General features: G+C 33.7%; 2 protein-coding genes across 32 annotated transcripts in view; one reads left to right on the top strand and one right to left on the bottom strand.

The window, feature by feature from the left end:
• The window catches only part of LOC145260301 (phosphofurin acidic cluster sorting protein 2-like), a 459,714-nt gene extending 423,985 nt beyond the window's left edge, over positions 1–35,729 (bottom strand). For all 31 annotated transcript variants that reach the window (XM_080118156.1, XM_080118160.1, XM_080118163.1 and 28 more), the window contains exon 1: positions 35,127–35,729. In XM_080118156.1, coding sequence (XP_079974282.1) covers positions 35,127–35,242 — 116 coding nt within the window. In that variant the 5' untranslated portion in view covers positions 35,243–35,729. The remainder of the gene's footprint in view (positions 1–35,126) is intronic.
• Positions 35,730–82,480: 46,751 nt separating this feature from the next.
• LOC145260289 (translation initiation factor IF-2, mitochondrial-like) lies at positions 82,481–140,613 on the top strand. The gene is made up of 17 exons (XM_080118142.1): positions 82,481–82,598; positions 89,749–90,006; positions 91,560–91,671; positions 94,412–94,474; positions 95,795–95,906; positions 96,577–96,737; positions 102,433–102,609; positions 105,322–105,371; positions 107,573–107,662; positions 112,179–112,303; positions 115,752–115,830; positions 123,612–123,737; positions 125,060–125,285; positions 129,897–130,034; positions 132,766–132,930; positions 138,793–138,933; positions 139,977–140,613. The coding sequence occupies exons 2-17, from the start codon at positions 89,806–89,808 to the stop codon at positions 140,147–140,149; spliced, it is 2,139 nt and encodes a 712-aa protein (XP_079974268.1). The 5' UTR covers positions 82,481–82,598; positions 89,749–89,805; the 3' UTR covers positions 140,150–140,613.
• Positions 140,614–144,179: the final 3,566 nt, after the last annotated feature.

Here is a 144,179-nt window from a genome sequence, read left to right as displayed (position 1 = left end):
TTCCTATAGTTTAGGTCAACTGGCACCAAATTCCACTCTGTAAGGTCATATCTACTTTTTTCTAAATTTTCTTGGATGGTCAGCTTTCCTGCAATTAAAGACAACTATGCTTCTGCAATTTGAGGGTGAATGATCTACATGACTGTATTAACGTAAACGATTCATCCTAACAACCACCTCTATGCTGGGCAAATGTAATGCTTTCAGGAAATCCTCTAACCTAATATGTTGTATTTGGTCAGATTTCACATTGCAGATCCAGTCGATCATAGATCTGTCGCATTACCATTGAGTGAGAAAGGGCGGAGTGAGAGCCTAGCATCTACTGGCATATAATGACACTTTTGACAGAGCTGCTAGATATGTTACCCTGGATGTAGCTGAAGACAATTGAGAGAAGTTGTATAGCACATCATGTTGAGTTATCCCCATCTTTTTATGGGAATGACCATCAAAATGGTCAACATGTTTATCTCAGGTATCTTTTATACAGTACTCACACCTGAGAGTATCCTTTCCATCTACAAGGCCATCGTTCGCCAATGCATGGAGTATCATTAACACATCTGTGTTGGTGCATCTACCACTAACCTCTCCTTCTTGGATAGGGTCAAAAAAAGGGGTCAGGTTCCACTTTGTCAACTAAGCTCCAACCCCTGTCCCATCGCCACAAGGGTGCATTTCTGTGCCTGTTTTACAAATATTTTAATGGAATGTGCTCTGATCAATTTGTTACACTTGTGCCCCTTGATGTACAGATCCTCAACAAGGCCGTTGAAACAAAAATGTAGTAGGCAAAAAAAAAAAAATAAATAAATGTTCTGTCAGCAACAGTACAACTTCAAAATAGTCAATATCGCCCACCTCCAGAAGAGAGGGAATTCCTGTCCGTGATAACCGTGGTAAAAGAAGACACACTCCAATCGCCAGAAACACCCACACACACAGTTTGCAGGACACTGCCGACTCCTCTCTAGCCTCCTGCTTTTATAGTGGCCGGGAATTATCCATTTGCATAATCACATGAGACAGAAACGTGATTTTCCGAGAGTTGCATGGGGTAAATGCTAATAAAAACCCCCGGACGCCATCTTGGAATTCTCTTTTTCCCCCAACTGGTGACACAACAGACATACCCGAGGTAAGCTCTTTTTCCCCTCATTTTAGTTATTGCTGCTTCTGCTACACTCCCCCCTGATCTCATGATCACAAATGGGGCAGGGGGGCAGTCGTCTCTGTCTGGTACTTCTCCGAAGAACCGGAGGCAGCACTTCCTCCCTGCCATCCTCCTCATCGCCATTATTGCCACCAGTCTGCTCCATAGGCGGTGTTTCACAATCAGGGCAGGAGGGCAGTATTCGTTTCTGTCGGGTACTCCTTCGTAGAGGCAAGACGGGTGGTCCTTCCTCCGCTTCTTCAGTATGTACATTATATGGCTCAAAATCCTCTTCGTCGTCCTGCATCATACTCTCTGTCTTTTCAGAAGACATCATACTGCCTGAGTCTCCCTCTTCCTCCGATGTAACAACATAATGGCGAGGTTGCAAATCCTTCACGTGACGAGGCACACCGTCCACCAAAATTGACTGAGGGCTGATCACCTTGGTCACCTCACCCTTGCCGAACCTCGTGGTACATCGATTTTGCGGTCTTCTGACCCATACGCGATCTCCAACCTGGTAAAAGCTGTTCTTGGGACCTGGGGACGCAGTTGCGAGATTGGTCTCCTTTACTCGAACTTCGTATTGATAAATCCTATTGGCAGGCGCAGTGGAGGGAGATGTGTCGTCTCTTGGTGTGATGTTATACCAGTAGACAGCCTCCTGTATGGGACAACACATTCTAGCCGCTATTCGTTTCACTGTACGATGACATCGCTCCGCTATGCCATTCCCGGCTGGAGCGTATGCACAGCGGAATCGCAAGTGAACTCCCCATTTACATGCAAATGCTTGGAACATATTGCTGCAGAAAGCTGTGTCATTGTCTAAAAGGAGTTCATGCGGCGCGCCACGCTCGAGGAACACTGCCTCCAACTGATGAATCACGCTTGCCGAGTCCTGCCTTGCCAATTTCCTCCAAATGGAGAAACGCGATGGACCACAGTCTGTTAAAGTTAAAAAATGGAAGGTGCCATAATGCGTGATATCCATTCCAATTCTCTGCCAATTCTCGTTAACTTCCAGCTTTCCCTTTTCCCACCTGACTGGCGCTGGGTCAATGGACTGACATTCCTCGCATTTCTGTATGACCGTTCTGACAGTTGCTTTTGTCGTGGTTGGACATCTTCTCCTGACAAAGTAGGTAGTGCGTCGCACCCCCGGATGTCCACTATCTTTGTGAATAGCCATGATTTGACTCTCATCCAGCTCGTCTGTGTGGACCGCGCCTATCACTGGGTCAAGACCGTTTTTCTTTTTCATTGCCTCAAACCACCGCTGTGGCACTCGTGTCAGTCGGTCAGCAATGTTTCGTGCTGATGGAACCAGCGTCACATCCACTGTCAGCCCGTACTCTTTCACGAGCTCCTTAAGAGTGCTTAATCGCCTCCTAATAAGCATCTCGCTTGCTGCTTTGGTGCATACTCGCGCCTTTCCAGTTAGCGTGTCCGAGACCCAATGGTATACGCAAACAGAATCTGTCTTTATGTGTAGCACCTTGCTCTGCCACTGGAGAGCCAAATTGATGCCTTTCAATACGGCATCCAGTTCAGCCAAGTTGATATGTTGAGAGTCATCTTCAGGTCGCAGCCAACATGCATCTTCCAGCACAGTTTCACACATCTCCAAGGCTGCCCCAATTGCTAGGGAGCTAGCATCGACCCATACATTCAGCTCTTTGCCGTCCACACACCAATTTCCCTGTGCCGGATCGTTCTGCTGTGCAGATTTTAAGGTTTCGAACATCATACGATGTAGTACGGCGTCCCTTGCTTCATCATCCCAGCCCTTCGTTACTGAACTTACTCTCCTTCTGAGTATTCCGCAAGCCACACGAAGCCAACCGCACACCGGAAAGTGCCCGACAAGTCGACCACACAGGGAAAAGATTGTTCGTCGCGTAACAATACTGGGAGCCTCCGGAATTGCATTTCCTCGCTTCCACCGCAGTTCATTGCGTTCCATCCTGACTGCCAATCCCAGCACCCGTGCACCGTCCTTCAACTGCTCCGGGTTCTTGCACTCCAACCCGAACTGCGCGAGGTGTTCTCTCACACGGGTCGCGGGCACCACGTCTTCATTGACAAAAATGTCATCAATGTAAGCAGATGCTACGCGGCTTATAACTTCTTCCTGAGATAGTACTTCGCTGACAATTGCTCTCATTATCAAGGGAGCCACATTCAAACCAAACCCCAGACGGGTCAGACAGTATTTTTTCCCATCGATTTCCACAGTCTGGTATGGCCACAGTGTCTCATGGACCCGGACTTGTAGGTATGCTCTTCTGAGGTCCAGTAGAGACACGTTAGCACCTTTTTGTCTCCACTCACGCAGCTTAGCCGCACAAACATCTGCGTTGGCCGTAAATGCATCTACGTAATGATTTAGCTCCCGGTAGTCCATTACCGGGCGCACTTTGGCTTTGTTCTGCTGTATCACAGCCATCAGGGGAATTAGACCTTTGGGGGGTCCCAATTTATCCTCTGGGTATGGCACGAGCCAACCATTATCTATCCAGGTGTGGAGCTCCTGCGTGTATTCTTCACGAATTTCTGCTGGCACTGGGTACTCTGACACTCGATTATGCAGCCTTTCAGGGGGGTGGTCCACAGACCATTTCCACGATGCGGTCCACGTTCGGTTTTGATGGTCAACGGTAGCAGTGAAATCTGGTTCATCGATAGAAATGGCTGCGCATTTAATACTTTTCCTGGCGCCCAGCCGCACTGATCCTGTAGGCTTGACAACGACACCTCCTAGCTTTTATGGCGTCGATCCCTAGAAGCAAGTCAAATCCCAGTGGCTTGCCATGCACCACCAACACATTGACTCTGGCAGACACACCTTCATCAGTGGATACAGAGACCGTTCCAACACCGCAGCACGCATGGGACATTCCACCAATTGTGTTGACATTTACGTTTGTTTTTCTCCAAGACCGGCACCGGTCTGCATGTAAAATTGTCCTGGAGCATCCTGTATCAATAAGCGCCAAACATCGCGTCCCGTCAACATGGATGCTTATCACCGGGAGCGTCGTGTTCACATCTTGGTTGGGAAGGAGACTGGCGCTTATGCGTCCTCCCCTTGCTCGTTTCCCGAGCAGTTCCGAGCCCAGTGTCCACTCTCACCGCAACGGTAACACCGTGTTCCACGTTTTCGACAGTCCCTTGCAAGGTGGCCTTTAACATTGCATTTGAAACAGGTCACGTTAACAGGATTATTCTGGGCCCTGTTGTTGGGTGAGCGTGTGGCCGCAACCACATCCTGATTTTGTTCGCCAGTCGTCGTCAAAATTCTCGCTCTCGACATTAGCTCCCCCATGGTCAAGGCTTTGATGTTCGGCACCTGTTGAAGAGCAATTGAGATGGTGTCAGGGAATCCAGTGACAAAAATTAATTTTGTGAGTCTCTCTGAGCTTTCTCCTGTGAATCCGGCCAATCCAACCAACTGCCTGATTTTGTTGGCGTACACATCCACACGTTCACCAGCCCATCTAACCATAGTTATTTTTCTATATTCTGCAAACGCGTCATCAGTAAATGCCTCCTTTAATCGAGCCTCAATCTGGTCTATTTTCTTTTGATCGTCCTCCTCCATTTCCATGTAGAGGGCCAGTGCATCGCCTTCCAGGTATAAAGGTAGCAGACTCGCTACGTCATCCACCTGCTGAAGTTGTGCGACAAGTCTCACTTTTTTCAGCCACGCTACAACGTCTCCCTCGCCAAAGAACGGCTTGATAATATCACTGCTTATCCGCACCTTCGCCATATTCGGGCCGAAATAGCTTGAAACAAAAATGTAGTAGGCAAAAAAAAATAAATAAATAAATGTTCTGTCAGCAACAGTACAACTTCAAAATAGTCAATATCGCCCACCTCCAGAAGAGAGGGAATTCCTGTCCGTGATAACCGTGGTAAAAGAAGACACACTCCAATCGCCAGAAACACCCACACACACAGTTTGCAAGACACTGCCGACTCCTCTCTAGCCTCCTGCTTTTATAGTGGCCGGGAATTATCCATTTGCATAATCACATGAGACAGAATCGTGATTTTCCGAGAGTTGCATGGGGTAAATGCTAATAAAAACCCCCGGACGCCATCTTGGAATTCTCTTTTTCCCCCCAACTGGTGACACAACAGACATACCCGAGGTAAGCTCTTTTTCCCCTCATTTTAGTTATTGCTGCTTCTGCTACAGCCGTTTAGCAGCAAAATCTCACCCCTTCACTGTTGAGGTTCCTAAATGCCAGAAAGCTTTCTACTCAGTGTTGTGTAGCAGTGGGATGTGCATATCGGGGATGACATTTATAACGGGGTACACAGAACAGGGGCAGATAACGGCATTTATAATAGAGGATGATACACTGCGACAACTACGACGATGACAATTCTTGGGGACTTCATTTTATTAATGGTAGAAAGGATATAGATGTGATAGAGCTACAGTAATAGACAGTTCTTTTCAACACTGTGAGGAGATTCCTTATTTATGATGGGATACCGTTAACACTTTGGAAGGGGTTCATACAAATATCCATTTTACAAGATGATAGACAAAAGTGCATTACCTTTTCGATTGAAAGATGACAAACGAAGGCTTGCAAATTACATGATATTTATTCTTCCAATTGGATGAGATGATGATGATGATGAGGAATTCGATTGCTTTGCAGAATTACATTGTCTTCACTCTTTCTTTTGCTTCGGAAAAGGGCTTAGCCAACTCTCCTCGTCTCTCCAGAGTCACCTAGCTGTAACTCCCAGCTGTGTCTCTCCCAAACTCGATTCTGCTCGAACTGACTAATATCGAACCCTCTTAATTGAATATATTGAAAATCTTTTTTGTGACGTCAGAAACATGCTACAACGTGCTCTCCTCACGTGGATTTACATACACATATGTCCAACATGTCTCTGGCAAAACAAAGACATTCCTTAATTCACATTGTCCGGTATCTGACCTAGTTGTATCGTTATTTCTAATCGAATGGACAATGCTCTACATTTCTAAAATCGTATCTAAATAGCAATATTTATTCACTTTTCAACTCTTCAACACTGGGTTCGATTCTAGCCTTTTCCTTTAATAAACATTATTTTCAAACTTATTTATGTCATTCCTTTAATTACTGGGATCTGTCCCCTCCCATTTATAACAATAGTTTCTTTCCTCGAACAGCTAGACTTTGGAATTCCCTTCCTGCTACCCTTACTGTACTGATATGCAGAAGTTTAAATGTAACATAAACCAAAATCTTGTTAATCTTTCCAAGGTATGGTTCTAAATAGTAGCCTCTTACGTCCAAGTGGCGATATGCCTTGTTAGGCGTGAACGCTTGTTTAAAAAAAAAAAAAAAAGCACAAGTTACATTGAACTGCATTGCATTCAATACAAAGCACATAAAATAAAAATACTGAACAGAGTCTTCATCATCACTTTGGTTTTAGTTAAGTTTATTCTCAAATACTTGCCCTCCAGACAGTTTTTCCATATTTCAGTTTATTTTGTTACCATTTTAAGAACTTGGCAATAATTAAATCATCAGTTGCAGACAACCAAACTGAAATTCGTGACAATGTATCTAAGATTATGATAAAAACCAAGGGGCTAAGGACAGAGTTGATGACAATTAAGTTGTCACTGTAATCATTGTCTATCATGTATATATATGATTGTATTTATACGGCTATATTGCATTGAAATATGTTTTTGTCACATCACTGGTTAAGCAATGTTGAGCTTATTCAATACTTAAACCAGTGATCCTTTGAGAATATTAGCTGGAAACATCACTTTTTCTAATAACTTTGGGAAACTATCTTTCCCAAACTTCAGGTGAAATAGTAGGCTAAACAAGATTTTCAAGCCTTGTAAGAGGAACTCGTCATAGACGACTCCTTGCCATTTGACTTAAACAATTCTAGATAAGCAAAGTGTCATTAAAGATTGTAATTTATTCTTCTCTATAAATTCCTCATTGCACAGCCACCCTTTTGGGAAGTCTAAAGATAGAATTAGGCCATATACATACACACATACAGACGTATATTAGATGAATACTTGTCTCAGGATAGATAACAGTAATTCCCTAAACAAGTTTTGGACCACTTATGTCCACTTACAAAAATTTAAATAAAAATACAATGTTACTAAACGTGAGAAAGATGTAGTTTGCTTGAAGCATTGTGCAAAGTGTGAAAGGAGTTGTGTTTGAAGGCTATATCAATGTGGTTCGTAGGAAACACTGTGGACATGAGTTAGCATATAAAAGAATAATGACTATATTAGGAAATTTTCAATAATTTTCAATTATATTACGTTTATTTACCAACATGATGTGTCGTACAAGATAGGTGTTAATATTCCTAATTTTCAAGAGTAGTAGCTCTTCTTGAGGGGGGAGGGTAAAAAGAAATGTGTACAACTGTTTGGCGAGGCTTTCTTTCTTTTATTTTTTTTATCTATTTCTAGAAGTCGATGTCGCAGACTGGCTGTGAAATCAATTTCAGGAGACAAGTATTCATCTAATATACGTCTGTATGTGTGTGGCCTTATTCTATCTTTAGACTTCCAAAAATGCTGCTAAATCTTCTAGCTAAAACCCTTATTCCAATTTAGATCAAACTCGATTACATTGTATGGATTCTAGAAAATCTAAGGCTTAAGCTTAAGGGTTTTTAAGAAATTGAAATTCATGGAATCTTGATTAGTTGGTATCTAATAATTGTAGATTAAATATTTGAATTTTCACTTGGTTGTGCTATATTATGCTCGCTATAAAAAAAAATTTTTTAACTTTAAAATATTTCAAAGAAACCAAAACTTGGAGCATATTAATGTTTAACACCTGTTAAAATTTAAAAAATATAAGGTATCTGAATTCTGAATTTTCACAATCAGCTTTCATCCACTTTTTACTGCTTTTGCATGAAACTAAATATAGCCACATAAACTCTTCTGCATAGCAGCAGTGTGGCAAAATTCACGATCGGTTAATTAGTTTAGTTAATCATATCTATAGAAATAGATACACATATTTAGCTAAACAGAAAAAACGCAGAATTTTGTTTTTGCTTCGTGAAACAACCTTCAAGAGGAAGTTGTGACGACGATTACCATATCAACCTTTAAAGCATGTGGATGTAAATAATTTGGGCGCTTCTGTATAACTTGTTGCACTATTCCACACTAACATAATGTACTTGCAATAACCCTTATCCCTGAGTGGCTTCCGGGCCTTGATAAGTGGTGACCACTGTAAAAAAAAAAAAAAAAAAAAAAAAACTTTGCCTTAATACTACACACACACACACACACACACACACAATTTTCAAAACATTTCATTGCAAAGAAACTATAGATTAACTTGTTTTGCAAGAAACAAGATTTTTGCTTTTGTTGATAAATCTTACAATTATGTTTTGTAAGTATTCTCAAACATTTCAGCATTTTTGATGAGTGCGGAAGAGACGCCATTAGTGGTAGCGTGGAAGAGACGCCATTCGAGTTTTGAATATTGAAAATGAAACAATCGCACAAGAAGCAAATTGGTTTTCAGGTTTCAATGATGGCGTAAGGTTTTAAATACAAAAGAAATTTTATATTGAAAAATAAAGTGATGCTATTTCTTTTTGTTGCACGATAATGATTATATTTTTTGTAATGAGTTAGCAGATAAGAGGATAAAGAACGCCAATAAAAGAGAACATTTGTTTAAAATGGAATAAGATGAATTCATGAAAATGGTTAAAACAAAGAATTAAAGATGGATTTTCTTTTCAACTAAAATTTCTAAATTTTATTAAAAAATTTGTTTAATTTATAGCTGACATTTATTGATCAGAAAAAAAAAAAAAAAAATGCAAAATTTTAAATTGATAGTTTGGTGCTTGTGTAAATGAGTGATATTTTAAATCAACACATTTCAGGTGAAAACATTACATACTTATGTGTCATGTCAAAATCAGTATAAATTTTAAAAATGATTCAGTAAATAATGTGCTAGAAGTATAAAAAAAAAAAAAATCAGTACAATCACATTCTGAGATCCCGTGTTTTAAAATGGCGGCACATATTTTAGTCAAAATGATCGATTGTAGTTATCTTCCCTATAAATAAATCGCTAAACTTGATAATTTTGATTTTTACTTGTAATTATTTTTCTACTGAATAATTTTTGGAATTTATACTAATTTCAATATGACACATAAGTACGTAATGTTTTCACCTGAAATGCGTTGGTTTAGAAGATCACCGATAAAGCACCGATAATTTCAAATTCAGTTATCTCCTGTCTCAAGAGACAATTTATACTCCTGCATGAATGCTGCTTGCATAATAAGGAGTGCAAGGATTGTGTAATATGAAACTGCACTCCTTGTACTTGTGACAGCATTCATTCGGATTAAACTCCACAAGTGAATTTGACACAAATCAAAGCAATCGATCTAAGTCTATTTGCTTTTTACTCCTCAGAAAACGTCAGCCATTCACGATTCCATCATCACACACCAAAGACACAAGGGCTGGTCATAGCTTCCAAATCAGCTTTGACCATTTGAAGCCATGTCTTCAGATGACCACTCTTCTTGCACCATCCCAGTAGTAGTGTTGGTGTTATTGCCTTGTGAATCAAGTTGGTGGACGAAAAAGTGCGTGGCCAAACCATTAGCACCTCCTGATAAGAAGTACTTCTCCTTAGCCGGCATAAACTTCATGTAAGAGATCAACATTAAAAGATTTTTAAAATCAAGTTATGATGAATAGATAATTCAACAAACAGAACCGCAGTCATGTTTCTTAGCTGGACCATGAAGTTGGATGTAGTATACAACGCCATGATTTAATATGAAAAATATATCAAAGTATTTCAGCAGATTCTTATCAATTTCATTTTACTAAGTTTTTTTATTTTTTGTCCACAAAATGCACTAACGGATTTTAATGCTGTATAATTTACACACGCTCAGTCTTTATGAATTACACTGAATTCTAAAAAAAAAAAAAAAAAAAACATTTTATGAGCTTTTGTTCGCAAGTTTTATGTAACACGATATTGTGTTTAATATATTCAGAGTGGAAGCGGAAAAAAAAGATGAAAATATAAAATTGCATACAAGCATCTCATCAGATAAACGATGAAAAAAAAAATCTGTGATAAGATATGGAACAAGTAACGCCATTTATTGTTAAAAATAACGAAAGATGATAATGAAACGTGCTTAAACAACATCTTAAAAATCAAATCTACATTTAAGGTTTCTTTTTTTCTTTATATTAACATAGTACTGCGAGACTGAATAGAAAAATATGCAAAAAATGTTTTTGCTTTTTAAAGAAAAACTCATACACACACGCAGGTTCTGGCCAGATCATCGAAGTTAAGTAATGTTGAGCCTGGCCAGTACCAGATGGGTGACCATTTGGGAAGGCCAGACATTATATGTACTGTGCGAGTCTTAGAAATTTCCAGGTTCGTATCTGAGGGTGCATTAATTAACTGGGAGAGATGCACTCCTGGTCTTCATTAAGGCATGCATCTAGAAGGAAACTGATGTAAAAACCTGTGGTCTACTGTATACTCTGTTGTCTAGCAAAAAAAAAATAAAATAAAAAAAATAATGCCTATTTGGTTCTACACAAAGCCTTTACCACTATAAACAAATCATCTGTGTAAATTTCCGAACAACTTCATTATTGTGGCGAAAGCTTATACGTCAAAATCATCGGGTGAGTCCATCATATATATATACTAGTAGGTCACCCGTTGCCTGATTGTAAAACACAAATATTATATTTTAATTAATGCAGAATTCTTTATTATAAATAGAAATACAATGTTAAATTCCTTTAAAAAAAAAAGGAAAAAAAAAAAAAAACGAAACTGAGACAGGTGCATGCAAGTATCATGTTTTTTCTAAACAGTTCACTTCTGGTAAGTAAAAAAGATACTCGAGCTGAGAGCAAAACCAAAACCTCGGCAATGAGTCAAGTACAATAACCATTAGGCCAGTATGACATAATCCTGAAGTATTTTTAAACCAATTTCTTCTTGACATAAGGAATCTGTCACATGAATGCTTCGTAATCTGTCACATGAATGATTCGGAAAACAGTTGACAAGCAGATAAAAATCCAATGACTCCCCCCAGATACTAATTTTTCAATTTTGATCCCTTAGTAGCTCTTTGTTATGGATGAAAAATGATTCCACATGTCTGAATACCCTATATACCAAATTTCAAGTCTCTAGATAAAAAATTCATTGAGTATATAGGTTGAGAAGTGTCCTCCCATACATTCTCACTTTTATAGATATAGATAAAAAAAAAAATTTTAAGTTGATTTTTCTATAACACATCCAGGTAACTTCTAGTAAATAGATATTATTTTAAAAATACCCAAAATATAATATTGTCATCCAAACAATCCATTCTTTTAGGTTCTAATAACAAAATTGTCCTATATTACCAGGTCATTTTATAAGTTCTGAAATTTAATAGTAAGTGAGAATGTCTATTTAATTTAGCAGTTCAGCCTGGCTTTGCTTCGGCCCTAACGTACTATCCATAACTTTATGTGCATATGTATATACATTAAAAAGTTTGACTCGTGTCCAGGTAATATACATCTAAAATTTCAAGTGTTTTGACTCAAAATTGGTGGAGGAGTTTGGTAAAGTTTGCAAAGGTCAACTCTTTCAACTTTGACCTCTTGGCGGATAAATTCTCGCCCCAAAACTACAAGAGCTAATATGAAAAAACAATCAGAGAATGGAACAAGAAACCCACAAAACTTACATATACATGAATTTGACTGAAAAACTAAATGAAAACGTTATTCAATAACATCTGCCTGAATCAAAACATGCTGCCTACATATATGTTACAATAGAAAAATGCGAGCATGAAAAGTAATATGGTTAAGCTTAAACATGGAAAAGTAAAGGACTAGTTGAACTGGAAAAGTAAAGGACTAGATATTCTAGTAAAAAATGTAAATTTATAACTTAAAATAGTGCAGCATTAAGAATTGATTCATAACATTATATAATCAATTCTTAATGCTGCAATATTTTAAGTTATAAATTTATTATATTTTTTACTGGAATATCTTGTCCTTTTCTTTTCCAGTTTTAACAACTAGTCCTTTCTTTTCCATGCTTTAGCTTAACCATATTACTTTTCATGCTCGCATTTTCTATTGCAATCCATGATTTTTCCAGGCTTCCAGTAAATTCATTTGTTCTTTGTTTATTTTCAGTCTTATTTTTTGCCCCCATAAACACATATGTAATAATGCATGGCATTTGTCTGCTTTCAATAAAATCCCCCCCAATTATCTCCCTTTCATTCTGTTTCACTTGTTACATCTCTTTTCGCGAGAGTGGTGAATTGGTAGCAACAGTAGTTGCTGAAGCGATGTGGTTGCTATAGAAACCAGTAATAAAAAAACATCGTTCACCTTACATTTTTTATGATTTTGAGCACCAGTAAATTCATCATAACTTTTGTTGTACTGAACGAAAATTGAAAAAAAAATTTTTTTCACAATATAGCTGAGAAGGTGATCTATAAAGTGTAATGATTGTTTCAAATTTGGTCAAAAAAATGAGTGAGCGGTAAAGCTTTAAAGCAGTTCTGAATGACTAAAACTGCACTTAACCAGATATTCAAACATGGTAGTGTTGGAATTATAGAGAGAGAGACAGAGAGACATTTAACTTTATAAAATTATCCAGGAAAAATAATTTCACTATTGGCAGCCTTAAAAACATGGTAGTATTTAAGGTACATTTAAGGTAGATAACGTTTTGAGTTTCCAAACGATAACTCAGCAAGAGAAATCACTCCAAATATTTACTCGATTGTCTCAACGAAAGAACGGGCAGAAAAATGTTTACAAAATTCAGAAATTTCGTCCTTGAAAATGAAAACTGATCAAGACATCCACTCGAGTTTGATAAAGAGTTCTCTGCAACATCACTTAAAACCTTGCCGTTGAAGAACTGGCAATGATGCTGTAAAATGTTTTTGACTTGTGATGGGGGGTATGAGACGAATGGATTCGCCAATCATTTTTATAACCAACGGCTGTGCTAAACAACCAATCGAAACATCGCAAAATTATTATAAAAATCGAATTTTGGATTCAATCAGTTCGCCATTTGCTACGTCACGAACCGCATTTAATTCTTCGCCGCCATCTTGGTTACTGATCTGAACTATGCCGCCATCTGTGTTCAACACAATGTCTCAAAACTTAACAGATGCTTTCCTCAAACTGTTCATCAATAACACCTTGAAAAGGTTCATAAGCTTAAAATAAATAAATTAACAGATTTTAAAAAGGGTATCAACATTTTAATTTTTCCTATAAAATAAAATTTTTATGTGTTATATGTGCCCATACACACACAACCTATGAAGTTGAGGGTTTTTTTTTTCTCGCACTGGCATTGATATTAAAAGCCTACGTTTTCTATTTAAAAATTATTAAAATGAACTTAATATAGTTATGGATATGCAAGCGACTACATGAAAGCTAACTAATTTGCATATTCCTTTGAAATATGAGCATTTATTAATTACTTATTTTTATGGTTTCTTATTGGATGATTGGTTTCATTTCACTGACTTCTACTTATGCATAGTTTCTACATTCTGCATAATTGCATAGAATTTAAAATGACAACCTTCTAGGACACGGATATATTTTTATATGTATCTATAAGTGATCTTGTCTGTGTGTGTGTAAAAAGTCTCTACTAAACTCCCCTCTGAAATTTGGTTTACAGAGTTGAAATTTGATATATAGGGTATTTGTACCTGTAGCACACTTTCCAATTGGGTTTTTAGCCAGCAAAAATTACTGCTAAGTAGTCAAAATTGAACACAATAGTTGACCTTGGTAGGGTAAATTGAATCAGACCTTACTCTGGCTGTTACTTTTGTGCATGTGCAAAATTAAACATGAACGGTTCAAAACCACTTAATTTTTAACATTTCGTATCTCTCAATAGCTCAGATAGTAACGTTGCTCAAGCGATAACTAATGACTAAGGTTGGAGCACTAAATGTTATGGTTTCGATTCTAGTGGATAGCATCCAAGTAATTTTTTTCTTTTACAACTTTTGAAATCATTATTATATATTGAATGATAATCAATAGAGAATTGGTTCTATAATAATAAATCAGTATGAAAATATAAAATATTTATGCGTAGTTTATGACCAGCCAACATCAGGGTGGCATATGTTATATTTTTAGGAAAAAAGAATTCCAGCAGAGTGCTCTATTATAAGGAAAAAATTTTCAAAATAAAAGTAATATTTATATATTTTTTATTTTCAGAAGTATAGAAAAGATAAACGATTGGTACCGGTTTCAAACCTGATATTAGGGAACCGTTTTAGGTCCTAATATTAAGCTCTCTTCAGCCAATCTACCTCGTCTGTCTATAACCGGGTTTTTTTGTGAATTTACAGTCGGCTTCTACTGATTATAATTTGACTTTGTACTTTGTTCTCTACTTCCTATATTTCTTCTGCAAAGTCTGAAGAAACGTATTGTTTATTCAATTCTGGTAGTGGAAACATGTAACTAAACAGACCAAAAAACGATAATAAAAACATATACACATATTAGTCCTCGCACGAAAGAGCATGACACAAAATGTTTTAAATAATAATAGAATAACAAAGACTTTCGCTGGCGAGGACTACTAGTGACCGTAACCAGTTATACATTCCTTTTGAAATTTTCATCTCTATTTTTCTCGTTATGTACTGAATATTTGTTAATGAAAACTTTTAAATAACTTTTCTTTTTTTTTTTTAATTTCTTTCAGAATAGAAAATCTTTAAAATTTAATAAGGAACATATGAAATTTAAAAAAAAAAAAAAAAAAAAAAGTTATTTTAAAATTGTTAAAAAAAAAATTCAGATTTTCTCATTATTCAGACCTGTATTACAAAGAGGGGGTTGCAGAAAATGAGTTGTGGTGTGAGGAGAAATAAAAATTGAGATAGAGATAAGGCTTTAAAAATAAAGGTACAAGATTCAATTTGAAATTTATTTATCTTCAAAGTGCACTTTTATAAATTTTACAAAGTAAGGTATAAAAATTTAATTTAAATTGAATCAAAAAATTACCTTGGATTTATTTTATGTAATGTTGCAATTTAAAAACATTATCTTTCATTTAGCAATTAATGATATAGATATAAAATTTTCAATGATTTTTTTTAAAGTGCAACAGAATGTACATTACATAAAATCCAAGGTAATTTTTTGATCCAATTTAAATTAAATTTTTATACCTTACTTTGTCAAATTTATAAAAGTGCACTTTGAAGATAAATAAATTTCAAATTCAATCTTGTACCTTTATTTTTAAAGCCTATATTAAAAATGTTTTGTTTAACAATTTTCAGGCCTTGGATGAAATGCTATTCTAACTTTATATATATATATTTAAAAAAAAAAAAAAAATATATATATATATATATATATATATAAAATATAAAAAAATAGAATAAAAAAATAAAAATAAAATAGATAAACCGAATCTTAGCCCCCCCCCGCCTCCCAGCCTAAGCGAACACCCAACAGGACAAGACATACTTACCAAGAAATCATCTCACTAACGAGACGCCAACAACCTAAACCTTAGAACCCGAAATTTAAAGTAACCCCCTCTCCTTACCCCTACATATCTCCCTCCCCTGACATCATTCATTCCACCATAAACAAACTTTTCTGTAAAGTCTGAGGAGGCTACATAACGGCCAAAAAACAGTCGTGTAGCTGAAACAAAAATGTAACTGAACAGAAAAAAAACGGTAATAAAAAATAAAACGTGTATATATATATATACATATATATATATATATATATATATATATATATATATATATAATACAAAAATATTTAGCTCCATGAGACATTCAAACTTAAAACAAAATTGCAAAGAATTAAAATCCAGACAGAACTTATAGGACAACAATATGTGTGATAAGATAAAAAAAAATGATATCTTATCAAGTGTCATCCGAGTTTAATGACTGATAAGTTTTTGTTGGTAAATAAATATTTTAATCAGAAATATTTAATAATAAGTCATTTATTTATTTTTTAAACAAAAAATGTCTTCTTGGCTCATTTTCAAATAAATGACGTAATTACTCGAATAAATAAAGAATTTTGTCCATTAAATAATTTTTAGAAATCTAAGAAGACAAACTGTCACTTAAAACTGACCGACAAGAAATCTTGCAGGATGCAAATGGCCAGGTCTTATTATTTTATCGAGGTTGTCAGATCAAATATGAAAGATGATTTACATGAAAAGAATCTTTCTAGTTCTTTTGGACAAAATTAACTTCTGGGATTTTTGATTTTATTTTTCTGTAATTTTACCGAACAATACAATACACACTCAAAATAAAAATAAATAAAAATGGAATAAACAAAATAAAAATGGAATAAATAAAATAAAAATGGAATAAACAAAATAAAAATGGAATAAACAAAATAAAAATGGAATAAATAAAAAAAAATGGAATAAACAAAATAAAAATGGAATAAATAAAATAAAAATGGAATAAATAAAATAAAAATGGATGCTTCATGAATTTTTCAAAATATCACAACTCGCAATTTATCGTTGCTTTCAATTGATGTAAAGTTATTTTTCTTTGAAATTCATAAAACATTATCAGATCCCTTGTTGGACTACTAACAGGTTTTAAGGGTAAAATAAAATTAAAGTTCAATATGTCCAAATAAGTGTAACTAATAGATATTACTCAGGAAGGATTATAACAAAATTATATAACAAGATCTTTACCCTTATCACTTTTAAGGATTTCTATTCCCTTTCACTAATTTCTATCCTTTTTAAACCAAGGAAAAGGTCTCCAACTGCCCCCCACCACCACCACCACCACAAGGAACATAAATCTGTTTGAGGAGTTGTTTGGTGAATTTCTACCATTCAACGAAACACGAGTAAGACGAAATTTACTACTAGTAAAATCACCTAAGTGTGAAATGAGTGTTTGGTTTGGCATGTTTACTTCAGACATGAGAGAGAGACAGACAGACAGAGATATTTAGTTCCACAACACATACTTATTTACAAATTTCAGAGAATTAAAATCCAGACAGAACTTTTGGTATGACCTAATAATAAACAAAAGAAAAATAAATTAATAAAAAAAAGAAAACTTTATACTCGTTACATTCTTGACATGCTTCGACAAATTGTTCCACTAAATAAATCCTCAAGTTTATTGGGGTGAATGCTCAACTTGTTCTCCATAAATTTTCTTTTTTAAGTGGCTATTCAAAATTTTATGAGATTCAATTAGATCACCATGAACCTGCATCCTAAAAGTGTGACACTCAATGTTTTAAAATTCTCTTTAAAACTATAAAATTGGTCGTACCTTGCCTATAACTCTTCTTCATCCAGAACTTAGCTTTTATCAGATTTCCATGCATATGGTTACCAGCAATTTTCTTATAAGCAATTATCAATGTTGCATACACGATAGGATTGGGGAGGAGAGTCTTTTGGTAGCATTTCAAGGTCAAGGCTAATGTTGTGATTTGTTTTGGGGGCCTAATAGATTGAACAATGTCAAATTATGTCCATGGAGAAGACAAAGATAATTTAATCTAAAGTTACTTAACTAGTTGGATTTATTTTCCTAATTAAAAGTTGCTTCTAATTAGAATTGCTCAGTGCCAACATCTACTTTGACGCTATTGTCTACAGAACTTCTAATTGCATTAAAAACAGATAGCAAAGAATTTCAAAACGACCAGGAGCACTGCTGGGATAAGCAGAGAATAGTTAAAGTAACTGGTTTACTAATTTACAATGTTTTATACGGACAAAACCTGACTAAATTATACTGTATTAAAGATATCTACGCTTTATACAGGCATACAGTAAAGCCCCCATCCTTAACCATAAAAAATGGTGTGCACCATTCCTAGGTGGGAGATCATCATCATCATGCCAGGTTTGGTCATGATCAGTTTAATGGCGTAGGTTGTAGAAGAGTGTGTATATATATATATATATATATATATATATATAAAAATAAAAGAGTGTATGACCTTGACCGTTGACCTTGAAAAATAGTGTGCACCATCACCATCATCGTGCTATGTTTGGTCATGATCGGTCCAGTGGTGTGAGCTGTAGGAGAGTTGTACACACAGACACACACTACTACTTTATATATAGAGAGATATGCACAAAAAACTTAGTTCACTATTTATTAAAAAGTTTGTTTTTTTTGTCCAATCAAATTGATAATCGAAATTGGCAGAATTTGTACTTTGATAAATTTTTGTTACGGTTGTGCTATTGTCCTCTAAATGCCTCTCTTCCTGTCTATCTATGAGATTTGGTTTCAAGACACATTTGTGCCATTCTCGAAATGTCATAACTATGTCATAACTATCCAGTAGTAATAACATCTAACAACCTTAGGTTTGATGACCACTTGTCTTATGTATCCAATAGGGTTAATAAGGAGCTTTATGTGTTGCGTATCTTGAGTCACCAATTTCTTCATGAATGGCATTTGCTAACTAAGCTTTACAAGGCAACGATTCGTTTCCACTTGGAATATGTGTCCCTAGTGTTTGCTGAAGTTGGCAAGGGGTTTGATTCTCTTGAGTGTCTACAGCATTGTGTCATCAGATATATACTACATATTCTCTGCTGCGACCTAGTTCATTCTGGAGTATAGATCTGCTTGGATTAGATCTGTTGTCTACTCACCGGAATGTAACAGTGGCATCTGTTGCATAGAGATTATTTCATGGTTCTTGCCCCATCATATGCATCTGTGCTGCGACTGAAGAGACCAAACCTGCGACGATAAACTTTCATATTAGACCCACTGCATAATCACATTGGTGTTTGCTCAAAGATGTACTGGCAATCTCCTTTTGCATTGTGTTCTGCAGTCCTGAACCTGCTTCCTCAGAACTGTGTGAATGAACATGTATCTCCATCACATTTTCAGAGTTCTGTATTGGCTAACTATCGTGATGTTCTTGAGTTTTATGCATTCCCTAATTAGTTTTGCAGCCTGTTTACTATTGCTGACGGTTTTATGACCATGGCTCAATATGAAGGGGGGGGGGATTAATTTATTTTAACATTTAAAAATAGAACTGTTCCTGTTATTCTCTCATCCATGAAAAAACTTTCGGATAGAAATCATAAAAAAAAAAAAATTTTAAATATAAAACTTTTAAGTCTTTAATTGGGTATCACAAACAAGTTGCAAAAAAAAAAAAAAAAAAAAAAAAAAAACCCCAGGTAAATATAGTGAAATTCTTTGCAATTTCAAGTTATTGTTTTCACGGATTCGTGATTTTTTTAATTTGGGTGTTTTTCAACTTAATGTGTATGATATTGCATCTCTACGCATATAAAAAGTCCCATCTTAAAGAAAAAGGTGGCTACTCATCAATATGGTGGTCTTAATGTTTTTTTTTTAATTGTCTTTCACAAAGAATGTTTGTCCTATTATCAAATTGTGTTTCCACCTGTTTTTAGATAATGAAAGCCCACGTATTGCTATTAATTTACGAGAAGAAAATTGAAGAAAAATCATATGATATGAATTATATCAAGATTCAATCCATGGAAATAAATCTTGTAAGAAAAAAAAAAAAAAAAAATGATATGAATTATATCAAGATTCAATCCATGGAAATAAATCTTGTAAGAAAAAAAAAAAAAAAAATGATATGAATTATATCAAGATTCAATCCATGGAAATAAATCTTGTAAGAAAAAAAAAAAAAAAAAATGATATGAATTATATCAAGATTCAATCCATGGAAATAAATCTTGTAAGAAAAAAAAAAAAAAAAAAAATGATATGAATTATATCAAGATTCAATCCATGGAAATAAATCTTGTAAGAAAAAAAAAAAAAAAAAAAATGATATGAATTATATCAAGATTCAATCCATGGAAATAAATCTTGTAAAAAAAAAAAAAAAAAAAAAAAAAAAAAAAAATCAACATTGCAATGATTTTTTTTCTTTTCAAGATTAGGATTTTACCAAATGTAAATAATTTCAACATGCAGTTCTTTGAAGAAAAAAGGTCAGCAAAACGTTACATAAAAAAGGAAACGTCCAAAAGAAACAAAAAAAAACATTGGCAAGAGGTGTTGTACTGAAAGAGTAACTTTGAATACTTGAAAAAAACTATTATAAAAAGATGAAGGAAATTTTTCAATTTTAGATGTGCAAACAAAGTAGCAGGGCTTGTACAAGAATTTATTCCAATTCTGAACAACTTTCAGGTCTTTCTCTTCTCATGTTTTTACAAACTGCTGGAAGGAATGAAAACCGAGTTGTTTGTTGATGCTCTTAAGCTTTATGTCATTCGTGTGATTTGATAAATTATGTCCTGTTAGTGGTGAATAGTTATTGTTCACGATCGCAATATTTTTGGGTTGTTGAATCTTGTGCGGAACAAGAGTGCCATCTCACCAAAGTAACCGCCCTCTCTGCAATATATGCGGTACATGCGCTAGACGACGTTAACCCTGAAGCACATGTGGCCTGGGTGTTTGCAAACTCATATGTCCATTAATCACGTTGACACACCGGTTCCTGTTAGATTACCAAAGCCTGGTCAGAAATAAAGTGGATGACCATTTGAGAATTCCAGGTGCTGTATGTGCTCTCTGCTTATCTCTGCATTGTTTCCAAGTCGTGCTGGACTTCTCCTTGCCACTGGACTCAAGCAGTACCGATTCAGGAGAGGTGTGGTTGGAGTTTACACAACTCTTGCCTCACAATTACACGTGCAGCTACTCTTACAGGATAATCCATTGTCTCTTGAGACTAAATAGAGGCATCGATCGATATGCCCATGAGAGGAGGAATGAGGCTCAGGGCAAATACAAGACAGGAGAACGCCTCCCGCCTCATCTGTATCAGTTCAAAGATTCATTTAACTGATTTTAAGGATTCGATATTTTTTTTTAAACTTTTTTTTTTTTCTTTTTTTAAATCGTTAGTATTTGAACAAGCCACGCGTGTGTGGTCCCCCTTTTGTGCTGCATGTGAGATGACGCCACAAATAAATAGTGAAGAAATGATGAATGTAAGAAGTGTGAAGGGCTAATATTGCCTTCACATTTTTGCCAAGAGTCATCCATACTGAATTTATGTTAAGAACAATGGCTTACACATTTTGGCCAAGTTTCAGGATGGATCAAACGCTATGGGGCAAAAAGTGCCATTTTGGGCATTTTTTACCTCTTTTGAGCCCCTGGGGATGCCGAATCCCAGTGTAAATGGATAACAGTGCAGTTTCAGGCCTTAACACATGTATATTTGAGTTGACCACAATGAAAAACCACTATATAGTAAGAAATATCAAGTTTTTGTTGAGAAATATGAAAAAAGAGCCACAAAAAGAGACGTTTTTAGCACTGAAAGTCTCAGAGGACGCAAACCAGAATTTTGCCAGGGTCACCCATACTGGATTTATATTAAGAACAATGGGCTCCACATTTTGACCAAATTTAAAAAAATCTAATGGATGGATCAAAAGTTATGGGGCAAAATGTGTCATCTTGGGCCATTTTGGGGCATTTTTGACCTCTTGAGCCCCTGGGGGCATAACGAGAACTTTTGTAAAAAAAATTTTTTCACTGTGCACATCTATTTAATGAAATAGAATTTGTGGCAAAATTTCAGGAAAAACTAATGGACGCACAGAAGCCACTGAAAACATAGGTCCCTCTCCGATAAATCGGGGGACCAATAATCACTTTTTAAACAAATACTAAATTTCTGAAATATCAAGTTTAAAAAAGCAAAGGGTAAATACTTAAATCATCTAAATGGGCAAACCCATAATTCCAAATGAGTAATATGCAATAATGGTTGTACCAACATATTAACAAGTTGTACAGATTATATTTATTATTGTTTAGATTATATGATTAATAAGATAATCATGTTAGTTCTCCCCCCCCCCCAACTATCTGCAGCATTTTTTTCAATGGATGATCAAGAAACTTGTTCCTGATAATAAATTCAAAACAGATTCAATTTTATTGTTTTTATAACTGTTTTCTAATGTTTGTTGTTTATTAAAATTACATATTTGTTTTAGTCAATTGTTGCATTGTATTTTTTTAACTTGCAAAAACGAACAATATGTAACAATAAAATACAATGTAAATAAATCATTTTTCTTTGTTTCAGGAACCTGGGTTCCATTTTGTGTAGTCATCTTTCAATTGTTTTAACTCTTCTCATTGCTAGATTTTATTGTGACATTATGATAGACAGCCATGGGGGCTGATTTGTATAAGCACCCATAAAAAAAAATCAATTAAATAACCTGAACAATTTCTCCAGATTTTATTCGGTATTTGTTTATTTTTAAGACAACGAGAAAATGTTACACAATAGTAACATTTTGTTTAATTGTTGACTACAATTAAGAACCCAAGTTCTAGTAGTAGACTTGTTTTCCTGTTCTTTAACTCCATTACATCCTAAAACGTACAACAATGTCACCAAACTAGGAAGTAAATTATCTCCGTTATTGTCCACCATAGATGCCGATTTCTCCCGTGAAAATCGGTTCCCACATGATAACATTATTCCTCCTTTCCCGAGTATGAATGGCCCCCACATCCGCCTCTTCAGCTCCATTCATTATTCAATGACATCTGGAGTGTCAACAAATAGACATTTTTTCTCATCTTTTCTGTTTCGTCTCTTAATAAAAAAATATAAATAATAAAAAAGAATCTTTAAATAATTGAACCCCCCACACACACCTCTTATGTAAATCAGAAATTTTTATTTATTTCATATTCGTTAAATAAATACCATCATTTTGAGAGAGAGGGGGGGGGATAAATATTTAGAATTTACATAAAATTTGCTCTAAAAACAGTTTTGTTTTTCAATAATTGTATTTATTGCAAACTAGTTTTGCCTAACGTCGCACAGTCGCACACTGACCGATATTTTTTTACCATCATTTTTCTTTTAAATTTCTTCTAAGAAAATATTTACGCTTTTTCGAAATAATTTAATGCAGGAATGAATATGTTATTGTGAAAAAAAAAAATGTTTTTTAAGCGATCAAATGTTGATATTTGAATTCTGACATTTTATTTTATTACCATATTTTAAAATTTTTTAAGTTTTAACTTTCAAAATTTTATTAAAATATGGTAAAATAAAAATGTTAACTTCTACATTATAAATTGATTATTTTATTAATTCTTATAAGACTATGAATAATTTCGTTAATTCATAATTACTGTTTTAATTTTTATTATACGATATAAACAAATTCGAAAACGTTTGATGTTTCTTAAATGTGGATTTGCTAAGAATTTTATTTGATAGTTTAAATATTTCGATTTTTTTTTTTTTTTCAAAGTTCGAAGGTTCACAAAATGATTTTTTTTTTCAAATATTAAGATTAAAATTGCTGTTTTGTTTACGAAGAAACAGAAATGAATTCTGGTGGATTTCAAACGTTTTTAATGCGATTTCGCTTTAGTATTTTCTATTATTCAATTTTTGATTTCAATGAATAATCGATGTATAATAAATAATATTTTAATGCTTAAGTTGCGTAAAGACAAGAAACACACAATGTTTTTAATTATAGATTGGGACCAAAAGTCGAATAAAAATACTCGAGATATTCCAATAGGTTCTGAAATTTATTTTTCAAAAAACAAAAAAAAAAAATGCAGAAATTTGAAAACAAACAAACATATATATATATATATATATATATATATATATATATATATATATATATATATATATATATATAACGACAGAATTAAAGAAAGATGAGTGGGGAAAAAAAAAAAAAAAAACAATTATGAAATGGCTACTACTAGAAGTGGCTGGCTGACAATGTTTGAAAAGGAATTTGACAACCATTAATGATAATGACATCGAAATTATGTAAAATATCTGAATTTGTTTACCAGTTGTATTTACCCGGCGTTGCCCGGGTGAACAAGACAGAGAAAAATAATTCAAAATATAATCATGTCATATATTTGTCGGGTTGGTTTTATCATTTTTTATATTAAGCTTTCAATAAATAAGCCATTAAATAAAAAATAATTCAAAGTTACGGAAAGACGAGAAACACAGACGATTTTATTTTAATTTTTTTTAAATACAGAGATTGACACTGACAGGTTGTTGTTGCTATAAACTCAAGTTTGTTTTGTTTTTAGTTCTTTGTTAGGATAGTGGCGCGATTGAAAAAATACAGCTTTTTATTTTGTACATCGATGTTGGATGTGTCACTGTCCATTATAATATACTTTAATTAACAGTTCGAATTATTATTTGATAGCCGACATGCTCTGTATCTTTACGACGTTGCCTGGGAGTCGTGTTACTTTTATTTACTATGCTATTTGTGTTGGTAAATTAGGTATTTTCTTATTATAAACAACAAACCGAAAAGTTAAACAACAAAATGGCAGACATGAAGTTGTCATCTTTTCAGTCTCGATAATGACTATACACACACACTCACACATATACGAATAGAACGCCAACCATTAAATGTCATAGGATTTTGAAAGTTAAATTCTGTCGTTTTGTCGAACCAAATTGCTCGAAAACTAATGCTAATTTCTATTTACAAAATTATTGGATGGAAAAAAAAAAAAAAACTTTCAATCATTTAATTAAATGAGGATTTGTTAAAAATTAAAAAATAACTTTTCATTCGACAGTTTAAATGCTTCCAAATTTCTCTCAAAGCATTAAAAATGATCGACTTGGTTTCAATGAAACAGAGACGCATTCTGGTGGATTTCATTTCGTCATTACAATTTCTTCAACACTATTTTACGCTACTCTATTATTATTATAATTGATTAACAACAAATCAAAAATATGTAAGTTATGCATGCACAAACGAAAAAGACAGACACGCGAGAAGTGGTTAGTATGGAGATAAAAAAAAAATTTTTTTTAAATAATTGATACATCGCCCGAATAAAAAACAATAGTAATTTCTGGTTCGAAAGTTTTTAAGGGAAAAGTCAAGTATTCTAGTTCAATTGTGCTACCAACAACAAACAGCAGTTTTCTTCAACTGAACCAACCAGTCAACCACTATTATTACTGCTACTGTGAAGTGAAGCTGAGTGAAGCTCTTTTGTCATTTCTACCAAAACAAATACAAAATGTGTGGTTGGAAATCGTAGGAAACATAAAAATTCAAAATGAATACGGAAATATTTCTTTCATTCTTATTTCAACAATGCATGCCAAAAAAACATTTCATCTTCCTTAAGAATCGGTAATAAATGACAAACCATTAAAATGTTTTTAGCATTTCGGTGCTAGTGCAACTGCAGTAGTGCACTTACTGATCCGCGCTATTTTTTTTAAATCGTATTTCCAAGTTTAATTAAAGTTTGATGTTTTCTTATTCAATTGTAAGGTTAAAGTATAGAATAGTTACAAAACACCCTCCTCTCCCCATGTTAAGAACGGCTTTTTAAATAATAACGTTATTATTTCAGCACGGATCAATAAGTGCTCTAAGTACCAGCATTTCTTTACAGGTTTCAATTTTTGTTCTAAATGAATACAAGTAAAGAATTTACGTCGATTTTTCAGAAAAAAAGAGCAGAGAATGTTTCTCCTAAAACTATTGAATATTTTTTACTTGTGCAGAATACAGATCGTGTTGAAATAATATTATTTTGTAAACAATTCTTAACATGGAAAGAATTTTAAAAACTATTCTGTACGTTCACCTAACAATTTAATAGACAAAAGATTCCGTAAAACTTAAATTTAATTTGAAAATCTTATCTAAAAAGATAATAAATAAAACTAAAAATAGCCTGGTCTGCCCGTCTGCGCATAACAACGATGCCCTGACAGTTCAGTTAAAAAAAAATGAGTACAGAAAAACAGATTCAACATGCGACTAGAATGGCTTAAATGTCAAAAACCAAAAATGTATATTAAACAGAAAAAAAAAATAATAATAATAATGAAGCTGTAATTAAAAAAAAAATTCTCTAGGAGTGACAGAAGACAAACTGTCTCCTTTTCTTGTGTTTCTTGTAACGTAATGACAAAAAGGGAGACATTTACTTAGTCATTTTAACTTCATTTTGGAAACATATTTAGCAGAAAATAAAGTTATTTATTTTCAAACAGTAAAATTTTGTGACACCATTTGCATTTCGTAATTTTGATAATGACTTTTTATTAGCGAAATATTTATTGAAGTAAAAAAAAAAAAAAATATAGCGTAAAATAAAACTTAGATACAGTATAGCCCTGGCATACGTTTTTTGTTCATGTTACGATGTGGAATATGTTTTTTTCCGACCTCTGGTTACGGTATTTGCCCCGCCTTATGGTGTTATTAAGAATATTATTTGATTATATACATGTGTATTATATACTGTACAGCATTTTGTTACTAATTTTGGTAAATCTTTACATTAGGGCCATCATCTCTACAATTTTCTTTAAAACACGACATTTATAGGTTTTCAACTATGCTGAATACGAAAATCGCATTTAAATTTTGCAAAGATATCGAGATATAAAAACCTGTATTATACACTAATTCTCTGCCGACCATGTTTTTATAAATAAAAACAATGATAAACAAGTCTCTGCGAAGAAAAACATGGCCTCCAGAGAATTACAGTGTATGATACTATTTGTCTGTTCAATTTAAATGTGATTTTCGTATTCAGCATAGTCGAAAACCTTTAAGAGTAGTATTTTAAAGAAAATTGTAGAGGTGGATCTAATGTTAAAAAAAATAAATAAATAAAAATAATTTTTAATGCCGTATCCCGAGGTTCTACTGTACTTAAAAAATATTGGTGATTGTTAAGATAGAGTTGACAGATCGACTTCTTTTTAAGAAACGACACAATTACGTACTTAATTATCATGCTGAAAATAGTAATATATCCAAAAATTATGAAAATTCATCGAGTAGAAAGTTATTTATATCTAAAAGTAATTTTTACAGAAAATTGAGTAAAATTATATTAAGACACAGACATACAGGGGACATAACTTGGAACGAATATTTTAGATTACTTGTTCATGACTGCAGTATTTGTTGCCTTGTTTTGTTTTTTGTTTTTTTTACTAAAAGCACAATAGCAGTTCTTCTACTCGAATTTCGTAACTTTTGGATATATTACTATTTTCGACATGACAAATAAGTACTTAATACTGTTTTTGCTTAAAACGGTATATTTAAAAAATCGATTTGTTGACTATCTTAACAAGCACCAAAATATTTTCATTTACGAATTAAATTCAAATCTACCATAATGCATTTAGTAAACAAACGAGTCAGCCATTTTAAACGTTTGTTAATATTTGAAAAACAAGAACTGAATTCGGGAAGCATAAAACATTTCATTTAAATCGGCAGCAAAATTGAGGAAATTAAGTCAGACAAAAATTCAAGTAAACTTTCGAGCAACACCGACTAATAACAGCTAGTAAATAATAAATGTACATTATTTTACTGCAGTTTCATTAGAATTTAGTGTCCCCACTGATGCTGGGTTAAAACAGAGTTGAGAGGGGAAAAAATACCAAAGTCTTATGTACGAAAAGAAATTGGAATCTTAGGAAAATCGGCATCATTTCATTAATCATAACAGCAACAGAACTCATGAAAAAGACTTTCAAAAACTCCCTGGCAAATGTAACCGGTGAACCAAGTGCAAGAGCGCTACAAACAATTGTGCTTAAAAGGACGGTTAACATTTTAGAAAGATCTCTCGGTTGGAATGTATGAGATAACGGGTGAATGTCTGCATCTCCAACTAGAACAGAAAAAAAAATTAAAGAAAAAAAAAAGACCAGTGCGTTAATAAATTCCAGAATTTTTTTTTTTTTTTTTTTTTCATTTTCATCAAAATTCAAACTGACCAGGAAATGAGAAAACTAAAATAATTTTTAACCATGTTAACTAAAACAAATAGATCTTATTTTTTCAGACATTTTAAAGAAGGGGGGAAAAGAGTAACCCACATGAATATATATCTATAAAAGTGAAATTGTCTGTGTGTATACATTTCCCAACCAAACTACTGTTAATTTTCAGTCTACAGACTCGAGATTTGGCATAAGAGGTATTGAGATTTGAGAAAATCTTTAATCGGTTTTCGGCCAGAAATTTGTCCGTCAAGGGGTCAAAGTTCAACGATTTGACCTTTGAAAACACTACCAATCTCCTCCACCAATTTTAGGTCTAAAATTTTGATATTTTAGATATCATTTTTTATATTTTAGATGTAGGTTAATTTGATTTGAGCCCAAACAATAAATGTTAAGGGGTCAAAATTTAAAAAAAAAATGACCTTCGCGGTCTCTACCAAATTACTCAGCCAATTTTTGGTCTAAACATTTGAAATTTTACATAAAGTCTATTCAGACATAGAGCGAGCTTTTTAATCGGTTTTTGGCCGAAATTTTGGCTGCCAAGAGGTCAAAGTTCCACGGATTTGACCTTTGCAGTTTCTAGCAAACTATTTAGCCAATTTTGGGTTTAAACATTTGAAATTTTATATACATACATGCAACAAGCTTTTTAATCAGTTTTTTGGCGAAAATTTGGTTGCCAAGAGGTCAAAGTTGAAAGAGTTGACCTTTGCAGACCCTACCAAACTCCTCCGCCAATTTTGAGTCTAAACACTTGAAATTTTAGATGTAGGTTACCTGGACAGGAGTCAAACTTCTTAATATATATATATATATGCATGCACATAAAGTTATGAACGGTACATAGGACCCGAGCAAAGCCGGGTTGAACTGCTAGTAAAAAATAAATTCGTATGAATAAGAATAAAAATCAGTTCCTTTTTTGGGGGTAATAAATTGATCACCCACAAAACAAAATAACCGGTATAAAATTAAAAAAAAAAAAAAGAAAAAAAAGACAGCCTTGGAAGAAATAGTCAAACTAAGATCAAATTGTAGTATCTGTTCTAATCTCAATCAAATGGAGAAATTTTAGATAACTACCTTTTTATTTTCTCAGTCGAGAACCCTTTTCCAGGGAACTTGATTTTGCCCATATTACAGATTTTGTGCTTGATTATTTTCAAAAAGAAAATTTTCTGTTTGATTATTCCATTATTTTCGTTTTGCTATAGTCACAACACTTCGATATACGCATAACCTTCGACCTTCTTCAAGTGCAACTTTTCAAACCTGGGAATCTTTATGAACGGATTTTCGAACTAAACTTAATTCACAGGATTAGATTGTTCCACATGGCGTAACGGTCAACAATGCTGATTAGCAATTAGTTCTAAGTGATATATTTACTTGACTCCACAACTGGATTAAAATCCACAAGGTCATTTTTTTTTTTTTTTTTGTGGGAAAAATCCAGTTTCCAAAAAGGGCAATTTTGGATGTCTGTCCGATTACAGCACAGATATACTTTTTTTTTTTTTATCTATTTATTAATTTTTTTTTTTTTTATTTTATTTTACAAATGAAGCACAAAACCATGCAAATGTGAGGCATGGAAGGAAGTATGATCTTCCCTGCCTGTCCTACTCTTAATAATTCTGCACAGTTTGGCTCCTTTTAACACAGCAGTCACCATAATACCACATTTGCACTTTAGATTTATTTAAATCACAAAGGGTTTAAAATGAAAGAAAACTAATGGTTTAAATTAAGGTTTGGCAATGGAGGAAAGGTAAGTCTTCTGGAGTTTGAAGGGTCAATCCTTACAATAGGTAATGATAAAGCCTAATTAACACTTCTACCAGGTCATGATTGATATCCTCCAGCTGTGGATGAGGTCTCAGGTTGAAGTTTCTTTGGACAGGTTGCCGAGTTCTTAAAAATATATGTACAATGAAGGTCGGAAATAACATCGGCCGAAACGTTTTGATTACAACCAAAATTTAAAAAGTACAAGGTATTGTTTATTTTTCACTTGATTTCTCAACATTAAATAAAAAAAAATGTGAAAATGTATTGCAATAGAACTGATCATGACATGTCGAAAATTAAAAACAAAACAGTTTTAACATCACAATAAAAGAATGTTTAATGCCCAATATTCAATAAGATTTTACGAATTAAGTTCGGAATTTTAAATAAAATGAAAAAGAAAAGTAAATTAATTGGTTCTTATTTAGAATTCAACCTTATTAACAAAACTACAGAAAACATGGTGTACGTACCCTTCATGGAACAAAAAAAATCATTCTAAAAATCACGTAAATTGATCAAGTAGTTTTAGTTTTGCATATGTATGTGTATGTATAGTTGGGCAGTTCCGTCGGCATTCCCCGGCAAGGGCGCCTTTTGAATATGTAGTCAGGGTTTACCTGTTTGTAGGAGTATCCTTATGACAGGTTCTGATAAAAACCTTGGACACTTGATGATAGTGTCTCTAGTAGATATTCAAATTGTTTTGCCTTTTGTTTTGTTTTTTATTATTTTTCTTTCAATTTTCTTACCAGTCTGTTCAAGCTGGGGATGGGACATCCTACCTGACGCCAAACATTTTACCCACTATCTTATATATTCCAAACGAGAGATCTTTTTAAGATTCTGGCTGTCCCTTTAAGTTCAATTGTTTGAATTTATCTTGCTTACACTTGTTTCACAGGGTATTTTGCCAGGTAGTTTTGAATTCTTTTTTTTTTCCTGAGTCATGTTACTCCTATAATTACCGGAATGATGGTGATCTTAAGATGCCAGTTTATTTTTATGTCATACATAAGACCTTGGTATTTCGTTATGTGTGTGTATTTTGTTTATTTAATTGTTAGGTGAAAGTACAGAATTGTTACCCCCCCCCTTGTTAAGAATAGGTTTCTAAATAATAACGTTTTAATAATTGAAAAAAAAGTTTGAAAATGTGAGGTAGTATTACTGTACACAGATTCGAAAAAGTTGTCAAAAAACAAATATATAACAAATAAATGTTATCAAAGGCAAGATAAGTTACTTTTCTACCTAACTGGATATGTTTTCAGTGTTTTTATTTAATGTAACATGTTTATTCAGCTCGAAAAACATACTGTGTTTACCGATGTATTGGAAAATTCAAAATGGCGCCCGACTCTCTCTTTAACACGGTAAGTTTGGGAAAAGGTGCTATAAATATAAAACTAGACAAAATACTGTTAGAAACTCGCTCAATATATATTACCGTGACATAGGTTGACATATATTCGGTGTTTTTTTTTTTTAATAGTATTTTATCTAGTTTATTATTTATAACACCTTTTCCCGAACTTACCGTGTTAAAGAGGAGTCGGGCGCCATTTTGAATTTTCCAATACATCGGTAAACAATGTATGTTTTTCGAGCTGAATAAACATGTTACATTGAATAAAAACACGAAAAATATATCCAGTTTGGTAAAAAAGTAACTTATCTTGCTTTTGATAACATTTATTTGTTATATATTTGTTTTTTGACAACTTTTTCGAATCTATGTGTACAGTAATACAAACCCGAAAATGTAAAGGAATGTATTTAAAGTGTCGAATAGAAAGTCATTGAGGCGGACCTGAACGAGCTTTCCCCCTGTCGTAAAAATAATTTTCTATGTTATTTTTTTTTTTTAATTTTTTTTTTTTTTTTTATTACATTTTCACCCCAAACAAGGCAAATTGCCACTTTGGTGTAGGGGGCTACTATCAGGGGCAACAACTACTGGGGTACTATGTAGGGATTTGGGCAGCAAGGTGTCGGTTCACGTTACACTTGAACTTCTGCACGTCAGTACTGTTGGGGAAGCAGGGACCTGGAATGGAATTCCAGAGTCTTGCGGTTCTGGGGAAGAAACTATTGGAGTAAAAAGATCTTTTACATCTAGAGACCTCTACAGTGTGGAGGTGGGATCTAGTAGCCTGTCGGGTTTGTCGAGGGTGCTCGCGTCGTGGGGGCACAAGTGATTGCAGTTCATCAGAGCATTCACCACTAAAATACTTGTAGAACAGGCAGAGGGATGCAACATTTCGTCGATGGGACAGAGGCTGAAGCTTAGATGCCAGTTCAGGGCCTATCAGATTTGCGACTCTCTTTTGAACCTTGTCAAGGAGCGAGAGACTAGTAGCAGATGCACCAGCCCAGATTTTATTTTTTTTCTTTCTACATATTATCGTCGATAACAACTTAAGTTTCATATTAGTACGAAATTTTTTTTTTTTTTAAGTGTATTTAATGACTTAACATGGGGGATCACTTTTCAATAATAACGTTCTATTAAATTGATACCCCACTTTGCGGTCGTTTCGTTCTTCCTTATAAATTTTTCTTTAATGAATTATTTCAGTTTGAATTATTACAATTTCTTTTCGTTCTTTATTATAAATTTTTACAACACAGCGGACACCTTAATAAGGAGAGTTGTGTTGTTTGTGCTGACTGACCGCAAAATGGGGTCTCAATTTAATAGAATGTTATGATTGAAAAGTGATTCCCCCCCCCCACGTTAAAAATTCCTGCTAATATGAAAGTTAAGTCTGTTGCCGATGATAATCTGCAGGAAAAAATAAAACGTGAAAAGGAATTAATTTTATGGCTTGGGGGGGGGGCAAGCTTGATCAGGTCCGCCGTCATTTAAATTGGTTTTAAAACCAGCAAATCTTCATGATTTGACAATTTTAGGAATATTCAATAATTTTATAAGCACCAACGATTGAAACTTTGACAAGCAATAGCATTAGTTAAATTTTATAACAATTTGGATCAATTTAACGACTAAAACGAGTGAATTAAATTTAATTAAATCTTAATTTTAAGGCGAAAAAAAATGGCAAAACAAAAATGAAAGTAAAAAGACTCCTGGAAAACGCCGAGTAAAATAAAATCTGAGAATTTAGGAAATTTAGAGTTAAAATGAGAATGACGATTCTTTTAGGATTCAATCTAATTAAAATAAAAACTCCTGGAAAATCTTTTATAACGAACGGAAGAAGATTTAAAAAGAAAAAAAAAACAACTTGTTTTTCTTCAGAAATTTGGAATTTTTTGTTTTTAATTCGATTTTTAAAAATGTTTTGGAATTAAAGATTTTTTGTACAAAAAAAAGAAAAAAAAAAGTGTTTTAGTCATAATTAGATGAAAATTAAATATTTGTTGATTTTAGAAAATACAACAATAAACTCCACAAGAGCAGATGAAAGTGTAGTATCTGTTCTTCAGATGCTACACTTCAATTCCTTGTTCTGTCAGTGGGGGAGAAATCCTTCACGACTGAGACAATTAATTTTTGTTTCTTTCCCAACGTTTAAAAACAATGCTGGTGTCTAACTTTTCCCCGTGGGGGAGGCAAAATAAATAGGAACTCTTGGTCATTCTTATTCAAATTAACACACGCAAAAAATCATCATGTTTCAAAATAAAATAACGTTATTTGGTCATTTTTTCTTTTTTTTTTTATTACTCCAATGGGTGTGTTTACCCAATGATGCCCGGGAGTATTTTCATTCTTGTTTCTTTTAAGCTAGGTCTATTGGTTTTGTTTTGTTTCTGTTTTTTTGTTCTCTTGCTTATTGTTTTTTGCCTCACTCCCACCCTTAAAAAGAAAAAAAATAAATTAAAAAAATAAAAATACGAACTGTGCTATTTTTATTTTTGATGGGATTTACAAGTTAAATTCAATTTTTTACCGTATCTTTTTTTTTTATCAAATCGTTGGGTTACTAGTTTAAGAAAGCCCTCCTCCCCATATTAAGAATAGGTTTCCAAATAATAAGGCTATCATTTCAGCATGGCCCGTATTTTGTATAAGTAACCATTTTTTTTTTTTTTAAATAGTATTTTAAAATTATTACAACATCGATTTATCATTAATTAATTGAACCAGAAACACGTCGTTATAAAACTAAGTTTTGTTGGTCTATAAATTAGTTTAATCTTCATTCGCAAAATTATTGAATAGTTTCAATGTTTTGATAACATGGGGATGGATTTTCGTAATTTCTGGATATATTACTATTTTCGACATGACAATTTAATACTGTTGTTTTTACTTAAAGCAGCATATTTTTTTTAAAAATCGATCTGTCGACTGTATCTAACAAGCACAAATTATTATTTCGAAAGTTTGAATGCTTTCAAATCACGTTCAAATTTTGAAAGGTCACGAAGTATTTTTTTTTTCAAATACTGACAAAAGATTTAAAATGGCTGACTTGTTTATGAAAAAATCGAAATGCATTATGGTAGATTCATAATTCCTTTTTTTTAGTATTTTTTTTTAATTCGTTTTATTTTACACTGCTTTATCTTTCACTTTATTATAAAAAAATATTGAAGAAACACGAAAAACGTGTTTATAATTTTATAAGATTAAAAGGTTTATTATTTTATTATTTCAAACAAAATTTCTTGTGGAAAAAAAAAATTTTGTTTGCAATTTTGTTTTTTAATTTTTGAAAGATCTTAAATGGCTTGTTTCGAATATTAAGGAAATAACAGAAAAATGTAATATTTGTTAACAAAAGTAAGAAGAAAAGCTGAAGAAAACAAAAACAGATAAAAAAAAACGTGATTTAATTGTTTATTAAAAGTGAGTGGGTTTGTTGCAAACGTTTTGTTTGTGAAATAAGAAAATTAAACTCAATACATGAGTCTCGAAATACCATATAAACAGATATAAAGCCGAAAATTAACAAAACAAAGACTTGCCCACATTAAAAACAAAAAAAAAGGGAGGAAAAACCCAATACCTATATAAAAACAACGGGTAAAATGCAATCTTTTCCCGTTGTTATTTTTTTTTAAGAAGGAAGGCGGTCGACATCCGAGATTCTAATGAATGGAATAATTATGGCAGAAGAACGAGTGTCGGGTTAATAAAAATTGTTGCGTTTATACGTAAACAAACGATACACTTACCTCGGAACACAACTCGGGGAAGATTTCTCCACATCCCGTGTAGCAAACAATTTCATGGGTACAGGCCTGGTTCCAGACATAGCCGCCAAGCCCCTAGAATACTTATCCGCCATCATCCTGGCTCGACGCTAAACTGGCGCATGCGTTTTCATTATCGACTCTGCAACGCTACATGACCACGAACGATCCGCAACCTTCTACTATGGAAGCCCATAATCGTTATAATGTGTGAAAATGAAACAAATTTCTGTTCTGATTTGGATGCGATTTTGGTTTTAAATTGTGTGGTTTGTCCAATTTGTGATTATGCATATCGTGTTATTTTTTTTTACAAAATTAACACTACAATAAGTAAATGTTTTGTTTTTTTTCATAATTTATGTTTTTGCAATTTATGTTTTTGCAATTTTTTTATCTATATTTTTTCTTCTGCAAATTTTTTTTTCATTCCATATATAAAAAAAACTTTCCAACGGTTTTTTAAGAACATATATTTGTCTCTGATGAGTTGTTTAGCGGTCTTCCGCTGATCAAAGAAAAATGTGTAATACGTACTTAGGACTGAGTGTGAATAAAAAAACACCTGTTTTTTTTTAATTATATATATATATATATATATATATATATATATATATATATATATATATATATATATATATATATACAGAAGAGCAGAGAAACATCAGTACCGTCGGTTTTAAATCAGGGGGAAGTAAACATAAAGAGAGGCTCAAAAAAGTCTGGTAAATAGGACCAATTATAGGTTCCCCCTTTGTTTGGGTTTGAAACCGACGTTATCGATGTTATTCTGATTTTCTGTAATATATGTATATATATATTAAAGAAATATTACCTGCGTTTGAAGCATTGCATATATCTGAAATTAAGAATTACGTATATAAATGAATACATTTAGAAGGCTAAAAACTGTGCATTTTATTATAGAAAAATGCGTTGTTTTCCAACAATATGAAAAACTAACTTTTACATTGGTTACACTACTACTACATTTTTCCAAAGGCTTACATTGCATCTTTCTAGCTCTGATTCAATCTGCTAGCAATTGAAGGAACATAACTACCCCCATTCAGTTTAGACAACTCTTATAATAATAATAATAATAATAATAATAATAATAATAAGAAGAAGAAGAAGAAGAAGAAGAAGAAGAAGAAGAAGAAGTCTTCCGTTTTCCTGCTTTCCGGCTGACTACAATATGGTTGTCTTCAAGTCTAACGTAAATAAGTTCTTGATGAGCCGTTCCATATAAGTTATCAACTTTACCAAATTTTCATTACTAATGATTACTATAATGTCCAATTTCTACTGTACACTCTTTAACCCTTATCCTTGAGTGGCCTCTTGGCCTTGATAATGTGGTGATGCCTATGTAAAAAAAAAAAAAAAAAAGAAGAAGAAGAAAAAAATTATACATTGCAACTGATGCAACTCCAATGTAAAAAGATTGAGGCATATAAACACCAGACACTTTACAAATAAACAAAATTAATTACGAATTTAGTCACAATATTTTAAAGTGCCTACTTTAGTAATCAACTCAAAAATATCCTTAGCCCCCCCCCCCAAAAAAAAACGATGTGTTTAATCTTTTTAAATATTGTATTTTATTTATTTATTTTTTTTTTTTTTTCATTTTCACCTCAAGCAAGGCACGGTGCCACTTTGATGTAAGGAGCTACTATCTGAGACATAATTACAAGGATACTATGTAGGGATTTGAGCAGCAAGAAGTCTGTTTACATTACACTTGAACTTCTGCATGTCAGTACAGTCAGGAAAGTAGGAACCTGGAAGGGAATTCCAAAGGCTAGCAGTTTTGAGAAAGAAACTTAGAGTAGAAGGCTTTCTGGCATCTGGGGATCTCTACTGTCTAGGGTGGGATTTTGCTGCTTGTTGGGTTTGTCGGGGGGGTATTTATGGGGGGGTCGGATGCTTGTAGTTTGTCAGAGCATATATATATATATATATATATATATATATATATATATATATATATATATATATACAGAGAGAGAGAGAGAGAGAGAGAGAGAGAAAGAAATCATGAGATAAATTATGTATAATTACAACAAAATTTACTGTTTGACAAAGGAGTACAGATAATTATTAAAGTCTTTTCCTTAACCCATGGGTTTTCAATGAATGGCTCTCTGGAATATACCAGTATTCATTGGATTTCATAACTATTCCTGTATATTCATTAATTCTGCATTGGGTATCCTTTTTCACACTGTCACCTCAATATTTTCAATCCATGTGCTAATAAGCAAAATTCATAATTATTCATATCTATTTTGCTAACAACATTTCCTCTGAAGAGGTAAGCCATTCTTTGAAAATCCATGGATTAAGGAAAGGACTTGAGTAATTATATGCGCTCTTTCGTCAAACAATAAATTTTGTTGTAATTCTACATAATTTAACTCATTATTTCCATTTTTATCGTTGCTCTATCTTGCATATTGAGCTTTCTTTATCTGATTGGGATCATCTTATAAATATTGATACTAACATTTATTTGGACTTTATGTCTTACAGCATTATACAACCCGTATTCTTACTGTACTTCAGTATTTAATTTAAATTGAAGTGGGACGTCGAGTTGTTAAATAAAATACTACATTTTAAATTGCAATGTAATTTTAGATTGAATAATCGTATAGAATGAGAATCTTTTGAAGAGAATTAAGAACGCTGAAATTGTACTCTACATAAAAGATCTTTTAATGAATTTTAATTTCAAAATAAATCGAAAAATTAAAAAAATTGAAATTGGAAATTAGATATTTTTTCATTTCAATGATCATTTTGATCACAAAAATACTAGTGTGTGCAGTCTTTTGCTGGTCTAATGTCAATAAAGATGATTGAAAATTAATAAAAATAATATTATCCTCTTTAATCACTTTAATTAATTACTTTATTAATACGAACAAAACTATTGCATATATATGGAAATAATAGGATAATAAAATTACAAATGAGTAACAACAAAACAGTAATTTATTATGAACTGTTTAAAATGAATTATGCAACTCAGGCGAAGAAATGCCTGTTTTTACATGTCTACTCTCTAGTATATATATATATATATATATATATATATATATATATATATATTACTGTGGAAATATATTTTCTTATAATATATGCCAATCCTTATTTAAGAAGCTCAATGTAATTACAGAGCAATATAGTGAATAAATGAGAAAAGACTATATTCCAAAGTTCATGATGTTGACCATCTTATAATTTATTCCTTTAATTCAGGTGACATTTACAATTCTTGACAGTATCTGTTTCGTAGCGCAAAATCAATCATATATAATTATTAAATGATTGATTTTGTGCTACGAAACAGATACTGTCAAGAATTATAAATGTCACCTGAATTAAAGGAATAAATTATAAGATGGTCAATATCATGAATTTTGGAATATAGTCTTTTCTCATTTATTCATTATATATATATATATATATATATATATATATATATATATATATATATATATATATATATATATATATATCCCTAGGTGCAAGAAAGCCTTTTACTCCAATAGTTTCTTCCCCAGAACTGCAGGTCTTTGGAACTCCCTTCCGGGATTCTGCTTTCCCAACTGTACTGATATGCAGAAGTTCAAATGTAATGTGAACAAACATCTTTCTACTCGTCTCCCTTCATAATGCCTTGCAAATTAAGTCCCTGACAGTAGCCCCTGCTTCAAAGTGGCACTGTGCCTTGTTTGGGGTAAAAATTGAATAATAAAAATATATATATACTAGCTGGAAGCCCAGTCATACAATACACTTAAACATGATATTTTAATTTATGCAGATTGCATATGTATTGTTATAGAATCAATCCTCTATTGATTATATATTACAAGGAATAATTTGCCCGGTGAACTAATTTGCAAAAAAAATAAAAATAATAATAATGATAATGCCGTTTACCAAATTCCGTCTGTGTTGGTTTACAATATCATGTCAGCTGATATTTGGACTTGACGATCTTAAAAATAGTCTTTCTTCTCTTATAGATAAAAAAGAAGAATTTTTACAGGAAAATATTTTACGTTACATCGGACAAAATTACACCAGTGTAATGTAAAATATTCCCCTGTAAAAATTCTTTTTTATCTATAAGAGAAGAAAGACTATTTTTAAGATTGGATTTTTTTGGATTTTCAATACTTTGCGGATGAATTTCTGTACAAAACATATCTAAGAACACTGCCAGACATATAAATTACTTTTGTATGAAATTTGCAAAAGATAGGCTCACCCATTTCGGAAGGAACTCACACACACACATACACACTAGGAATGGGACGATTTCAATATTTTTTTCGATTCCGATAAAATTACTGATTTTGTATTAAATTCTCAATTCCAATATAATTAGCGATTCTGATTTTGATTCTTTATAAATATCTAAATATAATATAAACGACATTATCATTATTATTTTTTATGTACCGAATCGTGGGAGGTGGTAGGAAAGAACAGATCTAAGTGCCGTGGTTCAATTAATAGAGGCTCCATGGAAGCTGAGACAAGCCATTTGGATGAGAAGAAGAAATGCACACTCCACGGGTCAAGGACAGCAAGCACCTCAATGACAGCTACTGACCAGGCGTGCTTCATTTGTGGCCGCTACTTTCAAGCCAGAATTGGCTTGATAAACCATCTGTGTACCCACTGAACCCAATCAATTACAAACCAGTGATGTTCGTGGTCTTCATTGACAACGATGGATGAGTATCATCATCATCATCATCATCATCATCAGATGCAATTAACAAAAGAAAAATATTTGCATTTAGTCACTGGCATATATATATATATATATATATATATATATATATATATATATATATATATATATATAGCTTAATGTGTAAGAGGAAAAGAGAAAGTTCAATTCCACAAAAGGAGACTTATCCGGATAATGCTAAGCTCAACAATAATTATTGGAGCTTATACAATAGGACAACAAGAGTATGAAATGAAGACACAAAACTATATATTGGTGGATATAGAATGGATCATTTATGGAATACAGGCAAAATTTGGGGGATAGAAGGGACTTTTTATGCCAGGGCATTTCGAAGCCTAATGCTTCTCATCAGAAGAAGGTGCTAGATAGCATGGGGAAGATGTGGCGTCTAGGATAAGGTTCATTAGGGACGAAAAAGATTAAGAAGAATTATAGAATGTTGGGGGAGGCTTTATTGAATAAATATTGAATATATATATATATATATATATATATATATATATATATATATATATATAAATATATATGTGTGTGTGTGTGTGTGTGTGTGTGTGTGTGTGTGTGTGTGTGTGTGTGTGTGTGTGTGTGTTTTATTTTTTATTACCGTTTTATCTGTTTGGTTACATATGTTTCAGATGTTGGAAAAACGGTAATAAAAAATAAAACACATATTTGCTCTGCAATAGTATTGAGCACTCTATTCAGGTTTTTTCCTAATTACCAGTTTTACTATATATATATATATATATATATATAGAGAGAGAGAGAGAGAGAAAGAGACAGAGACAGAGACAGATATATATATATATATATATATATATATATATAGAGAGAGAGAGAGAGAGAGAGAGAGAGAGAGATGTTGTTTGTTTTTGTTAGCGATACTCATTGAATGAATTCAAATTATTTATATGGAAGCGCATTTTTACCTAAATGCGAGTCAGGAATAATTTTCCCTTTGACCAGTTTGGTATCCCCAAATGGGGAGCGGCATATGTATCATTTTTAAAATATAATTATCCACAGACACATGTTTTGTCGTCTACGACTCATCAGAGTGGCTGAATCTCACTAGATCTGATGACGAAACACATGTCAGTGGATAATTATATTTTAAAAATACATATATATATATATATATATATATATATATATATAGAGAGAGAGAGAGAGAGAGAGTGAGAGAGAGAGAGAGAGAAAGCGAGAGAGAGAGATAGAGAAAAAGAGAGAGACGAGAAAGAATGAAAGAGAGAAGATAAAGTAGATAGCGATTACTAGAAAATGGTTTGAATCACAGAATTTATGAACTTGTGATTTCTGGAAAATCTATAATAGTGTGGTGAATAATGGACAATGAACAATTCCCTTGCTATCCAATCACCATGAAGTCGTCTGCACAGTAACTGATAAGGTTGACCTACTCTTATAAAATATAAACAAATAAAATTCTGTGCACGTATGAAAGCAGTATCCCCATTTGTATTTTTTTATTTTCGTCTTTTTTTTAAATATTTTTCAGCGAATTATTATCGAATGGACACTAGTCTACCAGATTATCAAAAATATGTTTTAAAAAGTCAATATCTAAATATTTGCGGGGGGGGGTGCTCAGTTTCTAATTAAACGTTCGAGTAAATCGATCACCCATTTTGGAACGACCCGATTTTTTTTTTTTTTTTTTTTACTCACCTTGATCCCCAAACAAGGCATATTACCTCTTGGACATAAGGGGCTACTAATTGAGATCATGCCTAAGAAAGATTAAGATGTTGGTTTACATTACATTGTAATTTCTGCATATCAGTACAGTTAGGGAAGCAAGTAGCAGGAAGGAAATTCCAAAGTCTAGTAATTTTAGGGAATAAGCTATTAGAGTAGAAAGCTTTCTGGCATTTAGGGACCTCAGCAGTGAAGGGGAGTGATTTTGCTACTAAACAGGTTTGTCAGGGATATGTACATCGAGGGGCACAAGTGCAATGAGTTCATCAGAGCACATTGCATTAAAATACATGTAAAACAGGCACAGGGATGCAACATTGCAGTGATGGGACAGGGGTTGGAGCCTAGTTGACAAGTAGGACATATTAGATTAGAGACCCTATTTTGGACCCTATCCAAGAGGGAGAGACTAGTGGTTGATGCACCAGCCCAGATGTGGCAACAATACTACATGCATGGGCGAATGGTGGCTTTGTAGAGGTACAGGATACTCTTAGGTGTGAGTAGTCTTCTAGCACGATAGAGGGAGCCCACCTTCCTTGCGGCAGCCTTCACAGTCTCTTCAATGTATTTGTTCCAGTTCATATTTCTTGTGAATGTGAAGCTGAGGAGTTTGAAAGAAGAATTCTAAGGTAGGAAATTATTTGTCATGGATATCGGCAGTTGGAGAGGCATCCATTTGTGGACCCATTCCACTATGGTCTGGAGGTCATTTTCTAAGGATTTAGCCATTATCTTTGATTTGCGTACATCCGTTCTGCTCTTATGCATGTGGTACAGCGTTGTATCATCAGCAAATATAACCATCTCGGACACAATATTATTAGGGAGGTCATTGATGAATATCAGGAATAATAGTGTTCCAAGGATTGCCACCTGAGGCACTCCCACACTAATGTTATGCTGCTTGGATAAACGTCCATCAATGACAACCTGAATGGTCCTATTTTTTAGGAAGGATCTAGTTATATTTAGTGTTCGTTCAGTTATACCGTATGATTTAATTTTAATTTTAATTAGCAGTCCTTCATGTCAGACTTTGTCAAAGGTCTTGGATATATCCGAGGGCTACAACCCTGGTTTCGCCTGTCTTATTTTGTGCATTGTATATGCGTTTAGAGATGACTTAAAATATCTACAGTAGAACAACATTGCCTAAATTCGTACTGTTTGTCAGAAAGATTAGCTTTTGCAAGATGTTAAAGAAGAGGAGAAGGAGATTGATAGGACGATAATTCTTGTACACTGGTACAACAAAGGCCATCTTTCAGCTATTAGGAAAGCAAGATTCAGCAAAGCATTTGTTGTAGAGTTTAGAAAGTATGGCGGCTAGCTCAGCTGAGCATTTCTTGATTAGTATAGCAGAGATGAGATCAGGCCCACACGTCTTGGAAGTGTCTAAGTTTTTTTTTATATTGCGGACATGAGAAGGAATGATTTTCAGATCATCAATTGTGGCTTCCGTCCACGTAGGGAAATTTGGGAGGGAGTTGTTTGTTGGCGAGTGGAGATGGAGACAAATCGCCGGACAAGCAGTTCTGTCTTCTTGGTTGCCATGCATGCAACCTTCTGGTTGTTGGATAGTGGAGAAATTACTGATTTACCCGTTATTCATTACACTATTATAAATTTTCCATGGATCACGAGTTCTTATTTTCTGCGATTCTATGTGTAATCTGGTTATTTCAGCATGACTTCTTTTAGTTGTGGCTATTTCTCTCTTACGATAATTTCTAGCATCTATAAATTTTTGTCTCTTTCTATTTGACTTAAGACGTACAAACCAGCGAAGTGTATGCTGTGTTTTGGCAACTGCACAATCTGTAATGAACCAGGGGGCGGGGCATGCTATGATACTTCCGTGTGGGGAGACGTGCTTCAATGCTTGCTTTGCACCATTCAGTTGTCTCATCGGCACACTGTTCGGCAGAAAGAGAGAAGATATTGAGCCATGGGGGCATCTCTGATATGTTCTCTGATGGCTTCTCAGTCAGCTTTTTTGTATTGCTTTGTCGTTTTGAGCAATGGCTCCTCATCTTGGGGTTGGGATTTAAGTGTGATGTCTACTGATACCACCAGGTGGTCTGTGTTTCCAAGCGGACTGTGAGCATTAGTCACACAATCGTCGGGTACGATAGAATAGGTTTAGAAGTGAAGTTTGCTGGTGATCACGATCTGGGAGGAAGGTTGGAAACATGACTGTCTGTATGAGAGAATGGGCTATAGAGAAGCTATAAGGAGACCGTCCAGCTGCGTCTGTGCAACCTGAGAAACCAAGCCAATTTTTATAGTGGACTTTAAAGTCACCAAACACGTGTATTGGATTAAAAGTCTGCCCCCACCCCTCCAGACTAAGCCTTTTCTGATTTGGAGTATTGTTTGACAGCAGTGTATTGGATTTTGGAACAGCGACCTTTGCCAGCAGTGTGTCAAATTTAATTCCAGAATTTAAGTGCAGAATAGTGAAAAATATGTTAAAGAAAATGCAGAATAATTAACAAATAATAATTTAACCACAAATTCATAACCTTTCTCGCAGGATGTGAATTAAGAAACCAACTTAGAATTTAGCGGTCAGTGCTCAACTAGCTTACCAGTTGTGTTACAAATATTTATTTCTAAAATATTTAGAAAAGCAAATAAAATAGAAAATGTGAGACAAGGCCAACAAGGTAGAAGAGAGAGAATTTGGTTAATATTAACTTGTAGCAGCCGACATCCACTATATCACAGGTAGAAGCTAATTCTCACGATTTGAGATTTGAAATCCATTTCCTCCTGGCTTGTCCAATCACAAGCCAGCTCTCAATCACGTGACCGAGTATATAAAAGGCAGACTCACAAACCTTTCTTCCTCTTTCCTCCTGCTTCAGCTGGCAGCACACATTAGCCTGGGGGTTTTGCCCCAGACTGAACATGAGTACAACAAACTAACAATGGCTCTTTTCAAACTCCCATTTGTTTCCACGTGCAGTACCCAAACAAACATTCTTTATCATGCTAAAGAACATACACCGAAACACACAGACACACACACATGACACACACACATACACCGAAACACACACACACACACACACACACACACGACACACAGACACACACACACACACACACACACACACATACACCGACACACACACACACACACATACACCGACACACACACACACACACACACACACACACACACACATGACAACACTGAAGACTTTTCCCTTTCTTTCTCCTTTAATCGGCTTCCTTCGTCCCAGCAACTACTAGCTATAAACACGTGTGGACTAAGCTGTTTTCTCCTCAACAAGCCGGCATGATATTAAATCTATCTTCACACAAGAACACTTCAACCTACTAACCCGTTTTTCTCTTGTACTAACGCTACTAACGAAGATAACAAATAAAGGTTGTTTATTGATATAGAATGAAGCTACATTGCGCTGTCTCTCATTTCTATAAACTATTGATGACTAATCTAACTTAGCTAATTTCATTTATGACCATCATTCACCAAAACACCTCATTTATGCAATCCTATATGCAAAGTTTTTAATTGAAAGGCTATGTTTAATTTCAGAAGTATTTCCGATGTGTTGCTAATTTGTACAAGTTCTGGGGATGGAAAAGAGTTTTCGGTGGGTAGCTGATCTATATAAGGCTTGAACTTTAAAATGTGGTAGACAACAGGAAGCAGGCTCTGGCCAAAATGGTTCAAATGGTTGTAATTAATCCCATTAGAATTAGCGGGGAAATAACTCATATGCAAATGAACGCCACCTATAAAACAAATCTAATTATAAACCCAAGTTCTTTTTTTCACTGAAAACTGAGTGCCCAACAGACCACATGCATCAAAGCTGGTAACCTTTCATTTTCTTCTTCATTATTATGGTAGGTAACATTTAATCCGTTTCTATATTTTAAACTACATATTAATATTCCATTCACCAAAAGAATTCACATCATGACTATCCTATTTCATCAGTGACCAACCCTTGTAATAAGTTTATTGATTCAACTTCCGGTTGGTTGTGTCATATTTTCATTCAACTTCCGGTTGGTTGTGGCATCTTTTCATTCAACTTCCGGTTGTCTGGTTGTGTTATCATTTAAGAATGGTGTCATCAAAAATAAAATTTATATTTTATCCATCTAGTTCAAGGATATACATAAATGTTTAATATGTGTGTGTACTATAACATAGAAGTCACAGAAGAGATGGTGTTAGTCTTTCTCTGCTCCATCGTTATTTTCACAGCAGATGAGCATCAATCAGTAATCCCCACCCTGTAACATATTAATAACAACGCATCTCACATTTTTATATAACAATCTGTAACTCCCCAGTGTTGGCCACGAGTATTATTACTATAATTTTTGTTTGATTTTTTTTTCATTTTACCAAAATATTTTTAATATAAAATTTTAAAAATTAAATATAATGATTGCAGTATTGTTTGGTCATCAAATTACTAGTTGAACCTAATTTTTATAAAACTACTAGCAGTATATACTCGGCGTTACCTGGTCGAAACATATTGCCTGGTGGAGGAATTAGTCACATACTATTTAGGATGCACTGAATATCCTAACTTGTTCTGAAAAGTGACCACATGTTGAATTTAGGGAAGCATAAAACACATCCATATTGGTCTATGAAAATCAAATGCGAAGTAACTCTCATAGCTTAGTTTGGTTGTTTGGTTGTTTTTGTTTTACGGCATATCAACCCTTTTCAGGTTACTTAATACCGAATCCAGTGATTTTGAAGAAAATTTTTAATAGAATATATTTTTTCCAAGTCGGTTTCTATTTCTGGGGCCTCACCATTGGATATAGTTTAAGGTCATATCCAGGACCCTCATAGCTTAAATGGGAAAATAATTCTCATAGCTTAGATAAATAAGCTTATGTTCAGTGACTCAAACAAATTAACGGTCTGCAAACCTAAATTGCTTAAGGAGTAGATAGGCTTCCATACTCCTTTGCCTATTAGTCAGGCGCAGAAACACTATCACAAGTGAATTGACAAAACACTTAGTGGTAGATCTTGTTTCTTGTCTAGGGCATTGAATGCCGTTCCCCCACTCCCGACACATCCCACCTCTCATAACTGGGCACTTGGGAGTGCTTGAGTTCCACACATGCCTGTGCAATTAGATTGGGGTGATCTTCTTCTGATGGGCTGAGGGTACCGGATTGACAGTTCCTGGCTGCTGTTTCCGACTGGTAGTACAGGTGCCCTAACTCTTTGGTAGCGCTTAGAGTGGCTGCTCCATCAACAGTTGTATAATATCGATGTTTGTAGTGCCATGTCGCGCATGGAAAGGGACCCTGCACTCATCCCCGATGGGCTTTCCTGAGGCCACAGTCCTAGTTGAAGTAAGGTCAGCTAATGGTCTGCTTGTGTTGCATGTCTGATATCCTGCATAACCTCTTGTTCAGCTCCCCCTCACCTAACTGAAACTCTTTAAAAACATGATGACACTACAATAAAAAAAATAAGCTTAAACCAAGCCTAGGGACAAACAAATGCAACTTGCCTCCTCCCTTGAGGCTTGCATTCACTAACATCCGTGGGCTTAGAACTAATTTAGCTGATGTTGAAGCATTTCTCCTAATAAATACCCCGGATATCTTAGCACTAAGCGAGACTAACCTACACTCCTCCACCCCCTCTAACTACTTTAACATGCCTGGCTATCTCCCACTCTGCCCTAAGGACTCAGACAGACATATGCACGGACTTGGGGTCTACATTCGTAACACGCTCCCCCTGACTAGAGAAACACACCTAGAAACGGACGATCAAGCCTTTATGTGCTTTAGACTAAACATACAACATAACATTAGCTACTTTTATTTTCTCTACCGCTCTCCCTCGACCCAGGAGTGCACCATAATAAACAAAGTCTCTGACAGTATAGACACAGCACTCTCCCTCGACACTAGCGCACAAGTACATGTATTTGGTGACTTTAATGTTCACCACAAATACTGGCTTGGATTCTCTACTCACACAGATGCAGCGGGCAGCACAACACATAGTTTTGCTATATCTCACTCCCTATCACAAATGGTTACATTTCCAACCCGTTTCCCTGACCAGCAAGAACAACAAGCATCACTTCTAGATCTGTTTCTGACTACAGTTCCCGAGGATTGTACAACAAATGCTGACAGCCCACTTGGGAACGCTGACCATGCAGTGATAATGGTAGAAATCGCCCTAAATTTTAGACCCAAAACTGAAGAGCCAGTGCTCAAAACAACGAGATATTATAAAAAGACTGACTGGGAAGCCATCAGAGATCTTATCAGAGATGCCCTATAGGGAAATATTTTTTCTCTTCCTGCTGAACAGTGCGCAAATGAGACCACTGAATGGTTTCAAAACAGCAATGGAAGCACATGTTCCCATACGGAAATCTTATAGCAAGCCCCACTCTCCCCAATGGTTTACTTCGACTTGCGCAACTGCCATTGCTCAAAGGCAGCATGCATACCGCAGATTTAACCGACATAAGTCCAGTTCAAATAAACAGAAGTATATAGAAGCTAGAAGTAATGTTAAGAAAGAAATAGCGACAGCCAAAAGAGAATTTACTGGAACCACTAAAAAACACATCGAAGCACAAAAATTAGGAAATCGTGATTTCTGGAAAATCTACAACAGTGTAGTAAGTAATGGGCAATCAACAATTCCCCCACTAACCAACAATCACGAGGTTGTTTGCTCAGCAACCGACAAGGCTTATATGCTTGCCAGCCGGTTTGCCTCGAACTCCACACTGGACCCTTCCAACCACCCCCTCCCTGACTTTCCTTTGCAGACAGACGCCACGCTAGATGATCTAAAAATCACCCCTGCTCAGGTGCATGCTATCATAAAAAATCTTGACACTTCTAAAGCATGTGGACCTGATCTCATCCCAGCTGTGCTATTAAAAAAGTGCTCAGACGAAGTAGCTCCAGTTCTCTCCAAACTCTACAACAAATGCCTTAATGAATCATGCTTTCCGGGCTGTTGGAAAACTGCTTCTGTGGTACCAATATTCAAGAATTCTGGTGAAAGAACTGACCCATCAAATTATCGCCCCATTAGCCTCCTCCCACTTTTCGCCAAAATATTTGAGACCTTAATTAACCATGCTCTAGTCCAGCATCTTACAGATGCTAAACTTTTGACTGACAAACAATATGGATTTAGACAAGCCTGTTCCACAGCTGACATCCTCACTGTAATCTCTGAACATATATACCATTCACTGGACAAAGCGGGGGAGGGCAGAGCGTAGCTCTAGATATATCTAAGGCTTTTGACAGGGTATGGCACAAGGGCCTCCTCAGGAAAATTAAATCATATGGTATCACTGGTAGAATACTTAGCATAATTGAATCCTTCTTAGACAAGAGAAAAATCCAGGTTGTCCTCGACGGTCGAACATCTAAACAGTGTGATATAAATGCGGGAGTGCCTCAGGGGTCTATTCTTGGACCTCTGTTGTTCCTGATATTTATTAATGACCTCCCCGACAAAACTGCCTCTGAGATGGGTATATATGCTGATGACACTACACTCTATAACAGGCATAACAGGAAAACAAATGAACACATATCTAAAGAAATGGCAAAAACACTAGAGGATGACCTCCAATCTGTAGTGGAATGGGGACATAAATGGATGATCACATTCAATGCTGCCAAGACTAAACTGGTTTCCTTCAATAATTACAAGAAACCTTCTCTGCCACCAATAACAATGGCCAGTGACTCCCTGTCTGAGAGTACATCTTTCAAACTGCTTGGCCTAACGTTCACAGGAAACATGAGCTGGAACAATTATATTGAAAACATTGTCAGGGCCACTGTGAAAAAGGTAGGCTCTCTCTACGGTGCTAGAAAACTACTGACACCTGAAAGTATCCTGTACCTCTATAAGGCCACCATTCGCCCATGTATGGAGTATTGTTGTCACATTTGGGCTAGTGCATCTGCTACTAGTCTCTCGCTCCTAGACAAGGTTCAAAAGAGAGTCGCCAATCTGATAGGCCCTAAACTGTCATCTAAGCTTCAGCCTCTGTCCCATCGACGAAATGTTGCATCCCTCTGCTTGTTCTACAAGTATTTTAATGGTGAATGCTCTGACGAACTGCAGACACTTGTGCCCCCACGACGTAGACACCCTCGACAAACCCGACAGGCAGCTAAATCCCACCCCCATACAGTAGAGATCCCTAGATGTAAAAGATCTTTCTACTCCAGTAGTTTCTTCCCCAGAACCGCTAGACTCTGGAATTCCATTCCAGGTTCCTGCTTCCCTAACTGTACTGACATGCAAAAGTTCAAGTGCAACGTGAACCGACATCTTGTTGCCCAAATCCCTACATAGTGGCCCAGTAGTTGCTGCCCCTGATAGTAGCCCCCTACACCAAAGTGGCAATGTGCCTTGTTTGGGGTGAAAATGTAATAAAAAAATTTTTTTTTAAAAAAGCATAGACAGGCCTGTTAAAAGAAAAAAATAAGAGTTAATGTGTGAGTGTTGGGTTAGTAGCCATGATGTATTATTTGTCTCCTTAGAATTAGTAGCAGTGGAAACGTGCATCACAAAAGATTAGAGACAGTACTGTAGGATGAGAAAGAGAGTTTGTGTGTGTGTGTACTGCATTGAAGTCTGTGTGCGGAGGTAGCCATGTTGGCTTGTTTGCATTCACGTCATAGTTGAACCCAGAGCCAGAAGGCCGGGTGAGTTCTGTTGAGTCCTAAGAGAGAAGTTGAGGGCGACAGGTCTATTCTGTGGGGAATTGTTGTCAGTCCAAGATCTAGAGAGAGAGAGAGAGAGAGAGAGAGAGAGAGAGAGAGAGAGAGAGAGTGTGTGTGTTTCCGGTTTAACCTTTTATAAACTCGGTCACGTGACTGAGAGCTGTTAATTTTTTAAATTGACGTAAACACTAGGATACTTCAATTAAAAGTCAAATATGAACTGGTGAAATTATAGAGGAATAAAAGGCGAATCAAATGAGGTTTAGGTTGTTTATACAGTTACATTAAATTTAGCTTCAATTTGCAGATTTTGAAAAAAAGACAAGTGTAAGTGCGGACTTTCTTTTTGGTGTCACTATATATATATATATATATATATATATATATATATCCAGAAATCATGCTGGAATACAAGTGTAAAAGAATAAAAGTTCTTGATGAACCGTACCCCTATATAATCCAACTTACAAAAATCCCAATACAGATGTTAAAAACGCTATAATCACATTGACTAACCTTTATCCTCAAGTGACCTCCGGGCCTTGATAAGTGGTGATTCCTTTGTAATAAATAAATAAATAAATAAAAGTGCATATAAGTCCGTTTTCAGTATGAAAATCAATTTGTGAAACAGTGTTCCTTTTGTACATATTAATTAAATTGTGAACAAACAGACACGAATACGACTTCATTGCGATAAATTTATAGATATGATTCAAGCAAGCAAGGACGCCCGCACAGTCCACAGTGTTTTATGATTATTAAGATTTTATTTAAGGTAAAGGTGTTTCAATCTATACCTTAAAAAATTTTTTTACTGTTTTTATTTTGAAGAAGTTTTTTGTTTTTGTTTGTTTGTTTTTATTTTTTTACTCTTTTTTGCTCCAAACAAGACATATTACCACTTGGAATGTAAGGGGGTTGTGTTTAACAAGGAACTGTGAGGAGTTGAACAACACGGTGTCTGTTCACATTACATTTAAACTTCGGCAGGTTAGTACAGTCAAGGAAACAAGGGAGGAATTCCAGTCTAGTAGTCCGAGTGAAGAAACTATTAAAGGCTTTCCGACGAAAGAGAAGAGGTAGAATTTTGCTGCTTGTGCGTTTTGTCGGGAGTATTGTATGTCGTGGGCGTGGGGTGCTATGAATTATTGTTGAATAAAATAAGAATTTTCAAGTCAAAAATGATTTTTTGTACAAGTTTTAATCTTCCAAATTCCTCTCAAATTTTTAAGGGTTTTGAAGTAGTTTCTTTTTTTTTTTTAATTACCTATGAAAGATGACAAAAAAGTGACCGACTTGTCTACGAAGAAACTAACATGTATTATGTTGGATTTGATTTCATAATTTTTCTTTTTAAATGTGATTTTTTTAAATTCGTGGTGCACGGCGGGAATCCAACTTAATTAAAACCAAAATAGAGAAAAATATTTATGATGCACTTACTCGTCACAGAACGAAAATGTCATATTCTAAAAATCACGTAAATTGATCAAGAAATTTTATTTTTAACAAAGAAAATCAAATTTTATGAGGAAGCAAAAAGGGACTGCCTTGTTTCGCCATCTTGATAAAAAAAAAAAACAAGAGCGGATAACTTCACAATAATCCAAACTTGTGAGATCTACTTTGTAATGCTAACGATTTCACAGTAATCGCTTCAAATAGTTTAAATACGATTTTCATTTTTATATAAAAAAAAATCTATTTGATCAATTTATGTGATTTTTGAAATGTGATATCTTTGTTATGTGACGGGAATCTACATCATAAAGATTTTTCTGCGATTTAGTTTTTTTTAAAATAGATTTAATTGTAAATAAGCACCACGAATCGTTAAAAATGCAAAAGATGCAAATAACAGAAATTTAGTCATCAGTCATTATTGTTGTTGTTGTCGTCTGCCATGATGGTTTTTCGTGATTAGAAAAGTACTTAAAAGTTCTGTCATTGTCTGAAAAGTTAGTCTAATTGGGCAGAAATGCTTCTAAATGATTGCAATCAACATCTCGTATAAATAGGTTTGTCTGTTTAAATGCTGACATAAGTCGCTTTATCAGTAATCTTCCTGCAGCTCACAGCTTTATATTTTCGGAATAGAGTTTCAGAAAATTCAGAAATACAATTTTAAACTTCAAAATTTTTTTTTTTTTTTTTTTTTAATAAAATTTCAGAAACAAAACGTTTTCTTTTTTTTTCTGAAATTTTGATATGAGGATTGATAATTTATATTATTTGGATTATTCAGACTACTGTTCCCATCTTGAGTGTTATTTTAGCACAATGTTTTGACCGATGTAACAACTGACTAAGTACAACACAATACACGTGAAGAAGGTCGGCGGTTGATTGAACGAGAGCATGTGGATGAAATAAAGGGTTCTGTTTGAAATTCTCTGCAGATTCACAAGTTCAATAGAAAGATTCCTAAATTCGTTGAAGAAGGTCGGAGGTTACATCAACCAAAACGTTGTGAGAATAACACTCAAGATGAGAACAGTAGTCCAAATAATAAAAAAAAATTTTCTTGTATTACTAATTGTCATAATAGAATTATTTAGAGAAATTCAGAAATACAGACAATTTTAAACCTTAAAATTTTTATTTTTTAAATACGTTTTGGATTATTTGAATTATCCAGACTCGTAACTAAAAGCTTCCAGTGACTTTCTATGAAGGCGATTATTAACTTTTATTTAAGCTAAGTGTGTGGCCACGTGATACATATAATATGTAAATTATCTATTTGACCTTCTGTTGTATTTGCCTGTGTTACTTGTGGATGCTTTATCTAAAACCGGCATGTCTGCTTTTGTATTTATATTGGCCTACTTTTCTGCATTCACTTATGATGTGGTTTACTGTTTTGTCTCTTTTTCCATGGCGTCTACATTTCCTGAGTCGTGTATATTTTGGCTTTTATGCAATTTAAAGCCTAAAAGAATGTGAAATTTAAATCAACATCTTGCTAGATAAGATCTTTTATATTCTCATCTTGAGTGTTATTTACACAGGATTTCAGCCAACCTAACCTCCGACCTTCTTCATGTGTATCTTGTCGAACTCGGGAATCTTTTGAATGAAAACTTTTATTTAATCCACTGTAGTAATAATGCTACAAACAACATCACCTCAAAGAAACAGAAGGTGCGCTCTCTCTGCAACCGGTACAGGGAAACCAGGAGAAGAAGATACAGGAGGTGCAGTGCGTTTTATAGAGGAAGATGAGATAAGCCGCGTAAAGTCGCAAGTGTAACTGAACATAAAGGAGGCCAAACTCTAAGACATAGATTCTCAATGGGGGTGAATTTCACTCCTATAAGTGAATTTTGGGTTCTCAGGGGGTGAATTTTCAACCTATTTATAATTTTAACTTTTTCCTGTTTTTATTTACAGAATTTGGAGTCCATCATGAGTATCAAAAAAAAAGAAAATGCGATCATTCATATATTGAATATGGATTCACATCCATCATCAAAAATCGATAAGAAATGCCCCAGTGTATTATTTGTAGTAAAGTTTTGACAAATGATTCTGTGAAACCAGCAAAGATGAAGACAACATGTGCAAAATGTCCATCCCCATCACAAAGACAAGAACAAAAAAATTGTTTTGGAACACGATGGGAATGCTCTCAAAAATAAAAAGATTTTTAGTAATATTTGCATATTATTTACAGTGAACTTTTTGAGACAGGCAATCTTGGAAATGGCAGGAAATTTTACAGAAATCACTGACTTGCGTCTTGCAACATATCCTCACAAATTAAATTCTTTTAATTTGTTCTTGACAGTAGAAAGAGAGCATTTTTTAACAAGATTGCGCTGTTGTTAGATTTGGGGAGCCTTTTCAAATCTGTTTCTTAGGCTGCGGATCTTGATAGCATTGTCTTCCCTGTTAAAAGTAACTCTAGTACGACCAGATTTAAGGGCATCACGAACACTGCCAGTGTTTTGGTGATTTTGCACACTCTTTTGTACCGTTTTCTCATCACATTTCAATCTGCGGCCGATTTCTCGATTGGATAAACCAGAATAGTGGAGATTAATGAGCTCCTAACGATCACTAAGAGAAAGTCGTGGCATATGGACTAAATATTACGTTGTATTACAATTAGAGATGCTTTGTTGCCTGTTGGTGGATATTTTAAACTGACTTAGGGGCTATAATTTAATCTGGTTTTAAGCAAATTTGTTGCTGCAGACTTTCTTTTTGCCTCCTCAATTTGAAGTTATTTTTTTAAATTGACGTGAATACTAGAATATTTCAATTAAAAGTCAAATATGAACAGGTAAAATTAGAGAGGAATAAAAGGCGAATCAGATGAGGTATAGGTTGTTTAAACAGTTACATAAAATTTAGCTTAAATTTGCAGTTTTTGAAAAAATTACAAGTGCAGACTTTCTTTTTGCCTCCTGTGTACTTGTCTACCCCAAACAAGGCATATCGCCACTTTTTTTTTTTTAACATATGAGTTACCATTTATCAAGGCCCCAAAGGCCACTCAAGGATAAGAGTTAATGAATGTACAGTGGTCTCTGGAACAACAGTACAGTAATCATTAGTGATGGAAATTAGGTATAATTTGATTATTTAAGGGGCCGGCTCAACAAGAACTTGTTTACATTGGATTTGAAGACACTTCAACATAAAGAACTACTACTTGACACTATGTTTGCAGCGAACTATAGAAGCAGATGAACAAGATGTCTGTTCATGTTAGATTTAAACTTCTGCATGTCAGTACAGTCGGAGAGCCGGAAGCAGGGAAGGAATTCCAAAGTCTAGCTGTTTGAGGCGAGAAGCTATTAGATTAGAAAGCTTTCTAGAATGTTGGGATTTCTAAAGTGAAGGGGTGGGATTTTGCAGTTAGGCAGTTAGATGGGTTTGTCAGTGGTATGTATGTTGAGGAGGTGCAAGAGTTTTAGCACATTCCATCAAAGTATTTGTCTTTATTTTATAACTGAAATGTTTTCCATTTTTTTTTTTTTTTTGTTTTCGCATTTACACGTCTTCAAATAATTAGATTTCAAATTGATTGAAATAACGCCTGATTTGTGATATAATTAGTTTACTTACAATTTTAAACAAAAACTAACGAAAATAATTGATCCTTTTTGGTGTTTGTGATGCATCAGGTTGAGTCAGCCACTTAGACTTGAGCTGTAGTTTTCGGTCAAAGTTTGGAAAATTAACTTTTTTTTTAATCTGTTTTTTGTAATAGCTTTTTTCTTTAAACTTTTGCAGCCTCTATTTGTGCCATGTCAATTCGTAGTGCGTCAAATGATCACTCCTCATTAGGAAATTCTTTTTAAGCGGATTGGCAACTACGATTGATTATAACAAAGTGACAGATACTACACCTCCAACCAGAACCAGCATCACCTCCCCTCAACTAGAGAAGGGATATACTATGTCTGCTAGGAGCTTATAAAAGATGATTTCAGCAACAACTTGTGGACTTTCTCAGTTTTATTGTAAATATTGCCAGAAAAATTTATTTACATTCATTTTTAAAAGTAGAAACATACATCAAACAGCATTTTGTTTAAATGGAAATAGCTCCAGACAAGGCATGAAACCAATTGATGTAAAGAGTTAAAAAAAAAAAAAAAAAAAAACTAATCAGTAAATGTTAGATTGATAAATTCTAACCCAGAAAACAGCAATTCTTTCCCTTTTGTCGGAAACATGGTTTATGGAATGAAAGGACTAAAGGCGAAAACTAAATGAAGCAAAAGTTATGAAAGTAAATGCAAGGTTCACTTTCTGCTTCTCTTTCATGACATAATCACTTATGCACCAGTTCCCGTTAGATCATCAAAGTTAAGTGATGATGACGCTGGCCAGTGATAAAATGGGTGACTATTTGGTAAGATCATGTGCTGTATGTGCTCTGAAGTTTGAAGAGGAGTGAGACCCACCAGGCTACCCTTGCCTTAGACATGAGCCCTCACAATCCCAAAGAGTTAAGAGACTCTCAGATCTTTATGTTAAGCAGGATACTAGAGCTGGTGACAATTACATCTGAGCTCCCGCTAGAGGGTGTGACGTTTATAAGTCTGCTAAAAATGGATAGTTTTAGTGCTGCTCTGAAAAACTACTTACTTAAAATTTTATAAAAAAATATATAGAGTTGCTTTTTAAATGTAACGACATATTAAACAAACGAGAAAATGTGAAAAATGCTAACATGCTCATGTGCATCAATTTGGCCTAAACATGAAAGCTATCATGATGTTTCTAAGTTTATGAATTCCCTAATTAGATAGGTAGCCTCTGTCTATTGCTAACGGTTCTTATGAGCATGGTTCAATATAGGGGAAAAAAAAGAATGTAGGTTGAAATGGACCTGGAATTAATTTTCATTTTGTTTTAAAATCTATTATTATTTTTTTAAAAACCTAATAATTTAGGGTCTGTTTAATTGTTCTTTTGTGTATGATGCTTCAAAATATTAAAGTTTTCTTCTTTGTATGCAGATTTAGCACTTGTGCATTTTGATTATTTTGGACAACTTCTTTGTTTTCATTTCTGAAGAACTCCTTTCAGGACAGGGGAAGACAAATCAAGAAAATACTATCCAAAAAATGTCAAAATTTGCCGTAACTTTTAGGTAAAAACAAAACAAATACACAAAAGTAATACAATAACACAAAATAAAACATTAATTATCTGAACATTTATTGAATTAAATAAAATAAATTCTGAAATTAATGAAAATTGTCTTTGTTATTTTTTTTTTTAATTTTATTATCAGTTTGTTCAAGCTGAAATTGGGGTATCATAATGGATGCCAGATATTTACCCGCTATCTCATATATTTCAACCAAGAGATCTTTTTAAGATTCTAACCACCCCTGTAAGTGCAATTGTTTCAATCTCTCCTGCACTTGGTTCACTTGGCATATTTGCCAACTATATTTCCATCTGGGATATATACCTGGTAAATATACTGTTGTGGGGTACTAATCACCCCTATTTCAGAACTAAGTGGAATCAACCAGTCCTATGAATACCACTGGTTTCAGAGACTAAATGGAGACATTCTTACCAGGTTTAACCGCATGCTCCGAACACGTTCCTCTCATACCACTTTAGTGGCTCCTGTATTCTTTATGATGAATACATATTATATTTTATACACTTTACACTACTTGTGGTTTCTTTCATTTGTAACCCCTAGCACGGGTCTACAACAGATACCTAATTAGGCAACTGTGTGTTCTTTTTCTCTTCAGGGAGGCTGGAGTCTTTTATTTTCTTAGTCAGGATTAGATTTGCTGTTTTGATTCACTTTTCAAACTTTAAGTAGTAGTAGCAAAACAGTGACACCTCCTTTTTAACAGTCAATGGCTGGGATTTTAAGGCTCTTATTTTCTTATTTTTTATTTGCTAAACATGATGGATATAGGGGGGGGGCAAGATCTCTAATATCAAGGCTTGATGGCTGACCCTGATTGGCCTCTGTTACAAAAACTAGAAGGCTTACACCATTGTTTGCCTCTTCCTGCTTAGTGATACTCTGTGATTTTGAATATTTAGTCAGGGTTTACTTTTAGGGAAAAGCATCCTCATGTCAAGTTGTTCTGACAAACTGCTGTACAGAGAGACATTAGACACTTAAGAGAAAGTGTCTAGTAGGCATTCAGGTTCTTTCCAGTAGGCATTCAAGTATTTTTAAATTGGGTTTAAAAGAAAATGCTGATGAAACAAATAATATCCAACTTCAATTCAGAGGAATTTACCGAGTCAGAAATAAAAAACATCAAAGTGTTTGACTCTATTAAAGTTGCCGTTTACCTACTACACTATTATAAATTTTCCAGAAATCACAAGTTCCTAGCTTCTGTGATTCTATACGTTCCCTGGTTATTGCAGGGTGCCTCCTTTTGGCTATGACTATTTTTCTCTAACAATGATTTCTAGCATTTTTTAATTTTTGCCTATTTGTATTTGGCATGACGTCTACGAACCGGCAGAATACGTGCTGCCTTTGTGCAATGGCAGCTGCACAATCTGTAATGAACTAAGGGAGTGAGTGGGGCTTGCTATAATACTTCCGTGTGGGAACATGTGCTTTAATGTCCGTTTTGCACCATTCAGTTGTCTCATTCGCACACTGTTCAGCAAGAAGAGAGAAGATATCGGTTCGTGGGGCATTTCTGATGTCTTCTCTGATGGCTTCCCAGTCAGTCCTTTTGTAGTACCTTGTCGTTTTGAGCAATGGCTCCTCACCTTGGGTTTGGGATTTAAGTGTAATTTCTACTGATACCACTTGGTGGTCTGCATTTCCAGGTGGACTATGGGCATTAGTCACATAATCCTCGGATAGTGTTGCATGGAATAAGTGTAAAAAGTGAAGCTTGCTGGTGTTCATGATCTGGGTGACGAGTTGAGGGTACTAGTGCACTTATTGATCCGTGTTGAAATAATAACGTTATTATTTAAAAAGCCATTCTTAACATGGGGAGGGGAGGGTGTTTTGTACCTATTCTATACTTTAACCTTACAATTGAATAAAAAAACATATCATAAAAGTTTAATTAAACTTGGAAATACGATTTAAAAAATAGCGCGGATCAGTAAGGGCATTAGCACCGAGTCGGGAACATGACTGTCATTATATGAAACTCATTTTATGAAACTATGACTTAAAAAATTTTAGTTTTTATTATAGTTTTTTTTATTATTAAAAACTAGACTTTTTTGGAAAACGGACATTTTTTAATATAAAATACGAGCACTTTCAGAATTTTCTTAACTTTTTAATTCAATAAATGTTTGGATAATTAATGTTTTATTTTGTGTTATTGCATTACTTTAGTGTATTTGTTTTGTTTTACCTAAAGGTTACGCCAAATTTTTGACATTTTTTGGATAGTGTTTTCTTGATTTGTCTCCTATTCTGAAAGGAGTTCTTCAAAAATGAAAACCATAAAATACTCCTCAAAATAGGCAAAATGCACAAGTGTCACTGATTTTAATACCCTTATTTTTATTTGTTTTCTAAATAAAATATTTTATTTAATAAAAGGGTCTGTGGTTTAACAAATTAAAACTCCATGAATAATCAAATGCAGTTCACACCATTGCTTAATGAGTAAACCCTCAGTTTAGCAGCCTGGACATAATTCAATGAAAAATTTGTGTAAAAGCGATAAAGTTTTTTTTTCTTAAATATTAGTAAATGAGGGGCCATTTTGAGTTAAAATCTATTTGATATTAAGCTTATAATCTTACCAGCAACATGCTTAAAATGTTTACAAATGCTGAAAAAAAAAAAAGAAAAAAGAAATGGAGTCATCATACAAATGGAAGTTAAAGAAGTAATGGCGATTATTTCAGCATTTGTACATATTTTAAACGTGTTTTTCTTAATAGTGCAGCGTAATACTGAATAGATTTTAACTCGAAAATGTTCCTCCTTTACAAATATTTAACAAAAAAAAAGAAATATATTTATCGTCTGTACACAAATTTTTAAGCGCATTATGTTCAGGTCGCTAAACTGCAATTTTACCAATCAACGTTAGTACTCTCATAGAGTTCCTCATCTTTATTATTCTGATCTGATAATCATTCCGTCTCATTAACCATTATCCTCGAATGACTCTTGGCCTTGATAACCGATGACCCAATAGTTAATACACATGTACATACAAACACACACACACACACACACACACACACACACACAAATAATAACACTGCCATAAAATCCAAGCAGCTATCTAACTTTTTTATTGCATTACCGCCACCACCACACCTCGTCTTCGTCGGCGAGAACTATTTCCAGATGCGAGTAATAGACAGCATCCAAGTGGAAGTTTTAATTAATTATATCAATGTTGGTGTTCCATACTTTCGATGGTTGCAACGTTTTTGTTAAGTTTTTTTTTCCAGCTGTTCGCCAAGAATGAACTCGACTGCTTCCGGAAGTAAACAATTCATTCGCTGTTGGCATAAAAATAAATAAAAAAAATACCCATCTTAAAAGTCTGTCATCAAATATGTGTGTGTGTGTGTGTGTGTTTTTATATCAACACAATAATTTTGATTTCGTTCGTTTGTAACTGGTGTCGTTATTGAAATCGCAATAACAACAGCAGAAAATATCACGAGTAAAAAAAAAAAAACGTCAAAAGTAAAAGTCGAAGTCATTTATTTGTCATGTGTCGCTGTGGAATATTTTGGTACTAATTAGTGTTTGTTTAGAATTAAACCGATTAAAAAAAAAACTAAATTGCAGAAAAATCGTTATGGTGCAGTACTGGTGCTGGTGCGGTGCACTGCAGTGTGCACGTCACGTACTCGTCAATGTCATATTCCAAAAATCATAAATTAATCAAGTATATATATATATATATATATATATATATATATATATATATATATATATATATATATATATATATATATATATATTACGATTTTTAGCGATTTTAATAAGAAATTGTAGCTATTGAAGGTTCGGTAGGTCGATTTGAGTTGTCTCCCCTTATTTATAAAACATGGCAGATCAAAACATATCTTGATTCTTCATAAAATTTTATTTTCTTGATTAAAAAAACACACACACTTGATCAAATTATATGATTTTGGGGAATATGGAATCTTCGTTCTGTTCATAAAGTTTTTAAAAGATTTTTCTGTCTTTTTGTTTTGAAAATAAGTTTAATTCTAAATGAGCACTTAATTTGTAGTAGTAGTAGTAGTAGTAGTAGTAGTACCGTTGGTAGAAACTTCAAAATTTTACTTTAAATCAGAAAACGATTAAGACATTTTTTTTCTTTTAAAATATATTTATTTTAGTTATAGTCAACATTATCTACGCTTTTTGACTTCCGGTTTCTACTGTCCATTTAGTTGGATAATTAGACATGGTCAAGCAGCAGAATAGTAGGCAAAAGGAAAGGAGCTTTCACGTTATATAAGAAAGATAATAATTAATCAAGAAGGACCATATCTTGTTTGTCACCGTCGTCTTATCTGCAAAGCAGAAACTGGGGTAAAAAAAAAAAGGGCAGACAATCTTGACTACAGCGATAAAAATTATTTTATACTAACGGGGGGGGGGGCACCCGGCCTTGCCCGTTCATAAAATATGCCTAAGTATATTTTAATGCATGCAGATTGCAGATTTCGTGTTTATTATTACAGAGCTAATTCTCTGCTGAGTATTATATTGTACCTAATATATAGTACTAATTTTAAAAGTTAAAAAAACAAACAAACAAGTATTTGGATGTCATTAGCTAGAATCGAAAGTAAAACATTTAGCGCTCCAACCACATTTTCTACCGTTTGGGCTATCGACACATAGATATAAAAGATTTAAAATTAAACCACTTCAAGTGATGAGTGAATTTGCGCATGCGTAAAACTTATAGAAATATGTTACCAAGTTGAAATGAACATTTTTGCATTTCAACTTGTCGATATATTTCTGTATGCATTATTCATTCATCCAAGCAAAGATTTTACTCCTTATAAATCATCCTTGGTGTATGATTACTATTTCCTATTAATTTTAGTGTTATGTGACCAGTAGTTTAAAAGTTTATCGGTTAAATATTCTCTCTCTCTCTCTCTCTCTCTCTCTCTCTCTCTCTCTCTCTCTCTCTCACACACACACACACACACACACACACACACACACACACATGCGCGCACACACACATACATGTACTGTTTTATTTATAAAGATAAGTCTACATTTTTGTAGTTCATGATTTTATTTTAAGACACATGTAAACGTATTGATTTATCGTTTCACACATGCCGGTATTAGTCAGAAGTACGTGCCACACTGTATCTACTGCTCTTCGCCCTCTCTCTCTCTCGTTTTTTTTTTTTTTTTTTTTTTCGCAAATCAGTTTGGTGCAAATCCAGAATTCAACCTACTTAATATATATATCTTATACTAGCATTTCGGCCCGGCGTTGCCCGAGTGTTTGGAGGTGTATGCTGAGCAAAAAAAAAAAAAAAAGAAAAAAAAAAGGTCAATTTTTTTTAATTTGACCCCTATTATGACCCCTTAACATTTAGTGTTTTGGACGCAAATCAAGTTATTAAGTTAGATCCATGTCCAAGGAACCTATATCTAAAATTTCAAGTGTCTAGACCAAAAATTGTTGGAGGAGTTTGGTAGAGTTTTCAAAAGTTAAATCGTTGAACTTTGACCCCTTAATTGCAAAATTTCTAGCTGAAATCCGGTCACATCGATTTTCCCAAATCTCAGTACCCTGTATATCAAATTTCGAGTCTGTAGACTAAAAATTGACAGAGTTATTGCATATGGAAATGTACACACACACACACACACACACACACACACACACACACACACACACACACACACACACACACTTTCCCTTTTATAGATATATAGATATCTCTATAATATAAAGCTGAACGTCTGTGTGTGTGTCTGGTCACGAATAGGCTCCTATATGGTTGACTATTATAGAAAACTGATCACATATAATGATAGAAGATGTATCGAGACACAGGAATGGGTATGTTTGATCTGGCATAATGATGATTCATTAAAATTGTGGGGTCTGCATACGCGCCTGGTCCACAAAGTATGGAAATAAAAAATTTTAAAAAATATGTTTACAAGTGTTTTTGATATAGATGCACATAATAATACTTTGATAAGTATGTTTTAACTTAAATAGGGATGGTATAATAAAATTGTGGGGTCTGCGTTCGCACCTGGCCTCCATAGAATGGAAATATGCACAAACTTTAATAAAGACTTTTCATATCTATCTGCGTAAGTATACTTTGATAATTATGCTTCAGTTTGAAGAAATATGGTATAATAAAATTATCGGGTGTTCGTTCATGCCTGGCCTCCATAGAACGGAAATATGTTACAAAGTTTAACAAGGTTTTTTAATATAGATCCACAGAATATTGTAATAAGTGTTTCAGTGTGAACAGGTATGGTATAATAAATTATGGGGTTTATCTATTTTATTTTTACTTTCATCATATTTTGCTTTGGTTTTGATACCCCCAAATTCGAAGAACCTATCATACGTTCATAAATCCGAGTCCATTTTCTGTGGGCTGTTTTTGAACCCAGTAAATGACAGGTACTTTTGCTAGTATATATATATATATATATATATATATATATATATATATATATATATATATATATATATCTATATATATATATATATATATATATATATATATATATAATGGTTGTACCGATTGGTTTCCTAGATGTAAATCCAATGAAACTCACATGATTATTAAAGAGTGCTCAATGCAGGACAGAGCTGGTATATAGTCTGTTTATTATACAAACATTATTGGTTACATATGTGCATACATGTTTCAGTAGAATCATGATTCAAGGATAACAACTCATGAGACCAAAAAAAGAATGAATATTGTAACAGGAGTCAAAATTATGTTAGTTTTATAAAATATTTGGATGTGGTTAACGTTCTGTAAGAAAGTGAGTTGTATACTTTGTAAATGTAAGCAGTAGGGGGTGTTTGGATGGAAGTGTTGTGAAGGAAGGGAGTAGGCGTAGGGAGGAGAGGGGAAAGTACGATTTCATGCTGTTAGGCTGTAGCAGTGGGGAGATGTTGGTCTTCTTTGAACTTGGTGGTTATTTATTGGCCTAAGCTTTTGCTTTCATCTGAAGTAATATTATACTCTTATCGTTGCTATGTATAATATTACTTCAGATCAAAGCAAAAGCTTAGGCCAATAAATAATCGCCAAGTTCAAAGAAGACCAACATCTCCTCACTGCAACAGCTTAACCACATGAAATCGTACTCCCCCTCTCCTCCCTACTCCTACTCCCTTCCTTCACCACTCCTCCCTCCAAAAACCCATACTGCTTACATTTACAAAGCATACAGCCAATTTTCTTCCAGAACGTTAACCACACCCAAATATCTTATAAAATTAACGTAATTTTGACTCTCATTTCAATATCGATTCTTGTTTTGGTCTAATGAGGTGTAATCTTTGAATTGGGATTCTACTGAAACATGTATGCACATATGTAACCAATAATGTTTGTATAATAAACAGACTATATATATATATATATATATATATATATATATATATATATATATATATATATATATATATATATATAAGTAAGGCTTTCTTCAGTCTTGACAGACTATGGATACCCACTGTAAGGGTGCCTGTGCGGGAAATTTGTGTGGCAAGAGTTGCGCAATCTCCAACCACGCCTCTCCTGAGTCAACATTGTTGCATACCAGTGGCAAGTGAAGTACAACACGACTGGAAACAAATGCCGAGATAAGCGGAGAGCACATACAGTGCCTAGAATTCCCAAATGGTCACCCATCTGATATTAGCCAGGCTCAACGTTGCTTAACTTCGGTGATCTGATGAGAACCGGTGTGTCCACGTGATTATGCCGTATAGATATGCCGTGTGTATATATATATATATATATATATATATATATATATATATATATATATATATATATATATATATATATATATATATATATATATATATATATATATATATATATATATATATATATATATATATATATATATATATATATATATATATATATATATATATATATATATACAAAAATATCTTTATGATGCATGTATCCATCACAGAACAAAAATGTCATATTCCAAAAATCATATAAATTGATCAAGTAGTTTTTATTATTATTATTTATTATTTTTTTTTTTACGATTTTTAGCGATTAATAGCATATTGTATCAATTAAAAGGTTGATTTTGATCTCTTTTTTCTGGAGAGGTTGTTAAGGGGAGGGTAACCTTTATTTATTAAATATGGAGGATCAAGAAAGCATTATCGCTTAGTATTAAAATTTGGTTTTCTGACTTAAAAAGAAGTTACCTGATCAATTTTTGTGATTTTTGGAATATGATATTTTCGTTTCATGACAGGTAGGTAGATCATAAAGATTTTTCTGTATTTTTATTTTTTTAATTAGGTTAAATTCTGGATTTGCCCCATCAATTTAATATTTCCGTCAATAATTTTTTAATTATTTCCAGTCTTGCTTTGCTTGGTGGAAATTTACTTATGAAATAGGTTTTGCTTGGGTTTGCAAAACAATGCTCGTTTTTGCACTCCAAATTCCAAGGTGGTGTAGCTGATATACAGTAAAAATGCTCATGTAAAAATGGCACAATTAAATAAATAAAAAATGGCACACAAATGAATATACCATTTTAGTTGACATTTTTACTTTTAAATGTTAATATAATTTTGTTTGGAATTTGATAAACATTTTGGTATTATTGTAGAGAGAAGATAGATTGACCAGTTTCTGAATTTATGATGAAGTCGAGAGCTTGGGTCGAAACACCTTTCTCTAACAAGCAAAAAAAAAAAAAAAAAAAGCGAAAAATACGTCCGTAAATAGGGACGACTCTCGAACTATTACAAACGTTTAAAATAACAATTTGGGTTTGTATTACTATACACATAGATTCGAAAAAGTTGTCAAAAAAGAAAATATATAACAAATAAATGTTATCAAAGGCAAGATAAGTTAATTTTCTACCTAATTGGATAATTTTTTAGTATTTTTATTTAATGTAACATGTTTATTCAGCTTGAAAAAGATACAGTGTTTACTGATGTATTGGAAAATTAAAAATGGCGCTGGATTCTCTGTTGAACACTGTAAGTTTGGGAAAATGAGTTAAAAATAAAAAAACTATACAAAATACTGTTAAAACCCCACCGAATACATGTCAGCCTATGTCACGGTAACATATTGAGCGAATCAATCGCATATATCTTTATTGATAGCAGTCTAAATGAAACATGACGTCACCAACTTTTGTGTCACGTGGATGCCTGGATGCGATAATTGGTGCAAAAACAGCCCACCTGTGTTTAAGAGATACATATGGACGTTTGTGTCCAGATGAAATACCACACCAAATTAATTTACTCAAAAAAGGTAAAGTAAATTGCTTGAACAATAAGTTGGCGGAGTATTGTAGGTGAATCAAATCCTCATCATCTCGCTGGTCTAATGCGATCTGATGTAAGTCGATGTTACCAATGGCTTGTATGGCATTAATATGCACGATAATGTGTGAGCAACCACATTTTCAGTGCCTTTGGTATATTGAATGTCAGATGTTTAACATATTGAAATGTAATTCAAATGACGAGCTTCTTTGGGCTCTACCAGGGTTAGCAAATAAGGCATGCGATAATGGTTTATAAGTGAAATCAGAGCCTTCCAACATATATTGGAAATGTTTAACTGCAATCCAATGTCGATGTCAGATGCATCTACTGATAAAGCTAGGGGTGGTTGGTTGGTTGTTTTTGTTTTACAGCATATCAACCCTTTTCAGGTTATTTAATGCCAAATCCAGTGATTTTGAAGAACAATTTTTTAATAGAGTATATTTGTTTTTTTTAAGCCGGTTTCTATTTAAACCATAGTTGGGACCGTAACAGGTACTACTACTCCGAGTTAGAGTGGACCTGGGAGCAATGGTAATTAAAGGGTAGCTCCACACTCCCCAAAACCCGCAAGCTAGGACCTCACCATCGCATATAGTTTAAGGTCATATCCAGGACCTAAAGCTAGGGGTGCATGTGTCTGGGGAAACATTGTTGCGTTTGTTAGATTTTTTATGTTTGAAAAGGAAATGTTCCTTCATGGTAATCATTTCATTCTTCTTTTCTTTTTATTTCAAAGTAGATCAGTTAAAGGCTGGGCGATTTCAGCACAGTAAGGTAGAAAACGTCTATAAAAATTGATCAGCCCGAGGGTCAATCTTTCGTTTTAGGTACGTAAAAAAAAAATTTTTCAAAATAAAAACTGACTTTATTTGACTCAGATAAAGCGGTTAAATGATAAATGACAACTAAATTGTAGTCGGCCGGAAAACAGACTAACGGAAGAGAGTTCCACCAATATGTTGCTTCCGCAATAGTACAACATTACGCCAAAGGACGGGACGTCCCCTTCAACCGCACCTGCGAATGCTATTTACACGTACCAAGTCGGAGTGAAGGGAATCAACACTACGCAGCCAACCGACAAGGGAACATATAACAGATATGAAGTGGGAGATCCAGTGTGGGTGCGGCCTCCAGGAAATCGGTGCACCGACAAGTTTAAGCGAGGACACATATCTGGAGTGATTAGCCAGCAGTCTGTTTTGGTCGATGGAACCCCACGACATGTGCGAGATCTTCGCCCAGCTACCGAGGTGCGTCATACAACTACAGAAGAAAGCAGTGAAGCGTCTAGCGATGAGCTGCCGATGCACGGATTCAGTGAGCCCCTTCCAGAGACTGATAGCGATACTTCATCTGATGAGGCGGAACCAGATCCAGAGCCCGAATCTGAAACAGTGAATGTACCTCTTCGCAGAAGCACACGCACTAAAAGGCCACCCCCCCAGTGCTCTCTATGTGATCATCAGATCAGGGGGGAGTGTAACGTGCATCCAGGAGATAAGCGCCCGCGTGTTTGCGTGTTGTGTGGGTACGTGGGAGAGACGGATGAGGGGAAAAAGACTTACCTCGAGACCAGCTCAGCGTTACCGACCAAAAATAGAAAAGAGGGACCAAGATGGCGACCGCCGTCTTTTGTAAAGTATGATGTCTCGCAAAGTCACACGAATTCTCGGAATATGCAAATTTAGCCGGCCTAGAACGACGATAAAAGCGGGTGAGGGGAAAGACGTGGGGGAGTGACGATTGAGTTGGCTGGGGAATCGTGTGGCTGTTGCTTCTTGTGCCGTGTTGAGGATATCTTACCGTGTTAAAGAGAGAGTCGGCGCCATCTTGAATCCACGCCTTTAGTTCCCTTTCGTATTCTGCTCGGGCCTCACTGGGTATAGGGTACTCTGCAACCCCATTCTTGAGTTTAGTCGGTGCCATTCCCTCGGTCCACTTCCAAGATGCAATCCAGGCCCTCTTGCGCGAGTCGTAGTCCACTGTAAAATCCGGCCGATCGATATGGAGCGCTGCACACACTGGGGCCTCTAAGAATCGCACCTTTCCATCCCGATGAATTGCGACTCCCCCCAGCGCCTTGATGGCATCGTATCCGAGCAACAGGTCAAACCCCAGGAGATTTCCTTGGGTCACGAGCACATTGATCTTAGTTGCTGCACCGGTGTCCGTGTAGATCTTGACAGTTCCAGCTCCACAGCATGTCTGGGTCTCGCCTCCTATCGTGGTGACTTTGATCTTCCTCTTAGTCCAACTTGGACACAGCCTGGTGCTCACTATAGTATGCGAACAGCCTGAGTCGAGAAGTGCTGAGCAGGGTATCCTGTTTACGTAGACGGTTATTACTGGTTGCGCCTTGTTCAAATTTTGCTCGGGGAGCAGGGCGGCGCTGACGTCCTCTCCCCTGATACGTTTCCCGCACAGTTTTGGGCTAGATGCCCCAAACCGCCACACTTAAAACAGCGCACACGCCCCCTGTTGGTGCAATTCCTTGCAAAATGTCCGCGTCGGCCGCAGCGAAAACATTTCCCATTGCTTGCAGGGTTCTGATTCGGAATCTCCCGAGCGCCAATCTGGCCTGTCTGTGTCGCCATCACAACTGGTTCCCCCAGGTCCTCCTCATCTTTGATGATGGCTCGAGCACGTTCCATCAAGTGTTCCATGGTCGTTGTTGAAACGCTGGTTGAGGCTCTCAGTAGCTGCTTCACCCGAGTGGGAAGGCCCGCCACAAACGCGTACGCAAGCGTCTGCTCCGACACCCCTCCACCGAACAGAACTGCGAGTTTCTTTAACTCAGCGAAGAAAACGTCCACGCTTTCCTCCGGTAGAAGTTTTCGGGAAGGAAATTTTTCATAGGCCGTACAAGGATCCATGGCAAATGCCTTGTACAGCGCAGCTTTAATTGCGGTGACATCTCCCTTTTCGGCAGCACTGAGTTGCTGATATACACTCAAGGCACCCCCAGCCAATCTCAGGGGAATTACAGTGTGTACCCTTTTCACCTCACAAAGGTCGCATGTCAGCTCGACCCTTTCAACCCAGTCGACGATGGACGTGGTCCCGTCAAACTCGGGTATGAGCTTTAAGTCAAATTTCAACTCGGTCATAGTCCTAGAGGCCAAATGGCCGGAATAGCTTGTAAGAAAAAAAATGTAAGGAAAAATTCAAGATGGCGCCGACTCTCTCTTTAACACGGTAAGATATCCTCAACATGGCACAAGAAGCAACAGCCACACGATTCCCCAGCCAACTCAATCGTCACTCCCCCACGTCTTTCCCCTCACCCGCTTTTATCGTCGTTCTAGGCCAGCTAAATTTGCATATTCCGAGAATTCGTGTGACTTTGCGAGACATCATACTTTACAAAAGACGGCGGTCGCCATCTTGGTCCCTCTTTTCTATTTTTGGTCGGTAACGCTGAGCTGGTCTCGAGGTAAGTCTTTTTCCCCTCATCCGTCTCTCCCACGTACCCACACAACACGCAAACACGCGGGCGCTTATCTCCTGGATGCACGTTACATTCATGGAATCTGCGTTTCGATTTAGGCACAGATAAAGAGTGGAGGAAATTATTGATAGTGGTTACAAATAGACAAGTGATTTTTGTGAAAGATTGATGAGGGGAGACCATAGATTGGAGCTCAGTCAAGCACTTGCCATGGAAATAATGATAAAGCAGAGACAGGCTCGCAACGTCTCTTCTGTGGGAAAGAAGTTGCAGGGAAGAGAATAGGCCATCCCCACTAAGTTACAAAGTCTATTTTGAACTCTGTCAAGGCAGGATAAGCTTCTTCTAGTAGCTCCTGCCTAGATATGGCAACAGTATTCCATCATTGGACGTACTTGGGTCTTATATAGATAGAGAATTGCATCAGTAGTCAGATATCTTCTGGAGAAGTAGAAGGATCCCACCATCTTTCCAGTGACCTTGGCAACAGATTTGATGTATGTGTTCCATTTCAGATCAGGAGTAAAGGTCAAACCCAGAGCTTGTCGAAACATGGAGCCTCCTCAAGACGAGAGCCGTTCATTTCAATTGATGCCAGATGGGGATCAGAGCGTTGATGATGTAAAGATAGAAGCTTGGTTTTAGATGCATTAAAAGTAACCAGCCACCTCTTTCCCCATTGAACTATGTGCTCAAGATCAGAGGAGAGAGAATCAGAGAGAACTTGGTCATTTATTTCCTTTGATGTGTTGCTATAGATGGTAGTGTTGTTAGCATAAATGTCTATGAATGATCTAAGTATGTGTTTTGGGAGATCATTGATGTATATCAAGAAGAGAGTTGGGCCAAGAATGGACCCTTGAGGAACTCCAGCATTAATACTGAGAGCTTCTGATTTCTGTCCATCAACCACTACTCTTATTCCCCCACTAACCAACAATCATGAGGTTGTTTGCTCAGCAACCGAGAAGGCTAACAGACTTGCCAGTCGGTTTGCCTCCACCTTCACACTGGACCCTACTAACACCCCCCTCCCTGACTTTCCTTTGTGGACAAACGCCACAATAAATGATCTGAAAATCACCTATTAAAAATCTTGACACTTCAAAGGCATGTAGACCTGATCTCATCCCGGCTATGCTATTAAAAAAAGTGTTCTGCCAAAGTAGCTCCAGTTATCTCCAAACTACAACAAATGCCTTAATGAATCTTGCTATCCTGACAGCTGGAAAACTGCTTCTGTGGTACCAGTTTTTTAGAATTCTGGTGAAAGAACTGACCCAGTAAATTATCGCCCCATTAGCCTTCTCCTGCTTTTTGCCAAAATATTTGAGTTCATAATTAACCAAGCTCTAGTCCATCACCTTACAGATGCTAAACTTCTTACCGACCAACAATATGGATTTAGGCAAGCCCGTTCCACAGACATCCTAACTGTAATCTCTGAACGTATATACCAAAGCAGGGGAGGGTAGAGGGTATGGCATGAAGGTCTTCTCAGGAAAATCAGATCATACGGTATCACTGGACGAATACATATAATTAAATCCTTCTTAGATAAGAGAAAAATCCAAGTTGTTCCCGATGGTCATACATCTAAACAATATGATATAAATGCGGGAGGGCCTCAAGGGTCTATCTTTGGACCTCTATTATTCCTAATATTCATAAATGACCTCCCTGACAAAATTGTCTGTGAGATGGGTATATATGCTGGTGACACCATACTCTATAACAGACACGACAGGAAAACAAATGAACACATATCTAAAGAAATGGCAGAAACACTAGAGGAAGACCTCCAATCTGTAGTAGAATGGGGACAAAAATGGATGGTCACATTCAATGCTGCCAAGACTAAACTTGTTTCCTTCAATAATTACAAGAAACCTTCTCTACTACCAATAGCAATGGCCAAAGACTTTATCTGAAAGTACTTCTTTTAAACTCCTTGGCCTAACGTTCACAGGAAACATGAGTTGGAACAATTACATTGAAAGCATTGCCAGGACCACTGCAAAGAAGGTAGGTTCTCTCTACCGTGCTAAAAGGCTACTAACACCAGAAAGTATCCTGTACCTCTATAAGGCCACCATTCGTCCATGTATGGAGTATTGCTGTCACATTTGGGCTGGTGCATCTGCTACTAGTCTTTCGCTCCTAGACAAGATTCAAAAGAGAGTCGCCAATCTGATAGGTCCTGAACTGTCATCTAAGCTTCAGCCTCTGTCCCATCGACGAAATGTTGCATCCCGCTGCCTATTCTACAAGTACTTTAACGGTGAATGTTCCAACGAACTGCAAGCACTTGTACCCCCTTGACGTAAATACTCTCGGCAAACCCAACAAGCAGCTAAATCCCACCCCTTCGCAGTAGAGATCCCTAGATGTAAGAGAGCCTTCTACTCCAGTAGTTTCTTTCCCAGAACCGCTAGACTTTGGAATTCCTTTCCGGATCCCTGCTTCCCCAACTGTACTGACATGCAGATATTCAAGTGTAACGTGAACCGACATCTTGCTGCCCAACTCCCTACATAGTACCCCTGTAGCTTATGTTCCTGATAGTTACCCCCTACATCAAAGTGACAATGTGCCTTGTTTGGGGTGAAAATGTTATAAAAAAAAATTTAATAAACTTTCAAAAAGAAATGATTTAATAATTGAGAAGAGATTTCCAGCTATACCGTAACTTGAAATCTTGTGAAGTAAGTCTTTATGCCATACCCTATCAAAGGCCTTTGATATGTCAAGAGCAATTGCTCTAGAAACGAAGCCTTTGTCAAGAGATTCACTAATCCTATGAGATATAATCATTAGCACATCTGCTGTAGATCTAGCAGAACGGAAACCATATTGTATGTCACTAAGAAGGTTATTTCTGCTGAGGTGGTTCACTCACGGATTCAAGCAACTTACTCATGACACACAGGAGACTTATTGATCTGTACTGAGAGGGAGATGAGAGATCACCTAAATTCTTAAGTACAGGGCATACTGATGAGGTTGTCCAGGGTGTTGGGAAGCAATTTTCCTTAAGACAACGCTTAAACAGCTTTGTAAGTATGGGAGCTAGGTCTGGTTGAAGCTTTTTCAACAGTATAATTGGCATACTGTCAGAGCCAGTTGCTTTACTGGAATCAAGGTTTTTGATTAGTTTGGCAACATCATGTACAGATATTTGTATGTCACATAGCACGTTTTCTGTTACAGGAGGAAATATGGGGGGGGGTGATGACCTTGATCGCATAGGGTAGAATTACCTGCAAAGTTCTTGGCAAAGAGTTTGGCTTTGTCTAATGCTGATGAGATTACCTCAGATCCCTTGATAATGGTTGGGATAGAGCACACACTGTTCAAGACCCTGTTGGTTATTTGTCAAAACTGGTGGGAACCTAGCCGCTGCTCAGCTACTTTGTATTTAACAGACTGAGCATACAACTTTCTTGCATTTTTTTATTACTCTTTTACAGTGGTTGCTGGCGGTCCTGAAGGCAGCTTTAGTCTCAGTATATCAATTACGTTGGAAACAATGGAAAAAGTGATTTCTGTGCGCAATGACAGCAGCACATTTTGGAGAGAAGCACAGCTGGCTGTTAGGTTTTTGCTGGAATTTTTTCGAGGGTATGAAGCTGTCTATACCTACAATTAACCATTCTGTCAGATCTGATACTCTAGAGGACACATCCTTTTTAAACATGGAGCGCAGAGGTAGATCAGATATAAATGTACAGAAGCTATGCCAGTCAGTCATAGAGTATCGACATACTGTACGATGGAGAGGTACGTCTGAGGACTTATTACATTTCGTTTTTATCTTTACTGATAGTGGTCGGAGGATCCCAGTGGAGATAGAACAGAAGATGAACATAGCTCAGGGCAAGTTGGTTTAGAAGACTTGCATGCAGGTAGTGTCATCGGCTTTGCAACATTAAAAAAAAATTCGTCGTAATTTTTTTTTTAATATTTAGATTTAATAAAAAAAATATCGCGAAATCGAGCGTCCTAAATTATGAGATGAAAAAAAAAAAAAAAATGAACGAATTTCTTAGTAAACAAGAGTTCTCTCCCTCTGCCCAATGAAAAATTGTAAAACAATTTATTTATTTGAATAAATGTTATTTATTTATTTATTAATGCTAAAGAAATGTTGATATTTATTTATTTGAATAAATGTTAATATTTATATGAATACATGTTTTTATTATGTGTTTACAGAAAATTTAATTTCAATTAAATTGAAATATTCATGATAAATATTTTTGCAAAGTTTTGCTATGCAATGGAAATAACTTTTATTCGTATTTTCAGGAATGAATTCTAGAAACGAATCTTTCTATTCTTCAGTGACAAATCTTATGATTATACAACAGAAAGCACTCTGACATTTTCAAGAGATAAGAAAATTTGGAGGTGACATTCGTTTGTTTATTGGAATAAATAAAAGAAAAGGAAATCTATTTGACTTCGATTAACGTTAATGTAAGGGAAGCAACTCTTATAGAAAATCTTTTTTGGAACTTAATGAATGAATGAATGAATTAATGAATGAATTAATGAATGAATGAATGAATTGATTAATTAATTAATAAGATGTAAATAACTATGTTCGATTAATAAATATTGAAACCATCTAAGGGGGGGGACTTTCATTTTCATCAACGCATTTCAGGTGAAAACATTACATACTTCCATGTCGTGCTGAAATTAGTATAAGTTCCAACAATTGTGAAAAATAATTAAGTAGAAAATTTGACACTTTTAACAATTCATAAGCAAAAAGAGCTGATATTTGAGCCTGACAATGAATGTCCTGGAAAAGTTACTTCTGATTATTTGTAAGAAAAAATATTTTGCACTGCGTTAATCTACAACTTTAAAAAAAAAAAAAATGAATCATGCTGCTAAAAATTGAACAAATAATCTTTTGAAAAGATTCTTTAATAATTTAAACATTGGGGGTAACTGAGTATAACCCGGTAGTTTAACTTTCAAACACGTCCTTAGAGGGCGCTCACATCGCTCAATTGTGGTATGGAAGCACAAAATAGAAACAATACCTCGCTTTTCTTTAAAATTGCTTATTTTTTATTAGTTATTTTTTATCACATATTTTTTTAAATAACTATGTTTATTTAAGTTTATATATTATATATTTCTGAAAACTATATAGATATTAAAAAAAAAAAACCCAATAAATTGCCGCATTATGTTCCAGCTTTAAAAAGTTTTTTTTTTTTAAGTTTTATTTTATTTATCTAGATATTTTGAAAATATATTTATTTATAAAATCGTGAGATATTGTTTTGACTTCTAATAAGATTATTAGTACAACTGTTAAACTATTTCTCTCATGTGCGTTCATCATTTTGTAACTGTTAAAACTGTGATACGTTCATTGATTTTTTTTTCATATTTTCGTAAATTACAAACTCAAAACAATATTTTGTGACACATTCATTGTTTTTTGCATGTTTTCGTAAATAAATATATTTTTGATATATCTAAATAGTTTGCGACAAATAAATGAATAAAAATTGGTCAAAAAGTTTATGAATTCAAAGCAAAATTTTCTGACACATTCATATTTTTAAAATATCTAAATAGTTTGCGACAAATAAATAAATAAAAATTGGTCAAAAAGTTTATGAATTCAAAACAAAATTTTCTGACACATTCATATTTTTGAAATATCTAAATAGTTTGCGACAAATAAATAAATAAAAATTGATCAAAAAGTTTATGAATTCAAAACAATATTTTCTGACACATTCATATTTTTGAAATATCTAAATAGTTTGCAACAAATAAATAAATAAAAATTGGTCAAAAAGTTTATGAATTCAAAACAATATTTTCTGACACATTCATATTTTTGAAATATCTAAATAGTTTGCAACAAATAAATAAATAAAAATTGATCAAAAAGTTTATGAATTCAAAACAATATTTTCTGACACATTCATATTTTGGAAATATCTAAATAGTTTGCGACAAATAAATAAATAAAAATTGATCAAAAAGTTTATGAATTCAAAACAATATTTTCTGACACATTCATATTTTGGAAATATCTAAATAGTTTGCGACAAATAAATAAATAAAAATTGATCAAAAAAGTTTATGAATTCAAAACAATATTTTCTGACACATTCATATTTTGGAAATATCTAAATAGTTTGCGGCAAATAAATAAATAAAAATTGATCAAAAAGTTTATGAATTCAAAACAATATTTTCTGACACATTCATATTTTGGAAATATCTAAATAGTTTGCGACAAATAAATAAATAAAAATTGATCAAAAAGTTTATGAATTCAAAACAATATTTTCTGACACATTCATATTTTGGAAATATCTAAATAGTTTGCGACAAATAAATAAATAAAAATTGATCAAAAAAGTTTATGAATTCAAAACAATATTTTCTGACACATTCATATTTTGGAAATATCTAAATAGTTTGCGACAAATAAATAAATAAAAATTGGTCAAAAAGTTTATGAATTCAAAACAATATTTTCTGACACATTCATATTTTGGAAATATCTAAATAGTTTGCAACAAATAAATAAATAAAAATTGGTCAAAAAGTTTATGAATTCAAAACAATATTTTCTGACACATTCATATTTTGGAAATATCTAAATAGTTTGCAACAAATAAATAAATAAAAATTGGTCAAAAAGTTTATGAATTCAAAACAATATTTTCTGACACATTCATATTTTGGAAATATCTAAATAGTTTGCAACAAATAAATAAATAAAAATTGGTCAAAAAGTTTATGAATTCAAAACAATATTTTCTGACACATTCATATTTTGGAAATATCTAAATAGTTTGCAACAAATAAATAAATAAAAATTGGTCAAAAAGTTTATGAATTCAAAACAATATTTTCTGACACATTCATATTTTGGAAATATCTAAATAGTTTGCAACAAATAAATAAATAAAAATTGGTCAAAAAGTTTATGAATTCAAAACAATATTTTCTGACACATTCATATTTTGGAAATATCTAAATAGTTTGCGACAAATAAATAAATAAAAATTGTTCAAAAAAGTTTATGAATTCAAAACAATATTTTCTGACACATTCATATTTTGGAAATATCTAAATAGTTTGCGACAAATAAATAAATAAAAATTGATCAAAAAAGTTTATGAATTCAAAACAATATTTTCTGACACATTCATATTTTTGAAATATCTAAATAGTTTGCGACAAATAAATAAATAAAAATTGATCAAAAAGTTTATGAATTCAAAACAATATTTTCTGACACATTCATATTTTGGAAATATCTAAATAGTTTGCGACAAATAAATAAATAAAAATTGATTAAAAAGTTTATGAATTCAAAACAAAATTTTCTGACACATTCATATTTTTGAAATATCTAAATAGTTTGCGACAAATAAATAAATAAAAATTGATCAAAAAGTTTATGAATTCAAAACAATATTTTCTGACACATTCATATTTTGGAAATATCTAAATAGTTTGCGACAAATAAATAAATAAAAATTGATCAAAAAAGTTTATGAATTCAAAACAATATTTTCTGACACATTCATATTTTGGAAATATCTAAATAGTTTGCGACAAATAAATAAATAAAAATTGGTCAAAAAGTTTATGAATTCAAAACAATATTTTCTGACACATTCATATTTTGGAAATATCTAAATAGTTTGCAACAAATAAATAAATAAAAATTGGTCAAAAAGTTTATGAATTCAAAACAATATTTTCTGACACATTCATATTTTGGAAATATCTAAATAGTTTGCAACAAATAAATAAATAAAAATTGGTCAAAAAGTTTATGAATTCAAAACAATATTTTCTGACACATTCATATTTTGGAAATATCTAAATAGTTTGCAACAAATAAATAAATAAAAATTGGTCAAAAAGTTTATGAATTCAAAACAATATTTTCTGACACATTCATATTTTGGAAATATCTAAATAGTTTGCGACAAATAAATAAATAAAAATTGATCAAAAAAGTTTATGAATTCAAAACAATATTTTCTGACACATTCATATTTTGGAAATATCTAAATAGTTTGCGACAAATAAATAAATAAAAATTGATCAAAAAAGTTTATGAATTCAAAACAATATTTTCTGACACATTCATATTTTTGAAATATCTAAATAGTTTGCGACAAATAAATAAATAAAAATTGGTCAAAAATTTTATGAATTCAAAACAATATTTTCTGACACATTCATATTTTGGAAATATCTAAATAGTTTGCGACAAATAAATAAATAAAAATTGATCAAAAAGTTTATGAATTCAAAACAAAATTTTCTGACACATTCATATTTTTGAAATATCTAAATAGTTTGCGACAGATAAATAAATAAAAATTGGTCAAAAAGTTTATGAATTCAAAACAATATTTTCGGACACATTCATATTTTTGATATATCTAAATAGTTTGCGACAAATAAATAAATAAAAATTGGTCAAAAAGTTTATGAATTCAAAACAATATTTTCTGACACATTCATATTTTGGAAATATCTAAATAGTTTGCGACAAATAAATAAATAAAAATTGATCAAAAAAGTTTACGAATTCAAAACAATATTTTCTGACACATTCATATTTTGGAAATATCTAAATAGTTTGCAACAAATAAATAAATAAAAATTGATCAAAAAGTTTATGAATTCAAAACAATATTTTCTGACACATTCATATTTTGGAAATATCTAAATAGTTTGCGACAAATAAATAAATAAAAATTGATCAAAAAGTTTATGAATTCAAAACAATATTTTCTGACACATTCATATTTTTGAAATATCTAAATAGTTTGCGACAAATAAATAAATAAAAATTGATTAAAAAGTTTATGAATTCAAAACAAAATTTTCTGACACATTCATATTTTTGAAATATCTAAATAGTTTGCGGCAAATAAATAAATAAAAATTGATCAAAAAGTTTATGAATTCAAAACAATATTTTCTGACACATTCATATTTTTGAAATATCTAAATAGTTTGCGACAGATAAATAAATAAAAATTGGTCAAAAAGTTTATGAATTCAAAACAATATTTTCGGACACATTCATATTTTTGATATATCTAAATAGTTTGCGACAAATAAATAAATAAAAATTGGTCAAAAAGTTTATGAATTCAAAACAATATTTTCTGACACATTCATATTTTGGAAATATCTAAATAGTTTGCGACAAATAAATAAATAAAAATTGATCAAAAAAGTTTACGAATTCAAAACAATATTTTCTGACACATTCATATTTTTTTCATATTTTTTTTTATTGATATATTTTAAAACATAAATAAATTAACACAAAATATCTTAATATTTTGCCCAAATATATAAGCAAGCAGTTTTGGAGAAAAACAGAGGTATTGTTTCCATTTTATGCTTCTATACCTCAATTGAGCAATGCGAACGCCCGCTAATGATATGTTTGAAAGTTAAGATACTATGTTATGCTCAATCACCAAATTGGGATTTAATCTACTATATAAAAAAATGATTGCAAAAATGACCCTCTGAACCAAAATTTGCAACAACATATGCTATATACAAATTTATTATGTTTAGACTATTAGCCACTATCTTATGTAATTTTAGCACGCAATTTTAAAAACCTTTTTTTTTTTTATTTTTTTTTTTTTTATTCAATTTTCACCCCTAACAAGGCACAGTGCCACTTTGAAGCAGGGGGCTACTATCAGGGACTTAATTAGCGGGGTCATTATGAAGGGAGATGAGTAGAAAGATGTTTGTTAGGGTGAGTGAGTGAGGGGGTGCTGGACAAGTAGTTGTGCAGAATACCAGACATGCAATACAAGTAGACCATCAGCTGTCCTCACCCACAGGATTGTGGCCTCAGGAAAGCCCACCGGGAATGAGTGCAAACATTTGAATATTATAATAAGATCCTACATTACATCCTAGGAGCAACATCATCACAATCACAACATCTTTTGATGAGGTAATTCCTATTTTCTCCCTCTAAATCTACAGTCCTCTTATCACCACCACTTATCACCAGGACTATATACACACCTTATAACTATTTTTCCTCAGCGCCCTTTGTAGCTGGTTCATACATTCATACATACCATTATCTTTCCAGTTACCGATTACTAAATAATAATTTCTCCCTTCAAAATTTCCAATTTTTCTCATTGGCTGAGAACTGACAGATCCATTATTCGGGAATAAACAACTTATTCAAAAAACGAACGTGTCAAACTTTCGCAAACATGGCACCTCTCTTTACATGAAGCAATTATTTTATAAATATATCAAATCAATTACAAAAATCTTAACTGCTTATAATCGTAATCTTACATATTAATTTCCTTACTGTTACCTACACATTGTCAACACTAAACTAACTCCCTTAAAAAACCATCCCTGATACAAACATAATGAACATTTTTTTTTCTTGAATTCTCCGTACCAAATGGTCAACGATGCTTTTTTTTGTGTGTGTTTTATTTTAGTTTATTTTGCAACAAAAACCATTGAATAAAAACTATTTTAGAAAGTGTCTGCAGGTCGCTTTTATTAAATCTAGGTCCCACATTGATTTAAATAAAATAAATAAACATATTATATTAGCTGAATTATTCAGACTAGTGTTATGTAATTTCTATTGGCATTTTTCTATGACCTAACCCAGCGCAGTTTTACCTTCTAAAAAGAAATCCAAATCTACTTTTTTTTTTTTAGCTAATACAATTCAACGACCTTTAAAGATAATATGAAAGAAGGAATTTTTAAAAAACTAATAAAAATTTAATGTTTTACAGTGGGGGATCACTTTCTTTTATAAATTTAACATAAAATGAGCGCCCATTTCTTGGGCATGCAATGGTCAACGAGACATGTAATCGTAAGCATTTTATCAAGTTTGGTAGCTGAGGAGGGCCAGGGGGGGGCCAGGGGGGTTATAAGTTTACAAACATTTTAAAAACACGTAGAAACATTGCAAACATTGGGGAAGAAGTCTTAAAATTTATAATTCCATAATTTCCACTTTTTTTTTTTATAAGATTTACCTTGGCAAAAGGTCTTGCAGTAAATATTATTATTTCCTGATATTTTTAAGGCTGTTAGCACACACAAAAACTAGGGTGGGCCTATTGAAATCTCCCCAACGTTTTTATTTTTTTGCATCTTTTTTTCATTAGATTATCGATTAGACACTAATCTACCAAATTATCAAAAAAAAAAAAAAAAAAATCGATATTTGTAAGGTGTGCTCAGTTTCCCCTATGTTGGAAACACTCGATGAAAACACGCACCCCCTCCCTTATACAAAGGAATTTTCATATATTAATATATTAATAAATGAAATAATATTAATATATTAATAAATGAAATAATAATATTTTAATAAATGAAAATTCCTTTGTATGAGGGGGTGCATGTTTTCGTCAAGTCGTTCCAACATAAGGGAAACTGAGCACCCCTTACAAAATTAAAATTTTTTTGTGCTAGTGCACTTACTGATCCGCGCTATTTTTTAAATCGTATTTCCAAGTTTAATTAAAATTTTATGATATGTTTTTTTTATTCAATTGTAAGGTTAAAATATAGAATAGGTACAAAACACCCTCCCCTCCCCATGTTAAGAATGGCTTTTTAAATAATAACGTTATTATTTCAGCACGGATCAATAAGTTCACTCGTACCTTTTTTTTTTATAACATGGCAGATCAGTGTCCAATCGATAATCTGTTAAAAAAAAAGACAAAAAGAAAAAATACATGTGGGGGGGGGGGGAGTTCAATGTATAGATCCAGCCTAGTTTTTTTTTTTTTTTTGTTTTTTTTGTGTTTTAACAGCCTTAAGAATATTAGGAAATAATAATGTTTAACGATGAAACCTTTTGGCAAGACAATTCTTATATAAAAGTAGTGGAAATTGTAGAGCTATGAATTTTAAGCCTACCTTCCCCCAATGCTTAACGTGTTTCTACATGATTTTTGTTTTTTTTTACATAAGAATCACCACTTATCAAGGCCAGGAGGCCACTCGAGGATAAAGGTTATGGAGTGTACAGTAGTCAATGGGATAATATTGTAATCGTTAGTAATGGGTATTTGGTAAATTGGATTACTTAAGGGGACGGTTCATTAAGAATTTGTTTATGTTGGACTTGAAAACAACCAAGTTGTAGTCAGCTGGAAAGCAATCAAATGGAAGAGAGTTTCACAGGCGTTTGAAAAATATTTGGAACATGATCCCCCTCCCTCGTTCCCTTCTTTCCCCCTGCCATCAAACTTGATAAAATGTTAATGATTAACATGTCTTGTTGACCACTTACGCGGCTAAGAAGTGAGTGCTCAAGTTGAGCACTGTTCAACGTATTAGCCCCCCCCCCCAAAAAAAAGTAGGTTTTGATTTCTCTTTAGGAGGTACAAGTACACTGAGGTAGGTCGTAAAAAAATGCTTTACCACCTGTAATGAGGATTGAACCTCCAACCTTCAATAGATTGATAGTCACTCAACGCATTTATCCCTTGCGCCATGTGTTGATTTTGAAACAAATGGATTTTTGTTAACGAGGAACAATTTGTAATTTTACACCGGAGTTGATATTTTAAGATGGCGGCGCCCACATGTAAACATGGCAATTGACGAAGTATGATTGTAACGTAATTCCAATTACAAAGCATTAAATTGTTTTTAATGTTTACAATCTTATTGTAAGTCTTTATTAATATACTTGCACATTATCAAAACTATTTCTAATGATTTACAACGCCCCCCCCCCCAAAAAAATGGTTTTGTTCGTTGTTCGGCTTTCTTATGAAATTTAACCTCTAACTTTTGTCCGCTGAGTCTTTTTTGCTTATTTCTATCGTTTGGGTTTTATTTTATTTTATTTTATTTTAACTATTATTTATTAAAAGGAATCACTTTTTTTTTTCCCGCATTATTTATTCCGCTTTATTTCTTCTTTTATTCATTTTTTTTTTTTTAAGGCTTAATTAATTACTTCTCTGTTAGTTTTAAATTACCGGCATGTCGATCGATCATTGATGAAATATGCGATATTTGTTGCGTTGCAACCACTTCCCCATTATTATTAGTAGTTGTAGTGAATAATCGGCACAAGTACACTTTGGTTCACCGGAAGTGTCTTTTTGGTACTTGCGCTCGTAAAACTTGCGGAGTATGCTTTGTTTTACGGTTTTTGTAAATATGAACCTGAAATTTAAATTTCGTTCCGTTTTAAATTCGGTACATTTTTACCTTATAACTCATCATTCACATTCGACATGTCAACTTTTATAGGTTTAGGGTGTTGACAAGGTTGAAGGTGTCTATTCCGGGGTTTGTATTACGCATAGATTCGAAAAAGTTGTCAAAAAACAAATATATAACAAATAAATGTTATCAAAGGCAAGATAAGTTACTTTTCTACCAAACTGGATATAATTTTCGTGTTTTTATTCAATGTAACATGTTTATTCGGCTCGAAAAACATGCAGTGTTTACCGATGTATTGGAAAATTCAAAATGGTGGCCGACTCTCTCTTAAACACGGTAAGTTCGGGAAAAGGTGTTATAAATAATAAACTAGACAAAATACTGTTAGAAATTCGCTCAATATATATTACCGTGACATAGGTTGACATATATTCGGTGTTTTTTTTTAAATAGTATTTTGTCTAGTTTATTATTTATAACACCTTTTCTCGAACTTACCGTGTTTAAGAGAGAGTCAGCCGCAGCCGCCATTTTGAATTGTCCAATACATCGGTAAACACTGCATGTTTTTCGAGCTGAATAAACATGTTACATTGAATAAAAACACGAAAATTATATCCAGTTTGGTAGAAAAGTAACTTATCTTGCCTTTGATAACATTTATTTGTTATATATTTGTTTTTTGACAACTTTTTCGAATCTATGTGTGCACTAATACAAACCCATTTACGTCCGGATCACTCTCTGCACTAGTACCAAAAATCATTTTGTTTTTGTCAATAAGTTTTAGGCGGACGTACACGCACGAGTGTTACTTCTCTAGCAAAATACGCATCTGCTCCGATGTTGTACGCAGTTCGAGCGCCTAGTTTTTCTTATTTATTATGGCTTTTTTATTTTGGCTTGTTCGGATTTTTTTTTTCGATGTTAAGAATGGCTTTCTAAATAATAACGCGGTACTGGTCGCGATTAGAGTTCCCTGTCGAACACCCTAAAAAAACACTGACTTCTCCCTACGCATGAGCAAAGGACATGTTTTAGTTGCCATAGTAACTAAACGATTATAAATTTTTATCGACTTTGTGTTACTGTTTATGAATATTTAAATAAAAGACATTTATTAATATCTCACTTTTAATCACTTATCTTTTTTACTGTTTATGTGTCACTTTTATCGACTTTTTCTTTTCTTTTTTAAATAGCATTTTCTTTTTAAATGACGACGTTTTTACTGTTTATGAATATTAAAAGAAAAATAATTACTAAACATTTATTAATAAAAAAAAATGGGTGCTAGTGCAGTGCACTAGCACCCATTTTTTTTTATATTAAAATATAGCGCGGATCATCCGCGCTATATTTTAAATCGTTATTTTAAACCATTTTTTTTTATATTAAAATATAGCGCGGATCATCCGCGCTATATTTTAAATCGTATTTCTAAGCTTAATTCAAGTTTAATGTTTTTTTTTATTCAATTGTAAGGTTAAAGTAGAGAATAGGTACAAAACACTCTCCCCATGTTAAGAATGGCTTTTTAAATGATAACGTTATTTCAGCACGGATCAATAAGTGCACTAGTACAATATAAAAAAAGTGAGACATAAACAGTAAAACGTAGTCATTTAAAAAAGAAAATGCTATTTAAAAAAGAAAAGAAAAAGTCGATAAAAGTGACACATAAACAGTAAAACAGTAAAAAAAAAAAGTCGATAAAAGTGATTAAAAGTGAGATATTATTAATAAATGTGTAGTAATGTCTTTTATTTCAATATTCATAAACAGTAAAACAAAGTCGATAAAAATTCATGATCGTTTAGTTACTATGACAACTAAAACATGTCCTTTGCTCATGCGTAGGGAGAAGTCAGTGTTTTTTTAGGGTGTTCGGCAGGGCACTCTAATCGCGACCAGTACCAATAACGCCATTATTTCAGCATGGCTCAATAAGTGCATGAGAACCTTTTATTTTCTTGAATAAAATAAAATCTACTCGACGAGAACACTACTGTTTTTGTTTTAATAATTATTTTTTATTCAAAAATAAAAAATAAAAATTTCGATTGTTCAAAACATGTTTTTTCCCAAAACTTATTGGGATTTTTTTTAATTACCATATTTTTCATGAACGTGCTCTAAAAGACTGTCTTTGTTTTATCGTTATTTCCATGGCAGGTGCTCGTCTGAGCTCCAATCCCTCGTCCCCCTCTCGCCAATCTTTCACGAGAAACACCTATCTGGCTGAAACTACTGTCAATAATTTTCCCCACTCTTTATCTGTGCCTAAATCCAAACGTAGATTCCATGAGCAAAGCTTCTTTCTTAGAACTCTGCACGCCAGTGGAACTCTCTGCCGCTTGCCTGTTTCCCACCTGACTACAACTTGGACGTCTTCAAGTCCAATATAAACAAACTCCTGACAAACCGCCCCCTTAAGTAAGACACTCTAATCACCCAATACTAATAATTACTACAATACTATCTCATTGATTACTGTACACGCAATAACCCTTATCCCTGAGTGGCCTTTGGGCCTTGATAAGTGGTGAACTCCATGTAAAAAAAAAAAAAAAAAAATGTTTCAAAATTATCTAATATTTTTTCACTTTTCATGTTATAAACCCCTCTATACATGACCTCATCGACATGAGACCATTTCATTTCTCCTACTGATCTGCCAAAATTCACCACAGAATTACCTTACCCTATATGTAACACGATGTAACTTTATTATAAATTAATATTATTAACATAACTTTTGTACCATTTAAAAGAAAGGCAAAATAAACTAGTAATAATTTAAAAAAGAATTTTCATCGTACGAAAATAATGAAATTGCGAGACGAAAATCGTGTTTACATAATTGGCGCTTTAAAATAACGTTCCCATGTAGTAGACATTCCGAACGTGAAAACATACCCGTATTTAATAAATCTAGGGAAAATCAACTAATGGTCAGATTTTCGTGAAATTTTCGATACTTATCCATTTTAGAATGAAATTACGGTGCTAGTGCAGAGAGTGATCCGCACTATTTTTTAAATCGTATTTCCAAGTTTAATTAAAGTTGAATGATATGTTTTTTATTCAATTGTAAGGTTGAAGTATAGAATAGGTACAAAACACCCTCCCCATGTTAAGAATGGCTTTTTAAATAATGCTATTATTTACGTCCGGATCACTCTCTGCACTAGTACCGAAATTACATATAAAATACAGTTTTCGTAAACTATACGAGGGGAAATATTTTTTTAGTGTGTGTCCCCCCCCTATTTATTTTTTTCGAAATTCAAACAAAATATATTTAAATCTATCGAAATTTCTATTTATTATGAAACATAAGAGTTCAAATAAGTAAAAAATATTTATTTAAAAAAAAAATTAAATACACATATTGAACAAAAATTTACCTTGAAGTTGCAATTAAAAAATTGATATAAACTTAATATTATTGTTTTTTTTTTTTTTTAAATAGCGTTTTTTCGAATTAATATATACTATAATCAGTTGAATTGTCAAGAAAAAGAAACTTCGTAAACATTAACTAATTTTTAAAAGATTAAAACTCCATTATTTCAAAATGTTCCGTTACAACATAGATTTTTAATTAATTGTGTTTAAATTTTTTTTTAAAGATTAAGTTTTAACATAAACATGACTCTTGTCAGTTATTTTATCGCCAGATTAAAACCAATTTGAAAATATTATTGCACAATATTAAGCATTTTGTAGCCCCCCCCCTCATATTTTGTTTGTCTTTTTACCGAACAAAATATGGAAGCCCGTAGGTAACCAAAAGAACATTCAGTAAAACCGTATTTCATATGTAATATACAAATGTTTATAATATTATTAATCATTAAACTGTGTAAATCTTAAAACCTAACAAAATTATAACAAAGATTAATTATTAATTGTAGTTTGAAGAAGATAAACAAAGGTTTAAAAAAATCATTAAGTCGCTTCTGCTTTTCCATAGTTCGTATAGTTAACACAAATCTGACGTCACGGAAACATGCAGTCCAATCTTCACAATCGTTTGGCAGTCCCTACCGATATGTATTTAAAAAAAATCATATAATAACAAAATAATTTGCAGAGTTCAAGCCAAAATAGAAAATCCCCCCCCAAAAAAAGCCACAAAACAATCTGAACAAGCTAAAAAAAAAAAGCCGTAATAAATAGTAAAAAAGTCATCGACACTTGAACTTGAAACCCGACCAATAAGAAATATGATTTTTGTGTGACAACAGTCATGAAAACAAGCGTCCAAGGGTGACATATGTTCGTATTATAAAAAGTCACCAACACTCAAACTCAAAATCCGACCGATAGGAAACGAAAAGGTGACTTATGCAAATTAAGACATGGTTGAATCTGAGCATATAAAAATCCGGTATTTCTTTCATTGGAAAGGACATTCTTTTTTTGACTTGGAGTCATTTAACATACGATTAATTTGCATGTCAGTGGGAAAAAAGAAAGATGGATTTTCTGTGAACATCGAAAAAAAAAAAAAAAAAAAAAGGATTATGTTTTTGCGTGTGCCGAGAACCTTGCAAGCTGAAGAGAAATTCTTTTTTTTGCATGAACATTTAACAGTATTTGGCAGTTCAAAAGAAACTTTTAATTTCAACAACTCACCATACTGATACGAATAAGAAAAAAAAAATGCAAATCCAGTTATAATTACATGGAAAATTAAATGCATCAGTTTGTGTCGATTGGTGACACCTCTGCATTGTATTGCCTTCCTCGTATAAATTACTTTTCTTTTTTATAAAAGTAATTTATAGAATTATAAATGGATTTGCATTTTGTTGAAGTTTTAATTTATTTTCTGCATTCTTATGGCGACAGATGCGAGTGAAAAAATGCACTGTGGACATCTATGCACAGCTGTGGCACAATGAAGAGCGCCCCTTTTGGGGGAACTGGGGGCTTCTACATTAATAAACCTTGTGCCTAACTTGGTCTGCTGCACTCATGTGGAGGCAAAAAGAAATTCATTATTATTGAAAGGAAAACATGACGGCTTCAGTCAAAACGATCTGAATTCAAAAGGTAAAACCCAAAAGAACTTGTCATCGAGGCACACAAAAATAAAACAATGTTCATGCGTCTCTCTCTCCCTCTCTCTCTCTCTCTCACTCCCTTGTTCTCTCTTACAATGAAGAAACAGAGAATTGAAATATAATTCTATTGTTGTTTAAACAGTTGAAGCTTGGATTCTGGGGTCGGCAGATGCGACATGGCAGTTTAGCTGCATGCGTCTGGTTTCAACTGGTCTTTATAAAAATATGCTCCGCCAGTGTTAAATGTAAAATAAATTATATATTTATAAAAATGCATTTGTTCGCTGTTTCTATACAAGTGTTAAATTTCAACGTGTGATTCCTACCATTAATATCGATGATGGAAATGGTACCTGTAACGATGAAGAAGCGACCCATGCCAGCCAGCGTTGAAGTTTCCATGTGCCTTTCGTTTGATATCTTGTCGAACACCTGGGGAGCTGGTTGCGTTCCCAGGATATACGGTCCTGGATATGATCTAAAACTATATCCGATGGTGAGGCCCCACCTTGCGGGCCTTGGGGAGTATGGCACCATCCTTTAATTGCCATTGCCCCCAGGTCCACTCTGACCCATACGGTGGAATAAACTATGTGTATTCACTTTTTATTTATACAATATTTATATAATAGTTATATAATATTTATATAATAGTTATATAATATTCATACAATATTTATATAATATTCATACAATATTTATATAATATTTATGCAATATTTATATATTTATACAATATTTATATAATATTCATACAATATTTATATAATAGTTATATAATATTTATACAATATTTATATATGTTTTATACTTGGATTGTATTCTGATTCGCGTCAGTATGGTGAGGTGTTGAAATTAAAGTTTCCCCCTTTTGAACTGCCGAATGCCGTTAAATGTTCGTGCAAAAAAAATAATTTTTCTTCAGCTTGCAATGTTCTCGGCACAAGCAAAAACAACAATCTTTTTCTTTTCCTGTTTTCGACGTTCATAGAAAATCCGTCTTTCTTTTTTCCCACTGACACGCGAATTAATCGTACGTTCAAATGACTCCAAGTCAAAAAAAGAATGCCCTCTTCAATGAAAGAAATACTTTTTATATGTTCAGATTCAACCATGTTTTGATTTACATAAGTCACCTTTTCGTTTCCTATCGGTCGGATTTTGAGTTCAAGTGTCGGCGACTTTTTACAATACGCACATGCTTCCTTTGGACACTTGTTCTCATGATTGTTGTCAGATGGAAGTTCCATATTGTATAATATTTCGGGAAAGTCTGCCTTCGTCAGATGTTTACTAAACTTTAGTTCAAATGTGCATGCAAGAGGGGGGCTATTTTAAACATGAACAGTTTTTCAGAAATTGGAAATTAATTTTATTTAAAAAATCTATTATTATTGTTTAAACTTAAACTTGGGTTTGGGTTAATATTCAATATTATTTTTTATTTTATTTACTTTTTGTGTATTTTGTTTAAATTTTCAAATTTATTTCTGCTTTCTTATTAAGATGGTTAGTATGTTTAAATTTAATATATTTAAAATATTTTTCTTTTCTTTTCGCATTGTAGCTATTTACAGTGGGAAACGCCTCGACAGCAAAGAGTCGAAACGTCCAAACGTGCATAATGGCACAGAGATCTTTCACGACCGCCATTCTACAACAGTGGCCTTTGCTCTACAGACATTCCAAGGTTTTTGGAAAGTCTTGGAATTCTATTTTGTTCAAAGCTGAAAGGCAAGCAAGTGTATTGCTGGCGTCGGATGATCGACTGCGAAAACGTTGGATCCATTTTTCTTTTAAACATGAAGCGGCAAGAAGACGAAAGGTAAAAGAAAAGTTTTTTTGTTATTTACAAAGAGTCACCATTTATCAAGGCCAAAAGCCATCCGAGGATAAAAATTAATATAATAGATAGATTGTTAGTTGAATGATGAAGAATATTATGAGAGGATTGAAAATGATTAAATCGAAGGAATAAAATTTGATTATTTATAAGAACAGTTTATGATTCATAGTTGTTAATACACTGTATTTAAAGATGACAATGTTTTAGTCCGTAGGGTAGCAGTATCATAGTAATGTGTTCCAAACGTTGTTCTTAGAAGGTGCATGTAGAGATTTTAGAAAGACATTCAAGATTGTCAGTCCGTGTCATTAACCACTTAGCATTGCATCATCTCAACATAAATTGTTTACACAGATCAAACAGTGAAAATAGCACAAAATGTTTATGGGTTTTGTTTCAATTTCATGCAGAAATAATTAATGATGATTAATTAATTATTAATCATTAATTATTATCAATTAATGATTAATAATTAATTATTATTAATTGATGATTAATAATTAATTATTAATAATTATTAATAATTAATAAGTAATGATTAACAATTAATGATTAATAAGTAATGATTAACAATTAATGTTTAACAATTGATGATTAATCAGTAATTATTAATAATTAATGATTAATAATCATTGGTTAATATATAATAAGTAATGATTAATAATTAATGATTAACAATTAATAATTAATAAGTAATAAGTAATTATTAATACTTAATGATTAATAAGCAATAATTAATGATTAATAAGTAATTATTAATAAGTAATTATTAATGATTAATAAGTAATTATTTATAAGTAATTATTAATAATTAATGGTTAATAAGTAATGATTAACAATTAATAAGTTATTATTAATAATTGATCATTAATAATCATTAATTAATAATTTATGATTAATAAGTAATTGTTAATTGATGATTATTAAATAATGATTAATAAGTAATTATTTATGATTAATAAATAATGATTAATAAGTAATTATTTATGATTAATAAATAATAATTAATAAGTAATTATTAATGATTAATAATTAATCATTAATAAGTAATGATTACTAAATAATTATCATAATTAATGATTAATAAGTAATTATTGATAATTAATGATTAATACATTTCTGAATTTTTTAGATGAGGAATTATTATTTGGATTCTGTGGACTATCATTCTCATCTCGAGTTTCATTTTCAAAATGTTTCTATTGATGTAACCTCTTATCTTCTTCAGGTGTATCTTGTTGAACTTGTGAATCTTTCTGTCAAGATCAGGAATCTGCTCAGAATTATGAAATTTATTTAACCTCTTGGGATAACCCTTATCCTTGAGTGGCCTTTAGACCTTGACTTCCAAGTAAAAAAAAAACAAAACGTTCATAACTGAATTTTACGAAGTACTCTATCCACTATGCCATGGATCCTTGTGACCACAACCTGAAAATAACATTTAAGATAAAAACAAAAGTTCAAAGAATCCAAACAATAAAATTTGATTGTTTCATTTGATTACAATTCTTTCATTTTGACAATTCTAGGCTGACCCAATTCGATTTAAACCGAAACCAATGGACAAAGATGTGAAAACTATTCCAATCAGTCCGAACATGACAATCGAAGAAATTGCCAAAAGCATGGGAAAAAGTACAGGTGAGAACGATTTCATGTATTTTCCTCATTCTATTTTTTTTCATTTGGTCTTTACTAAGGAATCCACACTTAAGGCCAAAAGCCACTCAAGGATGCAGATTAAAAGGATGGCCCCCAGGCTAGGGGTATCCTTAGTGGTGGGCTCCAAGGCTGAGGGGGATTGTCTATTTGGTTCACTCTCCGGATGGTGCTGGTTTCCATCTGCAGTTCCATGTTTGATGAAAATCACCAAAACAAGTGATCTGGAGACCGCATCCATAATGGGGAGCCGACTTTGGCACCAAAAAGAAGTGGCGCTAAAGGCGGCAAGAAGGGGAAATAAAACTGAGAGAGTGGGGAGTTAATTGGAGAAAATTATTATTTAAACTGTTTTCCAGACATTAAAGAAAGGAACATAATTCTGATTTTTGTTTTTTGCATAGTTATCTTCATTAACTGACTCGAGTTGTATGTGTGACAAAGAAAGTGAGGGGGAGGAGAGAAAGAAAGAAGGATATAAGTTATATTACACTTTTGCCCCGAGCAGTACCGGGTAGCACTGCTAGTTAACAAGATAAAAAAAAAGAAAGAAAAAAAATTTAGAACTGACAACAGCCAACCATTAAATATAAAAATAATTTTTAAATTTACCCCAAGTCAGATGGTTCCTAATGCTCCTAATCTAATAAGGAAACATATTAATTTTACAATAATCCTTCCCACAATGCACCTCGTTTTTTTTAGTAATGTGAAATGAAAAGTTGAATTTATATTCAATATTTTGGCCGATATTTGAAAATTAATAATTGGAACAATAACTCAATAAATAAACATGTTCTTAAAGAAATGTTTTTATAATAAAATTGATTGAACAGCTTGCAAAACGTCAAACTTTAAATAAATAATAAATACATTTGATTTTTTTTTCTTGAATTTATAAATAAAGAAAAACTAAAATGGAAGTGCATGCTGGTTGATATTTTCGAGGTTAATTTTTTTAAATATGATATTGAAACTTAAATTTATTCATTACATTTTAATTTTTAATTAACCATTATAAATAATTAAATTATTAACTAATTGCTATTAACTCCAAAAAATATTTGGTGCTTCTGCAGTATACCGGCTTTTGAAACAAATACATTTCCAATAAAAACACTATTGCATACTTACGTATCATGTCGAAATTAGTATAAACTTAAAAAATTACAAAAAATGATCGTGTAGAAAAACAAACACAAGTAAAAATAAAATTTATCAAATTATTGAGTTTTATTGTATATTTTTTTGTTACATTTTCACCCCAAACAAGGCACATTGCCACTTTAGTGTAGGGGGGCTACTATCAGGGAAAACAGCTACTGGGATACTATGTAGGGAGTTGAGCAGCAAGATGTCAGTTCATGTTGCACTTGAACTTCTGCATGTCAGTACAGTTGGGGAATCAGGGACCTGGAAGGGAATTCCAAAGTCTAGCGGTTCTGGGGAAGAAACTACTGGAGTAGAAAGATCTTTTACATCTAGGGATCTCTACTGCGTGGAGGTGGGATTTAACTGCCTGTCGGGTTTGTTGAGGGTGTTTACGTTGTGGGGGCACAAGTCCTTGCAGTTTGTCAGAGCATTCACCATTAAAATACTTGTAGAACAGGCAGAGGGATGCAACATTTCGTCGATGGGACAGAGGCTGAAGCTTAGATGACAGTTCAGGACCTATCAGATTGGCGACTCTCTTTTGAACCTTGTCTAGGAGCGAGAGACTAGTGGCAGATGCACCAGCCCAAATATGACAACAATACTCCATACATGGGCGAATGGTGGCCTTATAGAGGTACAGGATACTTTCGGGTGTTAGTAGCTTTTTCGCACAGTAGAGAGAGCCTACCTTCTTTGCAGAGGTCCTGGCAATGCTTTCAATGTAATTGTTCCAACTCATGTTTCCTGTGAACGTTAGGCCAAGGAGTTTAAAAGATGTACTTTCAGATAAAGAGTCACTGGCCATTGCTATTGGTGGTAGAGAAGGTTTCTTGTAATTATTGAAGGAAATAAGTTTAGTCTTGGCAGCATTGAATGTGACCATCCATTTTTGTCTCCATTCCACTACAGATTGGAGGTCATCATCTAATGTTTCTGCCATTTCTTTAGATATGTGTTCATTTCTTTTCCTGTCATGCCTGTTATGTTTTAATGTGGAAGAGTTGTGCAACCAATTCAGTAAGATAAACTGACTTGTATCCCTTGACTTAAATTAAGGATTCACTATTTTTAAATAGAACATAATTGTGGATGACTTTTTGTTAAAAATATATCTAGTATTGGATCCCTTGTTTTCCTTGACATCTGCTATTGAAAAATAGAAAATGATCAACCATCCAGCTCTACGATTTTTTTCTGAAAACGAGATCTTGCACATCTTCTATTGGATTATTTTTCACAATTTTTTGAATTGGTACACTGCATGTCTTCTATTGGATTATTTTTCACAATTTTTTGAATTGTTGCACTGCATGTCTTCTATTGGATTATTTTTCATAATTTTTTGAATTGTTACACTGCATGTCTTCTATTGGATTATTTTTCACAATTTTTTGAATTGTTGCACTGCATGTCTTCTATTGGATTATTTTTCACAATTTTTTGAATTGTTACACTGCATGTCTTCTATTGGATTATTTTTCATAATTTTTTTGTATTGGTACACTGCACAAGCAGCAAACATTTTTATAAGAATGCAAGGCTTATTTTTTCACAATTTCTGTTTCAGATCATGTGTTTGAAGTTCTGTTATACGTAAAAGGTGGTGAGAAATATGATGAAGTCCACAGCAGTAAGTATTCTTTTCATCAGATATTTTTTTCGGATTATTGTATTATGGTTGGTTGTGATGATAACTTGGAACTGTAGCAGAGAAAGCGGTTTCATTTGAAAGAAAATTGATTTCACCCACAAAGATTCTGAATAGTTTTATTAAATTTTTGTTGTCCTATTTTTTATGATTTTCTCTTGATTTTTGTACAAAAGTTTTATGTACGAGGTGCTTTCAATAAGTTTCCAGACGTTTTTCATATGGACACATTAATTGTATCATTCCAACAACTTCTGGAAGGCCACTTGTGTGAGTGTGTCAGGGAACAAGGTCTGGACTTTAGGGAGGGTGAGGAACTGTCTTAATGCCTATCTTGACCAAATATTGTGTGACAAGGATGGAGTTACGGACTGGTGCATTTATTCAAATCTTCTGCATCTTCAGTTCCTCACAGAAAAATTGCGTTTACTGTTCCCACAATGACATCAAACTCATTTTCAATCCTGAGTCATGCTCACTCATTATTCCATTTAAAGATCTTGGAGACTGTTAACGTTCGGTTGAGAAGGCCTTCTCTCTGTAAACAGAGGGAATGCCTCTTGGGTTTGAGCGTGATTAGGATCTTCGAGTAATATAATGTTGCTTTATTTTAATCGTCTTCCTTCATTTAAAAATTTTTTTCCCCCCGCACATAACGTAACGCAACGTGATTTTATTTTAAATTGTACATATTTTAGATTCTCCTCCTATTTTTTTTTTTTTTTAAACAAAAATCCCTCAATACAGCTTTCAGTGCTCCCATAAAGGCTTTTTTGCACATTTTCTTTACTGTGTTATACAACATAATTAACATATGTTGTTCTAATGATGGTAGTCCTCAAACTGTCCTTGTCCATTCACTATGTAGAAAGTGCGGAGTTTTGATTTACCCAAAACCACACACACCTCCAAACACCCGGGCAATGCCGGGTACCCCTCTCTAGTGAAGCATGAAAGTCTTCCCTTTCATGATTGTGATATATGTGATATGTACATACATATATATACACGTGTGTTTTAAAGTAGTTTAAGACAAATAAATTTAGTAGTCACTGAACTATTATGAAGAAAAAAAAGCTAGTACTCACTGAAGAATCTTATGAGAGGATTGAAAATGATGAATAATATTATGAGAGGACTGAAAATGATAACATTTAATTATTGAAAACGAGAAGTATTTGTTGATACTGGATTTGAAGATGACCATGTTGTAGTCTGCAGGGAAGCTACAGTTATGTCAGTGGGTGGGAGTTGCCTGTCTTGTTTGATGCAAAATTTATTGTTTGTATTTTTCCTTGTCAGAAATTGATAGCATGGATATGATCAAAGAAATTATCAAACGATCCGGAATGAAATCCATCCCAGCACCAAAACGGCTTGAAAAAGTGAAAGAAAATAAAGATATTCTAAGGCAGTAAGTCGTATTGATTTTATTTTGTGGCGCAGTTATTGGCTTGTTATCAAATTATCAGATTCAAAATGTTAACGATGGCATTTGACGTTGAAACTGAATTGGGATTAATTTAAATTAAGTTTCAGATTAACAAAAATATTTTGTCTTTTTTTTTTAAAGTACTTAAAGATTTTATCAACTCGGCGTATGGATACAAAAGTAAAAATCTATTTTACCTCTCCGCATACCAGTGAAGGAAGTTTCGATACACTATAATAATCACACACACACATATATATATAATGTGTGTGTGTGTATACTAACAGTTCAACCCAGCTTTGCTTGGGCCCTATGTACTGTTCATAACTTTACATGGATATGTATATATATATATATATATATATATATATATATATATATATATATATATGTTAAACAGTTTGACTCATGTTCTCAGGTAACCTACATATAAAATTTCAAGTGTTTAGATCCAAAATTGGCGGAGGAGTTTGGTAGAGTCTATTCAGTCTCTCATAATACAGTCCATTTGACAATCAAAAAACCTGACTGTATGGGCCCGCATTCCAATATCGATGGTCTTGAGTTTGAGCAAATAAAGCAAATAAATGAATCTTAGAGTGGTCGTGTTTTTTTGTTGACGTTTTCTTCTGTTTTTCATTTTATTCCTTAGGGATGCTCCAGACAGTTCCGTTCTAGTGAAAAGGCCGCCAGTTGTAACGATAATGGGTCACGTGGATCATGGAAAAACCACATTGCTTGATGCACTCCGCAAGACGGACATTGTGTCGCAAGAATTCGGTGGAATTACTCAGCATATTGGCGCTTTCTCAGGTTTGTTGCCAGAAACCTTTCTTGTTTTCCGAAACAGTTTTACTAATTATTAGTGTTGAAATGATCAATCGGAATCATAAAGCTGACAAAAATGATTCTTTACACGGTCGAACGATAAATTTGTCGTTCTAAAGAAAACAACACTACACTACTTATTTTAAAACTTCTATTGAAAAAATCAATTCAAGTAACTTGATTATATAGTAGAGCTGACATCTATTCAATGTAGCCACCTTCAGCCTCAATCAGCGTCTCAATACATCTGGAACTGGGAGCATGTCTTTTTCACAAGCGCCGGCAGGAGCTTGGCAGATGGTGGCGATCAGGCTGGCTTTGGTGTTGTGAGAGGTCATGTTGGTGATGTTCTCAACATATGACCAAATGAAGTAATCTAACAAGTTCAGGTCAGGGGAGAAGGGTACAAAGTCGTAGCATTCCTTCTGAAGCCAAGCCTGGCTCTCTTTGGACTTGTGGGCCAGCACCGAGTTCTGCTGCCACACCCAGGGTCTACCAGCAGTCACCTGATTGTACCAGGGGATCACCATACTCTTCAGCACATACAAGTACAGTGTTGACTTTCAAGCCGACTTCAAAGATGTGAGGTGGCATGATGTGGCCCTCACTTGAAACCACACCAAAGACCATAACTGTGGCTGGAAACTTCGTTTAGCTGTGCTCTCAAGCGTTGAACTAACCGAATTTGCATTTTGAGGGTGCTGGCAATGGTCCTTTTGTCATAACTTGGATCAGTAGAGTGCATGAGTTGTACAGTGGCGCATCTCTGATCTCGCTCGTTGAACATTGTGTCACTTTCAGACATGATAGAAGATTACTATTGCCTTTGGGATTTATACACAACTGGCCAACTAGTAAATTGTCTGCAACAAAAAAGAAAACTGGTTTTCATGAAACGGAAATGGAATCATGTCGTTTTTTCTAGGGCGACAATTTTATCATTCCACCCTGTAGGTTTTTCTTTTGTTCATTTTTATTTAAAACTTAATTTTCCATTGCTAGTACTAATGACAAAAGGATAAATATTTATTTGTTGCAATTGAAGAACCTGTCAACTGTATTGTTGAGCTATCGATTCAATGCCACCATTCAGTCTCAAGAGACAATGGACACTCCCGTAAAGGTAGCTGCGCATGTAATTGTGAGGCAAAGGTTGTGTACTCCTAACCACACTTCTTCTGAATTCGCATTGCAATGGTCCAGTGGCAAGAACATGCCCAAGACTGACTGGAAACAATGCCGAAATAGGCGCAGAGCACATAGAGCACCTGGAATTCCCAAATGGTCACCCATTTTAGCACTGACCAGGCTCAATGTTGCTTAACGCAGTGATTTGATGGGAGCTGGTGTGTCAATGTGATTATGACAATGAGTTATTACCCATTATGAATATGACTCCACACGACGAACTACGGGATTGAATTTACTGTACTATGGAAAGACCACAGGATGCATGGATGTCTCTACACTTGACTCTCATAATGCTTATTGTGTAGATCCTTGATAATAGTACCTTTATCGTAATAAAACTTATTGGCTGATTTTTTGTGTGTTTCTCTCGGTCTTTATCATTCGTGACTACCAACTCGTTTGTAGCATACGTTTACGATACAACAATTTTAAACTATCAGAGAAAATCTAAAAGTCACCCACACACAACCCACATACATGAGTTTTTGCAGTACAGTAGAACCCTGGGATACGGCATTAATCCATTCTTGGATTGGCATTGTAAGGTGAAATCTGAAAAAATAAAATAAACATTTAGCAGTTATAAAAGAATCAGAAGCGGGAATTTAGAACAGAATTGGTAATTGTATCAGAATCGTGAAAAATATTGGAATGATTTCATCACTTCTATTTATGTACAACAAATTATGAAAAATTACTCCTGCTTGTTTTTTGTGTTTGTTTGTTTTGTTTTTTTTGCTAAAAAATAAACAAATTTAATTTGTTGTACATAATTAGTAAATCCCTGTCAAAAACGTTTACTATTAAAAAACATTTAATATAAAAACTGATACATTTACTTTATTAAAACATGAAAAGCGTTTACTATTAAAAAACATTTACTATTAAAAAAAATTTAATTTGTCATGCATAATTAGTAAAAACCTGTCCAAAAACGTTTACTATTAAAAAACTATTAATATAAAAACATAAAAACATTTACTATAAAAAAAAACTTTTAAAAAATCATTTAATTTATTGTACATTAGTAAAACTCTGTCAAAAACATTTACTATAAAAAACATTTACTATTAGAAAAACTATTTAATATAAAGAACATAAAAATATTTACTACGAAACAAATCGTTTACTATAAAAATCATTTACTATCAAAACATAAAAACATTTACTATAAAAACATAAAAACATTTACTTTTAAAGTATAAAAACCATGAAAATCATTTGTTAAATTTTTTTATTTGTCATGCATAATTAGTAAACCCTGTTACAAAACTCAATATTAAAAAAACTATTTACTATAAAAAAAACAAAAAAACATTTACTATGAAAAACATAAAAAATATTTATTATTAAAAAGAATTTAATTTTTCTTACATAATTAGTATAACCCTGTTAAAAACACGGCACTTGTACAGTTTAGTCAAGACATAAAAAAATGAATATATTGAAAAAAGGTTATATTGCACATATCCCTTATGGAATGAAGTTCTTCGAAAAAAAATTTCACTTAATTTCATCAAGTAGTTTTTTTTGTTTTTTTTTACAGCGAAAAAAAACAATTTGTTATGATGCCGAGCAAAATGTTCGATTTTTAGGAAGAAAAGCTAGAATTAAAGATGGGAAGGGAGTGTAGGCACTTTACATTGAGTTATCTCCCCGTGGCATGTAGTTCAGCTTCAACAAATTTCACAATGGCTGACTTCAATGCGCTCTCATAAAAACGTGTTTTTCCGCTGTAAAAAAAAAAAAAAAACCTACGCGATCAAATTAAATTAATTTTTTTTCGGGGATCTTCAGTTCAAAATGGATACGTACAATATAACCTTTTTTTTCGATATTTTCATTTTTGAATGTCTTGATTAAACTGTACAAGTGCCAAAAACACTTATCAAAAACTATTTACTATAAAAGCATAAAAACATTTTAAAAACTTTAATTTATCATACATAATTAGTAAAACCCTGTTAAAAAACATTTACTATAAAAACATTTATTACAAAAAAACATAAAAAACATTTACTACAAAAAAACATAAAAAAAACATTTACTATTAATATTTAATTTGTTGTACATAATTAGTAAAACTCTGTTAAAAATAATTTTCTATAAAAAACACGAAAAACTTTTACTATTGAAATAACAATTATAAAAAAAACATAAAAAAACATTTACTATTTTTAAAAGTAAAAAACTTTTATTTCTTTGAAGGGAACATTTTTTTTGTTTAACATATTTTTTAATATTTTCCCCAAGTCTGAAAAAAAATTATTTATTTTTTACAACAAAGATTTGTAACAAAAAGAAAACAGTAAAACCCTGTTTAAAAAAAACATTTGTTGTAAAAAAAACATAATTTTTAGAAGAACAAAAAAAAAATGTTCCCTTCAAAGAAATAATGATTTTTTTACAACTCATATTTTTTAATATTTCCCCAAGTCTGAAAAAAAAACTTGTTTATTTTTTACAAAGATTTTTAACAGAAAAAAAAAAAAATATGCCAGTCTGTCTAAATTAAAATCGATTGCTTCTTGTTGTTCTTCACATAAGAATCCCAGATAGCTCGAATATATATCACACAAATAGAGAGAGAATCAGCAGGAGCTCTTGTCGTTCTTTCTCATAATTAGCAAAAGCTTTTTCAGAAATTTTTCTCGAGAGTTTAGAAATAATGAAGTCTATTAAAAAAATTTTTTATATATTACTAGACACGTTTGATTAAAGTATTTCTGAAAATATTTACACTGGTTGACAAATAATTAAATGTTTGTAAAATGCCCGGTCATAAAATACGTTTAAATATATTTTAATTCATGCAGATTTCGTATTTATCTTTACAGAGTCAATTCTCTATTGAATATTATATTGTACCTAATATATAGTACTGATTTCAAAAGTAAAAAAAAAAATGACTTGGATGCTATCAGCTAGAATCGAAACCAAAACATTTAGCACTCCAGACGCGTTCCCTACCATTTGAACTATCGACAGATAAGAGAAAGATTTAAAATGAAACCACTTCAAGTTATCAATGAATTTGTGCATGCTCAAAACTAATAGAAATATGTCTGTAAGTTGAAATGAACATTTTGCATTTTAACTTGCCGACATATTTCTGTATGCGTTATTTATCCATCCAAACAAAGATTTTACTAGTTATTAGTAGTGGGACGATTCCAATATTTTTCATGATTCTAGTACAATTACCGATTCCGATTCTTTATAAAACTCTAAACATTTAACTATAAAATTGTTATTTTTGCCAGATTACCATAAAAAAAAACATGTTAAATGTACATATATTTTCTCAAAGTTTTTATCATCACTAGTAATTTAAAATAAATATTTATTATTTTATTATTACTAGTAATTTAAAATAAATATTTATTATTTTATTATTACTAGTAATTTAAAATAAATATTTATTATTTTATTATTACTAGTAATTTAAAATAAATATTTATTATTTTATTATTACTAGTAATTTAAAATAAATATTTATTATTTTATTATTACTAGTAATTTAAAATAAATATTTACTATTTTATTATTACTACCACCAGTGAATAGTTTTGCTTTAATCAAAAAAAAAAAAAAATGGATAATTAAAAGAATCGTCTTTGGCATCAGAAAATTTTTTCCGATTCAGATACCGATTCCGGTACCTCAAAAGTTCTGATTTTTCTGATTCCCGATTCTGATTAATCGTCTCACCACTACTTGTTATCAACCATCCTTGGTGTACGAATACTATTTCCTGTTAATTTCAGTGTTATGTGACCAGTAGTTTAAGAGTTTATTAGTTAAATATTTTCACCCACGTAAACACACATCTGTTTTATTTACACACGTTTCATTTTTATTTACACACGTTTCATTTTTATTTACACACGTTTCATTTTTATTTACACACGTTTCATTTTTATTTACACATGTTTCATTTTTATTTACACATGTTTCATTTTTATTTACACACGTTTCTTTTTTATTTACACACGTTTCATTTTTATTTACACACGTTTCATTTTTATTTACACATGTTTCATTGAACAGCAAGGATAATTCCTGTTTGTTTCTCTTGTGATCTGTTTTATTTTTTTCCATTTGGCGGGCCAATGTTTGAACGTTCTGTTCGAGTGTAAAAAGAAATTTACCATAGTAACATGAATGTGTTCGACTGTTCAGACATTTCAAACGATTGCGTTTCGTGAACTTTTTGAAAAAGTCGTTTAAAAACGTTAAAAGCATTTCACCCTTATATTGAGACTGATTGATGGTCGATTTGTTTATTTGTTTATGCGAATGAGTACGGCTTCCATGATTGGGAGGCGTAGGTTACAATATGAGATGGCTAAAATGGCAGTGTTTATTCTTAATATGTTTCTGAAGTCATTTTGGGGGTGTCAGGTGCTACAAGGTGTTGGTAAAGGTGTTTATATAGATTACCAGCTTCAAAAGCTATGACAATAATAAATGTCTTCTTTGTCTTTAGTAAATATACCTTCTGGAGAGAAGATTACATTCCTTGACACGCCTGGCCATGCTGCATTCTTTGCGATGAGAGCAAGAGGAGCTTTGCTGACAGATATTGTCGTATTGGTTGTGGCAGCCGAAGACAGTGTGATGCAACAGACCATTGAATCTATAGAACACGCACAAAATGCAAACGGTACGTATGAATTATTTTGTGAGAAAATGCATGTGTAGTACGTCATATGGAGACGTAAAAATATCAAGGTTAATGTTGTTATATACCACATATAAACTTGGCTAGGAATTTTTATCCCCGAGCCGCAGAATCAACAGAGGTTAGACCATTCCTGTAATGATTTGCTCCCTGTTGAATTTGCGGTGGGATGTTAGTTCTATACAGTTCTAGGAGGTCCACCCTCCTAGGCTTTACTATCTCACTTTAGGAAGAGGGTAGTTTATTGGTAATCGCCTGAGGCAGCCTGGCCGGGGAATGCCGACAGGGCTGCCTAGGGGACGGTGACTTCGAAATCCTACTTTCCGACCTCAGTGTTACTGTTCTTGCAGTGGGATAGAACTATCTACCCTTTACTGCTTTACGGCCATAGCCACTAAACAGGACCAGTGTTATCAGATCAGGTTGTCTGAAGATATCGGCTTCCTGACCTAAAATGCACTAGATATTGATTTAAATTTTTTTTTTAATAAGAAAATAAAATTTTTTTTTTAATAAGAAAATAAAATTTTTTTTTTAATAAGAAAATAAAATTTTTTTTTTAATAAGAAAATAAAATTTTTTTTTTAATAAGAAAATAAAAAAATTTTTTTAATAAGAAAATAAAAAATTTTTTTTAATAAGAAAATAAAATTTTTTTTTTAATAAGAAAATAAAATTTTTTTTTTAATAAGAAAATAAAATTTTTTTTTTGATAAGAAAATAAAATTTTTTTTTTGATAAGAAAATAAAATTTTAACCGAGAAGCAATTGTAAGTAAGCAGACTCGAACCTGTAACACGCCTGAGGAAAAAGAAGTGATAAAAAAACAAACGGTCTTGATGCACCTACCGCGATTGTGACGTCACAGGCGGTCAAAATAACGTCTTTTATGCGACGGTGTTGATGTGAGGTTTCAATGACTTGCAAAAATGTCAGCAAAAAAAATCGACCCCTTCTTGTAGAAAAGTGCCCAGTTGAGGGTGAAGGAATTAATGTTTTTAGCCAATTTTTCAATATTTGTCGTCTGAAGGATCGAGCTTCAAAACGATCTTGTGAAAATCCGTCACCTCTGTCGACAGTTTTAGGCAGACATACAAACATATATACATACATTTAAACAGACAGGTGAGATTTATATATTAGACTAGCGGGGAGTATCCGGCATTGGCCGGGTGTTTAGAGGTGTGTGTGCTCGGGCGGTGGAGTGGGGTGGGGTAATCAAAACATAAGAATAAGCGAAGTAAATATTTTTAAATATTAAATAAAAATTAAATATTATATAAAAAAAGTTAAAACTTAAAAAATCGAAAAAAAACACAAAAAAACTAACGTAAGGCAAACGAACGATGTTAAATGTAAAAATCGGAAAAACAAAAAATAAAACAGAAAAATGAACGTTAAAACTGAAAAAACAAAAAAACATGTTAAAAATGGCTTAAATAACCCTGTTTCAATATTAAAATTTAAAAAATCGGTGGGTACCCAGCATTGCCCAAGTGTTTTTGGGTGTGTGTGGTCAGTCGGGGGTGGGAGGGGTTGGGTGTTAATGAAAACCGAAGTAAAAAAAAACATTAAAAAAATCTGAAAACACGTGAAAAATGGCTTAAATAACCCCACTTCAATATTTAAATTTAAAAAATCGAAAAAAAAAGAAAAGAAATCTCCCACCACGATTCGAACCCAAAATGTTTAGATAATGACCCAACGCTCTAACCAACTTAGCTAGCTAACATGACATACATGAAATTGTGTCAGTTCTTCAAATATTTAAACTAAATCAGGTTATGACGTCGTCTGATGCATGCAAAAGGAGAGCCTCTTAGAAGCGAAGGGTAAAAAAATAGACCATGTAAATTCCTGACGTCACCGATTGGTCAATTGAATAAAGAACCAAATATGTTTGTCTTGTCATTCTTTACAACAAAACGGTAAATGTGTTTTATCATCATCTTGTAACGAACTCTTGTGTAACCTCTTCCAAGTATTATGTGTCCTCCCATCCATCATAAGTGAAGTATCCCCTCCTCTCTATATGTGTATAAGAACTGTTGCATCAATATCTAATTTATTATAATAAGTAGTTTGGTGTGAGAATGATACTTTTCTGTAAACAAATGTTTCTTTACTTTTAAGAACGTTTCACATAACAAAGAAAGTTAACTTAATTACAAGAATAAAACATTACTCATTTATAAAGTAAGAATTGTCTACATTTTTCCACTTATTTTCATATAAAATGTTAATAAATAAAAAAAATATTATTATATTTATAAGACATATCTGTTGGAAGATGTCCCGTCAGAGACCCCAAATCATCTATCAGCGTCTAGAAAAGCAGGGGAAGTAATGTAACAATGTAATGTAACAAGAAATCTGCCAAAATGGCATGAATTCTATAAAAATTTAAAGACCAAGATGATTATTGCTGCTGCTGAAAACAACTTTTTAAATACTATTTTCAAGTCTAATGTAAACAAGTTATTGTCGTGCCATCCTAAACCCTATCGAAGTTCCATCAGTACCGATCATCACGGTGTTGTCTCACCATCTACCTAGCACTTATTAACCTTCATCCTAGAATGTCCTTCGAACCTTGATAAGCAGTGACCCTCCAAGTAAAAAGCACATATCGATGTGCTAATTATGCTAAAATTAAAAACTGGTAAATAAAAAAAAATGTTTTTTTAATTTCAGTACCATTAATTGTGGCAATCAACAAAATCGACCAAGTTGGAGCCGACATTGTAAGTATTTTGGTTTATATGTTTGCCCTTTCTGAAAGGCAGGGTTCTATGGTAATAGGTTAGGGTTAGGTATACCAATATGAACACTACCCATGAATCCTCATTCCCTCGACCAATGCTGTCACAGAAGTGACCCACTAGGGAATCAATTTCAAAAAGATTAGTTAATCATCAGTACTTCAAGCAACTCAAAAATCATGCATAGTCTTCTTGCTGGCATTGCTAGCTATGTGTATGTGCTGTTTCTCCCAGGATTGAGGTAGTTTTGTTAGCCATAAATAAAATTCATCTGATATGCTTCTTGTAAAAGTCTACCGAGCCCGAGATCAGCACTATTTATAACACCGGATGATGACTGGTGTTTCACTTTTTTCTGACCTGTTTCATTGGTCGTTTCCATTCTGTACACTTCTTACGTTATTTTAGAAAATGAACGGTTTATTTACCATGGCGACAAGGTCAAGGAAATGGAGAGAGTAAAAGAGAAAGACTTCAATTATTTTATCGATGCATAAATTAATTATTATTTATTATTAATTTACCAGACCATTTTCAATATGTCTGATCTTCCTGAGTCTTTTAAAACAACCTCACAACAAATATGTTTATGTCCGCCTGCTTCATTAGCTTCTAGCTTTCACGATTCACAGTACCAGTTCCTTAACCCCTTTGTGATTCCTTGTTGGGAATGTTTCCTGTTTTAATATAACATCAGATTTATCCGAGCAAATATATTTCAGCTAATATTTGTACTAGGAAACGTATGCACCGATATGAAATACTCCAAACTATGAGTAAAATCACAATCAGTGTCCAAATAATCCTGAAACTCAGTTAATATTAATAAAATCGACCAATGAAATATCCAGGCTTGTATCAAGTGACACATCAATCATATTTATACTTTAAAGATATATCACACTGAATTGTTGTAACACAAAAAAATGGAAAGAAATAAAAGTAATTAAAAAAAATGGCACAGTAACACGCATCAATAGTCTCCAAGGATTCTCGTCACCGTTTGTCCATGTTCTCCCCACGTCCTCTTTTTATGCAGTTGAGCAGCAAGATTTTAGACACGAGATGCAAGATTTTCTGTCACTTTGTGAGACTGCTGTGTTATAGAAGCTGTGGGCGTTGCCGTTTTTATTCCCCCCCCTACCTCCCACCAGCTTGATTCCATATGATGCACACACGCACAGACGTTTTAATAGTAAGCCACAATTTTCCCTACAATTGTATTATAGAATTGGTTGAGGTAAAATCCAGTTGGATATCTTAAATTCATTTATGCAACAAAGACCATGTTAAAGGTATGAACATCATAATCCTCCAGCTATGGGAAGAATAACTGTTTATTTTTTATGTAATATTTGCAATAGGTTCTCTTTCTTTCACATTTAATGTCACTCTTCTCTTATTCAGAGTTTAAACGTTTTGAGGGTTTTTGATATTCCACAAGATCACTATTCAGCGAGTCAACTTTCTCCAAATTTTATTTATTACAGTCTTATCCAATCACTTTCTCCCAAGTTTTCCTTGACCAGCCAAACTTCCTGTGATTCAAGATATCCCTGCTCTAGCAATGCTTTATCCAGGAAGATGCAATCAAAGTAGAATATTTAATTGTAATAGTTCTGACCTGATGAGTTACAAATAAGACAAGAATATATAGATATGATTTGATGACATCTCGGTGGTTGTTCAGAATTCCCCTTATATTAAAAAACAAAAAAACAACAGAAAAATCTGTTTGATTTATATATTTGTTATGGAACAAAAAAATTGTACTCCAAAAATCACCTGAATTGGTCAAGTGGTTATTTTTTTTATATAGAAAATCATTTTTTTACGATTTTAAGTGATTAATGGTGAATTATAGCCACTACAAAGTTCAAAACAAACAAAATAAACCTCGGAAGTTCAAATTAAGTTATCTCCTTTTATCAAAAAATTGCATGGCGAAACACCTCATCTTTGCTTCCTCATTAAATTTAATTTTCTTAATTAAAAATAAAATAATTTGATCAATTTACATAACTTTTGGAATATGATATTTTTCTTCTGTCATGAGTATATACATTATACATATTTTTTCAAGAACCGACATATGTTATCATATTCTAATATACAATGTTATATTTTTCACCTGGGCAATACCAAGTGACCTTTCTAGTATTTTATTTATTTATAATTTGCAGGAAAAAACCCGCCGTGATCTTCTTACGCATAATGTTACGGTTGAAGAGTTGGGCGGTGATGTACCTTCTGTGCCGATTTCTGCTTTGAAGGTAAGTATGTCAGCTTCATATTTTTTTAAAATCTTTTCACTTCCAATTCAGTTTGCATGCAACTAGCTGTCAATCGAAAAATTCAAATAGTGTGATGCTCCTGTGGAGTCGGTAGGCCTGACGCTCTTCTGACTCCTGAAATTTAAAGATTCCTACCTCTGACTCTACATGAGTTTTATTTTCATAACGTTTCGGTCGATGTAACCAACCTTCTTCAGGTGTATCTTGGAAAACTCTGGAATTTTTCTGTCAAAGTCAGGAATTTCAATTGTATGGAATTTCAAACTATTCCTATTTACTTTCCTCCCCATAAGGGCAGAGTTTGACACAAAGTTGGTTTTTAATGTGAGGGAAATCCAAGGGCACTTTGGATAGGAACAAAAATAAAACTTGCCTCAGTCTAGAAGGATTTCTCATCTGATCAAGGTCAGAAAAAGTGAAGTGCAGTATCAGAACAGATACTACACTGTGATCTTGGCCAAAACTGTTACGGTTAACCTAAAAAAAAAAAAGAGTTATCTCCCTTAGACAGAGAAAAGATTGATCGCCCTTGGATTGGAAAAAGAAGAGAGAGTCTGCCATGACACTTTGAGACGAAAACACCTGCTTCAAAACTAAGAGACTTATCATCATCGCACATTCAGTGGTTAAAAATATAATGAAGTCAATTGTAACTTGTAAATAAATCTGTTGAACGTTTTATTTAGTTGTATCATTTTTACGTGGTTATTTCACATTCAACACTCATTTTTAAACACATAACACTAACGAAACCCTTTTTTAATCTGCGTAAATAGCATGTTCTCGTTCTGTCAGCCATGACTGAGTGGAAACAATTCACAATTGTATTGTTCATGTTACCTTTATAACTACAAGAAACCTTCTCTACCACCAATAGCAATGGCCAAGAACACATTACCTGAAAATACTTCTTTTAAACTCCTCAGCCTAACGGTTACAGGGAACATGAACTGGAATAGATACATTGAGAGCATTGCCAAGGCTTCTGCAAAGAAGGTGGGCTCTCTCTACCGTGCTAGAAAACTACTTACATTTTGAAGTATCCTGTACGTCTATAAGGCCACCATTCGCCCATGTATGGAGTACTGTTGTCACATCTGGGCTGGTGCATCTGCTGCTTGTCTCTCGCTCCTAGAAAGGGTTCAAAAGAGAGTCGCCAACCTGATAGGTCCTGAACTGTCATCTAGGCTTCAGCCTCTGTCCTATCGACGAGATGTTGCATCCCTCTGCCTGTTCTACAAATACTTTAATGGTGAATGCTTTGACGAACTACAAGCACTCACTTGTACCTCTTCGACGTGAATACCCCCAACAAACCTGACAAGCAGCTAAGTCCCACCCCTTCACAATAGAGATCCCTAGGCGTAAGAAAGCCTTTTACTCCAATAGTTTCTTCCCCAGAACTGCTAGACTTTGGAACTCCCTTCTGGGATTCAGCTTTCCCAACTGTACTGGCATGCAGAAGTTCAGGTGTAATGTGAACAAACATCTTGCTATTCATCTCCTTTCATAATGCCCCTGCAAATTATGTACCCAATAGTAGCCTCTTTCTTCAAAGTGGCACTGTGCCTTGTTTGGGGTGAAAATTGATATAAAAAAAAAAAAAAAACCTTCTCTGAGGATTGAACCTTCAATCTCAAAAAGAGTGTTACAAGTGCATTTTACTTAGTACTTTATCCATTGCGCCATGGCTGAAATGTTGTCTGAATAATCCAAACTGTAAAGAGGATATATTATTTAATTTCAATTCATGATGAGTATTGTTTTATTACTTTTTATTTATTGCGGACTATTGTCCTCATCTTTTTCTTAGTTGTTTCACAACGTTTCAGCCAACTATTCCTATCCCGTCATGGTTACCACCTGATGAAGGCCAGGGGGAATAGTTGGCCGAAACATCATAAAACAACTAAGAAAAGATGAGAATAATAGTCGGCAATAAATAAAATTAATTGTAAAGAGGATGTTATGAATTTTTGAGATGAGGGCTGATTGTTTGTATTACAGTAGAACCCCGGGATACAGTGGCTGTAGGATAGGTTTTTTTTTTTCCAGGTTATGATGTGGAATACAATGTTTTTCCAATCCCTGGTTACAGTATTTGTCCCACCTTCGTGTTGTTTATAATGTTATTTGATTATATACACGTATATTATATACTGTACTGTATTTTGTTACTAATTTTAATGTCGTTTCACAAGTATTGTGTTCGAAAACAAACGTTTTACAGGAGATGCTTCATTATTTAATTTTCTGGGCTTTTAGTTGTTTCAACCTCCATTCAAATTTTTTAATCCTAAAGTTCTTCCTTAGAAGTGCACGCCTGTGGAACTCTATTCCGGTTGCCTGTTTCCCACCTGACTACAACCTGGATGTCTTCAAGTCCAATGTAAACAAATTCCTGATGAACCGCCCCCTTAAGTAAGACACTTTATCAAATCTCCAAGACTAACGTACTGTACACACAATAACACTTATCCCCGAGTGGCTTCCTGGACTTGATAAGTGGTGACTACCATGTAAAAAAAAAAAAGTTTTATTTTAAGGTTTAGTAGAAACGTGGGAATGAGGTTACTTGAAATTTGTTTGTAGGTTTGGTCCAGGGGAATGAGGGAACATTTTCCAGTGTAACACCAAAGAGAGGCAGCGTGAAATCATCAGTGACCATTAACTTTTAGTTAATACGCAGTAGTATTAGTTGGAAGAACTTCTTTGGTTGTTGAGGACATGGGGCGTCGTCCTCATATTGAGAATCGCCACCCAATGTGGGGGCGAATGTAACACCAAAGGAAGGCAGCATCAGACTATTAGGGTCGATGTGACGCTTTTATTTAACGTTAGTATTTTATCCCGGGCAATATCGGGTAACCGAAAGATAGATGTTAAGATTTTATTCCGGGCAACACCGGTTAACTAAAAGATAAATGTTAATATCTTGTGCCGGGCACTACCAGAGAACCTTGCTGGCTTCAATTCTGCCAAAGTATTTTTTTTTCTTTCTTTAAAGCAAAACAATAATAATGATCTAGTCAAAATGGACAGAATGATAACTTCAAAAAACATACGTTTTGTTTTCAAGTCGAGCGATGATGACAAATTCCGATACAGTCATATCCAGTGCAAAAAAAGGGAAATATTTTTTACCTTTGATAAAACTGAGGATAAGAGAAATGAATCCAAAATATTAATTGAACCCGAGGTCGATTTCGGTACAACGATGGTGACAAATTCGGGAACACGATTCATGTGTCAGCTGAGGGAAACAACAGATAGGTTATGTTTTTGCTTTGAACTAAAAACTACATTGGTTATCAAAACAAAGATAAATAATTTCTTTGGAATTAAAATTTCACACACACATTTGTCGGCTTCAAAGAATGTTTTTTTGAATCAAATATTAAATGATTTGGTGTGACTCTGATAAAACCATTTGAACCCAAAGTGACCTTCCTAATGTTTTCATTCTCAAGCCGAATCGCAGTATTGAAATTTAGATCAAGAGATTTTTCAATTTTCAATAACATATTTTGTCGAGATGTTAACAGAATAATAAATTTGTTTATTTCCTCTGATAATGAACAAGTGTCACATCTAAGGAAAGAATTCATGAAGCATTTTTTTTTCCTTGGACGCAGTTTTCTTACTTACGCGGTTATCGCGTATTACGCAGTTTGGAAATTATCCAATGAGAGAAAACTGGTTATTTTCCATCGGGCGTTTTTGATTGATCGGGGAGGAATTAGAATTATTCTTGGATTGTGGGAGGTGGCCAATTTTTGGTCATCAGTCAAATTATCCAATGAGAAAGAATCAGACAATTTGGTCGGGAAGGAATTGGTAATTGTCGCCCCGCCCAGTGCTCTACTATATAAAGACGAAGAAAGTCAGAATTAAAACAGATTCAGAGATTCAGATTCAGAAAGAACAGAAGTCGAGCAAAACAGAGCGAGTCCGAGAGTCAAGCCACCTCACCTCCTCTCTCTCTCTCCCCCCCTTGCCTATTGCCCGATAACAAAAAAAGAGTTAAATTAATGGACCTGTGAAGCCCCACTTAGAAGTGTAAATGCTTGCTTACAAACTCATACTCCAAACTGTACATATGTTTGTATATATTTCTTTTATGGTTTTCTTTTAATACATTTATATAACCCAATCTCCGGAGTCTTTGTTATTCAAAATTCTTTGATGTGCTGATGTTTCATTATTATTTTTTTTACTTGTGGATCTGCTTCCGTCAACGAGCACCCAGTATCTCCGAAGACGAAATCTCTAGACAATCACAGAAGATCCGGCCTTGTGGACATTGCAGCAAAGACGATTCCACCAACGCACTGAAGGAGGGCTTACTGGGTGACGTGACGTACCGGTGCGGTTTCATAAGAACACAGGGCTATGGAGAAAAACTTTTTTGGTTCCGGGCAGCTTCACGCAAAAACCTCCACATAGAAAATTATTACAGGTGAAATGATGCTCCTTTTTTGTCTTTATCATGTAGGGGACAAATCTGCTTGACCTGTGTGAAAGTATTGCTGCCGTGGCTGAAATGATGGAACTGAAAGGTGATCCAACAGGTTTGGTTGAAGGACGGATCGTTGAAGCAAGAACGGATCCTAATCGAGGGTTAGTAAATTATTTAATGTTTTGAATTTCATAATTTGAAAAATCATTTCAACCTCGCGTGTCACTATATATAAATCATCTCTATATATAAATCATCTCTATATATAAATCTGTAAAGAAAAATACATTCACTAATAGAATTAAATAACTTTAAAGAAATGAAACTCTTTTCTCTTTTCCTGCTTTTTTTTGTGGGAAGGGAAGACATCTTTTTTTCTTGCAGCAAATGTCAGTTACAGATGGAAGCCATTTTTTCATCAGCAACAAATGACCATATTGTTGTATTTGCAACAACAAAATAAAGTTCTTTTGAGAGGAAAGAGAGAATTATTTTCAAAATGGGTGTACTATAATTTGGGGCTCTATCTTAGAAAGATTCAAAAACCAGTTTTACTATTTATGCATGATAAAGTAAGGCATGACAAATGTACAACAAGGATCACCTGCTCCCGCTGATCGTCTCTTTATATAACAAATTAAGACACAAAATTAAAAAAAAACAAACTTTGTTTATTGTTACTTCACGTCAAACAAGGCACAGTGCCACTTGAATGTAGTGGGATACTATTTAGAACATAATTTGCAGGGATTCTATATAGGGAATTGAGCAGCAAGATACACTTGAACTTCTGCATATCAGTACAGTCAGAGGAGGGAATTCCAGTCTATCAATCTGAGAGAAGAAACTATTAAAGTAGATGGCTTTTCAGCATCTAGGGATCTCTACTGTGTAGGGGTGGGATTTTGCTGCTTGTCAGGGGATATTTATGTTGAGGGAATACAGGTGGCTGGAGGTCATCAAAGCACCTTCCATTAAAATATTTGTAAAAGAATTTCATCGATGGGACAGGGATTGGAGTTTGGTTGACAGAGCAAAACCTATCAGGTTGACGATTCTTTTTTGAACTTTGTCTAAAAGAGAAAGATTAGTAGCAGATGCACCAGCCCAAATGTGGCAACAATACTCCATACATATTTTTTTTTACATAGGAGACACCACTTATCAAGGCCCGAAGGCCACTTGAGGATAAGGGTTATAGAGTGTACAGTAATCAATGGTATAATATTGTAGTAATCGTTACTAATGGAAATTTGGTAAATTGGATTACTTAAGGGGACGGTTCATCAAGAATTTGTTTATGTTGGACTTGAAGACAGCCAAGTTGTAGTCAGCTGGGAAGCAGGCAAACGGAAGAGAGTTCGACAGGCGTGCAGTTCTAAGAAAGAAGCTTTGTCCATGGAATCTATGTTTTGATTTAGACACAGATAAAGAGTGAGGAAAATTATTGACAGTGGTTTCAGCTAGATGAGTGTTTTTCGTGAAAGATTGGTGAGGGAAGATGGTAGCCTTGTAGAGATACAGGATACTCTCAGGTGTAAGTAACTCTCTAGCATGGTAGAGAGAGCCCACCTTCTTCACAGCAGCCTTGGCAATGTCCTCAATGTATTTCTCCCAATTCACATTCCCTGTGAATATTAAATCAACGTGTTTGAACAAATAACTTTCAGATAATGTATCTTTAGCCATGACTATCAGTGGTTGAAAAGGTTTATTGTAATTGTTAAAGGAAAGAAGCTTATTCTTAGCAGCATTGAATGTTACCATCCATTTATGTCCTCATTCAACTACAGATTTCAGGTCTTCCTTTAAGGTTTCAGCCATTTCCTTAAGTATGTGTTTATTAGTTTTACCTTTGTGTCTGTTATAGAGTTTGGTATCATCAGCAAATATACCCATCTCGGAGACAATTTTATCAGGGAGTGTAGTATTTCAGAGGGAAAGGAGATTTTGACTTTTGTCTGAATATCTCGTTATTAATATTAATATGTGTGTCTTTTATTACATGTCTATGTATGTGATTGTGATACCTTTAGTGTGTGTATATATATATATGCGATAAAGTTACCATACCTTTTTTTCTGTTTCTTGGTCGTCTCGGGGGATCGGTTCTTCTTGTCACTGGTCGATGCTCTAAGGAACATCTGACGAAAACATAACGCTGATTTTCTGGCATGGATTCTTTATTTCGTTTATGAGTTAATGAGAGAGGGGCATTGTATTATTGACTGAAGCTCTCTTGCGTTTCTTTCTTTGGCCCATTCTGCGTCCCTCAACACATGTATTTTGCCTAAAATTGGAAACCTGATTCTCTTGCATCTAAGCGAAAAGATATCTTCTCTTTTTCTTACATGCTCTCTCTCTCTCTCTCTTTTTTTCCACGTTTTCTTTCACATGAACTGAATGATATTTCGGGTGCCACTGCAATGTTTGATATACATCACAACTTAATCCTTTGAACTCTTTTTGCACTTACCAACCTGCACAGCAAACTCATAATTTTTAACATGCCGGCATAACTTTGGATAGATTATATATCAGGAGGTCATTTATGAATATCAGGAAAAATAAAGGATTGATTCTTGAGACACACCTGCAGTGTCATGTTAACGCACATCAAATTGTTCCTGGTGTTATTTTTTGTTTTTTTTTGCTGAAAATCTTTGTAAAAATATACAAGGAAGAATATTTTAAAAAAAAACCTTGCAAGTCAAACATAAAAAGTTAAAGCAATGTTTAATCTAAAAAACAAGAAATATTTTTTTTTTTAAACCACAAATGTTTGTTTTTTTTGTGATAATAAGCGTTTTTATTTCAATAGTTGGTTGGTTGTTTTACGACATATCAACCCTTTTCAGGTTATTTAATGCCGAATCCAGTTATTTTGAAGAACGATTTTTTAATATGGTGTATTTGTTTTTTAAGTCGTATTCTATTTAACCCATAGTTGGGACCCTAACAGGTGCTACCACTCCGGGTCAGAGTGGACCTGGGAGCAATGGCAATTAAAGTGTGGCTCCACACTCCCTAAGGCCTGCAAGCTGGGGCGTCACCATCGGATATAGTTTAAGGTTATATTCAGAACCTTATTTCAATAGTGAATTTTTATTAAAAAAATGACAATAAAATAAAAATATATCAACAAATTATTTAATTCACCAAAATATCAGCTCGTCAGTTTGAAAAAAAAAATTTTTTTACAAAGACTTTTAGCAAATAAAGAAATGTCCATCTAAATTAAAATCAATTCTTGTTTTTAACATAAGAATCTCAAGTTGCTTGAATGACATGTCTAGATACCTCATGAATAGCGAATCAGGAGGAGCATGTCATGTCTTAATTTGTCATAATTAATAAAACCCCTCAAAAATGCTGTAACAAATAACAAAGATAGAAATAACTCAGTTTTTTCTTCTTTTTTTATTTGTTTTTCTTTTTTTTTTTTTCACTTTTTTCTTATTTTTTCATTTATTCTTTTTTTATTTGTTTTTCTTTTTTTTTCACTTTTTTCTTCTTTTTTCATTTATTCTTTTGTTATTTTTTTTGCATCTTTTATATTGTTTGTCATTTTTTTCTTTTTTCATTTATTTTTTTCTTCTTCATCCACAGTAAATTAGCAACGGTTATCGTCCAACGAGGAACTTTAAAAAAGGGTGACTTACTTATTGCAGGAATGGCTTGGGTAAAGGTTAGTTGATTTAAAATCTATGAGTTTACATATTTTTTCATTAATCACATGCAAGTTCTTTTTTTTTTTTTTTTTTTGTCAAACTTTTTCAGGTTAAGAATTCTGTAAATCACATAAATTTATCAAATAGTTTTATTTTTAAATGAGAAAATTTTATGAGCAATAGAAAAGCGGCCATATTGTCTACAATTTTGAAAGCAATCTAATATATATATATATATATATATATATATATATATATATATATATTCATCAGAAGGAAGAGGTTTGCAAAATATACAATAAATTTTGCAGGTTAATGCATCACAGAAAATAAACATTATGAAATTTATCAGATTTGCATCAAAAATGTCATTTGACAGTTTGAAGGGATTCAAAGAGATTGAGAAACCAAGAAATGGAGAAAAAGGATATGATAAAAATCCAATGATAGTGAAATCTAGGACAGGGAAAATTCCAAATGGATCTGTTGAAAATCCATTAGTAATCCATAAGAAAACAGAAATATAAATATAAATGTCCAGGGTAAAATGGAGCTTCAAGAAAAACCATCAGGTCATGGAGAAATGAAGATATGCAAAGTTTTTTTGTTTTTTTTAAATAATGGCTCAAGGAAATGGAGAGTGTTAAAATGGAGATTTTAAATGAGATTAGGAAATGGGGTGGTAAGAGAAAGAGAAAAATGAAAAAGAGAGATAAGAATAGAAGAGAGGAAGAAAGAATATTAAAAAGTTGAAAGGAGAGGGGAGAAAGAAAGATAGACATAGTTGAGTGGGGAGGTGAGAAAGAAAGAGGGAGAATGGGGCAGGTAGAGAGTCAACTTTCTAAATCTGTTTAGAATAGATAAATATAGGTCAGTAAGGGTCAATTTGATTCCGGTTGATTAATTTTAAATTTGGAAAGAATTAAAGCGGGAGAAGGGAATACTGATGGTTCAATAAATTAATGCAAAATTATAATTGTACGCATACACATATATACATATATAAATGCATATACACACATATATAAAAAAATAGAATAAAAATAATGTGAAATAATATTCCAAATTTCAAGATATTGACCATCTTATCATTTATTTCTTTAAATATGTTATTCGGCAAATAAAATGATAGAAGTTAAAAGAATAAAACATTTTTAAAGAAGTCAAATGTCTTCTTAATATTTAGCATTCAATTTCAGCTGCAAACTCAGTGATTTCTGGTTTTTAACTCTAATTTTGTTACGTCACTTCTGGCACTTGGAAGTTGTTTTTTATCTATGAATCACACATTTTACTTTATTCACCTAGTCTTGTCTATTGTTTTAAAGATACAATTAAACAATCCCAATAATAGATTTCCAAATGAAACCAAATATTCTTGATACACACATATATAAAAAAAAGAATAAAAATAATGTGAAATAATATTCCAAATTTCAAGATATTGACCATCTTACCATTTATTTCTCTAAATATGTTAACATGCACAATTCTTGATAGCACTTGTTTTGTAGCGTAGACTCATTTACTCTGGCCCTGTCAGTGGGGCATTAGAATACACTGACTGCCCCCCTGCAGAGGGTAAAAGTCCATCAATGGGGCCACCTGTTGGCCGTGGGTGGCGACCCGTGACACCTTGGAATGAAATCCTGGTGATTGAAGGTCCTGGAGGACGAGTTCATGAGCCTCCTCTTCCTAACACATCTCTTTGGCCCTTACCTCGGTTAGACGGGCGGTCGGAGGGGCCCGATCCGATCAATCGGCTGGTCAGGTCAAGCATTACGTCTACTATCAATGGTTCAGACTAAACTGAGAAATTTAAAATTAGCAAAAGAAATCCTCTTAAACAAAACCATAGAAACTGATAAACCTCACCCCTAAAGTAGACGTTCGAAAGCGCTGGCCAAGGGTCAATCAGCAAGTGTAGAATCCAATCCCGACATGGCTGCAATCACAAAATTTTGTTCACTCTAGATTTGGGTAGTGAAAAATTAAGTAACGACAGATGCTCGGTATTTCTTACTTGACTGAGTATACTGCCTGTGTAGCCCTGACTCTGTCAAGGCGAATGGGTTTCCCCCTTGACAAGTCCCAATATTGGGCTCCGGGGTGGGTGGGGAACACAGGCAAAGAAACTTTTACCCATATTTATGTCAAAACAAAAAAAAAAACCCAAACGCGCCTTAACGGACTCAGATAATGAGGAAAATACGGATTTTCCTAAATACTATGTATTAGAATCTTTGGACGAAACGCCAATGTCAAAATTATCCCCTTTTCTTATTGAAAAGGTGTTAACAAGGAAAATAAATCCTAAAATGGTAAAAAAAAACTAAAGATGGTAACCTATTAATAGAAATTGAGACAAAAAGCCAAAGCCTAAATTTAGAAAATATGAAAACTTTCCATAATATGAACATTAAAGTTACCCCACACAATAAACTAAATCAATCCAAAGGAGTTATCCGTAGCCGGGAACTATCACTGGCTTCACCAGAAGAAATCCAAAACGAACTGAGCAAACAAGGAGTCATTGACTCTAAAAGAATCTATATAAAGAAAAACTCAGAAAAAATACCAACCCATACTTATATTATTACATTTAACACTCCAAAAATTCCACCTAAAATTAAAATTGGTTACACCATGGAACCAGTTGAAATATACATCCCAGATCCTCTGAGATGTTTCAACTGTCAAAAATTCGGTCACCATAGAGATGCCTGCAGAGGTCATCCCACGTGCGCTAAATGTGGCTCTAAAGAAATAAGTCACAATGAACAAGAATGTCACAAGTCCAAATGTATAAACTGCCAAGGGGAGCACCCTGCCTACTCAAAAAGCTGTGAACGATGGAAAACTGAAAAAGAAATCTTAGCCACAAAGCATAAACGAAACATTTCTTACTTAGAAGCGAAGACAGTAGTGGAAGGAGTCATTAGAAATAAAACATATGCGAAAATAACAGAAAAAACAAATCCCACCAACCAGCCTGATAAATACAATGAACTATTGAAAAACTGGTACATCTAGAACCAAACGAATTGCTTAACTTCCAAAAAAACCTAAAAATACAACACTTTCAAAAACTAGAAAAATTAAAACTAGAAACTAGGAAGGAACCCAATAAAGTATTTATCTCCTCCCAAACCCAAACCTCCCCTCTTAAAAGCCAATATCCCCAAGAACTAACTTTCTTAAAACCAAATAATAAACCAGCAAAACAAAAAATAGAAATCCTCACCAAAAATTTAATAGAAACTGATGAAATGGAGACTGAATATCAAACAGAAACCCCAAAACAAGAAATTTCCTATCGAACACCACCAAAACAAAAGAAAAACCTAAACAAAACAGTTATAAGGTCCCGTTCAAACTCCAGAACTAGAACCCCAATCCCTAAAAATCAAACTGAACCTGAAGATGAAATGGAAACAGAATACCCAAACTAACAAACAGAAACCTTAAATCAAGAAATCTCCCATCGATCAACGTCAAAACAAAAGAAAAACCAAAACGGACATAAGGTCCCATGCTAATTCTAGTTCCAGATCCCCAAACAAAAAACCCGAAACAAAAGACCAAACAGAAGACAAGCCAAAAACAGAAGAAAAAAACAAAGCTAATTGAAAACCCTCTACAACTTGCACTAAATCCATACCTTATATCAACACCAATACTAAAACCCATAATCAACTAAAAAAAAAAAAAAAAAGAAAGAAAAAAAAAACACAGCACAGAGGATCATTACCTTACCACCAATGACCTATAAACCAGTATTCCTTCAATGGAACATTAGAGGTGAAAAGGCAAATTTCGACGAATTGAACCTTCTCATTGCCTCTTTTCACCCAGCAGTCATATGCCTACAAGAAACTTATAAGAAAATTCAGAACACACTACATATCAAACGATATACAACCTATGATTATATACACGAACAAGGAAATAGAGCCTCCGGAGGAGTGTCCATTCTAATTAATAATAATATAATTCAAAGCGAAATCAAACTGAATACAACACTACAAGCCGTTGCAGTAACCATCAGTCTAAGAAAACCGCTAACAATTTGCTCCCTATACCTGCCACCTAATGAAAACATAAATAAAACAGACTTGAACTTATTGATCCAACAACTCCCTAAACCTTTTATCCTCATGGGTGACTTTAATAGCCACAATGAACTATGGGGAAACAAACAAACAAGCAGAAGAGGTAAAATTATCGAAAATTTTCTAGATGAAAACCAACTATGTTTGTTTAATAACAGAACCAACACCTATCTTCACCCTAGCTCTGGAACACTCTCGGCTATTGACCTCACCATATCAGAACCCAGTATTTTCCCAGAATATAAATGGAATGTACATCATGAGACCTGTGGGAGTGATCACTTCCCGATCATCCTAGAAGGTCAAGAACCAGAGAATGACACTAAAACACCCCGATGGAACTTGCATAAGGCCAACTGGGAAGATTTCAAAAAAAGGTGCCACACAGACCTAGTGCAAGAAGCTAATTTAACAAAAGATGATGACATTACCCACTTCACCAATACTCTAAATATTATAGCTGAGAAAACTATTCCTAAAAGCTCCCCATCAACAAGATATAACAAGCCTTGGTATAACAAAGATTGCAAAGAAGCGCTCAGAGCCAGACGAACAGCACTCAGAAAATTTAATAGCCAACCAACTAAAGAAAATTTAGAAAATTACAAAATAAACCGAGCCAAAGCTCGCAGAACCATTAAGCAAGCTAAGCAATCAACATGGCAAACTTATGTCAGCCAACTAAATTCAAACACCAAACCTAAGGAAATATGGAACATGATAAGCAAAATTACTGGGAAATACACTAAACAAGCTAATAAACATCTCATCCATCACAATGTCAAAATCACTAACAAAGAAAAAATAGCTGAAATCTTAGCAGAAAACTTTGCCAAAAACTCCTCACCGACTAATAGGAACAAAGAATTCCAAGTCATCAAAAACCAAGCAGAACAACAACAAATCTGCTTCCATTCAGACAACACTGAATACTACAATCAAATCCTTACTATGTACGAATTAGAAGAATCTCTCAAAAACATCCATAATTCAACAGCCGGACCAGATGAAATCCCCTATGTCTTCCTAAAAGAATTGCCAATGAAATCAAAAGAATACCTCCTCAAAATTTTCAATGATATCTGGATCAATGAAAAATTCCCCGACACTTGGAGACATGCCATTATAATTCCCATACCTAAACCTTCAAAAGACCCCTCAGATCCAATAAACTACCGTCCCATTGCACTTACTAGTTGCATCTGCAAAACCCTCGAGCGAATGATCAATAGAAGACTATCCTGGTATCTAGAAAGAAATCACCTAATCTCTGAACACCAAGCAGGCTTCCAAAAGGGCAGAAGCCCTATTGACCATATCATAAATTTGGAAACCTATATTAGAGAAGCTTTCATCCTCAAAGAACATGTGGTAACAGTTTTCTTTGACATAGAAAAAGCTTTTGATACCACTTGGAAGTATGGAATATTAAAAGACCTGAATGAACTAGGTCTAAGAGGCAGAATGCCAACATTTATCAAAAACTATCTGAGTGACAGAACCTTCCAAGTAAGACTCGGAAACATCTTATCAAAGTCTCAAAAACAAGAATTGGGAGTTCCCCAAGGTGGAATTCTTTCAGTTACACTCTTTAATGTGAAAATAAACAATATAGTTAATAACATAAACTTCGGAACAAACTATGCCATCTTTGTTGATGATCTCATGATTAGTTTTAAGGCCAAACATATGAACACTATTGAACGACACCTACAATTATGCATCAACAAAATTACTAGCTGGGCTACCAAAAATGGCTTCAGCTTTTCTCAAACAAAAACAAAATGTGTTCACTTCTGCCAACATAGAAAAATGCATCCTGACCCCGAGCTAAAAATTAACAATAATAGACTAACAGTTACGGATCAATACAAGTATCTTGGAATCACCTTTGACAAAAAACTCACCTTCATACCCCACATTAAATACTTAAGGAAAAAATGCAACCAAAGAATGCAACTTGTGAGAACCATAGCTCATACAAACTGGGGAGCTGATTGCAAAACAATTCTAAAACTCTATCAAACACTGATAAGATCAAAGTTGGACTATGGCTGCTTTATCTACGGTGCAACAAGAAAATCCTACATTAAAGAACTGAACACAATTCACCACCAAGGACTCCGACTAGCACTTGGAGCATTTCCCACTACACCAGTCGAGAGTCTTTATGCAGAAGCGAATGAACCTACACTTGAAATGAGACGGACAAAATTAGCCCTACAATACTATACAAAACTTGCATCTAACACTTCGAGCCCTATATACCAGAGTGTCTTTCACCCCAAACATCAAATCCTATTCCAAAAAAAGGAAAAAGCAATGAAGTCTTATGGTCTCCGTATGAAAGAAATAAAAGACGAAGCCAAAATTAACATCTCGCAAATCCACAAAGCTTCTACACTCAAACATCCACCCTGGCTTTCCAAAATTGCTGTAAACCCACCTGAACATCTAAAACACTCTCCTATACTATTAGATCTCTCTAAACACCCCAAATCGAACACAATCAAACCCATCCAAATGGAAAAAATACATGACATTCTTCATGACTATCCGGACTATGAACACATTTATACTGACGGAGCTAAAACCAAAGAAAAAGTCGGAAGCTCTGCTATTTATCGGCAAAGAAAAATCCAAAAACGCCTACCTGATAGGTCTTCCATCTTTAGTGCTGAAGCCTCAGCAATAAACCTGGCCCTTAATATTATAAGTGCTGATCAAGCAAACAAGTTTATAATATTTTCGGACTCTTTATCAGTTCTAACTTCATTAAAAGAAAAGAACATTTGCAATCCGCTAATAACTAATCTATTAAACAAACTCGATTTTCTTCATACTCAAAAACAAATCATCCTATGCTGGATCCCAAGCCATATTGGCATCCTAGGGAATACAAAAGCTGACCTAGCTGCTAAAGAGTCACTAAACTTGGAAATCTCCAACATAAAAATCCCCTACACTGACTTTAAACCAACCATAAACCTGTATATCAAAACAAAATGGCATCAACAATGGAACACTTATACAAAAAACAAGCTACAAGAAATCAAACCTACACTTGGAGAATGGAATCCCAAATCTAAACTAAACCGAAGAGAAGAAGTGATCATTACAAGATTAAGAACAGGGCATACAAATATCACCCACTCATTCTTATTAAAAGGAGAAAATCCACCTGAATGCTTACCTTGCCAAGAAAACTACACTGTTAAACATTTTTTAATTAACTGCATTGACCTAGCTCCCCTACGCCAAAAACACTACAGCATTAACAACATTAAAGATCTCTTTGAAAAAATAAATGAAAAAACAATTCTAAATTACTTGAAAGAGGTAAACCTCTCCTCCAAAGTATAAATCTACCAAAACAAAAAAAAAAAACTTTTCAACCCAAATCTCTTACAAACCTTCCTCCAATCTTACCTTGACATACTGGAAAATAAAGAACACCTACCTTACTAAGACATCCAAAGAAAAAAAAAATGAACTTATTTGGCCTTAAATGACCATGCAGCTGTTGATAGGCCAATAAACTGAACAAACAAACAAACAAAATCATTTACTCTATCATTGATGCCGAGCACTCTGTACCCAAAAATATAAATAGTTTAGAATATTAGTTTTGCAATTTATATTCATATCTTTACAGTTTTTAATTCTTTTTTTTTTTTTTTTTTTAGGTACGAGCAATGTTTAATGACAAGGGTTTACCTGTGCAAAAATCTGGTCCGAGCACACCCGTGGAGGTGATAGGTTGGAAGGATCTGCCATCAGCTGGGGAGGAGATGCTGCAGGTAGAAACTGAGGTAAGAATATCTTTCTCTGTTTTTTTAAATTTTATTTAACTTAATTATTAATGAAAACAGTTTTTGAAGACAATTAGTAAAAATTGAGTTTTGCTAAAAAAAAAAAAATAATAAACTGTAGTAAGGGAAGTAATTATTTTCTGAAAACTTTGAAAATTGAAAACAGTTTCCATTAATAATTTTCTATTTTATCATTTTTTTTGTCATTTTTGGATATGTTCATTACTGTAACATAACAATTAAATAGATATTGGTTTTACTTGAAATTAAGTATTTCGATTTTTGAATTTTATAATGAAGAAGCACCCATTTTTCTATTGATGGTTTGTTGGTATATTTCCAACAACATATGTAAGCCACCAGATATGCCAAGCACTGATCAAATTTTAAAATGTTAAAAAAAGAAAACCTTATGATAGAAAAATATTTATCATATAGAGATTTTAATGAAGAAAAAATTAATGGTAAGTTTTTTTGTAAACAACAAATGAAATTATTTTACATTTTTGTTTTTTTTCTATTCTTTTTGCTGTGTTTTTGCTACTTTTCTATTTTTCTTTTTTACTTTTAAAAAATTTTTTTCCATGTTTTGTTTTTTTTGCTATTTTTTGCTTTTTTGACATTATTTCTTACTATTATTTTGCCTTTTTGCTACTTTTTTGCTATTTATTTTGTTATTTTCTGCTGTTTTTTAAGCTTTTTTTTTTTTTTACATTTTTTGCTATTTTTTTGTGCTTAGTTTTGCTATTTTTTCCTAAGTTTTTGTGCTATTTTCTTGTAATTATTTTGCGTTTTTGCTATTTTTTTCTTATAAAAAATGTTTTAAGGAGTTTTTTGAGGGAAGTAAGAAAAAATTAATTTTATGAGGAAATAGGTTTTTTGTCTTTTTTTTTATTTGTTAAGGTTAAGGAGTGGGCTATTTTTTATTTTTAAGATTTTCGTGTTTTTGCTGGGGATTCCTAAGGAAGTACTTTTACAAATGTCTCATAAGAAATTTTTCCAATCGGCATGTTCCAAACCAATGACATCCTGAACAATTGCATCAGAACACTTCTTCCTATTTATTCTGCTGAGCGTTTTGACAGAGGCAACATTCACCGAAAAACAGGTCGTCCTTTGCATAAGTACCCAAAAGAAAAGAAATATCTCATTACTGGAAATAAATTTGCATTCTATATTTCTTTATTTCTTTGTGACTGGAAGAATATATATTTATAAATAAGTACACATTGTTCTTTATTATAAAGTGCAAACTATTTCAACAATTTTTACCAGCAACATTTACTGAAAAGTTTTTTTTGTTTTTTTTTTAAATTCTACAGCAAAGGTTAAAAGAAGTCCTAAACTGGCGAAAACAGCAAGAGGCAGACAATAAGATGAATGCTGACCAAATTTTGATTGACCAGAAACGCCTTGAGGAACGGTCAGTTTACGAAGCTGAATTACAGAAGCGTCGGGAGTCTGGACGTAAAAGAGCATTCCGGAAAATGAAGACCAAAGAAGCCATCCAACTGCATGAAGGACCACAGCTGTCGATTGTTTTGAAAGGTAGGAATGCATTATACATTTTAACCGTTAAACAGTTTGTTGTGTAGGGTACATATTAAGCAATACGGATAGTTCATGTTGGGCCAGAATAATACACGAATATAACGATGATAGGGGCATTTATACATATTACGATAGTGATGATAGGGAGAGAAACATTTATATATCGGTTACGGCACCAAATAACGTGTATGTTGTGTTGTGGGGGTTTCATATTAAAAGAGATATGATGGGGACATTCATATTGAAGAGAGGCGGCGGGGACATATATATGACGATGATGAGGGGGAGAGACATTTATACAGTTCTGTGGATTCTTATAACATATATTAGCGAAGGGAGAGGATGATAGTGTAATAGATGTTGTGTTCTTATATTTTTTGTCACACATATAGAAAAAACAAAGATGATTCGGTCGAATGATGATGACGTCAGGAATTCAAATTCGGGATCTACATGGTTTAATGTTCTTTCCTTTCACTTCCAAAGGACTCTCAACCCAACTGACTAGCAGACTCAACTGTTCTGTCTCAACTCCTCAACTATTACTAACTCTCTCCTATATTGAGAATCCCCTTTTTGCTATGACGTCAGAAGTGTGGTTCCAAAATGTGACCCACTCACGTGACTAAGCAATCGTTTTCCAAACACACTTTTGACAACAAAGAACTCTCAACCAACCTATTTTTTAACAATATATTTTTAATTTGTATTGTTCATTCTTTTTAGCTGACATTTTTAATATTCAGTTTTGTAAAAGAATGAACAACCAATTCTTTTTTACAATATAAACAATATATAACTATTTATAATAGAATTTATCAATAGGCCTTTTTAACATTCCGATATCTAACATTCTATTTCTTAACCTTGCTTACAAGGTTCGAGTCTCGGCTTATCCCAACCTCATTTTCACTTATCTAATGTTCTTCTTATTTACATGGAAAGGGGACATGTTCATAAATGCTTACTTTTACAATCAAATTAAATTAAATCAATAACAGTCCTTTTTTATGCGCATTTTTGTTGGTTTTCACATGGTTGTTAATCCGTTTAACTTAAGATATGAAGTGACGTCAATAAGTTTCAAGACTTTTTTTTTTGTGTAGGCACTTTTATTAATAATATACACATGAAACTCTAGTCCCCTTCAAAGTAATCTCCTCTGGTTGCAATACACTTGTTGTACCATTCCAAAAACTTCTGGAAAGCCCCATGGAAGAATTCCTCTTGTGTGAGCGTGTTAATGACCCTCGTCATAGCCTCTTTCATCTCCTCAATTGTCTCATAATGACAGCCTCTAAGGTTTTCTTTGGCCTTTGGAAATCACCAAAAATCACAGGGAGCAAGGTCTGGACTACAGGAAGGAAGAGGAACCGTCTTGATGCCCATCTTGGTCAAATAGTCATGACAAGGATGATCTTCTCTGAGCACCCTTGAGGCAAACTGTGCAAATTTTCCACATCTTCAGTTCCTCATAAATAATTGTGTGTACAGTTCCCACACTGACATCAAACTGTGCACTTATTATCTCTTTAGACACACAATGGTCTTTATCTATGAAATTCTTTATTTGACCAATCAACTCTGGTTTTCTGACTTCTTTACTCCTCCCACACCGCTCACCATCCCTCACAGACTTCCTGTCTTCCTTGAATCTCTTATGCTATTCAAAAATTGATGCTCGATTCATGCAAGATGGTCCAAAAGTTTCTGCAATTTTATTGTATATCATTCTTCTAATGTATCCTCACGCCCAGATTGCATTTTTTAAATTAACTAGTTGTGACAATCAAGTTTTAGTATTCCAATTCCTGCTGTAGCTGTTCATTTGAATCTGAAATCATAGAAAGTAGTCAGTCATCCCTGAAGCAATAACATATTGAATTTTCAAGAGTCTATTACAATTTTAAATGCTTGTACAAAAAAGTCTGGGAACTTATTGAAGGCACCTCATAAATCAACTCATGCATGCAAACAAAGTGGAGACTTGATGAGGTTTACAAGGTTTTATTAGAAAGATAAATTTTGTTCAGAGAGGAGAGACCATGTGACTAATTACTTGTTTACCTACTTAGTTTTCTAAACTTAGTCTTAAAGATGGGAAATGAGAGATGCAGACAGGCAGAAATCAAGATGACTTTCGCTTAGATTATCTCTACATTGTCAGATGCATCTCGTCTGTATTGCTTTCAATGAGAAACTGGTTAGAAATCCTCAAACACGTGACAACCTTTTTATCATCATTTTGCTCCCCTGCATTTCTAGCACGTTGTGTCTAGAGAGCTAATCTTTGATGACCCCCCCCCCTCTCTAATCATGCCACCTTCAGCTGAGTGTATTTCCATTTGCCACTGATTGTGATACTAGTTAACGTAATCTATACTCACTAACATAGGGTCCCAATAACAACTATTCACATCAACATTTCAGCTGAATGTAATCTTCAAACTTCTTCAGATGAATCTTTCCAAAAACAGGAATATAAATGTCGAACTTAGAAATTTATATGGAATTTTGAACTAAAACGACTTCCTTAGTAAACGTACTATAAAATTAAATACACAATGGAAACAATTCATTATAAATATTTTAGAAGACGATTAAAGAAAATAGTATATTTTTAGATGTTGGTTTTGGAGTGTGGCTTTTTTTTAGATATTGGTTTTAGAGCATGGCTTTTTTTAGATATTTATTTTGGAGCGTGGCTTTTTTTTAGATATTTATTTTAGAGCGTGGCTTTTTTTAGATATTTATTTTGGAGCGTGGCTTTTTTTAGATATTAATTTTGGAGCATGGCTTTTTTTTAGATATTTATTTTAGAGCGTGGCTTTTTTTAGATATTTATTTTGGAGCGTGGCTGTTTTTTAGATATTAATTTTGGAGCATGGCTGTTTGTAGATATTGGTCTTGGAGCATGGCTGTTTGTAGATATTGGTCTTGGAGTGTGGCTTTTTTAGATATTGGGCTTGGAGCATGGCTTTTTTGAGATATTGGTCTTGTAGTGTGACTTTTTTGAGATATTGGTTTTAGAGCATGGCTTTTTTTAGATATTTATTTTAGAGCGTGGCTTTTTTTAGATATTTATTTTGGAGCGTGGCTGTTTTTTAGATATTAATTTTGGAGCATGGCTGTTTGTAGATATTGGTCTTGGAGCATGGCTGTTTGTAGATATTGGTCTTGGAGTGTGGCTTTTTTAGATATTGGTCTTGTAGTGTAACTTTTTTGAGATATTGGTTTTAGAGCGTGGCTTTTTTTAGATATTTATTCTGGAGCGTGGCTGTTTTTTAGATATTAATTTTGGAGCATGGCTGTTTGTAGATATTGGTCTTGGAGCATGGCTTTTTTGAGATATTGGTCTTGTAGTGTGACTTTTTTTAGATATTGGTTTTGGAGCATGGCTTTTTTTAGATATTCGTTTTGGAGCATGACTTTGTTAAGATATTGAGTTTGGAGCGTGGCATTTTTGTAGATATTGATCTTGGAATGTGGCTTTTTTTTAGATATTGGTCTTGGAAGATGGCTTTTTTATTTTAAATATTGATTTTGGAGCATAGCTTTTTTATTTAGATATTGGTTTTGAAGCATGGTATTTGTTGACTTAAATTTTTTTTTTTTTACACAGTGATCACCACTTATCAAGGCCCGGAAGCCACTCAGGGATAAGGGTTATTGCAAGTACATTACGTTAGTGAGGAGATTTGCTGAAATGTTTACTTAAGGGGGCGGTTCATTAGGAATTTGTTAATATTGGACTTGGAGACATCCAAGTTGTAGTCCGGAGGGAAGCAGGCAGACGGAACAGAGTTCCACAGGCGTGCAGTTCTAAGAAAGAAGCTTTGTTCATGGAATCCGCGTTTTGATTTAGGCACAGATATAGAGTGGATTCAGCTAAATATTGAATGACTTATTAATCTTATAATTTTTCTCAACTTTTTTCAAAGTATCTTGTTACAAATCCGTCGAACAGAAAAACAAAGTCTCATTTAAACTTTATTGATCATCTTCATCAACGTGTTAAAAGCGAAACAGAAAAGAGAAGAATGTTAGTAATGGAATAAGTTCAGAAGAATGGAGACAAAAAGGTTAGGAAGTTCACGTTTTAAATGAATGTCCCGATAGCAGAGAAGAGAAAAGTGTTCATTTCTAAAGAAATTGGTGTTGCAGTCATGGCCATGTCTGTGTGTGCGGATATATAGTTAAGTCTATGGTGCTCCTTGTCAAACCCCAGGTCCATAGGGCTTAGATGTTTTGGTTGCATCCTAAGAAAGATCAGCTTGCTTTGCTCTCCTGGTTGGAAAAAGAGAGTAGTAGTAGTGTGTTGATCCTTTTTTACGTGATCAAATCGCCTGAGAGATGACTTCTAATTAGGCAAGCCAGAAGGGAAGTTAAGTGCTTGCACCAATCAGTGTTGAGCTACCAAACACAGATTCAAAATCGTAAACCACGTGTTGTCGTTGCTGTGGCATTCTATAATCGTTACTGTTGCTACCCCCCCCCCAAAAAAAAAACCTTTACTCTTTCTGAAGAATCTGCTTATAAAGCTCCCTTTCTATTTCCCAGCTGCATTTATTAAAACTCTTTTCTTTTGTCTTCTTTTTTTCCCCCCAGGTGATGTTGATGGATCATTGGAGGCCATTATGGATACCCTAGACACATACAAATCTGAGAAATGCCGTCTGGATATTTTGCACTTTGGGGTTGGGAACATCACGGTCAACGATATCGAGACTGCCGCAGCTTTTCAAGGTCTATCATTTATTTAATGTATCATTTTCTTTTTTTTTATTATTCATTATAAATTTTTTTTATTCATTATAAATTTTTTTTATTATTCATTATAAATTTTTTTTATTATTCATTATAAAATTTTTTTTATTCATTATAAATTTTTTTTATTATTCATTATAAATTTTTTTTATTATTCATTATAAAATTTTTTTTATTCATTATAAATTTTTTTTATTATTCATTATCAATTTTGTTTTATTATTCATTATCAATTTTTTTATTATTCATTATAAATTTTTTATTATTCATTTTTACATGGTGGTCACCACTTATCAAGGCCCGAAGGCCACTCAGGGATAAGGGTTATTGCGTGTACAGTAATCAATGAGATAATATTGTAGTAATCATATTGGGGGTTTTGATAGTGTCTTACTTAAGGGGGCGGTTTGTCAGGAGTTTGTTTATGTTGGACTTGAAGACGTCCAAGTTGTAGTCAGGTGGGAAACAGGCAAGCGGCAGAGAGTTCCACTGGCGTGCAGTTCTAAGAAAGAAGCTTTGCTCATGGAATCTACGTTTGGATTGCTCATTTTCGTAAAATTCATAGACGCAAACATTAAGAACCTCATTTCAGGCGAGAAAATATTTAATTCAGTTGCACAATTGAAGACAATTTGCACAACCTAGGAAGGCAAACTATTACAAATATACACACACATACACGTGTATATATATATATATATATATATATATATATATAATCAAATATTTCTACTATTATATAAAAGTCACTTTGTGTGTGTGTGTGAATTCTTCCTCCTAGGTTCTGAAACAGCTGAGCCAATCTTTTGAAAATTTCACACAAAGCTAATTTATATATCTGGCAGTGTTCTTAGATATGTTTTGTACAGAAATTCATCCAATAAATATCGAAAATCAAAAAAATCCAATCTTAAAAATAGTTTTTCTCTCTTATAGATAAAAAGAATTTTTACAGGGGAATTTTTTACATTACACCGGCCAAAGGAGATAATAAAATTTCAGCAAATCATTTCTTCTTAAAAAAAACCCAGAATTATTGTCATCTGGAGATATAGCTCAGTGGTGGAGCATTTGATTTTAGATGGAATTATCCCCTGTTCAAACCCGGGTGTACCTCACCATTTTATTTAAATTTTTTCTTATTAATGTGATATTGTAAACAAACATAGACGGAATTTGATGGACGACATTATCATTATTTTTTTTTTTTTTTGCGAATTAGTTCACTTTGCAAATTATTCCTTGTAATATATAACAATCAATAGTATTGATTCTATAACAATTTATATGCAATCTGTATAAATTAAAATATCATGTTTAAGCGTATTGTATGACTGAGCGACACCGAGCAGCTAGCTAATTGTACAGGGTGTCCAAAAGTCATTGAAGGATTTTGAACTTAAATAGATTCTTTATTTTTTTATGATATCTTTCTGTAATTTTAACACAATCTGACTAAGACACTAGGAAATTTAAAAAAAAAAAAATGCAAAATTTTAAAAATCTTTATGAAAAATGTTTTTTAAATCTTGCCCATTTTCAACTTTGCATATTTGTGCTCTTTCCAAAACATTCATGACAGATTGAAGAATCTCTGGATTGCGATTTAACTCCCTTATTTTGTTCCCTATGTTTCCTTCAATTCTTGCAGGGTTTGGGGTTTGTTAACGAAGACTCTTTCTTTAAGATATCCCTTACAAGAAAATGTTGGGGCTAGTCAAGTCTGAGGAACGTGGTGGCCATTTGACATTGCCATAGCGGGAGATAATGTTGCCACCAAAGCATTGCCTGATTTTGGCAAAACAATTTCGCAACTTGTGTACGTTGTTCAATGCTATATTTATCCATGATTAATTTCCAAAATATTATCATTATACTTATCCATGATTAATTTCCAAAATATTATTTGTAAAATATATGAAATAGAGAAAAAAATAATCGTTAATGGTAAAAAGACAAAGATTTTCAACCCTTCAGTGACTTTTTGGACACGTGTAAGACATGCTAAATTAAAATATGAATAAATACTATTGTTATATTATGGAGGAGGTTCATAAACACATCGTGTGATTGTGTGTTGTGTTACTAAATGTCTATTTTGGGGTTCTCTAGTATTTGAACCATTGGTTAGTCTTACCGTCTATTTACATTTTGTGATCGTCTAAGTATGTTGCTTGCATGTGTCATAAACACATACATGTATTTCAACATATCTCATCAACTTTTCAGCTGCGTCGTTGATCTTTCTGTCCACCTGGGAATTTCTTCTGTTCTTGGATGGAAGCTGGAACCTGTGGACGAATGCATTTCAACTTCAAGACGATGGTTGATGTTATATAGTTTTTTATTACTTCCCAGTAATGACGATATACTATTTGTACCTACTGAGCATTTTCAGGAATGTACTGAAATAATTTAAAATCATAATTTTTTTTTGCACATTTTTAAACTTAACGTACATTATATCATATTCTTCAATTCAAAATGAGTTATTCCCCTTGCTAATTTTTATTTTTAGGTGATTGTCTTGGTCCGACCAAGTAAATAAAAAAAATTGTAACTATATTATTATATCTCTCCTTATGTATCCAACATTAAACAGGGTTTTTTACTTACAGGAGGCAATTGTGAGATTTACATATATTATTTTTTAAAAAACTTTATTTTATTTTTATTTTTTTAAATTTTTATTTTTTTAAATATTTTATAGGCATTGTATTTGGTTTCCATGTGAAGATGCCCGAATCAGTAGCCAAATTGGCAAGGTCTTATAAAGTACCGGTCGAGACCCACAACGTCATCTACAAACTTTTTGATCGGTTGAAGGATCACCTAAGTGGAAAACTTCCTGACTTAACAAAAGAAGAAATTATTGGTAAAATCATTTTTTTCAGTTTTTTTTACAAAGATTTAACTTAAAACAAGTAACATCATCATCATTATTATTACCATCATCATTGTCACCATCATCATCATCATCATCATCATCTCAATCATCATCATCATCATCATAATCTACATAATAATCTATATAATTATAAAACTCAAATAACCTTGTAACGGGTGTTGTAACTCAACATTCGGTTTACGACTTCCGGTTGCGCATGCGTACATAAACATAAACCCATAACAGCGTGAACAAATAAACATAAATTGCTACTTTTGCAGAATTTGACCTGCGCACTGAAATATCAACGTTATTATTTAAAAATTATTATTTAATATGGGAAGGGTGGGGATGTTTTGCAACTATTCTGTATTACAACTATACTGTCGCAATTTTCTTACAAATAAATCAACTTTAACCCATTGACAACAAGAACAATTTACAACTGTGATTTCTCTACCGCCTTCTTTTTTTTTAAATTTATTCTCCATTTTTTAATACACCTTTCTTAAAAACGTTCATACATTTTCTTCTACACTACCAACATAAATAACCCCGAAAATGTTTTTTTTAATTTGCATTACAAATAAATAATTAATGCTACAATAAAATATTGTTTTACTGTGTACGTTTTCAGCATCCTAATTTTTTTTTTGTATTTAAATTATCTAAATAAACAATTGTTAATACTTTCTGCTTTTTTTTTTTTTACCTCGTTCATTTCTGTATTACGCTTAAGTTATTTTAATGCAATTTTCTTACAAATAAATCTACTTTTTCTTCTGCACTACCAACATAAATAAATAACCCCAAAAATGTTTTTTTTTTAATTGCATTACAAATAAATAATCAATGCGACAATAAAACGTATTGTTTTACTGTGTACGTTTTCAGTGTCCCAATTGTTTTTTTTTTCATGTTTAAATTAAAAGATATATCAAAATTTGAATTTAACTTTAAGTATTATGGTATCTGTTCAGTGCACATTTACCTATAAGTATGGCAAACCACTTGTAATTCAATGGGTGTAAGTTTTTTTTTTTTTTCAAAAATAAACAATTATAAAAAGAACGACTCATAGAAATCTATCTATATTCTTTTTTCATTTTAATATACTTTGAGTGTCACGCTCATACATTAATTCCATAGCTAATATAACATACTGAACCAACGGGTCACAGGTAGTCTAGTATCTTATAATATTTCAAACTAATCTACCATCTTGCAATGCTTAGTTCAGGGACAGTATAGTATTAGCACTGTTGTCATACCTTCCTCCAGTTATTACCTCTGCCTTTTGGACTTTGTTGGATATATTCGTTCATTATGATACCATCCTACCAAGCCTTACCTCCTATTTATGCATTAATAACCTGAAACTTAACAATGATTCACTTACTCCCTTGACGCTCGCATTTACAAATATTCGTGGACTTCGAACTAACTTAGATGACGTAGAATCATTTCTCCTAGCAAACTCCCCGGATATTTTAGCACTAAGTGAAACTAACTTGCACTACTCCATCCCCTCTAACGTCTTTAACATTAGCAACCTATATTTTATATTTTCTTTATCACTCTTGATCAACTCAGGTCTGTACTCTAATCAATCATGTCTCTGAGCATAGATGTAGCACTTTCCTTTGACGCTAGTGCCTAAATACATGTATTTGGTGACTTTAACACCCACCACAATAATTGGTTTGGCTTCTCTAACTACACTGACACAGCTGGTAACATCATCCATAACTTTTCTATATCCCATTCCTTGATACAGACAGTAACATTCCTGACCCATCCCCCAGATCGTCAAGACCAGGAAACCTCACTTCTGGATCTATTTCTGACAACAGTTCCTGAGGATTGCAACCGAGAAAGCTAACATGCTTGCCCGTCAGTTTGCCTGAAACTATACTTTGGACCCATCAAACCACTCACTCCCTGATTTTTCTTTGCAGAGAGAAACCACACTAGATGATCTAAAAATCACCCCTTCTCAAGTACATATCATAAAAAACTTAGACACCTTAAAAGCATGTGAACCTGATCTCATCCTGACTGTACTATTAAAAAAATACTCCGCTGAGGTTGCTCTAATTCTCTCCAAACTTTACAACAAATGCCTTAACGAATCTTGCTTTTCTGACTGCTAGAAAACTGTGGTATCAGTTTACAAAAATTCTGGCAAAAGAACTGACCCATTAAATTATTGCCTCATTAGCCTCCTCCCTCTTTTCGCAAAAATATTTGAGTCCATAATTAATCAAGCTCTAGTCCACCACCTTACAGTTGCTAAACTTCTGTTCGACCATCAATATGAATCGAGGCAAGTCCGTTCTACTGCAGATATTCTAACTGTAAGCTCTGAAGTATATACCATGCACTGGATAAGGGAGGGGAGGGCAGTAGCCCTAGATATATTTAAGGCTTTTGACAGGGTATGGAACGATGGTCTTCTAATGAAAATCAGATCCTATGGTATTACTGGACGAATACTTAAATCCTTCTATATATATAAAAGGCAAAGTGTGTGTGTTTGTATGTCTCACAAAAACTTTCGACAGAACCAAGGGATTTTCACCAGATAGGTATCATTTTCAAGCTCAAACCTTTGGACGACAAATATCGAAAAATTGGTTAAAAACATTAATTTCTTCACCCTCAATCGGACACCTTTCTATAAGGAGGGGTAGCAAAAATCGTTCCTTCATAACAAGATGGCTGTATATGCACGCGCAAAAAAGGTTCTTTCTTGAATTAGTTTAAAGTTTCTAAAAGCCGACCCAATTTTGCTGACGCGCTTTTAGCTCAGTGGGTAAAGGACTGGCGTCATTATCTTAAGGTTGCAAGTTTGAACGGTGTTGTAATATTTCTTTTCTTTTCTGATTTTGAAAGTTTTGATATTGAAACAGGATTATTTATGCCATTTTTCATGTTCACTGTTTTCTTGTATTTTGTTTTTACGATTTTTAAAAAAAGATTTGCATCACGTTCGGTTTTATTTTTTTTTTCATCACGTTCAGTTTTTTTTTTTTTTTTCCGATTTTTAAAAAAAAAGTTTTAATATCGTTCGTTTGCATCACATTCGTGTTTTTTTTGTATTTTTTCCATCACGTTCGTTTTTTTTTGGTTTTTTTTCACGATTTTTTAAAGAAGTTTTAGCATTGTTTTTTTATATAATATTTATTTATTTTACTTTGCTTATTCTTTATGTTCCAATTTGTTTTGATTTACACACACACCTCTAAACACCCGGACAACACCGGGTACCCCCGCTAGTCTTAAATAAGAGAAGAATCCAGGTTGTCCTTGATGGTCATACATCTAAACAATATGATATAAATGCAGGGGTCGATCCTTGGACCTTTATAATTCTTGATATTCATAAATGACCTCCCTGATAAAATAGTCTCTGAGATGAGTATATTCGCTGATGACACCATGCTCTATAACGGGGGAAAATGAACGAACACATATCCAAGGTGATAGCGCTACTGACCTCCAATCTCTAGCGGAATGGGTCTAAAATGGATGGTAACGTTCATTGTTAATAAGGCTAAGCTTGTTTCCTTTAATAGTTACAAGAAACCTTTTCAACAATTTCCACTAATAACCACGGCTAAAGATTCATTACTTGAAAGTATTTCATTCTAACTCCTCAGCCTAACATTCACAGGGAACATGAATTGAAACAGATACATTGAGAGTATTGCCAAGGCTGCTGCAAAGAAGGTGGGCTCTCTCTACCATGCTAGAAAGTTACTTACATCTGAAAATATCCTGTACCTCTACAAGACCACCATTCGCCCATGTATTGAACATTGCTGTCATATTTGGGCTGGTGTATCTGCTATTAATCTCTCATTCCTGGACAGGGTTTAAAAGAGAGTCGCAAACCTGATAGGTCCTGAACTGTCATCTAAGCTTGAACCTCTGTCCCATCGACGAAATGTTGCATCCTTTTGCCTGTTTTACAAGTATTCTAATGGTGGATGTTCTGATGAACTACAAGCCCTTGTATCCCCTTGACGTAAATACCCCCGACAAGCAGCAAACTTCCACCCTTACACAGTAGAGATCCTTGGATATAAGAAAGCCTTCTACTCTAATAGTTTCTTCCCTAGGACTGCTAAACTTTGGAATTCCCTTCCTGGTTCCTGCTTCCCCAACTGTACTGAAATGCAGAAGTTCAAGTATAATGTGAATAGACATCTTGCTGCTCAACTCCCTACATAGTATCCCTGCAAATTATGTCCCAGCTAGTAACCTCCTGCAAATTATGTCCCAGCTAGTAACCTCCTACATCAAAGTGAAAACTTCTAAATATATTGATTTCAAAAGTGGAAATCCAATGTTCAGTCTTTTGTCTTAAAATGACTGTTACTCCCAATGTAAACAGACATCTTGCTGCTCAACTCCCTACATAGTATCCCTGCAAATGTCCCTGATAGTAGTCCCCTACATCAAAGTGGCACTGTGCTTTGTTTGAGGTGAAAATGCAATTAAAATTGCAGATATTTTTTTTTTGTACAAAGGAATCACCACTGTAAAAAAAAAAAAAAAAAAAAATCTACAACAGAAAGATGAAACTTCTTTTTTATTTACATTTTCACCCCAAACAAGGCACAGTGCCGCTTTTGCAACTACAATAGACGTGCGTTAGAAGCAGAGATGTGTCATTGAATTTTTCCATCCAGTAAAAAAAACAACATTCATCAGCATCTGTTGAGCATTTACAAAACTGATGCAGTTGATGTCAGCACAGTTAGGAGATGAGTTCGTCGATTTCAGAGTGTTGACGGAGATGTGAGCGACAAAGCACGCTCTAAACATTTTCAACCAAGGCATCATTCATTGCAACAAAAGTGCATTAAGAATGGTGTTGACTAGAAAAAAAAATAGTAGAGCACAAAAGGTTGCTCGTTTTAATGGTGCTACTTCCATGTTCGTAGCTCTTCAATGATTTATTTTTTGAGTTAAAAAAAATAGGAAGCCTTACTTTTGAAACGACCCTAGTTATAATAATAGTAATATTGATGTAATATTTTTAGTTATGCAAGAAGAACGTCTTCACTGGTAAGTCAGAGTTTATGAATTTTTGTATAGTAACATTTTCAACAACAAAATAAACGTCTTTATACATAGATGTTGGAACAATTAATTGGAAATCGAAAAAATCAGTATGGGAATTAGAAATTCATACTAGCTGACCTAATCGCTGCTGGCATAGGGATCCTGGTGTTTGTTAAGATATAGTCAACGGATCAATTTTTTAAATATGTCGTTTTAAACAAAAACAATATTGCATACTTGTCATGCTGAAAATAGTAATATATCTAAAAATTATGAAAAATAATTGAGTAGAAAATTATTTTAAAGGTAATTTTTAGGGAAAAATTTGATAAAATCGCATTTTTTTTTTTAAAACGTTATAAAGTAGGCAGTAGGGACATAAACTCTGAAACGAATATTTTAGTTGTGTCATGGCTGCAATATTTGTTGTCCAAAAACACAATAGCAGTTGTTCTACGCAATGAATTTTTATAATTTATGGATAGTTTACTATTTTCAACATGACAATTAAGTACATAATGTTTTTGCTTAAAATGATATATTTAAAATATTTGATGTGTCGACTATAACTTAACAAGCACTGTTGACTTATAACTTAACTGGAATCCTAATATGAAACAGAATGAAATCAAAGTAGAATAAACGAGTTTGTCTTGTAATTATAGTTTAATTGGTTTTTGTGTCTTTAGTTTAATTGGTTTTTGTGTCTTTAGTTTAATTGGTTTTTGTGTCTTTAGTTTAATTGGTTTTTGGACAATTGTTTGTTTTTGACTTCAGGTGAAGCGAATGTCCTGGAAATCTTCCACGTGACGGTGAATAAAAAGAAAATCCCTGTTGCTGGTTGTCGATGCACGAAAGGAAGCTTACGTAAAAAACTCAACTTTAAACTTTTGCGAGGAGAAGATGTGATTTATGACGGTGAGTCCATTTTGTTTTTTCCTGTTTCGGTTTCATTGTGCAATGCCGTTTCTTTTATGTAATCTGACTCTGCTAAACTTGCAACCAATAAATGAAGTACATTTTTGCATCATCTTACCAGTGTTACGGATTTGTCCCTAGTCTAGGGGTAATGGAACATCGCAAACATATAATGAAGAATAAAAGAGTAAAAAAAAGATAATTTGAAAAGAAAAACAAATTTTTATTAACAAAGAAAAGGAGAAACAAAATCAAAAATAGTAAAGAAAATCAAATGTCTCATAAGCTGTTTATAATCGATAGTGTAAGGGGAATAATTCTGTTTTCTAGTTATTTCCCTTTTAATGTTTTTATAGTAATGTTTGTTTTTATCTTTAGACATAAATGCTTTTTGGTCAAATATAATTCAGAAACATCTATCTTTATCAGTTTTTGATGAAAGAGATTTTTCTCTGTCTCTTGTTTGGTTCATCTGTTATTTCAACGACTCGAGTTTTATATATTATTCCTTAATTGGAATTCATTTTTTGAGATGAGCATTATATATATTAATTTATTTTTATTTTGGACTACTAGTCTCATTTTTATTAGTTGTTGTTTTTCATCTTTTATTGGTTTGTTTATTCACAACGTTTCGGCCAACTAATTTCTCTGGCCTTCGTCAGGTGGTAACCGCAACGGATAGGAACTTCGAATCTCCTAACTGCATTCTCAGCCATCACTGCCATCCGTAGTTGTTGTCGTCTCACCACATTTTGGCCAATTAACCTCTGGCACGCTTTGGGTGGGATTGAAACCGCTATCTTCAGACAATGTTCATCTGGAACTGTAGAGATTCAATGCGTGGCGCAGTTGATAGAGACGTTGAATCAAACAAACATTTTAGCTTTTATATATATAGATTAGTGTGAACACGGGTGAAGAATAATTTTTTGTTCTGCCATCATTTTTAAGGGAGGATGTTAATGAAGATGTGCACTAGTGAATTTAATAATTTGTGATGAGAAATTAAAATTATTTTTTACAACAAATTTTATTTTCAGGTGGTTTGTCGTCAATGAAGCATTTTAAAAATGAAGTCGATGTTATCAAAACTGATTTTGAATGCGGCATCTCCTTAAACGATTTGGATGTAGAATTTCGACGTGGAGACCAACTCATATGTTATCAAGAATATCAAGTTCCCCAGACGATTGATTGGGAAGTTGGATTTTAAATTCTGCCGTCGGACTTTTATGGACTGATTTTGTCTTCCACTTTCTTTTTTATTCTTTTGGTCTTTGAAAAATGTTTTGCAGCATTTGTTGGCAATTATCTGAAAAGCAGAAAATATTTGCTGTTTGATGTACTCAAAAAATATCTTCACATCTATGCACATCCATTTTATTGAGATCTTCAAATGTGGTTACAAAATATTTTTTTTAATATCTTTTTGAACATTGAAAATTTATTGGCAAGAAAAATTTCAAAAACTAAATCTACCACATTTTTTGTTCTTAAACTATTTAAACTGTGACATATCTTTTAAGAAATTCTTCTTGCATAACTAAAAAAAAATCATGAGTCATATCTTTTGTGCTATATTATTATTATTATTAATAATATTGTGTTATATGTTATTATATTATTAATGTTCTGTATTATTATTATTGTAAAAATAATAAATATCTGAAATATTAATTACATCATAGCTAGTGAGCATATTCAAAAGGTTAATCAAATAGAAAGTACCTGGCATAAGATGTTTGCTTTGCCAAGCAGAAACAACTTCTGAAGTTCGGTGGTGTTGTGTAACATAGTGCATATGAACACGTGGGAAAAAATCAGCAGCAGTGAAGGATGACTGGCTTACGCAGAGATTAGCAGTAACCGAAAAAAGCGCATACACAAATTATGAAGTATGCATGAGAACAAAAAGGAAAGAAGGAGACAAAAATGCAGCAAATTAGCCATGGTCGGAGAAGCAAAGTGCGTGCTGAAGAAAATGGACGTATAAAGTCGAGGGTAAGAATGGGTTGGCTGTTGCCAGCATGTGGTCGGATGAAGGAGAAATGCACCAGACTAGACAGAAATGTTTTTGTTAAAAAAGAAAAAAAAATGCCGACCTGGAACTTTTTGCAATCTCCACTCTCAGTTTTGTAGTTTCTCATTTTCTTTTGCCTGTTAAGTGACAGCTAAGAGAGAATTTACTGAAACCACCAAAAAACGTTAGTCTCCTCCCACTTTTTGCCAAAATATTTGAGACCATAATTAACCAAGCTCTAGTCCATCACATAGATGCTAAACTTCTCACTGACCAACAATATGGATTTAGGCAAGCGCATTCTGCAGCAGTCATCCTAACTGTAATCTCTGAACGTATATACCATTCACTGAACAAAGCGGGGGAGGGTAGAGCGGAAGCTCTTGATATATCTAAGGCTTTTGACAGGGTATGGCATGAAGGTCTTCTCAGGAAAATCAGATCATACAGTATCACTGGAAAAATACTTAGCATAATTAAATCCTTCTTAGATAAGAGAAAAATCCAGGTTGTCCTTGATGGCAGTCACAACGAAACAAATACAAGGAAAGAATTTGACTCGCTTTTTTTTTTTCTTTCAATGAAACAACAGACATTTATTTACAGGTACTTTCCAGAATAACGTCTTGTCTCTTGTTCGAAAGTCTTCTCGTACTTCAATGTGCTTGACAAGACTGGTACTCTTTATCCAGCCATGTTTAGGACATATCTTTTCCTGTTGCTCTCAGCCCACGTGTGTAACATGTCTATCTCTATCCTTCTTGGTCACGTTTTTTAATAATCATTTTCTCTCCTTCTTCCTTGCTGTGACATCATCTTGCACACGGCTTGGTCATTTGTACACAGCTGCTGCTGTCATCTGCACTCTGTTACAGGTAGCAATATACAACTGTGGAATTTTCATCCACTGAGTTATTAGTGATGCCGTTCACTGTGCACGGTTATCCTCCTCTTTGTTTTAATGGATGTCATCACCATGTAGCGAAGTTAGCAGTGTATACAGGACAAGCAAACAAACAACACTACAAAGCTTTAGAAGTTTATATAGATACAACAAACGCAGACCCAACAGATGGTGACGTAGTATAGTAATATATTTTTCAACAAATTATCTAATCAAGTTAAAAATAGTTGCCGTGTGTAACAATTTAATAATAATAAACATGGATTGAAACCTATTGAATGTACATTGATTCCGACAACGTTTTGAAAAAACATTATTAATAGACAAACATAAAAGCAGATGCAAAATAAAAAATGTGGTTATTAATAGTATGAAGATCATTGAGAAAAATAAAATTTTTGTATGTTTTTTTTTTTTACAAAATTTATATCATTTTATAAAAATTTATACTCAAAGCGAGTCATGTTGTTTACAACTGTTTAAAAACTTCAGGTAGCTTACCATAAATACAAATTCTTATCTCCCAAACTTGTATTTCATATTCAGTATGAGAAGAAAATGAAAGACGCGTAGATTAAATCATTTGTTTTCAATGTAAGGCAAATAATTCTTTTTCAAATAACCTGGTCCAGATCACCAGCATAGCGTTTCACTCCATATGAACACTGAATGTCATCTACTTTGTATAGGTTGTTTCATGTTTTCATCCTCAGTTGAGTGTTACTCATTCAGTGCCGAAAGAGCTTTGTTGTCATTATCTGACTCATTCTATCATCAGATGCTTCTATATAAAAGCCAAGTACGTCCAAGGATGGAATACTGTTGCCATATCTGGGCAGGAGCTGCAAAAAACAGCCTATCCTGCCTTGACAGAGTACAAAATAGACTTCGTGGCTTAGTAGGGGATGCCCTTTTCTCTACCCTGCAACCTCACTCCCACAGAAGAGACGTTGCGAGCCTATCCTTGTTTTATCGTTATTTCCATGGCAGGTGCTCGTCTGAACTCCAATCTCTGGTCCCCCCTCGCCAATCTTTCATGAAAAACACCCGTCTAGCCGAATCCACTGTGAAAAATTTCTCCCACTCTTTATCTGTGCCTAAATCAAAACGTGGATTCCATGAACATAGCTTCTTTCTTAGAACTGCACGCCTGTGGAACTCTGTTCCGTCTGCCTGCTTCCCACCGGACTACAACTTGGATGTCTTCAAGTCCAATGTTAACAAATTCCTAATGAACCACCCCCTTAAGTAAACACTTCATCAAATCTCCACACTAACGTAATGTACTTGCAATAACCCTTATCCCTGAGTGGCTTACGGGCCTTGATAAGTGCTGATCACTGTGTAAAAAAAAAATGCTGGTGTTGTTCGCTCAAGGCCTGTGATAGTGGCAAATCTCTTGCGGGATGGTAATTGCTGTGGGACCTCTTGGTATCTAAATATGGAATGTTACACTCTGCCTTTGCTATCACCTCTTAATAAATCTGTTGTGATTTCAGATTCCTGCATGCCTTATTGGACTTGCTTCATAATTCGGTGATACAATTTTCAAAAATCTTAATTAAATTTCTAAGTGTATTAATTTATTTAGATTTAAATCAAGCATTATCAAATTGTAAATACTAATCCATTTCATTGATGACAAATAACTATTAACTAAAGATCTGGTTCTTGTCCAGAGTACAACCTAATTAAAATAATAAAAATACAGAAATATCTTTATTATATTTGTATCTGTCACAGAACAAAAATGCCATATTCCAAAAATCACATAATTTGGTCAAGTAGTTTTTTTTTTTGATTAAGAAAATAAAATTTTATGAGGCTGCGAGTATTTAAAAAAAAAATTTTTTTACAAAGGCATCACCACTTATCAAGGCCAAGAGGCCACTCGAGGATAAAGGTTAAAGAGTGTACAGTAAAAATTGGACAATATAGTAATCGTTAGTAATGGAAATTCGGTAAATTTGTTAACTTATATGGAACGGCTCATCAAAAACTTGTTTATGTTAGACTTGAATACAACCATATTGTAGTCAGCTGGAAAGCACGAAAACAGAAACCAATTCTATAGGCGTGCAGTTCTAAGAAAGAAGCTTTGCTCATGGAATCTATGTTTAGGCTTAGGCACAGATAAAGAGTGGGGAAAATTAGTGATAGTGTTTTCTGCTAGACAGTTGTTTCTTGGCGAGGGAGGATCATAGATTGGAGCCCAGCCAAGCACTTGCTATGAAAATAACGATAAAACAGAGACAAACTTGCAACATCTTTTCTGTGAGAAAGAGGTTGCAGGGAAGAGAAAAGGACATCCCCTACGAG

Source organism: Euprymna scolopes, chromosome 36 (assembly GCF_053919585.1).
Source record: "Euprymna scolopes isolate OS-2025 chromosome 36, ASM5391958v1, whole genome shotgun sequence".
In the NCBI taxonomy this organism is placed as follows: domain Eukaryota; kingdom Metazoa; phylum Mollusca; class Cephalopoda; order Sepiida; family Sepiolidae; genus Euprymna; species Euprymna scolopes.
Note: the sequence above shows the minus strand (reverse complement) of the source record. Positions and strands in the feature narration are given on the sequence as shown.

What these genes read in the sequence shown, in the direction of transcription:
- LOC145260289 (XM_080118142.1), top strand. Translation starts at nt 89,806, where the DNA reads ATGGCACAGAGATCTTTCACGACCGCCATTCTACAACAGTGGCCTTTG. An exon ending in ACCAAGTTGGAGCCGACATT is followed by an intron (nt 105,372 to 107,572) that starts GTAAGTATTTTG and finishes TATAATTTGCAG; the next exon opens with GAAAAAACCCGCCGTGATCT. An exon ending in GACTGCCGCAGCTTTTCAAG is followed by an intron (nt 130,035 to 132,765) that starts GTCTATCATTTA and finishes AATATTTTATAG; the next exon opens with GCATTGTATTTGGTTTCCAT.